The 101,586-nt window shown below is 42.0% G+C and overlaps 2 protein-coding genes and 1 long non-coding RNA gene across 5 annotated transcripts; 1 reads left to right on the top strand and 2 right to left on the bottom strand.

The window, feature by feature from the left end:
• The first annotated feature begins 1,778 nt into the window (after positions 1 to 1,778).
• On the top strand, positions 1,779 to 72,608 carry ITGB4 (integrin subunit beta 4). 2 transcript variants are annotated; one of them, XM_056550096.1, is made up of 41 exons: positions 1,779 to 2,254; positions 15,094 to 15,171; positions 24,316 to 24,398; positions 26,884 to 26,985; positions 27,625 to 27,829; positions 28,144 to 28,240; positions 32,079 to 32,250; positions 32,337 to 32,600; positions 33,300 to 33,389; positions 34,543 to 34,665; positions 34,901 to 35,068; positions 36,067 to 36,143; positions 36,543 to 36,754; positions 38,096 to 38,199; positions 38,358 to 38,456; positions 40,242 to 40,371; positions 40,499 to 40,621; positions 41,999 to 42,105; positions 44,599 to 44,632; positions 45,765 to 45,950; positions 46,368 to 46,471; positions 46,765 to 46,823; positions 47,144 to 47,167; positions 50,138 to 50,286; positions 50,372 to 50,551; positions 55,514 to 55,662; positions 56,085 to 56,292; positions 56,380 to 56,531; positions 56,936 to 57,116; positions 57,826 to 57,963; positions 60,804 to 60,986; positions 61,113 to 61,244; positions 65,651 to 65,821; positions 66,111 to 66,245; positions 67,478 to 67,594; positions 67,679 to 67,828; positions 68,308 to 68,496; positions 69,464 to 69,619; positions 69,716 to 69,880; positions 70,138 to 70,254; positions 71,631 to 72,608. In XM_056550096.1, the coding sequence occupies exons 1-41, from the start codon at positions 2,239 to 2,241 to the stop codon at positions 71,768 to 71,770; spliced, it is 5,469 nt and encodes a 1,822-aa protein (XP_056406071.1). In that variant the 5' UTR covers positions 1,779 to 2,238; the 3' UTR covers positions 71,771 to 72,608. The 2 variants fall into 2 exon arrangements, with proteins under 2 accessions (XP_056406071.1, XP_056406070.1); XM_056550095.1 differs by lacking the exon at positions 66,111 to 66,245 and having other exon boundaries at positions 65,651 to 65,815.
• On the bottom strand, positions 2,300 to 22,704 carry LOC130297541 (uncharacterized). 2 transcript variants are annotated; one of them, XR_008849576.1, is made up of 4 exons: positions 22,400 to 22,704; positions 11,808 to 11,833; positions 8,507 to 8,689; positions 2,300 to 2,817 (listed from the first exon to the last, which is right to left on the bottom strand). It is a non-coding gene; the product is annotated as an uncharacterized LOC130297541 (long non-coding RNA). The 2 variants fall into 2 exon arrangements; XR_008849575.1 differs by lacking the exon at positions 8,507 to 8,689 and adding an exon at positions 7,612 to 7,669.
• A 1,277-nt stretch (positions 72,609 to 73,885) lies between the features above and the next one.
• On the bottom strand, positions 73,886 to 101,270 carry GALK1 (galactokinase 1). The gene is made up of 8 exons (XM_056550094.1): positions 101,073 to 101,270; positions 86,457 to 86,646; positions 85,169 to 85,288; positions 80,955 to 81,090; positions 78,687 to 78,868; positions 78,460 to 78,610; positions 76,197 to 76,359; positions 73,886 to 74,011 (listed from the first exon to the last, which is right to left on the bottom strand). The coding sequence occupies exons 1-8, from the start codon at positions 101,214 to 101,216 to the stop codon at positions 73,940 to 73,942; spliced, it is 1,158 nt and encodes a 385-aa protein (XP_056406069.1). The 5' UTR covers positions 101,217 to 101,270; the 3' UTR covers positions 73,886 to 73,939.
• Between the last annotated feature and the right edge of the window lie 316 nt (positions 101,271 to 101,586).

The raw sequence follows: 101,586 nt of genomic DNA, 5'->3' as shown, positions 1-101,586 counted from the left end.
GCTTCCAGAACCGTTGGAGGTCCTCAGCCTGAGTCCATCTCGACCACCGGGACGGAAGATCGTGACGTGATGACTCCACCCCTGTGTGATGTCACACCCTCCCCCTCAATGCAAGTCTATGGGAGGGGGCGTGACCGCTGTCACGCCCCCTCCCTTAGACTTGCATTGAGGGGCGGATTGTGACGTCACACGGGGGCGGAGTCATGATGTCACGATCTTCCGTCCCAGTGGTCAAAATGGACTCAGCCTGAGGACCTCCAGCTTTTCCGGAAGCCGCTAAAGGTGGGTGCTGCATGGTAGATCCGGGGGGTCCCCAGCAGCAGGACCCCGGCGATCTGACATCTTATCCCCTATCCTTTGGATAGGGGATAAGATGTCTAGGGGCGGAGTACCCCTTTAATGTTGCCTATTTCTTTGTGTCTTTTCAAAAGAGTTTGAACAACACATCTTAAAACCCCAGCCTGCTCTGAAATCTTTGCCTGGGAGAGACCCTGCTGATGCACCATAATTACATTGTGTCTTTTTGCTGTGCTCTGTCTTACCATGGTATATAACCTAGGACAAGACATCACTTCCACAACCTCACCTTTGTCACAGAGTTTGGCTGTTCCTTACCTAGTATTAGGCTTCTTACAGTTGTTTCTGTTTCTGTTAATCACTGTGTTATAACCTACATATGAAAATGATGATAATTATCACTTGGTTAATCATACACCTGAGTATAATCATACACAATCCCAGATTTTGCAAGGGAACCTAGAAAAATTCATGCTATTTTGAAGGCAAAAGATGGTCATACCCAATATTGATTTCATTAGCATACTAAAATTCCAAGTTACAGTCTGCTGTATAGTTCAGAGCTGAATTCATTATTTAGCTGCACAGTTTAGCTGAGCTCCTATTATTCAGGGTAAAGTTATAATTTCCTACATCACTTAAGTTTATAGGTGGAAAAACTACAGAATGCAAATCACTAGAACAAGCCATCGTGGAATCCTGGTAAATTTCTGATTTATTGCCTGAAAAATGGTAAATGCAACTGTAATAAAGGATGTAACAATTAATCGTCAGTACTAGATAGAGATGAGCGAACTTACAGTAAATTCGATTTGTCACGAACTTCTCGGCTCGGCAGTTGATGACTTTTCCTGCGTAAATTAGTTCAGCCTTCAGGTGCTCCGGTGGGCTGGAAAAGGTGGATACAGTTCTAGGAAAGAGTCTCCTAGGACTGTATGCACCTTTTCCAGCCCACGGGAGCACCTGAAAGCTGAACTAATTTATGCAGGAAAAGTCATCAACTGCCGAGCCGAGAAGTTCGTGACGAATCGAATTTACTGTAAGTTCGCTCATCTCTAGTACTAGATAAGTAAAATAATGTTGTACAGTTACCTAACTTTTTATGCAAATACTAGATGTAAATAGTAAATTGTTATACATATGTTTAATGATGTTCAACCACTGGTCAAATCTCAACAAAATTGCACTTCGGAATTGTTGCATGGACCCGACCGCGCAACGGTTACAGGTCTGCAGCAAACGTGTAGCTGAACTTGCATCCAAAGCTATCACACATTGCCCAGCATTCAGTGTCAAGATCAATTCAGCATAGCCATCCTGTTGATCCAAATACTGCATTCTGGGCAGGGGGAGGATGGTTTAATTCACTGTTTTGCCTTTTGTTCTCTCCATGCCCCCCCCCCCCCCCCCCCCCCCCTTCATGCCTCCACCTCCCCACTAACAATCATTTTTTTCAGTAACTGTGAACTGAAAGGCTGAGGACTCGGGGGCTGAAATCTCTCTCACTTCCAGCATTATCTTACACCAGTGTGTAGAGAAAGTGAGAGAGATCAGAAGAGGTGGGGTGGTGGAGGGGGTGCATGGTAAGGGAAGGAAGGGCTGTTCCCGCATTGTACCTGCCCTCCAGGTGTGCTCACAAGTCTATGGAATGTCAGAGACAGGAGAGCAAGGTCTGAGTCACGCACAGGCGTCCATAAAACTCCTTTTTCTCCCTCTCTCTCTCTTGCACTTTTCACAAAAGGGGAGGGAAGGACCTGTCTCTCCTGCAGGAGACAGAACTCCAAACTTTCTCTCTGGATCTTGTTTTGAGTAGGATATCATCAACCGTGAAGGATTACAAAAGGGCAGAGCTGAGAGTTGGCATACCTTTAGTTCTCCTCTGGGCAGGATCACAGTCACGGGCATATCAACTTAACCGCTCGGGATCTAGTTCTCTACTGGATGAGGCTTGTTTCAGGTAAGTCAAATACAATTTTTAATTTTTTTTGCACAGTTGTATGATCATTGTTTTTTTTATTTAAATAAACTACATGTGCCAGGTTAGATACATAAGTGGTTAGCACCGCACATATACAAATCGACTACACATTTCATAGCATTGTACAACGAACAGAGGATATCTAACAAAATAAATGTGTCAAGTTCAAAGAATACTGTCACTACACGGTCCGCCCAGGCTGAATGATCAGGAAAAGACTGTTTTCTCAGGTGTTAGGAAAATCTATTTTGTGCTCCAACTGCTCTTGTGTCTTTTTTTCGTAATTCAGAATCCTTTATCCTCTGTATGATCATACGCTTTTTTTGGACTGTTGTAATTGTATGTTGGTCACTGCTAAGTTTAAGGGAGACTTTCAAGATCTTGAAGGGTTAACTAATAATTTTATTTTGAGTAGGTACACAGTTAGTGATGCAGTCTTACAGTGCGTTAGTTATAAAAGTTTACAGTTAGTTGTTACAACACTGAAGAGAACTCTAGTCGTAAATTTTAATTCTTCCATAGACGTATTACAGTAGAATCTCCTATGGCGAATGGGGAGAGAGAAGTCAATATTTCGATTAAAGAGAAAAGAATTCTTGCACATTTTGCAGGACAGAGCATACCCGAGACAGCAGACTTTTACCTTTCCGCCACAAGCCATATGTTTTCCTGCTAAGTAAGGTTTTCAATAAATAGAATTTGTCAGATATGCCATTTCACCTTTTAGTAGTCGGGTGGTTGTAATGTAAATAGTTGTGGTGATGGCACAAGGATGTCTGTTAGATCTAGTCTTTTTCAGTTGTCACTTGATATCATGAGGGTGTGATCAGGTACATGTCAGCAGAAAACATACCTGGAGGGATTGCCTTTGAAAGGTAAGTCTGTATTGGAGGGTTGGATGTCTACACGCTACAGGATTCTGTACAATGAAGAGCAGGTCCAGGTGTTTGCTTAGATCAAGAGGCACTGATCGCCATTAACATTACTAATGGCTGTGCTAAGTGCTTTCTTACAATATACTCCATTAACTGAAAGCTATGTGTGGCTATAGGGTTAACGAATTGGTGCAAGCAGGATATCCATATCTACATATATTTCTACATATCAAAATCAGTGTCATAGGTTATATACAATAAGTGATTTCATTGTGCTTGGTTATACCCGCAGACTCTCATATGTACATTGCATTCTTGCTAAATTTTAGAATATAATGAAGAATTTTAGAGGGGACAATCCACCAGCATTAAAGACAGTAGGTGTGGTGTGCTGTATGGCGTAGGGTTATGACCTGTTTACAGATATGTCTTGCTCAGTGGTGGGCTTTTGTGTTTAGATACTAAATAACTCTGTTCCATGCCAATAAGGAAATGTCTGACAGGTCAGTCACAACAGTCCTGGTTATAAGCACCATTTACGACTTGCAATATGATCCATTCTATGGGATGCATTGTTCTAGTCCGTGAACAAACAATCCCACCTACAGGTGCCACTATGTGAAATGTGCGCCATGGACGTAGGTGTTTTGCTGCACTATTGACCTGTGCATGCTTACTCCTGTTCTCAAATCCAGGAACATACAGTCACCTGTAAAGAACATAGATTGCGTTCAATTACTAATCCATGGGGTCAAGCAGTCAGATTTAGGAATAAAAGATTGTCATTACTGATCCAAGACCCACACTGCAATCTACTAGATGGGTACCACACATACACCTTGCAGATGCCTAATGTATACATTGGCCCCCATTTACTGAAGTTTAGTTTTCTTTGTATTTTTTTTTTCATGGTATTTCCAAATTTTCCCTAAGTTTTGCACTTTTCCCTACATTTTGCTTTTTTTTTTTTTTTTAACTGCTCTAAGCTGTCAGGTGTTCCAGATGTCAAATCCATCACATTTTAGGTTGGAACATTAATAAATATATTGGGATTTTTAAAAACAGCTGGGAGCACTTCCCCTTTCCCTGATGACCACGCCCCCTTTTGTGGTTTTCTGAGTGAAGTGGAGAGTTAGTAGGGTTTTTTTTTTTTTTTTTGGGGGGGGGGGGGGTATTCTGGCGCACAACACATGCAACACTAAAAACCCTACATAAGTCTTTGTAAATAAGGCCTATTATGTTCGTCCTCCCTTACACCTACAGACACGTAGGAAGGCATAAGTCAGGCCCTGAGCTTGCCCAGACCTCTGTCCCTGCCTTTTGGGGTACCCACCTACTTAATAGGGTGCCCCCAACCACACTGTCGGTCCCTACAATACTAAAGTGCTTGGCATAGCAAAGTCAAAGTAATTAACAACCACAGTGCAGAAGTTAGAAAAAAGTTTAGGGGAACATAAGTGTTACCTAACAACAGCACAGTAAAAAGACAGAAAGGGAATGCACATACAAACATAAAATCTGAGTCAAAACAGGTCAAGTTGGTACTGGTAAGAGCGTCACAGTACACAGACAGTAGGCAGAAAGAGTAGTCACAGAAAAAGCCAAGATCAGAATACACAGGTTTAAAGCAAAGCACAAGTCAGGAGCAAGTGTAGACATTGAACTCTAACACAGGCAAAGAGTAACAGACTTGGTGGGGTAATATAGCCCACCTGAGAAGAGTGAGGATGCCTAAGCCAGATGTATTTGGCTTGTTGTCCAAGCCCCCTGATTGGCCTGGGCCTTGTCACAGCAACAAAGGATGCATCAGCCGAACACAGGTGGAATTAACCCTTCTGCTAGAACTAGATATACCTATTACACCTACCTATACTGCTGTCTTACAATATACGCAAACATACCCACACTATCACCCATAAAAATAATTCTGACTTTTTTTTTTTATATACTGTGCTGTATACTTAATTAATGTTTACCCTTCTATATAACAACTATCCTAAATCTAGCTGACTTTATGTCTCCTTTTACCCTTCCTGTCTCTGCTTTGGGCATTCAGTTATTAGTCTGATACCATCTACTTGTCACAATGCTTTTTTGTGATTTTAATAGTCCTCTCCTTTGGTGAAATATAAGCCTTTTAGCTATTATGCTAATGAGGATTTCATATCCAGCACAGCAAAAGCCCAGGATTAGTACAACCCACGTCCTTTTTATTACTGCTCCATGGCTCACCTGTGTTCATCTACCCTGTTATAGTGACAGCCACTAGAAATAGAAAAGGACATGGGCTGAACTTACCTGGGTTCTTGCTGTGCTGGTGAGTTATATGAACCACTTATCTCTCAGGGCTACACCGTTTGCTCAACTCCTATTAAAGTCAAAGAGAGTTGCGCAAACTGCCTAACTTCCCAGCTTCAGCTTAGCCACTTAGCTACAGTTCCCGGACAGACTTAGGTCCAGTGAACAACAAGTAGTAAGGGTCTCCATAACAGTAGTATGATGTCAATGTACGTCAGGTAGTTTAGTCAAAGCAATCTTATTTGACCACAGATGATAGTTGTACGACCCAAGGTGTTGTCAGTGATAGAGGTCAGTGTTTTATTCAGACAGCAGGCAGACAGGTCATCCAAGGTCAGGCTGGTGGTCAAAGGCAACAAAAAGGCTTAGATTGAAATGCTAGGCAGGTGAAAAGGGAAACTAGGACAAAAGCAGGTCACTCAGGTCAAAAGTCACAAATCCGAGTAGAAGGCTAAAGTAGAAAAATATGGCAGCTAAACATTGATGTAATGGACATAACAATTATCCGTCTTATCTTGTAAAATAGTGCTAATAATGACCATCACATTTCCATTTACTCTATACATAAGGTCTTAATCTACTCTTAATCTAGGGAAAATTTATTAGGATAGATACTTTTTAAGGCTTTCTCAGCACTAATGGTTGCCTTTTAATTGGAAATACCTTTTAACTTATCTGATAACTGTAACAAGCTGTGAACATTTATTTGCTGAAACTGAAATACTCCTTCATCAATACAATCTTTAAAGGAGTACTCTGGGTTAAGGAAATGTATTCTCTATCCTGAGGATAGGGGAAAAGTGTCATATTGTGGGGGGTCCGACCGCTGGGACCTCCCGTGATCTCCTGTACGGGGTCCCATCTCTCTGCATGAAAAAAGCTGTGTCGACCACCACACAAAGTGGTGGCCAACACGCCCCCTCCATGCATCTCTATGGGTGAGCCGGAGTGCTGTAGTCAGGTATCTCTGGCTCTCCCATGCATGGAGGGGGGGTGTCGGCCACAGACTTGTGTGGTGGTATACACACTTCCATTCAGAAAGAGATCCGGGGTGTGCTGGGCAGGAGTTTGCCTGGGGTCTGCCCTCCCCCCTCGTGATCTGACACTTAGGGGATACATTTCCCTAACCCAGAGTACTCCTTTAAAGGTGTTGTATGCTTTGGACAATACTTTTTTTGTGAAAATATTATTGTATTATATGTGGGAAGCCAGCAGCATATGTTCAATTTACCTATCGCTCCTTCACAGGTGAAATTGAGCATGACATGGTTTACATTAAAATTAAAGGGGGCACCTGTGTATTGCACAGACAAGCTCTGTCCTACAAGAGAAATAGATTCTTAGTGTAGCAGATCTCTTCTCAGGTTAATATGTGAATATCCTGAACCAAGGACTCCTCTCCATTTACTCAGAATATCCTACTCCAGTAGAAAATTTTTTTTTTTTAAATCAACTGGTGCGTCCCAAAAAGTTAAACAGATTTTTTAATTACTTCTATTTAAAAAAATCGTAATCCTTCCAGTACTTATCAGCTGCTGTATACTACAGAGGAAGTTGAGTTGACCTCTTCTGTCTGACCACAGTGCTCTCTGGTGACACCTCTGTCCATGTCAGGAACTGCCCAGAGCAGGAACGAATCCCCATAGCAAACCTCGTCCGCTCTGGACAGTTCCTGACATGGACAAAGGTGTCAGCAGAGAGCACTGAGGTTAGACTGGAACTATACAACTTCCTCTAAAGCATACAGCAGCTGGTAAGTACTGGTAGGATTAAGATTTTTAAATAGAAGTAATTTGCAAATCTGTTTAACTTTCTGGCACCGGTTGATAAAAAAAAAAATATAGTTTTCCACCGGAGTTCCCCTTTAAGTGCTTTGACATAGCAGTCCTCCTTATCACCTCTCTTTACTCACCTCTATTATTAGTGCAGGGAAGTAATGGGAAGCTGAACGATCACTGCTCAGCCTCCTGTTAAGGTAGAACAACCCTGGAAAAGTGAGTAACCAGGCATATCAGATGGTTGGACAGTGCACTCGTAATTGGCAGGTTCTACTAACCTATAATCTAATGTGTATGCCCACCAAAAGTTGATGCTTTACCTTAAGACTTGAAAAGAGAGCAGGCGCACTCAAAACGCGTTGTCAATTTTAACAATAAGACTTACCACTTTCTTTATTTTACACGGTGTCTGCGGGGAATCCCATACCATAATGGTGTGCGCCCTAGAATAAACCAGTTTTTTACTTTCCCGTTACGGTCCCTCCAGTGGTTTCTAAAGCATTTTGCGAACCTTCCTCCCATGGTTGGATCCAAGTCTAAGGCAGCCACGCAATTCTACAAATACTCTATGCTGAAAAAGGTGTTGAGATCTTAGCCTAACACCACTAGGCACATGGGCACTTTTCTTGTGTATATGCACCTGTGTTGCCTATGGTAATGGCACAAGGCAGCGCCATGGTTGTCCGTTTTTGTCTCTCTCTCTCTCTCTCTCTCTCTCTCTCTCTCTCTCTCTCTCTCTCTCTCTCTCTCTCTCTCTCTCTCTCTCTCTCTCTCTCTCTCTCTCTCTCTCTCTCTCTCTCTCTCTCTCTCTCTCTCTATATATATATATATATATATATATATATATATATTGCTCCCACTGAAAGTTGATAGCACTATTTAAATTTTATAATCTTAGACTAAATCAGAAGCAAAGCCTAGGCCAAATTACTAGAGATGAGTGAACTTACAGTAAATTCGATTTGTCACGAACTTCTCGGCTCGGCAGTTGATGACTTAGTTCAGCTTTCCAGTGCTCCGGTGGGCTGGAAAAGGTGGATACATTCCTAGGAAAGAGTCTCCTAGGACTGTATCCACCTTTTCCAGCCCACCGGAGCACCGGAAAGCTGAACTCATTTATGCAGGAAAAGTCATCAACTGCCGAGCCGAGAAGTTCGTGACGAATCGAATTTACTGTAAGTTCGCTCATCTCTACAAATTACATGGTGAAAAATATGTTTTCTCAAACTACTCTCACACATACGATATATTGTATTTCTCACTTGTCCAAACATACTTACTTTAATAAATGGTTCCATTGTGCAGTAGTGGTTTTCTGTCTTTACTCCTACACATGTTCATTTTGGGCAAACCAATAACAGAGCATTTATGAAACTCAGTTTGCAGCCAGTTGCGTGATAAGGTTATGAAAGAAGAAGATACTACAAGGTCATTGAAGGAGTACAAGGGCTGGATCTGAAAGTCTTAACATGTACAGGTTTACTTAGGGAGGCAGTATCAGATTACCATACATCTAATATCTCTAATATAAAATCTACAGCTATCAAATCATATGCAATCCTTTACATATGCAGGCGAGACAATGCTTTGCTTTTACTTATCACACTCATCACAAATAAATGTCCCTGATGTATGATGATCTCACTGACTACATAAGCCAGCTAGCTTATTCAAGGCAATTTGTTACATTCAATTATATATATATATATATATATATATATATAGAGAGAGAGAGAGAGAGAGAGAGAGAGAGAGAGAGAGAGAGAGAGAGAGAGAGAGAGAAAGAGAGAGAAATTATATATCAAAGGTCACCTTAAAGAGTACCTGGCATCAATTCTAACATTGCTAATCTAAAGCATACTTGTATATCAGAAGAAATAATACTATAATACTATTAGCAGTATCTGTATAATAACACCATACTGTTACTAAATAAAACTCACTATATAAACATCAATATTACCACATTACTGTGTAAATGAATGCAGTTCAATTAAAGGGGTAGTCCAGTGCTCCCCTATCCGACCGCTGGGGCCCCCCGCGATCTCCTGTATGGTGCCCCAGCTCGCTGGCCAGATAGCGGGTGTCGACCACCGCACGAAGCGGCGGCCGACACGTCCCCTCAATACATCGCTATGGCAGAGCCGGAGATTGCCAAAGGCAAGCGCTCCGGCTTTGCCATAGAGTTGTATTGAGGGGCGTGTAAGCCGCTGCTTCGTGCAGTGGTCAACACGCCCCCTTCTCGCGGGCTGTCGGGGCCCTGTACAGGAGATCGTGGGGGGGCCCCAGCGGTTGGACCCCTGCAATCTGAAACTTAGCCCCTTTCCTTAGCATAGGGGATATGTTTTTCACCACTGGATATCTCCTTTAAAAAGGTTAGCCGGCTAATAAAATGTATCCCCTACCTACAGGATAGAGATAAGTGTTTGATTGTGGTGGGACCCCAAAGATCTCCAGAATGGGGCCTGTCTCTTGCCTCAGAGTGCTCTGGCCCCCACCTTCCCAGACATACTAGTCTAAGCTGTGATGGGCTGCTCAGCCAATCACCATCAGTGTCCTGCCTCAGTTGGTGATTGGCTGGGCGGGCATCATTGCCAAGACTAGTTTGTCTCGGAAGGTGGCGACCTGATCTCTCAGGGTTAAAAGAGGGGCCCCACTCTGGAGATTGCATTGCAGGGGAGTCCCAGTGGTTGGACCTTCCACGGTCAGACACTTATCATCTATCCTGTGTACAGGGCATATATTTTATTAGCTAGATAACCCCTGGTGCAGTATGGCTGCTGGAGTGGCATAGATATGCCAGTTAAATGGAGAAAAGAAGATGTCGGAGTGGTCAGAGCAGCTTCCATTCCTGCTACATTCACTTCTCCTAAGAATTGGTCCGGCTTATTATAAGCCCCTGAGACCTCTGTGAAAAGAAGGCTGGGTCTCTCATGATAGGCCGTGATACCGCAATGCTATAGAGCAACCTGCACCAGGACAATAACATCCTGTGCACCCTTGAATACTACAGCCCTAAGGCTAAGTTTCCACTTTTTTTTTTTTTCTGGCAGTTTTTGGAAAACTGCCACTGCAGTCTTTGAGCCAAAGTCAGAAGTGGATCCATAAGGGAGGAGAAGTATAAGTCTTTCCTTTATATGTCCTATTCCTTTTGAATACACATCTGATTTTGGCTCAAAAACTGCAGTGGCAGTTTTTCAAAAACTGCCAGAAAAAAAAAAGTGGAAACTTAGCCTAAAGTGGCCTATGGTCTAGAAAATTGCTGGGCAGGGAGTCTATAGTTCTCTGTTCTGCTGTAGATTTTAAAGGGGTATTCCGGTTAAAAACATCTTGTCCCCTATCGAAAGGATAGGGGATAAGATGTCTGATCGTGGGGGGCCCGCCACTGGGACCCCCCTGCGATCTCCCTGCAGCAGCCCGCATTCTATGCATAGCTGCGTCTGAAGTTTTGGAAAGCGCCGGGCTTCCGAGACGGGGACGTGACGTCATGCCACGCCCCCTCCATTCATGTCTATGGGAGGGGGCGTTGCGGCCATTATGCCCCCTCCCATAGAAACATCCCAATCTCGGAAGCCCGTGGGTTTCCAAAACTTAAGACGCAGCTATGCATAGGATGCGGGCTGCTGCAGGGAGATTGCGGGGGTCCCAACGGCGGTCCCCCTGCGATCAGACATCTTATCCCCTATCCTTTCGATAGGGGATAAGATGTTTTTGCCGGGAATACCCCTTTAACTGTATCCACTTTCTGAAGATCTAACTACAGTTCAAAGTGGTTCTGCTTTGGTTGCTTTAAGCTCACCAGGCCAAAAGCAAAATACTTCAGTAAAAATATTGGAAATTAAGCAAATGTACAGACAAAACTGATCTAATCCGAGCTATTTCCTTATCTTTGAATACATAAACAATAAGAACAGGTTCACAATATTGCCAAAAATCGCATAGTTGACTGTAGATGAAAATAGAGGGATCATCTCATAGGAAGCCAAGGAATCTTCTGATAAGTTTAAAATCTTATAGAAGATAAAGACAGCGCAGGCACTGCAAACTTCCCATCAAATACAGTCAGTACAAGGTAAGCAGCTGCTAGCGGAGAATAGATCACAGACTCAGCAACTTATAGGTGGTGCTCATTTGTAGAAATAACAGCATGAACGTACAATCCTGTGATAAAAGGAATGACAAAGGCACTCACCATGTGCTGTAAAATATCTTCTTTATTTCAGTTGCACTGAAGTTATGAAATAAAGTAGATATTTTACAGCACATGGTGAGTGCCTTTGTCATTCCTTTTATCACTGGATTGTATCTTCTGATAAGTATTCCTCCACCCATAGTTTACAACTATGTTTCTATGTAATACTATGATTTACAATCGCTACAACCTATTATTTTTAGGTAGACAAACTCTTCTGACTTTCCAGCAGCCAACAATGAAGGGAAAGGGTATCTTGCTGGCATCTGCTTTGCTTATGGTTTGGATTATATTATGATCATTACTGAATATTTACAATTATTCAGTAAAAATCATATTCATTATAATTAATTTATCAATTAATAAGTAGTGAGAAAACAGGATATTACCTGGAGCAACATCCCGGCAAGACCTCCTGGAAAAAAAAAAAGATAGACTGTAGGTATGTGCTTAAAAAAACATCAGAGGGAGACTAGTCTAGACAAGTAACAATTGAGCCAAAAGTGTAAAGTCTTCTATACTAAAGCAGCCTCGGACCTTACTTTAGCTTTTATATTGACACATGGCTTCTCTCAGTCTTATAGCTACTACACCAGCATAGCCCCCAACATTACAGAGAAGATACACTTATGGTTCTTTATTACTAGATAAATATGTTATGTGAATACAAAAACTTATGAAATAACAATGAACCTTAGTATGTTATACAGTGTGGCACTAATATGCAATTTTTTACATTTTGTGTTTTTTTTTATAAACAAAATTGATCAATTCCAGTTTAAGAACAAAAACTTGGTTTGGGTTAAAAAGTGGTGCCTGACCTCCTAAAGCATGGGAAATATGAATACACAACTTAGTATAACTAACAAATGGGAAAAGTCCAAGCATAGTTTACACCCTAGCAGTAAAACAATGGCTTGTTGTTTTCTTTTTTTCCTGAAAAATTTGACACTTTTCCCAACGTTTTGCTTTTTTTTTTACATTTGCTCCGACCTGTCAGGTTTTTCACATCTCAAATCCACCACATTTTATGTGCAAACATTAGTTCATTTGTTATGTATTTTTCAAAACAGTCAGGGCCACACCCCTTTTCTGGGGCCACACCCCTTTTCTGGGGCCACACCCCTTTCCCCGACAGCCGCACCATTTGTTTAAAGGTTTTCTGAGGAAAAAAAGAGTTGGTCAGGTTTTTGGTCGCAAAACCTGGCGCCTGCAACATGTGACACAATTTAGGGTGCAAAACCTGAGAAAAAAAGAGTCAGATTACCTTTAGTAAATGAGGCCCAATGTGCAAAGTGTAAATGGCCAAATCGAATTTTAGAAAGACTTAATATGCAATAGAAGTATTCTTCGAATCTATATTTCTAGGGTATGTTTTGTTTTTTTTAAGCGTTTCTATAAAGAAGGTACAGTAGTATTTATTATATCTTATTTCAATAGACTTCTCTACTTTTCCCCCCACTGCCCGTCAGTAGAATTTCATAACATTTCATTTCCAGTGCAAATTACCTACAATATTGGATTAAACAGATGGGTACATGTGATTCTATTAACAATAGGCACATTCTTCTGTCCTCAAGTCATCATAAACCAGCATCAACTATGCTGAGAGGAAACACATACACCCATGACCATAAAAACAGCAATAAAGCAAGGACACTTGATGGTTATTTCAAGTCAGGTTACTGAAAATTTTTCCTATAGACAAAAGTCCTCCCGGATATTGGTGTCATACATAGATGTAAGGGACAGTATAGCAGAGATTATACTGGGCTCCCATTATGATGCCAGGCTGTGCCACCAAGGATAGAAGGAACAGCCCAGTGTTTGTTAGCCTTCTCTGTTCTTTTTATGGACCCTTGGGACAATTTCCCACCCTGTTTGTTATCAATAATCAATATATAATCAATACCTCTAGAGCAATATTTCCCAACCAGGGTACCTGGAGGCACTCTGGTATGGAGACCTGGCTATAAAGAAAAGAGCCCTGCACATATACTTAGCATTCAGTAATAAAAGTGATGAGTTCTGCCATGGTTGGCCTCCTTTCTCTATTGTATGTACTGTCAGGATCCAGACTGGTATGCAGAGAGGACATTGGAGGTGGATCCTCTGTGTCAGTGGGGTGATGGCGTGGGCCGTACCAGGGTAACGGAATCTAAGGGGGTTACTGGTTTTCACCAGAGCCCGCCGCAAAGCGGGATGGACTTGCAGCGGCAGGTAACCCCCAGGTCGTTCCACCCGATAGCGACTCAACCCCAACTGACAGCTGAGACAGGCGCGGTAGACAGGGACAAGGCAAGAGCAAGGTCGGACGTAGCAGAAGGTCAGGGCAGGCAGCAATGGATCGTAGTCAGGGGCAATGACAAGGGTCTGAATACACAGGCTTGGGATACACAAAACGCTTTCTCAGGGCACTAGGGCAACAAGATCCGGCAAGGACAGGAAGGGGAAGTGGGTTTTTATATGTTTTGCAGGTGTAGGTACTGATTGGGCCAGGCACCAATTAGTGGTGCACTGGCCCTTCAAATTTCAGATAGCCGGCGCGCGCGCGCCATAGAGAGCGGGGCCGCACGCGCCGGGACAGAACAGCAGGAGGACGGGGCAGGTGAGATGATTGGGATGCGACCCGCGGGCGGGCGCGTCCCGCTACGTGGATCGCATCCCCGCCGGTGATAACAGTGCAGCGCTCCCGGTCAGCGGGTCTGACCGGGGCACTGCACACGGAAGAACGTTGCGAGCGCTCCGGGGAGGAGCAGGGAGTGCTCGGCGTAAAATGTAAACTCTTGCCTGATGTTATGATTAGAAACAATCTGTGAAATATCATAGGCTTTTGAGCTTATGATATCAAATGAAATACAAATGGCATTTTTACCGCAATTTTTAGCAACCATGTACAAAAGTGTGCAGTTCCAATCTATTTTATATGTAGACCAACTTTATACCTGCTTTCCTTTACATGGTATTCGATACTGTTCTTACGTCTAATATTTTATTCTGTTGGACTGCTCAGGTAGGAGTAATACAGTAAATCTGCCTATAACTATAAATAAGATCATGATCACGTAAAAATCTAATGTATATGAGATCAGTTTGACTGATCCCTGAAGGCAGATGTTGGGAATCACAAGAAATGGTAATGATATTTGTTCTGGCAGCAGCTTATACCCACCCCCATGCTCCTCAGCTATATATTTGGCAATGGAGCAAAGTTACGCCATTGTATGTATCCAAAGGACGACCATTCAAAGTTTATAAATGGAGACTAAAGTAAAATATTCACAAAGTTACGTACATCACTTCTAATAGAGAAGAGCAGTTCACAAGTTTTAATATACTCATTTAGGATTATGTGGTGTCACCACAGCTGGTTTGTTGTTTACGGTCAAATGTAGTTATGTGACAGCCGCTTATTCATAAGGGAAGCGTATTGTACAATTTTATCCCATTTACGAAGACACCAATTGACAAGTTTAGCATATTCCTATTTTATCATTAGCACGGGATGAAATTGGACTTGACATATTTGAACTTGAACAAGACATTCCAGACATTTATTTTTGGTTTCATAAGATTATTATTTCTTATTCTACTTCTGCCGCTGTATGTATTATAGGCTTGAGTTTATTAGTTATAGTGTGGATATATAACCTAATCATTCTGTGTCTCCGGCAGGTGGGGACATGTTCTTCCCTCACATCCTGGGGGCTCTGCTGTTGCTTCTGAGTGTCTCCAGTGTTCACTGCGATAAGGGTAAGTACATGCTCCATGATATATACAGGAGTAAAGGTTTCCTATATGATCTATCTGTTTTTAGCTGGAATGTGTCCCTACATAATTCATACATTTCCATGAGGTATAATGGAGGAACAGCACAATGCAGAGTTCCACAAAATTGTCTCTTTAAAGGGTAGCTCCCACCATCCTATTTTTTTTCTGTCCCTGCCTATTGCCAATCTATCCCTAACACCCTCCCTGCTTTTAATTTTTATTTTTTACTATATTAAAAATGCCTTTTGTCTGCCTGGCAATGTGCTCACTACCAGGCAGACATCCCCAGCAGGCACCACGTCACTGATGCCTGCTGGGGACAACACTTCCGCCCTTAGTTCATCTACACAGGGTGCCTCCAGCTGTTTCACCACTACAACTCCCTGTCAGGGCATGTCAGGGCATGCTGGGAGTTGTAGTATTGAAACAGCTGGAGGCACCCTGTGTAGATAAACTATTAGATAGTTACATGCGGCGCTAGCCAGTCCCCTCCGTGCCATACCCCGATCCCTCCATCACAACCCCCCCCCCCCCCGCATACCCCGTTCCCTCCATCACAAACCCCTCCCGCATACCCCGTTCCCTCATTACACTTACTGCAGAGTCTGGCAGCGGGCGTGCAAGGACAGCGGCAGCGACAAGGCGGCGATGTGCGGGAGGAGTGGCCTCCCAGCCAGTGGCCGCAATTTTGGCTAAAATCCTGTTGTTTTTTTTTGTGCAAATCCCCGCCAAGAAATTTTGCACATGGAAAACACACTTAGCAATGTCAGAAAATGTAAAGGCGTCAAAATACATTAAAAAAAAATTTTTGTGAAAGCAGCGACGCCTCCAGGGCTGCTCAATACTATCCTGCGACATAGTTGTCTCTGAGGAACCTTCACCCTCCGTTGAGCCAGAATTGGACATGGCCACACAGGTTCAGGAAAGGTAAGCACTAAATCAGTGGTCTCCAACCTGCAGACCTCCAGATGTTGCAAAACTACAACTCCCAGCATGCCCGGACAGCCAACGGCTGTCCGGGCATGCTGGGAATTGTAGTTTTGGAATATCTGGACGTCCGCAGGTTGAAGACCACTGCACTAAAGTAACAAAAAAAAAGTTTTTTGTTCATCCCATCTTCTAAAAGAAACAGAAGGCACTCCGTAGTGTGGTAACAAATGATAAGGTAAAGGCCCAGTGATTGTGTCTACCTCGAAATGTCTTCCTCAGGCAATGATTGTGTCTACCACGAAATGCATTGTGGGTAATAAACATTTGGGTAATAAACCTGTTTTACGGAATATTGAGTCTGAAGTTAGAGATGAGCGAACTTACAGTAAATTCGATTCGTCACGACCTTCTCGGCTCGGCAGTTGATGACTTTTCCTGCATAAATTAGTTCAGCTTTCCGGTGCTCCGGTGGGCTGGAAAAGGTGGATACAGTCCTAGGAGACTCTTTCCTAGAACTATATCCACCTTTTCCAGCCCACCGGAGCACCTGAAAGCTGAACTAATTTATGCAGGAAAAGTCATCAACTGCCGAGCCGAGAAGGTCGTGACTAATCGAATTTACTGTAAGTTCGCTCATCTCTATCTGAAGTCTCTCCAGCGCCCCATGGAGATCCAGGGATTTATTCTGATGCCATATTGGGGTCTGGAGGAAGGAATTTTTCCTCTGTCATGGGGCAATCGGCATCAGCCTTATGAAGGTTTTTGCCTTCCTCTGGATCAACAGAGTAGGGTTACAGTTTCGATTTCCTAAACAGCTGTTGGCCCTTGCAACATAAAACAATTATACGATTGCTTTGTAATCACTCTTCATGCCCCCAGATTCATTATGTACAGTATATATTGCAAAATGAATCCCCTCTTCTCTAAAAAAAAAACAGTCCTTCTAAGCCTACATTAATTAAAGCTTTAAAAAGTTATGGTTCTCAGAGCCCGTTGATAAATAAATAAAAATCGCTGTGTCCATAATGGGGTTAAGAGCTATGTATAAGATATACCATAAATGGGAATCCATTATGGGAATACACAGTTAAAGGGGTACTCCGGTGAAAATCTTTTTTCTTTTAAATCAACTGGTGGCAGAAAGTTAAACATATTTGTAAATTACTTCTATTAAAAAATCTTAATCCTTCCTGTACTTACATAGTTTCATAGTATGGTTGAAAAAAGACATACGTCCATCAAGTCCAACCAGGGAACTTATTAGCTGCTGAATACTACAGGAGGAAATTATGTTCTTTTTGGAATGCTCTCTGATGACATCACTAGCACAGTTCTCTCTGCTGACGTTATTATAATAATAATAACACTTTATTTATTGTTATCCTTAGTGGGATTTGAACCCAAGTCCCCAGCACTGCAAGGCAGCAGTTCTAACCACTGAGCCACCATGCTGCCCTTAGCATACATCTGCTATGTATGGTTGCTAAAATGGACAAAGATGTCAGCAGAGAGCCCTGTGCTCGTGATGTCATCAGTGTTCCAAAAAGAAAGGAATTTCCTCTGTAGCATTCAGCAGCTAATAAGTACTGGAAGGATTAAGATTTTTTTAATAGAAGTAATTTACAAATATGTTTAACTTTCTGCCACCAGTTGATTTAAAAGAAAAAAGGTTTTCACCGGAGTACCGCTTTAAAGGGCTTCATAGAAATAAGATTACTAGTTACCTTTCTAAGAATCACTTCATGGGAAAACATGTTGTGTCATTGTAGCTCTTGGTATACATGTAGCTCATATGAGAGGCACGCAGCAACTCGATACCAGTTTTGTATCTCTGCATAAATTTTAGTATGTAGTCTTCTACTTGATTGAAATGTTTTAGTACAACAGAGCCATTAAATAGTGGATGGGGACGGCTGAGAGACTGGCCAAGTCCAGCTGCATTTAGCTCTTTTGTTGGTTGCCCCAGGAGACTGTCACACTCGGTAGAACTATGTGCATTACTCTATTGCAAAAGGGTTCTCAGTGAAGGCAAGATTTTTAAACAATCCATTTTAACCTAAGATTGTGAATCCTCCATTGCCTGGAAGCCCCCTGAGGCATTAGTTGTAGTTCTGTGTGTATATAAACTAAACACATAGCAGCCAATTGTGGTACAATATTAAAAGTGGTGAGGACTCCTGATAATTTTCTTTAAGGTATAATTCAGACAAGCGTTTCACATGTAAGTGGATTAAACTCACAGTTGGGCGTATTCTTGTTGGAAATTCTTCTTTTTATTTTTCATTAATAAAATTTTTTAGAATATCACTTTCAAACAGCATTGTTCTGCTTAAAGGAGAACTCCGGAATATAAAAATTGTCCCCCATACTGCTGGCAGTAAAAAAAAATAAAGATTTACATACCTTCCTCCGCTCCCCCTGGGGCCTCCGGTAACCGATTCAGGTCTCCGCCGTGATCCTCTTCCCGGTTGCCGGTGGTCGGAGAATCATACTGCGCTCAGCCAATCACCGGCCGCAGTGAAGTCCTGACTCGGCCGGCGATAGGCTGAGCGGCAGTGTGAGAACGCTTCAGGACACAAAAATCTTCACTACACCGGCACCTGCTGCCGGAGCCGAAAACGTCACACTGCCGCTCAGCCTATCGCCGGCCAAGTCGGGACTTCACTGCGGCTGGTGATTGGCTGAGCGCAGTAAGACTCTCCGACCACCGGCAACCAGGAAGAGGATCGCGGCGAAGACCGGAGACGGTTAGCGGAGGCCCCGGGGGAGCGGAGGAAGGTATGTACATCTTTATTTTTTTACTGCCGGCAGTATGGGGGACAATTTTTATATTTCAGAGTTCTCCTTTAAGCTAGAGGTGTTGCAAACACTGCTACTCCAGTCTCGGCGCGACTTTTCGGGAGTCCGCCCCCTTACTCTAGCTTAAAGGGGTACTCCAGTGGGAAAACTATTTTTATTTTTTATCAAGTAGTGCCAAAAGTTAAACAGATTTGTAAATTACAGGGGTACTCTACTGGAAAAAAATTTTTTTAAATCAACTGGTGCCAGAAAGTTAAACAGATTTGTAAGTTACTTCTATTTAAAAAAATCTTAATCCTTCCAGTCATTATCAGCTGCTGTATACTACAGAGGAAGTTCTTTTCGAATTTCTTTTCTGTCTGACCACAGTGCTCTCTGCTGACCCCTCTGTCCATGTCAGGAACTGTCCAGAGCAGGATAGGTTTGCTATGGGTATTTGCTCCTAGTCTGGACAGTTCCTGACATGGACAGAGGTTGTAAGCAGAGAGCACTGTGGTCAGACAGAAAATAAATTCAAAAAGAAATGAACTTCCTCTGGAGTATACAACAGCTGAGAAGTACTGGAAGGATTAAGAATTTTTTATTGAAGTCATTTACAAATCTGACTTGTAGAAGAATGTGAAATGAGCGGCACTCACCACGTCCAGGTAGCAACAAACTTCTTTATTTCTTAAAGGGCAGTTAGGACATACAGGTGCAGGGAGACAGGAACGCCAGATAATCCGGTAGACTGGTCACAGCCGTATCGTGCTTCCGCACTTCGTCAGACCATGGTCCGACGAACTGCGGAAGCACGATATGGCTGTGACCAGTCTACCGGATTATCTGGAGTTCCTGTCTCCCTGCACCTGTATGGCCTAACTGCACTTTAAGAAATGAAGAAGTTTGTTGCTACCTGGACGTGGTGAGTGCCGCTCATTTCACATTCTTCTACACGTCTGATCTATGACTCTGTCCAGGCTGAGCACCCCACCGGAGGTGGCGCTTGTACACACCTGTTTCTGCTAAGGAGCGGTTTTTGGCTGTATGGCTGGCTGTGCCGAACGCTGTTTCTTGCTGCAAATAATTTACAAATCTGTTTAACTTTCTGGCACCAATTGATTTTAAAAAAAAAATGTTTGCCACCCGTGTACCCCTTTAAGCAGAACAATGCTGTTTGAAAGTGATATTCTGAAAATGCTATGAATGAAAAAGAAGAATACACCTAACTGTGAGTTTAATCCACTTACATGTGAAACACTTGTCTGAATTATGCCTTAAAGAAAACAGTGTATATTTTCACCACTTGGTTGAAATAAGATGTTATTATACAGAGGCCTCTGTCCAAGAGGATATAAATTCTTCCTAAAAGCAGGAAATAGTTGTCATCACACATTATTTGAATATAAGGACTACTGATAAAACATAAGCAGCTTATAACAGACTCATATTCTGGGCCTGATGAGGATCCAGCTACAGAGTTTGTGCATAAATCCTCATCAAACACTAACACAATTTGCAGATTTTTGTCCGCCATCCACAAGAACAATGATCATGTCTATTCCTGCGAATTCTAGAGAGTAACCGTGAAAGACAATAGGGTTAATCCTCATGGGTACATGTGCTGCAGGAGTTTGAGTGCCAGTCTCAGATTTCTGCAGTGGTTTTTCTTGTAAATACATGTCAGATTTGCCCTAGGCAAGGTGCGAACATACTCTAAACATGATTGATATTATGCAAAATGTAAGAATCCAGATGGACCTCACAACTACATTGGCCCTCATTTACTTAGAAAATCGGCTTGTAAGTCTATCTTGCTTTCTTACCCGACTGCTTTTTCCCCTGGTATTTATTATTATGTCGCATCCTGCTTGTCGCACGTGGGTTTTGTTGGTTTTGGTTTCCAACTCCTCTGAGTTGTCGGGAAAAAATCCACAACAATTCAACATATTCGGGTTGGAAACCTTTATAAATAAGTGGGAAAGCTCAGAAATGTCGGGTTACGCCCCTTTTTCGGGTTTGGGAGAATCCACATCGGGTCCGTCGGGAAAAAATGTTGCATCGTGTTGCAGATGGGCGTACGATGTCTGTGACATCTCGCAGACAAAGATGCGCCAAAAAAACCTGACAAAACAAGTCGGGTTTAGAATAGTAAATGAGGGCCATTGACTGTTGTCTTTTACATGCATGTAGGCCTGTAATGCTCAACCGGCAGCCCGGGGTACCATAAAGCCATGTGAAAGGGGAAGCAACTTCATATGCCACAGCTGCCAATGCCAAGACTATGATCATCTGTATGCTGAGTGCTGTTAGGGAAGAACAGACGACCTCCTCTGTTTTAGAGACATAGTGCAATTTTGTTGTCTCGATTTTTTCTGGGTGTACGTTTACATATATGTGTCTAACTATGGGCTTTACATATGCCTGCAGTCAGTGTTCCCACCATAGATTCTTGCCAAAAACAAAGCATGAATGTCACGCAGCGTTGAGTTGAGTTAGAGTTGAGTGCCACATTTAAAGCTTCACAATGTATTGTAATGGCCACTACTAGTAATAACAGATACCAAGCATTGGCCTAGATTTATCAGCTTAAGACAACATCGAGCGACAGTGCTAGCAGTGCAAATCCTTGCAATTTTTTATCCAGAAATAAAAAAGAAATTTGCTCAAAAATCATAACTTCTGCATAACAACGTGTGACTTTAGAGGATTTTCGCTTCTTCCCCCAAGCAGAAGGGAACAAGGCTGTTAGGTCTCGGTTTTGATGAAGGGGCGTGCAGGGGGCATGCTCTCCTCACATGCGACATTAGGACTGACTTAGCAGGTGGATATTTTTGCGCCATGGATGCCAATGGATTTACTAAAAAAATGGGCGAAGCTTTACATACGCATATGCATACGTACCAAAATGCTGCAAATAGTAAATCTCTTCCAATGTGTCTAATGTGCCCATAGAAACCATAGCTAAGCTTTCATTTTACCAAAACAAGTTGAGGAATGAAAGCTGAGCTATAATTGGCTGCTTTGGCCAAAACCAAACACATTTTGTCTCAGACAGATTGATAAATCTGGGCCAATTGAATTTATACATTTCACAAGTGTGATCACAATGTTATTTGCCCAAATTCCTCTAAAGAATTTTTGTCTACTATTCAATGTGGCAAAAAGACACATTGGGGGAGATTTATCAAAACCTGTCTAGAAAAAAAAGGTGCTGAGTTGCCCGTAGCAACCAATCAGATTGTGTTTTCATTTTTCAGAGGCCTTTTGAGAAATGAAAGAAGCGATCTGATTGGTTGCTATAGGCAACCAAGCAACTTTTCCTTAGACAGGTTTTGTTAAATCTCTCCTATTGTTTCTGTCCCAATCGTAATTACATGATATATGCTCCTCTACATCAGTGGCTCCACTTGTTTAAAGGAAAACTGTCACATATTTTCTCCCGCACTATCCACAGGTATTGGTGCATAGTGTGGGAGACGCTGATTAAAAAGAGCCCTACCTTGGTCTGATCCGCGCCGCCGTTCACCCGTAATTGTAGTTTTAATCTCTGTATATATCCTGCTGTAACTGGCAAAGGCGGGGCTTCTGCGGGCTAACTGACACTGAAGTCAGCGCCGCTCATGAATATTCATCCCTCCTGTTCTCCCTCTCTTCGCCGCTCCTAACCAGAGGGAGGGATGAATATTCATGAGCGGCGCTGACGTCAGTGTCAGTTAGCCCGCAGAAGCCCCGCCTTTGCCAGTTACAGCAGGATATACACAGAGATTAAAACTACAATTGCGGGCGAACGGCGGCGCGGATCAGACCAAGGTAGGGCTCATTTTAATCAGTGTCTCCCGCACTATCCACCAATACCTGTGGATAGTGCGGGAGAAAATATGTGACAGTTTTCCTTTAAATACAGTGATCCCTCAACTTACAATGGCCTCAACATACAATAGTTTCAACATACAATGGTCTTTTCTGAACCATTGTAAGTTGAAACCAGACTCAACATACAATGCTACAGACAGTCCAGATCTGTGAAACGTGTCAATGGCTGGAAGAACTGACCAATCAGAATAGGCATTCACTGGTTAAACCCCTGTATTACTGAAGCGTATGCACTGACTGATGTCTAGTCGCGCCCCCCTACAGTACAGGAAGGTTTTACATGTTCTGTACACTTTACCTGTACCAGGGTTACCTGCTCCTCTGGACACCAGGTAAGAGCGACTCCATGTTACTTTTTTAGGACACTGCGTGTACTGTACAGGACCCTGAAGAAGCTCCTGTCCTCTACATAGACCAGCGTTTCCCAAGCAGGGTGCCGACAGCTGTCCGGGCATGCTGGGAGTTGTAGTTTTGCAACAGCTGAGGGCTCCATGCTTGGAAAACACTGACACAGACAGTGATTTACAGCCTCCAGCAGATCTTTCTTATTTATATGTAAGGATTTTCTTTATTTATATTAGTTATCTACTAATTTTTCTTTAATTCTCACTTTTTCCTATCTTTTTGGATGACATTTTGGTGCCTTTCTTCACCATTCAGACGCCCTGCTATTGATAGTCACCGCTAACTTTTTTTGCAGTGTGTTGTGACCGAGAAACCTGGACTGGTACAGACTGGAACTGTATCATCTTTAGTGGTTCTGTCAGATTAAAGTATGAAGGCCTTGTGGTGTGCGCTTCAATCCGGCCTCTGCTGTGAAGCAACATGCTGCCCCAAATTCTAGTGTGATGATCTGGGGAGTCATTGGATACAACAGTCAGTCAACCCTAGTAGTGATAGGATGCCATATGGAACCTGCATGCCTTTGTCAACCTGTATCTCATACTAAATTCAGGCTAGGGGCAGCCTAACACGTTACTAAAAATATACAAAGAAGGCCCAGCACTCACCAAGGTAGATGCAAGAAGTTTATTTACATAAGTGGACAGAACGCGTTTTGGCGGGATAACCTTCCTCTGCTGTCTAGACAGCAGAGGAAGGGCTATCCCGCCGAAACGCGGTCTGTCCACTTATGTGAATAAACTTCACATTCTTGCATCTACCTTGGTGAGTGCTGGGCCTTCTTTGTATATTTACAGTATCTTTGCCTCGCGCACCACCACCATTGTGGAAGTGCCGACCACCTACATCTATATTAACACGGTACTAGAGCCTTCTGTCAGTGGCACAGTTTTCCCCAGTAAACCTATCCTTTTGCTCTGATATTGTGATCCATTACTTTACATATATCATCATTACATTCACACATAGAACGTTTATGTGATTCCAAATACTCCTTCTTGATGCTTTATTATGTTACACGTAACAAGTGCACCCAATATTCTGCCACACATAGGTTGGCACCCAGCTTTTCTGCTTTGTTATATGTCATGCATGCAGGTGGGGCAGACATATCTCTAATCTCTCTCCTTGTATTTACAGTCAATGCGTGTGTGGCCTCCAGAGCCAAAACGTGCACAGAATGTGTACGTGTGAACAAGGACTGCTCATATTGCACAGATGAGGTAAAACTGAAAATTATTTCTAAACACTTACAGTTAGATACTATATTTGCTCACCTAGTAAATATTCTTTTTGCTTTATTGGTATACAAGTACTTATGTACTTTTACTATTACAGTATATTGGTAAAGTTCTGCAAATATTGAAGCTCCACTTTGGGTTAGAATTTTTTTTTTTTGGGGGGGGGGGGGGGGGTTTGGCGGTTAGCTTGTCATCACAGGCAGCTATAGCAGACACTGAACTCCATATAGGAGATACAGCAGCCGTCCGGACTGCCATGTTCGCTCCTGCCTGTCTGATTGACAGGCGGGAAGCTGTGCTGTGCTTTTCAGTGTCCCGGCTGCACTGGCAGTTTGGACTTATGCTACCAGGTCGACATGAGTCCTAACTCTATAAGCCAGGACATGAAGGGAGACCCCTAGTGGTAAGTTTTTAAAAGTAAAAAAAACCTTATAAAGATAAAATTTTATTAATCACATGTAATTAGAAAGTTGTTTCTAATACATTGATTAACAAAATATAAAACATTTTTTTGGGTGATAGGTACCCTTTAATGGACATTTGTCTTTCTATATATATATATATATATATATATATATATATATATATATATATTTATATTTATTTTTGTGGATTTTTTTTCGGTATATGAACATGTCCTAAGGGTGTTATCTGGTCATATAATATGTCTTAGGCTGGGTTCACACATAGTATTTTGGTCAGTATTTTAGCCCAAACCAGGAGTGGCTCTAAAACACAGAAAATTGTGCAAATCTTTCTATTATTTATTTTTTTATTTTTTTCTGTGCGGTTTAACTCCTGGGTTTGGCTAAAAAATACTGACCCAAATAGTATGTGTGAATTCAGTCTCAATGCTGTTTTCAACAATCTATTTCTGAAATGATAAAGTTAATTTCAGTGTGAAGAGACGTTCAGCGTTCACACCCTTCCCGTCATGATTCACTATAGCAATGTTTGGTAGACAGCCAAGATGATAGTGAGGATAGTGTTCCTCTGCTACTCTCTGTGCTATTCTAGTGGGAATCCACTCACTGTATGTTAAACAAATTTTGCACCTAAAACCTCTCCTATACATAGGCCCTTGGTTCATCTTTCCTTCGTCATGAACTCTTTACACAAGCGAGGTCTATCACTCTCCCCCAGGGTTGATATTGTTTTACATAAATGTTGTACTACCTCTTCATATCCACAATCCATGACTAATGACTATAATGTCACAGAATACTGTCTGCAGATTGCATAGTTCAATAAATCTCATTTTACACTGTAGCAATACAATCCAGTGCTGAGTTTATGTTTGTGCTATTATAATAATAATAATCCTTTATTTATATAGCGCACACAGATTCCACAGCGCTGTTCATTCAGATTGTAAGGAATGGCTCCCTTTTTGTGCACCACAACCGGTAGTGCCATACTACCTTTACATTGTTAAACATGCAGCTGTTACTAATGTTCTGGTTGGAAACTAATATGTTGAATATAACATTTCCCATGGGGGTTGCCCTTAAAGGGGTATTCCAGGCCAAAACTTTTTTTTATATATCAACTGGCTCCGGAAAGTTAAACAGATTTGTAAATTACTTTGATTAAAAAATCTTAATCCTTGCAATAGTTATTAGCTTCTGAAGTTGAGTTGTTTTTTTCTGTCTAACTGCTCTCTGATGACTCACGTCCCGGGAGCTGTGCAGTTCCTATGGGGATATTCTCCCATCATGCACAGCTCCCGGGACGTGACATCATCATTGAGCAGTTAGACAGAAAACTTCAGAAGCTAATAACTATTGAAAGGATTAAGATTTTTTAATAGAAGTAATTTACAAATCTGTTTAACTTTCCGGAGCCAGTTGATATATAAAAAAAAGTTTTGGCCTGGAATACCCCTTTAAGGTTTTTAAAATGTCTAAATAGTAAACACATAGTAATTGAATTAAACTGAATATGGATTTAAATGGATCACTATGATTTATTTTGTTTCTTAAAGAGAATTTGACAGCTAGTTCACCAGAACTAAACCCAGTTTACTGTGTTATAGTGCAGGTAAAGAGCTGTAAAATGAGGGGTTACTCACTGAAATACATTCGCAGAAGACAGAGCGCTCACCCGTGACCTTCATTAGCATAATTATGAAGGGGACAGGGCCGACAGGGAATTATGTAGGAGACAGGGGAACTCGGCCATCCGGCTCCCCACCTCCAATGTGCACTGGGGCGCATTAGGAATTAAACTATTTACAAGCAACAACTAGTGAATGTCTTTCAGTGAGTAACCCCTCGTTTTACAGCTGTTCCCCTGCACTATAACCCAGTATACTGGGTTTAGTGCAGATGAACTAGCTGCCAGATTCTCTTTAAAAGCTATTGAGGACAAGCAATATAGTTTTGGGACAGTGAAAATAAGTTGTAAACTGCATTAGAAAATATGATAATCCTTGACATGTTACTCTTTTCTTTTTTACTTTGCTTAGCATTTTCATAATATTCGCTGTGACCTGAGAGAAAATCTCATGAGCTATGGATGCAGTGCTGCCGGGATCATTTCCATGAGAAGCGAGGTTAAAACACTTATGGTAAGCCATCCCTCCTAATAATGTCTTCTTAGGATATGTTCACACTGGTGGACACTGTTCACACTACTAACAAAAACCTAGATATGCGCAGCACTCCCTGATTAAAACCCATCTAAATGCAAATTTACCAGTTCTTATTTCCACACAGAACTCCAGCATCCAAAAAGTCTGTAACAGAATCCAAGAGGCAGGTGGGTTAGGCCAAGTGAAAAATGTTTCTATTATTCGTTATAATTAGTTATTATTAGTTTTTCACATGATCTAAACCACCCAACTCTTGGATTCTGTTACAATGGACTTTTGTGACTCTTCTCTACTGTCATGGCTTTTGTTCTATACATGACAGATATATTTTCGAACTGACTTTTATAAATTCTGACAGATTCCATTGACCTATAATTATGCCTATCAAAGTGCAGTGTTAATGGTGGAGTCTCGCTATTCTTGGCATCAAAGAAACCAGAACTCTGATGGAAAACGGTGAATGAATGTGTCAATGGGCCTTTGACTCAAGAACCTATTGCAACTACAATTTCTTGCATGACCAAACACCATATGATGGTTCTAATGTTCAAATACAGCTATAGACTTACGTATTCAGTTACAACACTACTCCTAAATATTTGTTTGCATTTACAGAAAGAAGAAATCGACACAACGATAAGCAGGACACAAGTCTATCCTCAACAGATGTCCATGCGCCTACGTGCCGGCGAGGAGCATACCTTTGAATACCGCGTGTTTGAGCCCCTGGATACACCTGTAGATCTATATATCTTAATGGACTTCTCCTACTCAATGTCTGATGATTTGGAAAATCTTAAAAATATGGGGGATAATTTGGGTAAGGAATGGACTATAAAATGTCATTGTGGTACATCATTAACAGATAGTAGTCATCTGAATGTGACAAGGACAACAGACTGACTTGACTGTGTTAGGTCCCAGTACCTGTACCTGGCACCAAACTTTGCAAGTGACTAAATAACTTGAAATCCAAAGACAGTTCCTAAGCTCATGAATAATACTGTGGTAGACAGAGAAAATTCTTATGGTAAGTGCAGCAGTAGATATGATGACTAATGTAGACCTGGTGACTAATTATATTGTTTATTACATTGCCTCTCATGCATTCCTTCCTGTCTGCTTGTATTACAGCCGATGTGGTCCGCACTCTCTCCACTGACTACACTATTGGCTTTGGGAAGTTTGTGGACAAAGTATCTGTTCCTCAGACAGACATGAGACCAGAGAAGTGAGTAATGAGCTCCATAATATAATGCCCAAAAATATCCAATTATATATATATATATATATATATATACATACAGTATCTCAGATAAGTGAGTCCACCTCTCACATTTTCTTCTATCTTTTCATGTGACAATAATGAAGAAATTACACTCTGCTACAATGTAAAGTAGTGCACAGCCTGTATAGGAGTATTTAATGTTTCTGTCCCCTTAAAAAAAAACTCAACACACATCCATTAATATCTAAACCTTGGCAAAAAAAAGTCAGTACATCCCTAAGGAGAAATATCCAAATTGGGCCCAAAGTGTCAATATTTTGTATTTTCCAGCACTGCATGGAGTTTACCAGAAATTCACAGTATGCCCTCTTTCACCCCTCCATAATTACATTTGACCATTACATTACATTACAATGTCCAAGAGATGCTCAGTAGGGTTTAGGTCTGGAGACATGCTTAGCCAGTATATCACCTTTACCCTCAGCTTCTTTAGCAAGGCAGTTGTGGTCTTAGAGGTGGGTTTAGGGTCATTATTATATTGAAATACTGCCCTGTGGCCCAGTCTCCGAAGGGAGGGGATTATGCTCGGCTTTAGCATGTCAGAGTACATGTTGGCATTTATGGTTCTCTCAATGAACTGAAGCTCCCCAGTGCCAGCAGTACTGATACCCAGGTCTGGCGCATGGCAAATGGGGTGCCAATATTTAAAAAGGGGTCAAAAGATGACCCCGAGAATTATAGGCCTGTTAGTTTAACCTCTGTTGTATGTAAATTGTTTGAGGGTTTTCTAAGAGATGCTATTTTGGAGTATCTTGATACTTGATATGAAAAAAATGTATGACCCCATATCAGCATGGCTTTATGAGGGATCGGTCTTGTCAAACTAACCTGATCAGCTTTTATGAGGAGGTGAGCTCCAAACTGGACCAGGGGCAATCGCTGGATGTTGTATATCTGGATTTTTCCAAAGCATTTGATACAGTGCCACATAAAAGGTTGGTGTATAAAATGAGAAGGATGGGGCTGGGGGAGAATGTGTGTAAGTGGGTAAGTAACTGGCTCAGTGATAGGAAGCAGAGGGTGGTTATTAATAGTACTTATTCTGATTGGGTGACTGTTACTAGTGGGGTACCACAGGTGTCCATCTTGGGTCCTGTCCTATTTAATATATTCATTAATGACCTTGTAGAGGGGTTGAATAGTAAAGTAGCAGTCTTTGCAGATGATATTAAACTCTGTAAAGCAGTAAACACTATAGAGGACAGTGAACTGTTATAAATGGATCTGGATAGGTTGGAAGTTTGGGCTGGGAAGTGGCAGATGAGGCTCAACACTGATAAATGTAAGATTATGCATATGGGGAAGAAAAATCCGGGCTGGGATTATGTATAACATGGGAGCACACTTGGAACGACTAACTTGGAAAAGGACTTGGGAGTCTTAGTTAACAGTAAATTTAGCTGTAGTGACCAGTGTTGGGCAGCTGCTGCCAAGGCAAATAAAATCTTGGGGTGCATCAATAGGGGCATAGATGCCCACGACAAGGAAATAATTCTACCACTGTACAAATCACTAGTCAGACCACACATAGAATACTGTGTACAGTACTGAGCACCAGTGTACAAGAAAGATATAGTGGAGCTGGAGAAGGTTCAAAGACGGGCAATTGGAGGACTACAGTTTGTCAGAATTAGGGTTATTTAGTTTAGAAAAAAGAAGGCTTAGGGGCGACCTAATAACTATGTATAAATATATCAGGGGGCAGTACAGAGATCTCTCCCATGATATATTTGTACCCAGGACTGTATCTATAACAAGGGGGCATCCTCTACAAGGAAAGAAGGTTTCTACACCAGATCAGACAGGGATTCTTTACTGTAAGAGCAGTGGGACTGTGGAATTCATGTGAGGTCATGGTTAACTCTGTAAAAGAATTTAAAAGGGGTCTGGATGCATTTTTGGAGAATAATAACAATACAGGTTATGGATTCTAGATCTATAGTGACAAAAGGTTGATCCTGGGATCTATTCTGACTGCCATATTTGGAGTTGGGAAGGAATTTTTACCTTATGAGTTTTTTGTTTTTTTTCTTCCTCTGGATCAACTCAGTAGGGACTCATTAGGGTTATAGGTTGAACTTGATGGTCTCTGGTCTTTTTTCAACCTTATGAACTATGTTACTATGATACTGCCCCAGACCATGACACTCCCACTACCATGCTTGACTGTAGCAAGACACACTTGTCTTCATACTCCTCATTTGGTTTCCGCCACACACGCTTAACACCATCTGGACCAAATAAGTCATCGGACCACTGGACATGTTTCCAGCAACCCATGTCCTTAGTCTGCTTGTTTTCAGCAAACTGATTGCAGGCTTTCTTGTGCCTTGAACAACAGCCATGGAAACCAATGCTGGAAGCAGTCATACATCTAATTCTCAAGGACAATCTCTGTAAAAGACGCTGAGCATGTGCACTCACTCCTTTGCTTAACGACGGTGAGGCCTGTTCTGAGTGGAACCTGTCCTGTAAACTGCTGTATGGTCTTGCCAACTGTGCTGCAGCTCAGTTTCAGGGTCTTCACAATCTATAGCCCGGACCATCTTTATGTAGATCAACAATTTTTTTTAGATCCTCAGAGAGTTTTTATGCCATAAGGATCCATGTTGAACTACAACCCCCCCCCCCCCCCCCCCCCCGACCCCCGCGATCTTCTGCCCTGGCTCTCTCTGTGCATGGAGCAAAGGTTTTTGCTGTCAACTACTGCACAAAGCGGTGACCAACACACCCCTTGATGTATCTCTGTGTGAGAGCCAGAGATGCAGCGTTCGTGGATAGGAAATAAGATTTTCTGTACTGGAGTACCCCTTAAATACACCAACTCCTCATCCACATCTGACACCTTGTATCACTAACTTATTACACGACACTGGGGAGAAATGGCTAATTGGGCTCAATTTGGATACTTAGGGGTGTACTCACTTTTGTTGCCTAGGTTTAGACATTAATATCTGCAAGTTGAGTTTTTTTTAAGGGGACAACAAAATTAAACACGGTTGTACACTCACTACTTTGCATTGAAAATGTTGTGTTCTAGCACAGAGAGTGCCATTTAAGGGTTTTTCACTGTTCATTCACTGCCTTAGTGACTAAAGGTATTGCAATATCAACGTGAAGATAACTAGGAAGGCTTGTCAAGAATTGCCAGAAGCAAGGTCTCCCAGAAGTACCATGCCGTCTTGGAAGGCCTATCAAGCATTGCCAGTAGTAGGGTCTCCCATACACAACGTGCCAACTTAAGAGAAGACAAATATGTCCATGACACTGCATCCCACACACCAACATTATTCTGGACCTATGCATACCAGTTCTTAAATTCTATCTCTGTTATAACTAGGAGGTTGCATACCTCTGATGTCCCCCTACTACAGAACCCAACTTAAAAATGTTCCTTTCAAGACCTCCCTGTTGCAAAGCTATTATGACTATCGGCCTATTTACAGTATTCACCAATTGCCAATGTGGGTAAGTGGGCAGGCTGCTTCTGGTCAGACAAGGAAGTACTGTAACGCCTCTTTCCTGCTCCTCTGGTGGGTAGTCAAGCCACATTCCTTACACATTCCTCACTCCATCCCTCCCCTTGGGCCATCCTACTTTTCTTCATCGTACCCACCCCCTATTCTAGCCTCCTTTCCCGAACACACCCAGTCATGCCATGCCTTGACCACCGTCCGTTACACTATGGGCTCTTGTGAAACATCAGTAGTCTAAGAGCAGATACCACTAAGCTTTCTACATGAATATCAATGACATTTATTCGTTGTGCCCTTACTTTCAGACTGAAGCAGCCATGGCCAGATAGTACACCCCCTTTCTCTTTTAAGAACGTTATCCGTCTCACAAATAACATTGATCAATTCCGTGAGGAGCTCAAGAAAGAGAGAATCTCTGGAAATCTAGATGCTCCTGAGGGTGGGTTTGATGCAATTCTCCAGACAGCTGTATGCACGGTAAGGTAGTTTTTTTTTACATTTAATATGGTCACTAATATATAAACTTTTTCAAAAGAGGTAATCTATCCTTTGGTTTTATACAGAACCAAATTGGGTGGAGACAAGGAAGCACTCACATTCTGGTGTTCTCCACGGAATCAGCATTCCACTATGAGGCTGATGGAATGAATGTACTAGATGGAATCCTGGCCAGAAATGATGAGCGTTGCCACTTGGATTCATCTGGACTTTACACATATGACACTCTTCAGGATTACCCATCTGTTCCCACTCTTGTGCGACTTCTTGCTAAGAATAACATCATTCCAATCTTTGCTGTCACCAACCATTCCTACAGCTACTATGATGTAAGTGATAAATATAAAATGGTGGAGGCCCTTGTTTTTATGATAAGTGATGGCAGTGATGGCAAACTTTCTATAGTTCAGTTAAATGGCATACTTTACAAGCTCTCACTGGACCACTTTTTGGTTCCTTTGATCCCACTTCACTATTTAGTTTCATGGTTTCCCCCAAAAAATGGTCTGTTGTGTCGTTTAGAAGGTGCCCTAGGCAATAACATTCCTACAGATTTTTTATACTTTATGAAGCATATTAAATACTGTCCATCTTAAAGCCAGTGAAACAATTTTTGAGCTGAATAGTCCCTTCTGTATATTTAGTTTATACTTAATTGCTATCATTATAATTCATTCCTATGAGATGCTTATTGTCAGTCCTGTAGGAATCCTGCAGTGGGATTTGCCAAACCCCATCTAAATGGGGTTGTTTTGGTGGCAAGCACATGGATTTCTGTCATAAGATGAATAAAACACAGAAATACATAAATTTCTGCAACAAATCAGCTATATGTGAATATACTAATACAATTATATTGACTTGTAATGTACTATATACTGTACATATTAGAACAAAATGCTTGCAAAGCTTATGTCAAAGGATAAGTAGATTGGCCATGTCTATGCTTTATTCCATATACTAGTACAATATATGCCAAGTGTCTTGTTGTATACTATGCTCCAGGCTGACTAAGTTTTACTTTACAGAAATTAAGCAAGTACTTTAAGGTGTCTGAAATTGGAGAACTACAGGAGGACTCGTCTAACATTGTGCAGCTCCTGGCAGAGGCTTTTAAGGTACAATCATTTTTTATTGTCATTTAAAGTAGACTAATTATGTAATGGAGAACACCCTACATCTTTATGGCAATAAAGCCAAATAATATGATGTCAGTGAGAGGTTTCTCCAGTAGGAAGGGAGACCACCATCTTAAAAGACCTTTCCAGTCTGTTTATTTTGCTACTTTTCTCCCCTTCACTGTATTAAAATAATATGTTGAAGGGATTGATGAGATTAGGAAAAGTTTTTTTTTCCCCGAAAAAGCACCATGGTTGTCCATGTGCCTTTCAGACTAAACTTTTAACTTTATTTCATCACTTATGAAAGACTACTAAATTTTACCTGGTCATTTAAAGCGGTACTCCGCCCCTGGCATCTTATCCCCTATCCAAAGGACGGGCGATACATGGGCCGGAGCAGCGTGACGTCATGGCTCCGCCCCTCATGACATCACGGCCCGTCTCCTTAATGCAAGTCTATGGCAGGGGGCGTGACGTCCGCCACGCCCCCTCCCATAGACTTGTATTGATGGGGCGGGCCGTGACATCATGAGGGGCGGAGCCGTGACGTAGCGATGCTCCGGCCCATGTATCGCCCGTCATTACGCACAGAGCGAACTCGCTCTGCGCAGTAATGATAGCGGGGTGCCGCAGCGGCGATCCCCGGGGTCCCCAGCAGCGGGACCGCGGCGATCTGACATCATATCCCCTATCCTTTGGATAGGGGATAAGATGTCTAGGGGCGGAGCACCCCTTTAAGGGGTTAGGTACTTTTTAGCATAAAATATTCTAAACAAATTTTCTCCATGTGTAAATGGTGGGGTTCTAGCCTAATGAACACACCCCAATTAGTGGAAAGGGGAGAAGGTACTTTAGAGCTAAAATGGGCTGGGCTGCACTTATAAGTAGATAAACATTGAAAGGGGTGTGGTACCTTCTGCAATATTGTGGCGCTTTCAAGTAGTTCCCCTGGATTAACTTTTTTTTAACCTGATTTAATAATTAACTCTTGGCTAGATGTGTTCTATTATAATATGTCGCAATGAATTGTTTCTGATCATTAGCAAAATATAATACTGTGTTAGGCAAAGGAAGCCTGTTCATACTTATAATACAGTGTTATATGTACAACTTAAAATAACTCTGCTAATTCAGTATACTTTATTTGTAGCAAATTCGCTCAAGGATGGATATCAGAGATGATAACACCCCTCGTTCCATGAATATTTCAGTCTCATCAGAGTCGGCTAAATTGACAGAAGCTGGATCATTCCAGGTGACCCGTGGAGAAGTGGTAGGTGTTAGAAGTTCCATATATTCTGATATACAGTGAAACCTCTCCAAAAGACCATCTCCTCTTTGAGAAGACTACCCCCTTATCCAGATTTCTCGTGATAGATCTTCAAAAAGATCCAAATTAAAATTTTGGATGGCTGCTTCCAAAGAGTTTCACTGTATTTATGACTACTATACTAAAGGAAAAGGGTAATGGCAAAAAAAGGTTCACTACAGTTTACATGTTTTTTTAGGGGACATTTAAGGTTTCCGTAAAGGCTTTAGAGAAAGTTGGCAATCAAAAAGTTTGTGATCTTCCCCCTCAAGACCAATCCGGTAATGTCATCCTTAAACCATCTACCTTCAGCAATGGACTGCAAATTGAAGCCTCGGTCATGTGTGATGTGTGCCCTTGTGAGCTGGTAAGTGTGAAAAACTGAAAAGGTTAAAGGGATTTTCCAGGCAAAACTGATTGACGGCCTATCCTCAGTATAGGCCATCAGTATCTTATTGGTGGTGTGCCATCACTTGCAACCCCTGCCGATCAGCTATTTGTTAGAGCCACATCGGGATTTTCTGCCTTGGTTCCACTTATAGTGTAGTGGCTGTTAGAGATGAGCGAACTTACAGTGATTCGATTTGTCACAAACTTCGCGGCTCGGTGGTTGCTTACTTTAGTGTGCATAAATTAGTTCAGCTTTCAGGTGCTCCGGTGGTCTGGAAAAAGTGGATACAGTCCTAAGAGACTCTCTCGTAGGACTGTATTCACCTTTTCCAGCCCACCGGAGCACCTGAAAGCTGAACTAATTTATGTAGGTAAAAGTAAGCAACCGCCGAGTCGCGAAGTTCATGACGAATCGAATTACTGTAAGTTCGCTCATCTCTAGTGGCTGTGTTGGGATACTGCAGCTGAGCTTCCTTTGACGTGCACCAATAGTGCTACTTATTCTTATGTCATCATAATATATAATAGATTTGCCATTTTCAGACACATCGGGCCTCATTTACTAAGAGTTTCGGGTTTTAACTAGTGGGAAAAGTTGTTTCAGACTTGCAGGATTCTTCTCTATTTACTATTGGGAAAAGTCAGGAACATTTTCTGACCAGCTTTTTCTAGGTCGATATCTCCAGCCATTTACTCACAGGATTTTCTGTGAATTCAATAGTAAATCAGTCGGGTTGTGAAACCACGCCCCTTTTCGACAGGCCACGCCCCCATTTCGGCTTTTCACAGTGCAATATCGGGTTTGTTGGATTTTTCAGGTGCACACTGTTGCAAACTGGCGCAGGCATGTCTCAGTCACTCTGTGCCAAAATAACCAGACAAAAAACGGTCGGTTTCAGCTTAGTAAATGAGGCCCATCATGTTGATTTATCATATATTCCTAAATAATTTACCTTTACGTTCATTCTTCTATAGCAAAAAGAAATGAATTCCCCAAAGTGCAGCAGAAATGGACACTTCTCCTGTGGACGTTGTGAATGCAATGAACCTTGGTAAGCCTCAGGGCCCTATTACGTTGTGCCGATGCACAATGTAAACAAGCGCTGATCTTGTATATATATAAAAACTATTGAGTATTGATTGCATGGCCCTCTTCTCCGTCATTCTTCGGCCTCACATACCCTATTAAACAGGTTGATGTGCAGTTGATGTGCAGATGTAGTAGGTCTGAAGGAAATGATCAGCCGACTAAGGAGCGCCTGCATCGAATGAATGGAAAGATGGGAGTTTAGCTGAGAAAAAATAGTGCATCTTCTCTGGTAAACTCCAGTAAAACACCAGATTATTTTTCGGGGAATTGCTAGGGGATGTCTTATTTTGGATAAGGTTTTGTAGGGTTCCTTAAATGCCATGATTTATTTGCTATGTCTTTGTCCATTTTTTTTCTACAGGCGAGGTGAATTCTGTAACTGTTCCTCTTTACAAGCCATAGACAGCCAGTCATGCATTGCTCCTAATAGCACAGAAATTTGCTCAGGAAGAGGAGAGTGTCTTTGTGGCGTTTGCCAGTGTTACGGCGAGTCTCCAGACCATCAATACCAAGGAGAATTCTGCCAGTTCAACAATTTCCAGTGCACACGCACAGGTGGCTTCATGTGCAACGGTAAGAGGAATGTGTGGCTATAGCTGGTCATACTTTATATGTATGCTACAAGATTACTTTATTTCTTTTACAGATGTGGCTGAATACTAGATCTACTTTAAAGCGGTACTCCGGTGAAAACCATTTTTTTTTTAAATCAACTGGTGGCAGAAAGTTAAACATATTTGTGAATTACTTCTATTAAAAAATCTTAATCCTTCCAGTACTTATTAGCTGCTGAATGCTACAGAGGAAATTCCTTTCTTTTTGGAACACTGATGACATCACGAGCACAGTGCTCTCTGCTGACATCTCTGTCCATTTTAGCAACCGTACATAGCAGATGTATACTAAGGGCAGCATGGTGGCTCAGTGGTTAGCACTTGGGTCTTGGGTTCAAATCCAACAACAATAAATAAAGTGTTATTATTATTATAATAACGTCAGCAGAGAGAACTGTGCTCGTGATGTCATCAGAGAGCATTCCAAAAAGAAAATAATTTCCTCCTGTAGTATTTAGCAGCTAATAAGTACAGGAAGGATTAAGATTTTTTAATAGAAGTCATTTACAAATATGTTTAACTTTCTGCCACCAGTTGATTTAAAAGAAAAAAGGTTTTCACCGGAGTACCCCTTTAAGCTTTATGTCATAGGTTATTGTTATGTAACTTAATTTCTCATGTAGATAGTGTCCTAGAAAACCTGATAATAGAAATATTCTAACAGAAATATTGTAAAAATCTTTCATCATTGATCATGTGTTATATAGTTATTACGTGTTCTATCTTATAAACAAAAAAAGAATCTTATTACACTATAACATCATATTATTTAGATAAGGTTTTTTTTTTATTTTGGTGTTGCAGCCTATTTTATATTTCATTTTTCACACTGGCCACTGGACCCTAAACTGTATGACATTTGCTGTTCTCTGCAGCACAATTTTCAGCTTTGCTGTGTAGATAAGAGCAGGGGCAGCAGAGTCATCTCATTACATTTTAAAGCGTAGATAATTTAATAACAGATGACAGCTCTGTTGTACCACCGGAGGCCTAGCTAAATCAGGATAAAAACATTATTCAGTATATACACTAATAGGGGTCTGTATGCTCATCCCCTTCCTCATCTCTAGAGAAGGGGGCTTTACTCCTTCTGAAGTCTACAGACAGTTACTTCTACTTATTCCAGCTGCTGTAAAGCACACTCAACCTGGTGCAGACAGTAGAGGAAGGAAGTGTGTCAGATATGGCTGCCTCCAGACAAAGTTTTTACAGATCCGCATGTTATAAATTCCATTAAAAAAAAAAATGTTGCTTTACCAGATGGTCTCATGTCCACCTATGTCTTCTTTTACGTTTGTAGATAGAGGTCATTGTTACATGGGAGGCTGTGTATGTCTACCTGGATGGGAAGGGGATGGATGTGAGTGTCCGACCAGCAATCAAACCTGCCTGGATAGAAACGGGGTGAGTTTGACCCACACAGTCCTATGCTTAGGTTTAGTAGGACCTATTTACAATGCTAGATCGCAGAACATTTACACGCTTTTATTACATGGGGCTGTAATTATTGAATATGTCTTAATGATAACTGCATATGAAGCTGACGCAGTTTTTTGTTACAGGGCTTGTGCAATAACCGAGGAAAATGTGTTTGTGGACGTTGCCAGTGTGACTCTGAGTTCCAGTTTACAGATGGCATCTGTGAATTTAGCAGTTCCCTGGTATGTATGCTGTCAATATAAACATTTTGCTTATGACAAGAATATACTATAGTCATCTAAAATGTGGCACAAGAATGAATACATTTGCCACCACTCATTAGGCATTTTAATTATATTATTTTTCCTCATGTGATGTTGTGGTAGCCCAGTATGGGAGGTGTTACCCCGTGCTCCTGCTGTCCTGTCAGGCAGCCTCCGTCAGTGTCCCCAAGACCCCCTGCACTGGTTTCCCCATTGTAAATATGTTTTGACATGTAAAGTGTTATAAAATGTAATGTTACTTTAAAGGGATTATTCACCATAAGGTGATTTTAGTACGTACCTTGCAGACAGTAATGGACATGCTTAGGAAGGATCTGCGCTTGTCTTGGGGCTAAATGGCTATGTTCTGAGTCCACCATAACACTGTGGCTAGCTTTTTGTGAACTGGTATTTCTTGTTTGATTTTTGTTTTTTTGACTAAAAATCCCATAATTCCATTTCCTCCCTCCAACACATCAGCCACCCCACCCATTGAAACATAAATGAGCTGCATCCATTCAAAAGACCTGTGGTTTTCAATCAGGGTGCCTACAGCTGTTGCATTAGTTGCAGATTGATCTCTCTCCCACCAAGTGATCGCTCCACCCATTGAAGCAGATAGACTCCCTGTCATCAGCTGACTAATGAGTCAGGTCTCGGCCGCATTGCAACCTGGGAAAAATCCGAGACAACAGTAATTTTGTATGCTGTCAAAAATAAATATTGGGGTGAAAATCACAGAAGAATTGTGAGAAAACCGTAACAGGTACAGACACTATATTATGAACTACACTAACTTTACAGCCCCTGTAGCATAGTCAAATAAAAAAAAAATCCTGGAATACCCCTTTAAGAGTTATACCATGTGATATGTCATGAGATTGTTACCCAGGAGGTACCAGTGACCAGGTGATCCCAAGAGTGACCTATGAGCTCCCTGCTAGTCTCCCCCATATAAGCCCTGGGTGGAGCTTCTTTCTCTTTGAGCTCTGCTCTTCTGCTAAGCTGAGGTCCAGTGCAGTCGTCTAGTGTCTGTGTCCAGTGTGTTGGAGGCCTCAAAGTCAAGTCCTGCAGCCACCATCAAGTCAAGTAAGCTAAAGTCACAGCTTTGTGAGTCAAGTCAGTGCCTGTCATCTGTCAAGTCAGCGTGGTCTGCATTCAATTGTCCAGTCCTACTACAATGCCCAGCAAGCCCTTAAGGTCTCTGCATCACTGGTCACCTCTTTGGGCCCTGGCTGAACTGTAGAGACTTTACCAACTGTCTACTCTCAGTAAATCTACCGTTGTCCGTAACTTGGCGTCGGAGTCTTTATTGCCCCCGTGCCCAGCCCAGGATCCAGTGGGATACCTTCGGGTGGTTATAGGCTAAACCACGGCCTGGCGTCACGAATACAAGGAGTTAATACCATCTGCCCCTAGGGTAACAACATCTGCCCTGCACCACACACCCTGCCACCATAATGTCATCTCGTAGCTGCTATATATATACATAAAAATTTTATGGCAAAAAATGTTTAAATGAGTTTCCGCATTTTACATGCCCCCTTTTCCAGGAACCCTTTTAAAACTCTTGAGATAATCTAAAATACATAATAAATTTTGCACAGCTCATGTTTTCAGGGTTGCATTTACCTATTGGTGAGGGAACCTGTGAAAAAATAAGGCATAAGTCTAAAAACTATATAAAGAACTTATCATTGTATTATGGCTATTTGATAAATATCTTCTTTTGTCTTTTTTGTCTTTTTTGTTTTGTTTCTGTAGCGCCTGTTGGGGGCCTGTGAGGATGTAAGAACTTGTGTACAATGTCAGGCATGGGGCACTGGAGAGAAGAAGGGAAAAACATGTGAAAACTGTGAATTTAAGATAAGAATGGTGGAGGAACTCACAAAAGGTAGGCTACTAAAGTAACACATTTCATCAGATCAACCATCTGCAAATTTCAGCTTGTATTAGATTTTTTATTAGATTTTATTAGATTTTACTATGATGACGTCTACTGACTGACGTGTTTGTGTTAGCTGATGAGAGAACAGAAAAATGCTCCTTCCGAGATGAGGAGGATGACTGCACCTATCATTATACTGTGGAAGGATTGAGCTCCGTTGCAGCCAACTACACTGTGCTGGTGCAAAAGAAAAAGGGTAAGATGCCCCTTATTCATTTTACTTCACTCGGTCTTACTTTCTGCTGTCATACTGAGGCTATCTGCCTTCACCCTACAATGTTTGCAATTCTACTAAGCACTGGGAAAAGTGTTGAATTAGCTGCCAACAAACATATCTCACATATATATACATATATCACACCAGCTATTCTGGCTTCATCAGAGCTGCATCAGACTACCATAATATAAACTATGATATGTATGATAAAAACCATAACAACAACCTAAATTCTGGGTGATAATCACCAGTAAGTGGCGGTCCTGCCTATTCTTCCATGCACGCAGGTTTTAACTTCAGTAAATACTCAGTAGCTTGAAGGCACATTCATTAAATATCTGAGTGCCAACTCCGAAGACCCCCATCACCAAACCCCTTGCTGCGGTCACAAAAGAAAAACAGCTGCGCTGTGTCCAGTCCACCACTCCAGAGCTAAGTACCCAACTGCTCCAAACCCTCTGCCCTTTTATATCACAAGGGTAGATGGGCAGGCGATGATTCTATTAAAGTCTGTGGTCCAAAATGACTGCAGGTCATCCATGACTATACCCCCCCCCCCACCCTTATAACCTCACCCACTTTCCTATCCTGTGGCCTGTGGATCCAGATCCCTCTCACCCTTTAGGCTGTACCCTTGTCTGGCTGAACTATACTGATATTTATCATAATTGGGCAATTACATATAACAAATGAGAATAGCTTGAAAGGGCTCAAAATGCAAAGTCTGTCTATGGATTTAGTGGCCCTTTATAACCAATCCCTAGTCTGGGTCCTCGAGATGTAATGGCTGTAGTGTGATCCTCACTAATCACCAGAACGAGTTCCAGTTCTGCCTGCTAGCAGCTCGCTTATTCTATCAATTATTGTGATATCACTTAGCATATTGGGAATCCCTCTTTGCATTCCTACAGCAGACCATACATTAGACAACCGTATTCTAAAAAATGTGTCATTCATGGTTGATGGGAGAAGGTTGTGGATGACAGTGGCATAAGTTGAAAGGACAATATTTGCGTGATCTGCTGCCTAGTCTAGACTTCTATTGAATGGATTTAGATCCATTGTTCAGTATGTATAACCTGTCAACCATGACACTCAACAATGACCAAGAAATTAAACACAACAGATCAACCTTTTGACATATATCTGCCATCAGTCTGTCATGCTCATTCATATTATAAAAATCAACAATGGTTGGCAGAAAACGATATTTTCTTCTCTACCCACACTTCTCATTTATTATTCCTAAGGAAGTTTATTATGACTCTATATAAAACTGAAGAATAATTACCCATGACCTTGGCTTTACCATAGTTATTTTATGTTCACAGCAGCAATTCATTTCTTTATTTTTAGAGTGCCCTCCAGGTGCCTTTTTATGGCTCATACCTGTACTGATCTTCCTGATGCTGCTCCTTGGCCTCTTACTGCTACTCTGCTGGAAATACTGTGGCTGCTGCAAGGTAAGAAGAGAAGCATGCTGGATCCTTAAAGGTTACCTGTCATTAAAAAAAACAGCATCAGCCAGTATGAAGAGAGCTCAGAAACTGAGCTCTCTTCATACACCGGCAACACGGTTGTTCCTTTTATTAACTGTGTCCAGCCATAAGTGGGGTTAAGTCACCCCCTCCTCCAAGCGCTGAGCACTGCCGGTAGGAGGAATACTGAGAATCATGCAGAAGGGGCTGGGCCGTGGTGAGGGAAGCGGTGCAGAGGAAGCTAAGCCTTTAGCAGCCACCGGGACCAGAGTCAGGGTTGGCGGCTCCTGTGCTGCGCAGCCCGGCCTCTCCTGCATGAGTCTGGAAGCTGGAAATGCTTAAAAGGGGTATTCCAGGCCAAAACTTTTTTTTATATATATAAACTGGCTCCAGAAAGTTAAACAGATTTGTAAATTACTTCTATTAAAAAATCTTAATCCTTCCAATAGTTATTAGCTTCTGAAGTTGAGTTGTTGTTTCCTGTCTAACTGCTCAATGATGATGTCACGTCCCGGGAGCTGTGCATGATGGGAGAATATCCCCATAGGAACTGCACAGCTCCTGGGACGTGACATCATCATTGAGCAGTTAGACAGAAAACTTCAGAAGCTAATAACTATTGGAAGGATTACGATTTTTTAATAGAAGTAATTTACAAATCTGTTTAACTTTCCGGAGCCAGTTGATATATAAAAAAAAAGTTTTTGCCTGGAATACCCCTTTAAGTAAGAGCCATCAGAAAGCAAGGAAAAAGTTTGCTTTTGTGTGCAATATTTTTATGGAGGATGCGACTTTTTAGGCGACAGTCGCTATGATAAATTCAATACCACTGCAAAGTGACATCGGGCAAACTTCACTACGTAGTGGTCAAAAGATTTTTGCTTTTGCTCAGGTTCTGTCAAAAAGTCGCAGGATAATTAGCTTTGGCGCATTTGTGACAATTTATGCAGCAGAGATAAGCAAAAAAAACAGACAATGCCATATGGAGGCAGACATGGTTGTTCTTTGCTCTTATGAAACTAAGGTTATTTCCTCTAGATATCAATCTTGAGGAAAATAAAAATTTAAATGGAAAAATATAGCTATGGGTAGAATCATTTTTACTTATTTTTTTATTTAGCACTCAAATATATACAATGCTTTTAGAAAGTTGTCTGACCCTTTCACTTTATTCACATTTTGCTATGTGGCGTCCCTGTGCTAAAAATAATAAAAGTCTTTCCCCATCATTCTGCACTTAAAGGGATTCTCCACCATAAGGGGATTTTAGTGCGTACCTGGCAGGCAGTAATGGACATGCTTAGGAAGGATCTGCGCTTGTCTTGGGGATAAATGTCTATGTTGTGAGATTACCATAACACTGTGGCTAGCTTTTTGTGAACTGGTATTTCCTGTTTGAATTTTCTTTTTTTGACTACAAATCCCACACTTCCATTGTCCTCCCTCCCACACATCAGCCACCCCACCCATTGAAACATAAATGAGCTGCATCCATTCAAAAGACCTGTGGTTTTCAATCAGGGTGCCTACAGCTGTTGCATTAGTTGCAGATTGATCTCTCTCCCACCAAGCGATCGCTCCACCCATTGAAGCAGACAGGCTCCCTGTCATCAGCTGACTAGTGAGTCAGGTCTTAGCCGCATTGCAACCTGGGAAACATCTGAGACAACAGTAATTTTGTATGTTGTTAAAAATAAATATTGGCGTGAAAATCACAGAAGAATTGTGAGAAAACACACAGGTACAGACACTATATTATGAACTACACTAACTTTACAGTCCCTGTAGCATAGTCAAATAAAAAAAATTCCTGGAATACCCCTTTAATACCACATAATGTGAAAAAACACTGTTAGAAATCTTTGCCAATTTATTGCATTGACATAAGTATTTGGACCCTTTACTCAGTACTTAGTTATAGCCCCTATGACAGCCTCCACTCTTCCTGGATAAGATGCCACATGGTTTACACTCATGGATTTGGATATTTTCTGTAAGGTGGTTGGGGGTGGTTGGTGGAAGCCATTTTCAGATCTCTGCAGAGATGTTTAATTGGGTTCAAGTCAGGACTCTGGCTGGGCCACTCAAGGACATTCACAGAGTTGTATCTAAGCCACTCCTGTGTTGTCTTCGCTGTGTACTTAGGGACATTGTCACGTTGGATGTTCAACCTTTCGCCCAGTCTGAGGTCCAGAACATTCTGGATCAAGTTTCTTTGCCCAATTTTACACAGTCTGAGTAAGTCCTTTAGGTGCTTTGATGGTGATTGAGACACTAGTTTGGTTGCCACCCCTAGCAGATAGGTTAGTAAAACCAACGTAATAGTTATTGCAAAGTAAACTTAGGTGTGAACCTAGTCTTAGAGGATTAGAGTAATATATATATGGAATATGTAGACATCTCAGACATATACCCTGGTCGATTTATTGTCTAATTGACTGTATTTGGAATATGAACTATAACGTCTGTTTTTTACAGGCCTGTCTGGCTCTGCTGCCCTGCTGTGGACGAGGTAATAAACGAAACCTATAGCAACTGAACTTGTGGCTTACTGTCTGTATAAGCATATATAATGTACAGGATTTTTTTTACTGTACAAAAATATTTTAGCTTTATTGCTGTGTTCGTAAGTGTAGGCTCATCTATATGTTTTAATTTTTAATTCATATTAATTATAAATGGTGTAACTCTGCTAAAAGACATATTCTAGGAAATGCAGTATATGCAGCATAGGTATAGGTGTACTATATGCAGCATAATTATAGGTGCAGTACATGCAGCATAGATATAGGTGCAGTATATGCAGCATAAATATAAATGCAATATATGAGCATACGTGTAGGCGCATTGTATGCAGCCTAGGTATAACTGCAGTATATATAGCATCAGTTTAGGTGCAGTATATGCAGCATGGGTATAAGTGTAGTATATAACATATAGGTATAGGTGCAGTATATAACATATAGGTATAGGTACAGTATATAACATATAGGTGTAGGTGCAGTATCTGATGTATAGGTGCAGTATATGCAAAATACATTTGAAGGGATATTCCGGAGAAACAAAATTTTAATGATGGTAATGTTACAAGTTATACAGATATACAAATTACTTCTACTTAACAATCTCAAATTCCACTACTTATCTATATAGTACTTTATACTCTTGAGGAAGTTGTGTAGTCTTTCAAATAAAACTGTCCAGAGCAGGAGCAAGTCACCATAGCAAACCTCTTCTGTTCTGGACAGTTCCTGACACAGACAGAGGTGGTAGCAGGGAGCACCCTGTTTGTCTGTGAAGACTACACAACTTCCTCTGGAGTATACAGCAACTGATAAGTACTGGAAGTCTTGACATTTTTTTTATAAGATGTAATTTTAAAATCTGTATAACTTTCTGGCGTCAGTTAATTTAAAAAAATGTACCCCTATAAATGAAATGTGTAAACGTTGAGGTGCATAGGTGTAAGTTCAGTACAAGTGGCATAGGTTTAGCAACAGGGAATGTAGCACACAGTAGGTGCAGATTAACTTTTTTTTTTTAACAAAAGAGAAAACAACCTACACCAATTCCAGCTATGACTTTAGTGCTTTATAATTTCTGTTACATTACAGCAAAGCAAACTGGTTTTATGTTTTTCACAGGTCGCGCTGTAGGATTTAAGGAAGACCACTACATGTTGCGGCAAAGCCTGATGTCCTCTGACTACTTGAACACTCCTCTAGTACGAACCGGTAACCTCAAAGGTGGAGACACTGTAAGATGGAAGATTACAAACAACGTCCACCGTCCAGCTCCTGCACCAGGGGATTTAAATCCTAAAGAGTTAGGTAGGAACAATAAACAAAATGATGTGTAGAGAGATAAATATTAGACATGATAGATTAGATAGATATGAGATAGATAAAGAGAGGTAGAGAGAGAGATAGATATGAGATAGATAGAGAGAGATAGATAGATATGAGATAGATAGAGAGAGAGATAGATAGATAGATAGATAGATAGATATGAGATAGATAAAGAGAGATAGATGGATATGAGATAGAGAGATAGATATGAGATAGAGAGAGATAGATAGATATGAGATAGATAGAGAGGGAGAGATAGATATGAGATAGAGAGAGATAGATATGAGATAGATGGATAGATAGATAGATAGAGAGGGAGAGATAGATAGATAGATATGAGATAGATTAATAGATAGTATCCAGTAATTATCTAAACAATTACCTCATCTCATTTTGTAGTCCCATATGGTGTCTCACTACGGTTGGCACGACTCTTCACTGAAAACCTGTCCAAACCTCAGACACGAGAATGTGACCAGCTACGCAGAGAAGTAGAAGATACGGTGAGTTTAGAATTTAGAGTACATGCTGAAGAGATCATTCCTGACTCTCTAAGGACAGTATAATAAGTACCTAATGACAAGGCTGCTTTGACGGGTTGCTCCATCCCTGCCATTTCTTGTATAATGGATGGGAACTGATTACATATTCTCAGCATCTTCATACTTGACTCTGAGAACATCTTATATTAAATGTACTTGTCAGTCTAAGACCATTAGACACCGTGGATGACCACTTTTCACGTTTTAAGGGGTCGAGGAATCAGGATAACTCATTCTCATTTTTCCCCCCACAGCTGAACGAGGTTTATAAGGTCATCCCAGGCACTCACAAAGTGAAACAGACAGCTTTCCGGTAAGACTATGTTTAACTTTTATACAGAATTGTCACCTTCCACAATATATCATAACATATATAAAATATACATTAAAAACTATCTACTATCACCTTATTGAGAAGACCAATCCTGATGTAGATCAGAGCTTGTTATGATGTTTTTTTTTTTTTTTTTTATAATTTTTTAAATAATTATTCTAAGTATATTTGCCTTCTGTCTAATAAGGCTACCCCTTTAAATGAATGTTGCAAGACTGTATGTATTTTTTAAAGAAGCTTAACTAGGTAATAATCTATTACAAATACACAATATTAATGTCTTCTGTTTCTGCCCCCAGGCTGCAGTCAAATGCTGGCAAAAGGTAGGAAACCAAAACTTTCCTTTTACTATGTTTTTACTGTTGTACCAACCATTCACTAGCAGTGTCAGTCATGAACCAACACAGCTGTGGTGGTAATTCTATTACTGGCAGCCATCTTATCCAGCTACGAGCCCCACCAATCCAGCTGTCACTTATCAAATGCCATATTGTCTGCTGTGAGGACCAAAAGTCACTTTTGCTATTTATTTCTATGGGTCTGACATCAAGCATTCCATAGAAATGAACAGGGAAAGTGACTTCTGGTCCACACAGCAGACACTGTAGGATTTGACAAGTCCAGTGTAGTCACGTGATGTTACAGGTAAGTAGTCCCTGGGCCCCTAGCTTTAAAAGAATGCCCTGGGTTGCATGGGAAAGTGAATTAATGGCCTGTTCAATATATGATCCGACTGCTCTACAATCAGTACAACTAAAGTCCAGCCACTAAAACTCATATATAAATAAAACAGCTCACCTCCCTTTCGGTAGCCAAGTGCCTGGGCCTCAAGGCCATCCCAATATAATAATAACAAAATGGAAAGATAACACCAGCGCTGAATAGGTCCGGTATAAGCTGCCTAGATACAACAGTTGGATCTCAGCTAAGACCACCAAAAATGGAGCTGTACACAATATATATAAATGTGTATTGGCGCTCTAATAATAAAAACTATAAATAGTAATAGAGGCTCACTTACTAAAATCCTGATGGGGAGTGTACTCAGAATCTCTGCCCAGAGGGAAGTTCTTGTCTCCACTTAAAAATCCTGCAAAGCTGGAAGTCCGCGTCCTTGATAGTATGGAGCTTGTCCCGTTGTACTTGCTTTTTCTGCTTGGAGTAGTTTACAGAAGTCTGTGGTTCCAGTCAACCTATTAGCCGGGAGATCTGCCCCGGCCGGTGGCGTCTCACCGGCTTGCTGTACTGTTAGTGGATTACGGAGGGCTGTGACCTAGTGCTGCGAGTGACGTCACTAGTACAGGGAGAGCGCAAAGCCAAAAAGCATCTAACCCGTTTCGGAAAGTAACGCTTTCCTTCATCAGAGATGGATTATCCTCCATGAGCCTCTATTACTATTTATAGTTTTTATTAGTAGAGCGCCGATACACATTTATATATATTGTGTACAGCTCCAATATAATAATAATATAGTGACCAATAACCTGCATATAATGTAAGGATACACTTTATTTTATAGGCCAATATATCATATAGATTAGAAGTTTATGCTCATACCATGGATTGCAACTTCTTAAAGAGAAACTGACAGCTGGTTCACCCGCACTAAACCCATTACAAAGGGTTATAGAGCTAGAGATCCAGATTAAAATCATGTAGTACTCACCTGGACCCTTCGCTCCAATATGCCAGTCCACCTCATGCTCACAAGGGGGTCTCATTCATATATTTATGAGGTGAGCGAACATATAGGAGCAGAGGGGAAGGAGGCAGGGTTAATGGGTATGTTGGGTCCGGCCTCCATTGCACTAAGCCGGCAATTAACATATTAGCAATGGAAGCTATTATATTGTATATCTTTAGAAAGGTGGTACTGATCCGGGTGAGTAATGCATGATTTTAATAAGGTTCACCCGCACTATAACCCTGGGTAATGGGTTTTTCGCTAATGTCTCTGTCCTGTATCGTAACAGAAATTAATGCGTTCATTCCTTGGATTGCTCAAATAAAGTTCATTCCAGGAACAGTAAATAGGTTTCTTTATGCAGAATAGCAAATGAACTATTCCTTCTGTTATGTACTATAACTATTCCTTTAGTTGTGTGCCACATAAATCCTTTTATGAGTTGTGTTTTGTGTAATAACTAAAACAACTGAAAACATGTTCAATATTCTACTCATCATCTTCCTCAGCAGTAATAAATACATATGTACAAATGGTCTTTTTATGTCCACAATAGGATTCGAATCCTGTAGTTGTGAAGGGCAAATAAAACTCCTGTCCAGACTTCAATTGAATCATATGGATTAATACATTCTAGCCTAACTATTGTTTGGTCATCTGTCTACTCCAGTGTTTCCCAACCAGGATGACACCAACTGTTGCAAAACTACAACTCCCAGCATTCTGGGAGTTGTAGTTTTGCAACAGCTGGAGGCACCTTGGTTGGGAAACTCTGGTCTACTCATATACAGCAGATAAATGTCTATAGGGGTTGTGACCCATAGGATGTGCACAAACTGCTAATCTATTTTATATATTGGCTTATGAAATAACGTTTATCCTTGCATTATATATAGTTTATTGGTCACTATATTATTATTACATTGGGATAGCCTTAAGGAGCCTGCCTCTTTCTGTTAAATACAAACAAGGAGAGCGCTCCTGGTGTGATAACGTAATGTAAAAAGAAGATGAACAAACAAGTGGAATTGCTCACCAAGTGTAGTTGTACTGCAACCAAGTACAACTATGGTAAAAGCGTGAAATAACACTGCAACGGGCGAAGAACGGCAGCCGCTCCTGGAAACACAGGCAAAGCACTGGATCCCTCCAAGGAACAGCCCAGGATAAAGGCAGCGCACAAGACTTCAAAGGTAAAATGGTTTATTTACCCAGCATGCAACGTGTTTCGCTGGATAACCAGCTTCATCAGGCCTGATGAAGCTGGTTATCCAGCGAAACGCGTTGCATGCCGGGTAAATAAACCATTTTACCTTTGAAGTCTTGTGCGCTGCCTTTATCCTGGGCTGTTCCTTGGAGGGATCCGTCTGAGTCTTTCTGTTAAAGTCCCTTCATTGTTTATCCAGACATAGTGGCATCTTATGCACTGATGTGGCTGTGCCTGGTACTGACAGAGCTAATGATTGGTGATAGATCCAAAGTGTTGGTCCCTAATGATCCATCCAAAGGATAGGTCATCTATGGAAAGTCCTGGAGATCCCTTTTAACATTGATGACATTCAATTATTTTGCCAACAAATGGAAATCATCTTTATATTACTTCTTTTAGACAGGACCATACAATTGCAGACACTGTATTAATGGCTCCAAGAGAAGCTGAACCTGAAATTGTAAAAGTCACGGAGAAACATGTCTCACATGAGGCATTCCAGGACTTGAAGGTCACCCCAGGATATTACACAGTCATATCTGATAGAGGTGAGAAATAAGGTCCTCTAGATAATGTTTTAGCTTTATGCCTTCACATTTTCTGATCTTTTGGTGCCCTCTGTGCCTGTCACAGATGCCCATGGTCTAGTGGAATTTCAGGAGGGGGTGGAAATGGTGGATGTGCGAGTTCCTCTTTTCATCCGACCAGAAGATGATGATGAGAAGCAGCTGCTCGTGGAAGCTCTAGAAGTTCCTGCAGGAACTGCCCGCTTGGGACGCAAAAACGTCAACATTACTATCATCAAAGAACAAGGTGGGTAAGAGACAAGAGGTTGGTAAGGTTTTAACTTTGCATCCTGCTAGATTTATTATCAGTTTGATAGCTGCCGAGGATATTTGGCTTGATTTTTGCCTGTAACTCTTTGCACCTACTTGCGCTAATGTGCACCAAACTGCTCCGTTCACCTCAGTAATGTGAAAGCGGACCTATTTAAAATTGGTCAGAAAAGTGCAGACACCATGTGCCAAAATCTGTTGGGATATATGTATCAGGAACACAGAAAATACAGAGGACATACTGTCCTTTTGGGTTTCTAAGCAGAATTGTCTAGGTAGGGGCAAAATCAAGCACAAACCGATAGAAAGTCATGGTAAATATATTGGGAAATGTGTGAACTTGCTAGAAATGCTATAGGCACAGCAAGAAACTGTTGTTTTTAATAATAGTAAATGTGCAAACTACCTGCACAATACTGTCCACCCCTAGACATCTTATCCCCTATCCAAAGGATAGAGGATAAGATGTCTGATCGCATCGGGTCCAGCTGCTGTGACGCCCCACCCATGATCTCTGGCCCAGCACCCCGGTGTTCAGAATACCAGCTGTGCTAGGCTTTGGGCAGCCGTGGTTGTCACGCCCCCCTCCATTAATGTCTACGGGAGGGGGCGTGACAACTGTAGTCACTCGAAATCCAGCACAGAGAAGAGTTCCCTCTTTGCAGCAAATTACTGGAGTGTGGGGCCAGAGGTCGCAGGGGGTCCGGCCGCTGGGACCTTTGGATAGAGGATAAGATTTCTAGGGGTGGAGTACCCCTTTAATAGGTAGTGCCACAAAAATAACATAACTTGCAGACTCACCTGTTTGCTTAATTTCACCAACCTCTTTCTCCCATTTCTCCTTGACTTGAAATTTCGTAGGAGTCTCTTGGGATAGAAGTTTATAAATTGCAAACAAAGATTTTTTTTCCTTCTAGACCATTTTCCTTTCCATAAATAATCTATTAGTATATGTGCTTCGACCACAAATTCATTTTATTCTTTCAATGCATTATGTATTTGAATAAACCAAAATGTTTGTTGTCTAACACTCCCTATAGCCTTTTAACCTTTTCAAAACCCTAGAGATGCCATTTTTCAAACATGTGCCCCACACGTAAAACACTTTTATCTTACCAATGCTTTTGACATATTTCATCTCAAAATCCTCTAAAGATTCATGGCCAAAAAATACAGACGAAAGTTAGGTAAAACTAAGCCACCTTTCCCTTCTGGTAAGTTCAAATTTGTTATTTTATTCTAGCTCTCTTGCTCCCCGTATTACCTTGTTCATTAATACTTTAAAAGATCTGAACCATTTATCATAAATCCATATAGGAGAAGCATACAGACAATATAAAACCTTATGGAGAGTATTCCATTTTTATTATAGCTGCTCTATCAGCCATTGGCAATTGGAGATTGGCCATTTGATCCATACCGCCACTTTCTTTCTAATTTTCTTAAACACTGTTTTGATATTTAATTTTAAATATTGTCAAGGGGCCGAGCTTACAAATACACCTATATACTCCAGTGTATCCAAACTCAATATTAACCCCAGCACTCGAAAGGTACAAATCCTTACCAAGAGGCAGAAGAGACAATTTTCCACAGTTGATTTTGATTTGGACTCTTCCAAAATACCCAACTACCTCTTTCATCCTAGGAACAGTGTACTCAGGGTTCTTAAAAAACAACAGGATGTTGTTTGTATTAAGTAAAATCGTGTCCCTTACTTTCCTAGGTTTCTTGTGATCTGCAAATAACTGATGCCAGTGGTTTTATATATATATATATATATATATATATATATATATTAAAATGTAGTGGGGAGAGGGGTCATCTCTGTCGGGTACCTCTCACTACCGGTAAATCCTCAGATGATCAGCTATTAATAATTATGCTAGCTATAGGGTTACAATAAAGCCACTTAATCCAATTGATGAGTCCTTCACTCCACACTGTTGAAAGCCCTCATGGCATCAAGAGACAGGATGGAGTGGGGGTCCCCCTTCCTCAACCAGCTTATATGCAAAAATCCTTATCTAGTTATCATACATAGATCTCCGGGGACAAAACTGTTTTTTTTTTTTCAAACTTTGTTTATTGAAAGGATTTTCAAAATTTTACAATTAAGGTAAACAACAATCAGGATTATAAGACAGGTATGCAATCAAAGAGAGGGTCACTCCGGACCCAACAGTCATAAAAGCAAATATGATATATAAGTCCTCGTTCGAGGGCAAACAGATCGCCGGACAACAGGCAATCACAATCCAAATTACAGTGAAACAAATCAGTACGATTGTCAGCATGGTGCAAAACACTCACTCCCACACACAGGGGCCTCCTCCACTTACCACACCTGACATCCTTCCAACTTCCAAGCACACATACCCACACACACAAAAAATAAAAAAAATAAAAAGGGGATGAAGATGACATGGAGAAGCGTGGAAGAGGTAATTGTGGAAGAAGAATATAGAAGCACGAGAGAATCAACCCCTGTCATCAGAAAGGCAGAGTGGGCCCAAAGTGTTACTGAGAGAAGCCAAAGAGTACCATTCCGTATGACGGAACGGCAGTACAATTTAGTCTATTTGTGGTTTAGTGAAGTGGGCAGCCAAGAAGGTGCGCCATTTAGCAAAGAATTTCCTAGCATCCCTCTCACGATGCCTCTCCGTGTCCAGTCTATCGACCTCCAAAAAGTCCTTAAGATCTTCCACCACTGCCGCTAAAGACGGCATCGCGGGTTTGATCCATTCACGTAAAATTATACGTTTAGCCACAGGGAGTATGACATGAATGAACCTGGGTAGTGACCGTAGGCCTGTCTCTTTCATAATGGATGCATCAACAGACTGGAACAGGAGAGCACGCTGTGTCAATGGTAAGCTAACCTTCCAAAACTTGGATATGTATTCCACCACCTCCCTCCAGAATAGCTGAATTTTCTCACAGGACCAGATACCATGCAGAAAGTCAGTAGCAGGTGCGTTACATTTCGGGCATGACGTGATCCTGTCAGGAAATGCTGCCGAGGCCGGGATGTTAAAGCCCAGATAACCAAAGTGCATCATTTTAAAGTAAGATTCCCACCACCTTTCATTTATGACATTCTGCCTAACCTTTGTCCATCCTTCCAGTATGTGTTCTCTAGTCTCGGGGTCCTGCAAGATAGCTTCCCACTTGTCAAAAAGAGTGTGTTTAGAGACTCTCAAAAAGCGTTCATTGAAACATCTATATAAGGTAGAGATGGACAACTTTTTGGGCTGCGTCCCTATCAAATCCTTCAGGGGTGAGGGCTGTAATTCCGAACTCGGATCCCGGAGCCTAGAGGTACAGAAGGACATCATTTGTGACACTTGGAGAAAGTGAGAGGGAGGCATGTCAAATTGCTGTAAGAGCTTGTTTGGGGTAAACCAGCGACCTGCCTCAGGATGCATTAGTTGCCTAGCGGTGCTCAACCCTTTGCGCTTCCACTGAGTAAACAGTGCATTCTCCCTACCCTGGGGAAATTCCGGATGACCCCACAGATGTAGCCTCCCAGACAATAGAAAGGATAGATTGTAGGCATTGCGTACTGTCCGCCATGTCACTACTGTGTCCCTAATCAAGACAGACCGTTTTATATGTGCAGGCAGGCATGATAATTTAGAATGTAAGCAGGACACCAAATTCCAGGGGGATGCGTAATCCGCCTACACCTCAAAATTGGAGTGAAAGCTGGATGTATAAATCCAGTCCAGAACATGTCTAAAGAGGCACGATAAATTGTAGCCTCGGAGATTGGGGAAACCCACTCCCCCATCCACTCGGTGAAGCATCAATTTTTGGAGGGAAATGCGAGGACGCCTGCCCGACCAGATAAAACGAGTAAAGGCTGAATTAAGAGTGTTGATGTCCTTGTGCTTCAGGAGAATAGGTAAAGTTTGCAGATGATATAGGAGTCTAGGAAAACTAATCATCTTTACCAGGTGACATTTGCCCAGGAAAGAGATTGGCAGGTGACTCCATTTTTGTAGTTCGTTGCAGACCTGTTGGAAAAGTGGGGGGTAATTCAAGGTATACATGGAGGACGGGGACTTCCCTATTTTGATCCCTAGATATGTGATGGAAGATTTAAGGAGCCCCTCGGGGATATTGAGTGCAGCCCAGTAGGAGGAGGATCCCGGGGTTCCCAACGACAAAAGTTCACTTTTAGATTGGTTAATTTTATATCCCGAGAAAGTCTCAAAGTGAGTCAACGTTGACATCAGGTTAGAGTAATGAGCCTTGGGATCTGCCATAAAGATAAGTATGTCATCTGCAAAGAGAGTCAATTTGACCTCCGTGTGTTGAATAGGGATACCACGATAAATCGAGGAATCCTCGAGATATCTGGCCAGAGGTTCAAGTGCTACATTAAATAATAGCGGAGAGAGTGGACATCCCTGTCTCGTCCCCTTAAAAAGGGGGAAGGAGGGGGAGAGGACACCGGACGTGAACACCCTAGCTTGTGGCAAGGAATACATACTGGTCAGAAAGGTCCGGAAGCTCCCGGTGATGTCCATCTTGTCCAGCACCATCCCAAGCCAGTCCCATTTGACGTTATCAAACGCCTTTTCAGCGTCCAGTGCCAAAAGCACTGGATGTTCATCTGGTCTGGGGCGGACAAAACTGGTTTGATCCAGATCAATTATCTCCGGGAAGACCTTTGCCAGTCTTCTCGCAAGGCCCTTAGATATGATTTTAATATGACTGTTTTAAGAGATTTTTTCAGTAAAAATGCTATATTTGCCTCGCCTGTGGAACTGGAATCCTCACATCTGCAAATGTATTACTATTTAATTAGTTCTTTTGGTTTATTGTTTTTCAATTGCTGTGTTACTTCCTCTGTAATCAGGGGCTAGGGGCTATTTGTAGTAATAAAATAGCAAATGGTTATGGAATGAAATCATATCTCCATTTTCTCTAGCAAAGAGTGTTGTGACCTTTGTGAAACCAGCATTCACCTACAGCCGTCAGGACCAATATGCTCGTGTTCCGCTTTCACGTGAAATTCTACAGAATGGCAAGACACAGGTGACCTATCGCACCCAAGACCTGACAGCTCGTGACGGCAAGGTAGGCACAGATCTGTTGGAGTTCTGCATGACTAGCCTAAATATAAGGATGTAAATACAATGAGATATGCAGGGAATGTCACATAATTCATCAGCGATAAGGATTAAGTCAGAGTAAATGGAAGCAGGTTCATTCCACTGGTCGAAAATATAGTAGAAAGATCTAAGGCCGGGCCAAGCAGTGGGCAAAAAAAATGTGGCCTTGAACTTAAACCTATTTACTGCATATATATATATATATATATATTTTTTTTTTCCAGGGGAGACACAGGATATATATGTAATGTACATTTGGCTGATATAGTAATATGTATTATACTGTATAGATATAGATTGTCATAAGTCAATGACTTGGTGGACATGCTACAAAAGGATTAAGTAAATGTTGGTTGTGATCCCGCTTTTTTTATATTATTATTTTAGGATTATACTTTTTCAGAAGGTGAAGTCACATTCCAAGGAGATGAAACGCAGTCACATATTTTGGTTCCTCTACTTGACCGGTCAGAGGTGGACACTTTGCTGGGAAACAGACAGGTTAAACAATTTCTGATAGAACTGAGCAATCCAAAGTATGGTGCCAAAATTGGCAAGTACCCACAATGCACCATCACCATTGATGACACTGCAAGTGAGTTACTGGCTACACCATCTAGACACTGGTAAAGTTGGTAGGATGAACTTTGGTATTGACCTGCTTGCCCAATTTATTTGTCAGATGTTGTACCACAAATAATGACACAACAGGCTCTGGGGTCTCCTCGTGGAAAGATTGGAGCTCCGGTTAATCTGAATGCTCATGCTATTAGTGCTCGAAAAATCCGGCTCAACTGGGTTCCACCGCCTGGAGGAAAAGCTTCTGGATATAAAGTAAGTGTGTTTTGTTCATCCTTTTTGAAACATTTCTCCAAAATGTTGGTGATATGATTACTAAACATAGTTATGCACCAGTTAGGCATCTGCACTTAGGGCAGGTCTAGCTTGGCATATGCTTATCGGAAATAATAGCCATACTGTGGGGTTGATTTGTCATATTGCGAAGGATTATACTCTTATAACCAGATACTGTATGCTTACAAATGGTTCTAGTTACCTTTGTTTAGAACTATCCTTAGGGTTTTTGTTGTGTCTCTCCCCTCTGGCTGTGGATCCATAGAGATATTTCCATTACCGTACAGGCAACATTAAAATGTACTGACTATATGCTGCCTCTATATGGCTTCCTTTTAAGCCATATAAAATGACCTTGCCTGACATTTAAATATTCCATTTAGATTCGATACTGGATTCAAGGAGACTCAGAGTCTGATGCCACTGTGATAGACACCAAGGGGACTTCTGCAGAGTTAGTCAACCTATATCCATACTGTGACTATGAAATGAGAGTGTGTGCCTATGACATGCAGGACGAGGGCCCATATACAGATATTGTGACATGCCAGACGCTAGAGGATGGTGAGTATGTCTAGCATGATGAAACTGCATGATGTGATCAGTGATCTACCATACAGGGATTCTCTAATTTCACTGCATTACTCTGTATGCAGTTCTAGCCTAGCCACAGTTCTAGATTTTATGAAACTGGGCCTAACGATGTACATACAAAGGTAGTGTTTGTCATTTTGCAATTAAACTCATTAGATTTTGCCATTTTTTTTTTTTACTATGGCTTAGTGGTTGGCACTGTTGCCTTGCAGCGCTGGGGTCCTGGGATCAAAACCCGCAAATGGCAATATATGCAAAGAGTTTGTATGTTTTTCTTTTGTGCATAATCTTTCCGGTACATTGGTTTCCTCCCACACTCCAAGATGAACTGGTATGTCAATTTGGAGTTTATATTGTGAGCCTTATTTGGGACAGGGACCAGTATAAGTGATGACAAGTTCTGTACGGCATTGTGGAATATGTTGCTGATATATAAATGAAGGAATTATTAGTATTAATAATGTGACCATGAGTTCCTGTGGCTTAGTGGTCGGTGTTGCCCCTTTTTACCCATGCCTATGGGCTCACAGATACCCCTGGAATGACGCAGAGCCTTAATTAAACAATACAGTGTGTGCCTTACACCCAGGACTCAAAACGTGTCAAAGAATGACAACCAAGCAGTATTTATTCCCATCTAGACGTTATATGATTCCTTGTCCTTTCTCTTTTTCCACAGTTCCAAGTGAGCCAGGCCGTCTGGCATTTAATGTTATTTCCAGCACGGTAACACAACTGAGCTGGGCAGAGCCCGCCGAGACTAATGGCAATATCACCGCTTACGAAGTTAACTACGGCATGGTGAACGAGGACAACCGTAAGTAGAATACTATCACTTCACCTCATTCTCCTCTTTTAATGTAACTTTTTAGGATTTGTGCACTGAATTGTAAATGGATTGTAAAAAAAAACATTCCAAACTGACAGATGCTTCACCGAAACTTAACCCAATATACAGGGTGATATAAGGTGAACCTGAGTAAAATTATGTATTATTCACTTCGATCCATGGTCCTATTGTAGATATAGAGCCCCTGCTGCTAATATGCAAATATGCTCTTTTGCGCAATGGAGGTATTAGCCAGCTCGCTGAGCTTCCCTGCCTCTGTCCCTCTGCTGCCATATGCCCACCCATTTCTAAATATGTCTTTCCTCTTCAGAGCAGTCATGTCCAATGCCCACATGACCTCTGACCAGGATGTGCATATTCAGAGGTGGGTGGACATATGGCAGCAGAGTTTGGAGAGTCGGCTACTGCCTCCATTGTGCAAAGGAGCAAATTTGCATATTAGCAATAGAGCCTCTAAGACTATAATGGGACCATGGATTGGAGTAAGTAATACATCATTTTACTCAAGATCAACCCACCATAACCCTGTTTATTGGGTTTAGTGCGGGTGTACAGCCTGTCAATTTCCTTTTAAAATGAGCCACTACAGGGAACTAAAGTTGGGGGGAGCTTACTATAAAAATACTACTCACTATTACTCACCAGCTATTGCTACTTTCCAAGTATTCTGATCAAAGTCTTGCCATGGTGAATTAAAGTTATAGGAGTAGTATACAGTAGTATAGCAGTAAAGGAGAACAATTCTTACTGTTGGATTAATACATTTAAAGGAGTACTCCAGCTCAACATAACTTATCCCTAATCCAAAGGATAGGGGATAAGTTATAGATTTTGGGGGATCCGAGCGCTGGGGCCCCCGGGATCTCCTGGACGGGGCCGCGGCAGTCTGCAGGAAGTGCAGTTTCGTCCCCAGCAGAAAGCCACGGCAGACACGCCCCTCCATGTATCTCTGTGGGGTACATGGAGGGGGCGTGTCGGCCACCACGTCATTTGGGGACGGAACGCACCCTTTCCAGCATACTGCCGCGGCCCCGTCCAGGAGATCCCGGGGGCCCCAGCGCTCGGACCCCCCGGGATCTATAACTTATCCCCTAGGTTAAGTTAATTGCACTACAGATGTCCTTTAATGTAAGAGGGGGGGGTAGCAGTGGTTGGACCCCCAGAGATCAGCTACTTATACTCTAGCCTGTGGTACTGTGTAGTAACCCTTTAATATGCCCGACAGCCCCTTGACGCCTATCAGCTTCTTGCAATTTGGAGTGACGAGACCAAAATAGAGCTTTATAGTCACAACCGTAAGCACTATCTTTGGAGATGGGAGGCCTATAGTGAAAAGAATAGTCACTGATGTTCTGGGGTTATGTGAGCTCTAATAGCACAGAAATCTTATAAATATTGGTGGCAAGATGAATGCAGCATGTTATCAGAAAATACAGGATAACAATTTGCATTATTCTGCACGAAACACTCTTGGACTTTCCAGCTAGACAATAACCCTAAGCACAAGGCCATGTTGACCCTCCGGTACTTAAAGCAGAAAGAGGTTCTGAAGAGTCCATCACTGCCTCCCTAATATCATAGAGCTACTCTGAGGAGATCACAAATTTACTGTTAGTGCAGGATGACCAGAGAGTATACATGACTTGTAGGCAGTCTGATAAGACAAATAGGCAGCTATACCACCTGCCTGAATTTGGGGACTCGAAGACAACTATTACAAAAGACTGCACGCTTCAGTTGATATTAAAGCAGACACTGCTCAGTATTAAAGGAAATATGTGGCAAAAACATCCCCTATCCCCAGAATATGGGATGTGTCTGATCGCGGGGGGGTCTGAACGCTGGGACCCCTGCATGTTGCGGTCGACACACCCCCTCCATGTATCTGTATGGGAGAGGCGGGGAAGCAGCGTTTGTGCCTCCCCGCTTCTTCCATAGAGCTGTATGGGGAGGGGGCGTACCGTCGACCTCAGAGAGGTCGATGCTACGCGCATTAGCCTGCGCACAACGCGGCAATGTGGGGGCCCCATTTGGGAGATCACGGGGAAGCCCTAGCGGTCGGACCCCCCGCGATCAGACACTTATCCCCTATTCTGTGGATAGGGGATAAGTTGTTTTTGCTGCAGATGTCCTTTAAGAACTATGGGTATGCAGACTTTTGAAGAGGGATAATTATTTTTTTTTATTTGTTGCCATGTTTTGGTTTATGATTGTGTCATGTTTTGCCTGCTCACACACGTTTTCTTTAAAAAAAAAAAAATGTACGTACAGTATATTACCAATTCTTCAAAGGTTTGCAAACTTTTGAGCATAATATTTGATATTAAAGGGGTATTCCAGGAAAAAAAACTTTTTTTTTTATATCAACTGGCTCCAGAAAGTTAAAACGATTTAGGAACTGTCCAAAGCATTAGAGGTTTTCTATGAGCATTTGCTCCTACTCTGGACAGTTCCTGAGACAGACAGAGGTGTCAGCAGAGAGCACTGTTGTCAGTCAGAAAAGAACAACTCAACTGAGCTGATAACTACTAGAAGGATTAAGCTTTTTCAATAGAAGTAATTTACAAATCTGTTTAACTTTCCAGAGCCAGTTGATATATAAAAAAAAAAAAAGGGGGTTTCCTGGAATACCCCTTTTAAAGGATAAAATGAATTTCAAGGGAGATATTCACTTTAAGGGGTCAAAATAGTGTAATATTGCAAATGATGTATCTTTATAGTTACCTTTGCTTACATAGGTTGTTTGATGCAGGCCTAGGTTGTAACATGTCAGTTTTATGTGTGTATTCATTTTGTCTCTCTGGTAGAACCCATTGGACCCATGAAGAAGGTTCTCATCAATGATCCAAAGAAACGAATGGTTCTCATTGAGAACCTGAGGGAATCTCAGCCATACCGATATACTGTTAAAGCTTGTAACGCAGCAGGCTGGGGTCCAGAGAGAGAGGCCACTATGAACTTGGCCACTCAGCCTACTCGCCCAATGTCCAGTAAGTGATCCCCTAGGCTGGTGTTATGTAAATGGATCAATACCACGCATGTATTCTGTTCCTTATATGTTACTTATTGTTTTTAAAAGTCATCTCTCATTTGGCTTTGAAATTTGTTATTTGCAGTTCCATTTATCCCGGATGTCCCCATTATTGATGCAGAAGGTGGAGAAGAATACGACAGCTATCTGATGTACAGTGCAGATGTCCTTCGATCTCCAGTGGGAAGCAAAAGGCCAAGTGTGTCTGATGAATCAGGTAAGCAATAAGATGTTCAGAGCTTCCTTCATGACACCTATCATAGTGGGAAGGGTGGATTCTTAAAAGAACATCTGATGATGTCTCAGCCCATCTCCAGGTCAGATAATGTGTACAGACCCATTGTTATATTCCACAAGCTCAGTCTGTTGGCTGTTAGCACCAACCACACTGACCCGTAAACTGAAAACCCCATCCCCCCTCACCCTTCTTCCTTAGTATGTACCCCCCCCATTTAAGTCACCCCTGTCCCTTGAAGGCAAGAACTGGAAATACATCCCACTTCTGGGGTCGGAAATGGATCTGCGCCATGTCACATGGAAAATGTCTGCAGAAGTTATTCCACGTCTTTCAGTCAGCAGTGCAATGTCCACAGACACTGAGAGTCTTCAGGATCAGATGGATCATTCCAGTTCTTTGAAGAGGAAAGGGACCATGCGGGCAACTGCAGAAGGTGACAAGATGGTGGGGGGGTCTACTACTGTATGTTTTCCTCCCTTCATACACCCCCATCAGTGTAACGTGCTAACAGCCTTCAGCTGCATGACTGTCTTGTCTTTTCTTATTTAATCGGTGTGGTGGAGCAGTTGATGGATAGAGGGGCTTATCATTACTCTCTTTCCTGGTCATGGTCTTACATCTACACATACAGTTAAAGTCATAAGTTTCCATTTACAAAAGCTTAAATCATTAAAACTCAGTGGATTGTGCCTTTGCATAGCTTGAAAAATTCCAGAAAATGATGTCATGGCTTTAAAATCTTTTGATACACTTAATGGCATTGTGTGAGGTGGTTGGGGGTGACCTGTGGTAGGATTTTAATGCCTACTATCAAGGGCTATATGCCTCTTTGCTTGACATCATGGGAAAATTAAAAGAAATTAGCCAATACATCAGAAAATGAATTGTTGACCTGCACAAGTCTGGTTCATCCTTGGGAGCAAATTCCAAATGCCTGAAGGTCCTACGTTCATTTGTTTATAGGATAATGTGCAAGTGTACATACCATATGGCCATCATACTGTTCAGGAAGGAGATTTGTTCTGTGTCCCTTAGAGATGAATAACCTTGTAAAGATGCAGAAGGAAACCATTAGGAAAGTATCTATATCAATAGTAAAATGTATTCTGTATGTCAACATGGCCTAAAAGATTGCTCAGCAAGAAATAAGCCATTGCTCCCAAGCCAGGTTATAGTTTACAACTGCACATAGGGATAAAGGGGGTCACATGATCATGTCAGGAATTGTAAAAAAAAAACAAAACTGAGCTCTAATGAATCAGGTGGCTCAGGTGGTGGAAACATATGACTTTAACTATTTACCTGTGTTTTGGTCTGGATTGTATTAAATTTGAGAAAAAAAGGAACTAAAATGTAAAAAAAAAAAATTAACTACCGAAAACATTTAGCATTTAGGCGAAATTGGTCATTGGCCACAAAAGCTACAAATGGAAAACAAAATGCAATGGGATTAATAAGAAGCAATATGATCATAAGCCACATAAAGCATAAAGCATTGGTACGGCCTCACCTGGAATATGCTGTTCAGTTTTGGTCACCTGTCCATAAAAGGGACACTGCGGAGTTGGAAAGGGTGCAGAGACGCGCGACTAAACTAATATGGGGCATGGAACATCTTAGCTATGAGGAGCGATTAAAGGAGTTACAATTGTTTAGTCTTGAGAAGAGACGTTTAAGGGGGGATATGATAAACGTATATAAGTATATTAATGGCCCATACAAAAAATATGGAGAAAAACTGTTCCAGGTTAAACCCCCCCAAAGGACGAGGGGGCACTCCCTCCGTCTGGAGAAGAAAAAGTTTAGTCTCAAGGGGCGACACGCCTTCTTTACCGTGAGGACTGTGAATTTATGGAACGGTCTACCTCAGGAACTGGTCACAGCAGGAACAATTAACAGCTTTAAAACAGGATTAGATACATTCCTGGAACAAAATAAGATTAATGCTTATGAAGAAATATAAAATCTCATCCCTTCCCCAATATCGCGCCACACCCCTACCCCTTAATTCCCTGGTTGAACTTGATGGACATATGTCTTTTTTCGACCGTACTAACTATGTAACTATGTAACTATGTAAGAAGGCAGTGTACAATGTAATATCCACAACAAGGAAGATGAATGGCATGAGCTATCATTTATGCCTAGGGAGGTGTATTTGTTGTAGCTGTCGGACTGGCTTAGAATGATGGTGAAAACTATTCCAAGAGGCAGGTTTTTTTGTTTTTTTACATCAAAATACTTTACAATTTAGGGGATGTGTGAGTCTAAAAACTATAGTCAGCAACTCTCAGAATTACCTTTAAAGAGGCTTAGATGTGGTGTTTAACCCCTTAAGGACCAGGGGTTTTTCAGTTTTTGCACTTTTATAGAACGGGAGCGGACTCAGGACATACCAGTACATCCTTGGTGCAACAAGGAAATGTTTCTAAATATATGCATGTCCTCAAATACTCACCATGCCTCAGAAACATATATCAGAAACTGCCTATGGACAAGTGCGCTGCCATTTTACAAGGAAAAAAATACATATTTTTTCTAATTTCATAGTAACAGTGCACTACAGAATTCACCCTTAAAGAGTGTCTAAGTACCTCAGTAACAGTTGCATCCACTACAGTGGTGGTCTCCAAATAACAGTCCCAACATGCTCTTTTGACCATTGCCAACCAGGTTGTCACAAAAAGACAGTATTAGCTAAAGTATTCACATGAAATCTGACAGAAAAACCTACAGTCATGGCCGTAAATGTTGGCACCCCTAAAATTTTTCTAGAAAATTAAGTATTTCTCACAGAAAAGGATTGCAGTAACACGTATTTTGCAATACACATGTTTGTTCCCTTTGTGTGTATTGGAACTAAACTAAAAAAGGGAGGAAAAAAAGCTAATTGGACATAATGTCACCAAACTCCAAAAATGGTCTGGACAAAATTATTGGCACCCTTTCAAAATTGTGGAAAAATAAGATTGTTTCAAGCATGTGATGCTCCTTTAAACTCACCTGGGGCAAGTAACAGGTGTGGGCAATATAAAAATCACACCTGAAAACAGATAAAAAGGAGAGAAGTTCACTTAGTCTTTGCATTGTGTGTCTGTGTGTGCCACAATAAGCATGAACAACAGAAAGAGGAGAAAAGAACTGTCTGAGGACTTGAGAACCAACATTGTGGAAAAATATCAACAATTGCAAGGTTACAAGTCCATCTCCAAAGATCTAGATTTGCCTTGGTCCACAGTGCGCAACATTATCAAGAGGTTTGCAACCCATGGCACTGTAGCTACTCTCCCTGGGTGTGGATGGAATGAGAAAAACTGATGAAAGGTGTCAACGCAGGATAGTCCGGATGGTAGATAAGCAGCGCCAAACAAGTTCCTAAGATATTCAAACTGTCCTGCAGGCTCAGAGAGCATCAGTGTCAGCGCAAACTATCTATCGACATTTAAATGAAATGAAACGCTATGGCAGAAGACCCAGGAGGACCCCACTTCTGACACAGATAAATAAAAAATCAAGACTACATTTTGCCAAAATGAACTTGAGTAAGCCAAAATCCTTCTGGGGAAATGTCTTGTGGATAGATGAAACCGAGATAGAGCTTTTTGTACAGCCCAGTGTCAGAAAGCTGGGTTTGCGTCCGAGATCTTGGGTCTTTCAGCAGGACAATGCGACCCAGAAATGGATGGCAACAAAGCACTGGAGAGTTCTGAAGTGGCAGCAATGAATCCAGATCTAAATCCCATTGAACACCTGTGGAGAGATCTTAAAATTGCTGTTGGGAAAAGGCGCCTTCCAATAAGAGAGGCCTGGAGCAGTTTGCAAAGGAAGAGTGGTCCAACATTCCGGCTGAGAGATGATGGTTGCATTGATGGTTATAGGAAGCGACTGATTTCAGTTATTTTTTCCAAAAGGGGGTGCAACCAAATATTAAGTTAAGGGTGCCAATAATTTTGTCCAGCCCATTTTTGGAGTTTGGTGTGACATTATGTCCAATTTGCTTTTTTCCTTCCTTTTTTGGTTTACTTCCAATACACACAAATGGAATAAACATGTGTATAGCAAAACATGTGTTACTGCAATCCTTTTCTTTAAGAAATACTTCATTTTCTTGTAAAACTTTCAGGGGTGCCAACATTTACGGCCCTGACTGTATGTATGCATATGGAGGTGCATTACAGCTCCATAGACTTCTATGAGCTATTGCCAACCAGATATATGGTGCCAGACAGATTCCCTTCTAAAGATTACCAGGCAGAGGTCTCTCTTATTTCGGGACAGTAGGCAAGTATTGTTTTAGGGTATGTTCACACGCATGTGCATGTACTCTTACAATAAACATGAATCGGGAATAGATAGGTCCAATAACGTATTAATTTTGTTTTTAGAACAACTACTCAATGGACGTATGGACTTTTCATTCCCCGGATCAGGGAACAGTCTGACTCGGACAGTAACCGGTTACCAGCAGCTCAGCCCCAGTGTTCAGCAGCAGGAATCCTACAGATTTGGCAGCACCAGTTCTCATCATACAACCAGTATTTCTGGACATAGTAAGTGTTGGCTTCTAAATTGTCACCAACAAATGGGCCTTAGCAAATTCTTATCCCTATATGTGGTCAATGGGTATATCACTGTTCATTAAAAGCAATGAATGCCAATTGCAATCTTATGTTATACTTTCTAAAACTTTTACTACAAATGCCACACACACACTTCCCTCCTGTCCTTATCTCTCTTATCAGTCTGCATTTTTATGATTTCTGTGATTCTCTTACTGAACAATTTTTGGGACCTCCATTTCTTTCTCACAATCTCCTGCTGTCTCTTTTCCCTGTCCTATTGGAGGGTTCCTGCATCCCGTGCAGGAGTACCCCAAGAGACGACTTGCTGGGGCAAAAGTGAAGGGTTACCATGGCAACTGCGCCAGCCGGGACACAATAATTATGGCTGACAGTCCTAGAAGGATGCACGCGGTGATAGGTACCATGGAAACATGTCACGCTCATGCTATTTGATCATTGCTTTCCATGGATGCTTCATCCCATACTCCGTTTCAGATTCCAGACCAATGAAATGTAAATGAGTGAAAATGATTGTGCTGCATTATAAAGTAATCTGAAGTATCAAGATTCAGTGCTACAGCAGAAATAATGGTTTACAGGACTGGTTTATGGCAGGTTATGGGAATATTCAGTAAAGCATATACTGAGGATTACTAAATGCCACACAATCTATTTCAGCCTATAATGATTGCAATGCATGGATTGCTTCCCCGCATCCCATATCAGACTGGTGGTCTCATATATATGAAGAGCTTTTGCCCCCAAATAAAAAAAAACTTTGTCTCAGAGTTCTCCTCTCCTATTAAGTTTTAGAAAGGCTAAGTGAGAACTGATGTTACCTGGTTAGCTGAATCAATGACTTACGGGAACCCTATGCAAACATATTCTACATCAAACTGAGGATGGGAGAGATGGGGCATCACTTATCCAACTTTCCTAGATTCTTAAATGCCACTCCATAACTCTATAACTAGATCAGACTGCTGGATAACATGCAGGACATGCCATGCAGGACTTTTGGAAAGCTCTACTAACTGACGCACAGCTTGCCTAGAATCAGATATACTAAGAAATGGTTGGGTACAGTTGTTAACAGTCGGATAGAAGAGGATAGCTCGTGGACTTCTATATCCTGATTATATCTATTATAGGGGGGAAATTGTAATTGTGTCCAACATACCAGTCTGATCATGAATGGGTTAACCTGCCTGCTGGCCCATAATCTTCCAAACATGCACGGCTGATGCCCCTTACTTCATATCCAGAGATCCAGTTTATTGTTGATGTCTCTGGGCTTTTAAGGGGTTAACTTCACATCGCTGTAACCATCCATCATTACAGCTGGATCCTGCCATGCATGAGGATCTAGTGTATGCTCTGCTCTGCATAAGATGTATGTGTTCACAATTTAGTGACAAATGGGCTCAGATAAGCAACATGGAGGACGTACCGTAAGATAAGTAACCAGGTTTTGGATGGTGTGGAAATAATCTCTAAGCAAGTGTGCGATGCTGTGCTAATGCATTACACTTGTCATCAGCATGTGGACAAGTGGGCATCAAGCTATGTGTTTATCTAGCTTGGTATACCAATATTTGCTATTGAAATTACTAGTTATCCACAATAACATTCTGACTGATATCTGTATAGCTACATCAGGACAAAGCAGACTGGGATTGCCCCCACTTATGATGGGCACTGGCAGAGGAAGAACTCACTCAGAAGATGTTCGTGATGCCCTCACCAGCTTAGATGTGGCCATACAAGGTGAAAGCAGTGTGTTTTGTAGACAATTTTGTCACATTGGCTTTTGTATCTCCATACTAACAGATGTGCCTATTATTCATGTAGAGTCGCGTCTCTCACCTGGAATCCCTGACACCCCCACCCGCTTAGTATTCTCAGCATTGGGGCCTACATCCTTGAAGGTCAGCTGGCAGGAGCCACAATGTGAACGACAGGTCCTGGGATACAGGGTGCATTATCAGCTGCTCAATGGAGGTACCATATACTCACTATGATGTCAAGTTTTTAAAATGTTGTTGGATGTGACATATCATTATGAGGCAGGCTTGTGCGACTCTTGGCTCGGGGGGGTACTGGTGGAGGGAAAGTACCTGACATCTCGGGGACAGAGAAACTCTGATGTTCTTGTCTCATGTTTCTTCTATGAGCCGGGATCTCAGACTGTGAGTCTGCACTGTCCATAGTAACATAGTACAGTTAACATAAGAGTTAAATTATTTTGTTCTAAGAAAGCAGGAGTGCCTGCCTTCTAAGGACATTAAGATAAAAATCATTTAGCTTACTGCCTGCAGGGGTTGTATAGCCTGGAAGAAGATCTAGAACTCTTTTGTGTTTTTTTTGGCAGCAACCTATATCTAAGATGTCTGTGTCCTACCGATGACATCAGTGAGAAATACTAAAAACGGATTACTGTATAGATTGTGGAAGATATATGACAATGACCTTTCTTCCAGGTGACTCAAGAACAATCGACATCCCAAATCCCCGGGAGAACTCTGTGGTTGTGGAAGATTTACTTCCTAATCATTCATATATGTTCCGGGTTAAAGCACAGAGCGAAGAGGGATGGGGGCCGGAACGGGAAGGTGTTATCACTATTGAGTCACAAGTGGACCCACAGAGTCCTCTCAGCCCTGTACCAGGTAAACCCCATCAAGCATCTTGTCTTCGATTCCAGATGACCCAGTCTGGCATTGTCCGGTCAGTGGTGACAAATATCAGATGTGCCTCATTGACAGGGGTAAGGGCTGGTTCACATCACCATCTTACCATCCGATTAACAGACAGTACAATTGGACAAAATCGGATTACCTGAAATCGTATACAATCGTACTTAAAAAATTGTTTGGTATCCGGTTTAAAATCCTATTAAAAAATCGTACAGCTGAAAAATATTAATCTGTTTTCACAAAAAATCTGATCATGTTTGGAAAATGATATGTATGTCAAGGGCAAAAAAGTTTAAAGACGCTACTGCGCATGTGTAAAAAGAAATTATGTGCGATAAATCTAATAAAATCGCACAGTCACACGATTCGATACAATTTACATAGACCATAATAATAATAAAAAAATCGGACACGATCAGATTTTGAATCTGGGCGAAAAATCTTGGTCAACCACAATTTTACCCCCGATCTTAAATCGTACAAATTTGGATGTGGATCAAAACTGATGCATTTGTTGGCTACGAGTACTAAATGGAAGTCAATGGATATGACTTTGCATATATTTGTATGATTTAAAGATAAATAATCGTGAGAAAATGTAGGATGGTAAAATCGTGATGTGAATGCACCTTAATAGTTACACCCAATTATGAACTTATCCAAGAGAGATTTATTAATTTCCAGGAGGAATAAAAGAGGAACAGCTCAGAAAATCTGTCATTTTTATGTGAAATACAAGGATTTACTAAAACAGACATATCAGGAATGTTATTAAGTCTTCTTTATAGGAAATATTAAAATAAGGGCCACTTGAGGTGCAAAAAAATAAATAAAACAACAACCTAGCTTCATAGTAAGTTAAGCTAAACATTTGGTCCCTCCTTCCACAAGATGTGTTGTACTGTATATACAGTCTGAATTCTTTCTGTATTCTCTGCAGGTTCTCCTTTTACTCTGAGCACCCCAAGTGCTCCTGGACCCCTTGTTTTCACTGCTCTAACACCAGACTCTCTCCAACTCAGCTGGGTAAGACCAAGAAAACCCAATGGGACTATTCTGGGTTACATGGTCACCTGTGAAATGCTGCACGGTGGAGGTAATTCTAGATCATATTAGGCTGCTGATGGGTTAGTAGCACGTACATGGGTAGATTTAGAATGATATTTATACGTGCGTTATGTATTAATCTCAGGAGAGCCAAGGAATATATACGTGGAAGGTGATATGCCTGAGACAACGCTAACAGTTCCCTTCCTGAATGAGAACCTTCCCTACAAGTTCAAGGTGCAGGCCAAAACCACACAAGGATTTGGGCCAGAGAGAGAAGGAATTATTACCATTGAATCACAGGATGGAGGTAAGTGGTAGGGATTGTGGTATTTGGGCTAAATAGGGAGCGGACATAACCTTATAATATGCTTTCCCAGCGACACATTGATGGGTAATAAGACACAGGCAATAGCATCAATGTGTCATTCTTACACTTAGCCTTTCCCTAGCTACAACGCGATCAGATGCTGCAACGCTGAGGCATCAGCCATACACCCAAACATTTTGGAAGGTTCTTCCCAGCACTGTTCCATGTTTGATTCATACATGATCTGTTACTTGTAGGAAACTTCTCTCAGTTCGGGACTCAGCAGATGACACGTCGTGAAGTCTTTAATTTGCCAACAGAATACAGTCAAACAAACATCACTCACTCTACGATGTCCGAACCTTTCTTCACAGGTAATAACTGTTGTGTATCGACCTGTAACCTGTACAATCTCATGCATCATTAAAGCAAGTACACTGAGCCTGTATGGGGAATACCCATGCTTCCTTAAAGGGGTTCTCAACCATAAGGTGATTTTAGTACGTACCTGCCAGACAGTAATGGACATGCTTAGGAAGGATCTGCACTTGTCTTGGGGCCGCTAAATGGCTATGTTGTGAGATTACCATAACACTGTGGCTAGCTTTTGGTGAACTGGTATTTCCTGTTTGAGTTTTCTTCTTTTGCCTACAAATCCCATAATTCCATTTTCCTCCACCTCACACATCAGTCACCCCACCCATTGAAACATAAATGAGCTGCATCCATTCAAAAGACCTGTGGTTTTCAATCAGGGTGCCTACAGCTGTTGCATTAGTTGCAGATTGCTCTCTCTCCCACCAAGCGATCCCTCCACCCATTGAAGCAGACAGGCTCCCTGTCCTCAGCTGACTAGTGAGTCAGGTCTCGGCCGCATTGCAACCTGGAAAAAATCTGTGACAACAGTCATTTTGCATGTTGTTAAAAATAAATATTGGGGTGAAAATCACAGAAGAATTGTGAGAAAACCGTCACACACAGGTACAGACACTATATTATGAACTACACTAACTTTACAGCCGCTGTAGCATAGTCAAATAAAAAACATTCCTGTTATACCCCTTTTAATATGCAGCTGTGGTGCACCTATAAAGTAAAAGATTGCTCTATAGGGTCCTGAGTTGTGTGCACAAAACCAAAAGTTTTCTGGGCATAAAATAAAAACAAAATTCCAGCTGCATATGCATTTTTTTAGGAATTTTTTTTTTTTTTTTTAAAGAGATGCCTCTTAAGTAACATAATACAAGCCCAAACTCACCTTTTAAATCCCCTCTCCAACTTGGTCAGTTCCTATTCTTTCATTTTAAATATATATATATTTATAAACAGAAAACCCCTTTACAGTCTATTCACATGCAGCATATTTCTGCAACTGAAAGTCATGTTTTAGATCAGTGTTTCCTAACCAGGGTGCCTCCAGCTGTTGAAAAACTACCACTCCCAGCATGCCTGTCTACAACGGCATTAACCAACCAGGGTGCCTCCAGCTGTTGAAAAACTACCACTCCCAGCATGCCTGTCTACAACGGCGTTAACCAACCAGGGTGCCTCCAGCTGTTGCAAAACTACAACTCCCAGCATGCCTGGACAGCCGTTGGCTGTCCAGGCATGCTGGTAGTTGTAGTTTTGCACCAGCTAGAGGCACCCTAGTTGGGAAACACTGTTTTAGATGAATGGGATCCACTTTTTCCCCAAGTTTTTATAAATAGTCATATGACTCTTCCTGACATTTTATTTTTTTTATTAACAGATGGCATGTCTTTGACTTCTCACCGGATGGAAAGCTCTGGCACAGTTACTCAACAAATCACCAAAGAGTACGTAACACGAACAATGGCATCAGGAGGTTCCCTTAGCCGGCAGGTGGAGCGTCAGTTCTACGAGGCCTAAGAATTGTGTTTACCCCACTGGACTATGTAACTGCCTAGGTGCCACTTGGGCGACACATACCTGTCCCTGGCACTTTATTACTTCGTGCAGCAGGAGTCATACCCGTGCTTTTCATCGAATCCTTAAAACTGTGACTGTGCATCATAAGGAAGGGGATATGGCAGCCATATTGACGTAGGTGCTATGCAAGGAACCAAATGGGATAACATTTCTACACTGTCCGCATCAGGCTTTTCAATGTAATGCTCAATAATTGCAATGCTTTGAGGGAAGAAAGCGCCGACAGCCCTATCCCAGCATCCTCTATTCCGCTGCATGCTTTACACCAAATTTTATTTAAACTTTTTATGCTTTGTAAATAATTCTTTAAAAGTATGACAGAAAGGGAGAATTTATATACATTTAAAGGGAGTCTATCAGTGGACTTATACTGCTCGGAATACAGAATCGAAACTCAACATGCCCCACACCACAAACAACTAAGGTTTACTCTAAAATGCTGCAGCGTTTCAAAGACTGTGGCTTCAGGGAAGTGTCTGGGAGATGGGTGCCACTGCTTCCCTATGGCTCAGCTTGAATGATATCTTTCCCTTTATGCAGAATTGAGAGAGACCTGTCAATGAAGCTGAGCGGGTGGGATAGGAGCAGGGGAGACCACCTCCCAGACACTTACTCAGTGCTACAGCTCAGTTTTGAGTTGAGTGCAACAGAGTAAAGCTTAGTTGTTCATGATGAGGGAGTTTGTCAGGAATTGACGTTGCCTGTGGTTCGGGCAGCATAAATCTATTGACAGATGTCTTTTAAAGGGGTATTCCAGGAAAAAAACTTTTTTTTCTTATATCAACTGGCTCCAGAAAGTTAAGCAGATTTGTAAATTACTACTATTAAAAAATCTCAATCCTTTCAATAATTATCAGCTGCTGAAGTTGAGTTGTTCTTTTCTGTCTGGCAACAGTGCTCTCTGCTGACATCTCTGCTTGTCTCGGGAACTGCACAGAGTAGAAGAGGTTTACTATGGGAATTTGCTTCTATACTGGGCGGTTCCCGAGACAGGTGTCATCAGAGAGCACTTAGACAGAAAAGAACAACTCAACTTCAGCAGCTCATAAGTACTGAAAGGATTAAGATTTTTTTTATAGAAGTAATTTACAGATCTATAACTTTCTGGAGCCAGTTGATATATAAATAAAAGTTTTTTTCCTGGATAACCCCTTTAAAGTCTAAGGCCCCTTTCAAACTACAAAATTCTCCGTTTTTAAACATCCGTATGAAGTTCCATCTGAAAACCCGCTGAAAACGGCAGTAACAAAATCCTATACGTCCGTTAGAAAATCCCATAGACTATAATGGGATTTTCTAATAGCCGTTTGAATCCGTTATAGTCAGTTATTGATAACGGACGTTATTTTGTGACGGAAGATAGTACGGAAGTAAATAGTTCATGAACTATTTCTTCCGTTACTATCTTCCGTCACAAAATAACGTCCGTTATCAATAACAGACTATAACTGATTAAAACGGCTATTAGAAAATCCCATTATAGACTATGGGATTTTTCTAACGGACGTATAGGATTTTGTTACTGCCGTTTTCAGCTGGTTTTCAGACGGAACTTCATACGGATGTTTAAAAACGGAGAATTTTGTAGTGTGAAAGGGGCCTAAATTGAGGAGAGATCTTGCTGAAGTTATTGCTATTGGTGAACTGTATTAGTATTGTATTGGTGTCTGGTACTTGGTGTTGATATAGGAAATTAAGAGAAACCATGGAAATGTAACAGAACATATCATGTTCCATAAATCCAGGTCCTGTTCTGTATCTATAGCTATCAGTCCAGACATTTCTGGTGACCCCCATGAGAAGTATGGCCGGGGCAGTGACACCAAAGTGTTAAAAAGATTGTAGGATAGGTGTCGAAACTAGTGCAATGGAACAGTGGAGAAAGTGTTCATGGCAACCAATCAGGTTACAGATTTCATTTCATACTGACAACGACTCCACTTTTTTCTACCACCAGTTGTAACAAATCCCGTCTCCCTCCCCCCTTCCCCATTGTAGTTCTACATTTTGTGACTTCATTTCATTAGGCGACAAATAGACACTGTAAATCCAAGCTACGAGCTATAAAACTTTACTTCCCAAATGGCAAGACATGTTTACAATGAAAGGTTATGGTGGCAAGACTCCAGATCCAGCTGATGGCTTGGTAATGTAGAATGATGGTGATCCTTGGAATTTCTCCTGCAGGAAGAAAAAGGAAATGGATGATAAACCGTGTGCGTATTCTATGTTTCTATACTTAAAAGGATCTGCTGCGGATCCACAACTGTGGATTTTATAAGGCATTTCTTATTTGACTGCCTTGTAAAATCTGCATTTGTGGATTTAATAACTGTAGATCCATATGTGCGGATCTGCAATGGATCGGTGTGTGGGAATACACCTAAAGGGGTTATACAGGATTAGAAAAAATACATACCATAAGCAAAAACAGTGCTACAACTGTCCTCAGCTTGTGTGTGGTATTGCAGTTCAGTTCCATTGAAGTGAATGGAGCTGTGTAATACCACACAGCCTAAGAATAGGTGTGGTTTTCTAATACAGTGACCTCCTGACCTACGATGGCCCCGACATACGATCATTTCAGCATACGATGGCCTCTCAGTGGCCATCGCATGTTGAAGGCAGCATCAACATACGATGCTTTTGTATGTCGGGGCCATCGCATAAACGGCTATCCGGCAGCGCAGACTGCTTCAGCTGCCACCGGGTAGCTGTTTACGGTGCCCCATGTGGTCCGCTGACGATCACTTACCTGTCCTTGGGCTCCGGCGTGTCCTCTTTGGGATCCCCTGCATAGTCGGCGCTCTCCATCGTCGTCATCACGTCGCTGCGCACGCAGTCCCGTCATCCAATAGGAGCGGCGTGCGTAGCGACGTGATGGTGGAGACGGAGAGCGAGGATGCCGGGGAAGCAGAGGCCTTGCTGGAGCATCGGGGACACCCCGGGGACGAGGCGACAGTGATGGACGTCGACATCCAGGGCAGCGGTGACGAGCGGTGATGGTCTGGAGTGGCGGGGACACGTGAGTATAACCTCCAATACCAGTGGTCTACAACCTGCGGACCTCCAGATGTTGCAAAACTACAACTCCCAGCATGCCCGGACAGCCGTTGGCTGTCCGGGCATACTGGGTGTTGTAGTTTTGCAACATCTGGAGGTCCGCAGGTTGTAGACCACTGTCCTATACTTTACATTGCACGGATCCCTCAACATACGATGGTTTCAACAAACGATGGTCCATTTGGAACGGATTACCATCGTATGTTGAGGGACCACTGTATTACATAAAAGGTATCAGCTCCCATTGGTCAAAGGCACACTTGTATACTATAAGGACCCAAAAAAACTAATCACTACTATATCATCATACTATTTCACTACAGGTATGGCTGTAGGATACAGGTCACTGTTATAAAAGCAGGCAGTATGTCAATAGCCTAAACAACTAATATCTGCAATTATACAAGAGAATATGAGCAATGCAGGTGACACAGGAAAGTCTATGAGACTAGTGAGATGCTATGGTGGGTGCTACGGAAAGTCTGGGTGATTTTTTACACCATTATGGAAAACAAACGTCACTTAATAAAAAGAATAATTTTTACAATTGGACTAAGCACTTTTCTTTTGACCGCAGCATACTATCTGTGAGAAGGTGTTTGTGTAGTGTTTCTCTGTTCTGCCTAATACAAGGGGCATGGAGAAATGCTGCTGCACGCCAGACAGGACAGGTATAATGTAAGTTACCAAATACACATGCACAATACCTGCCTGGTGTCGGGCGTTTGTTTCAGCATAGCCGGCTGCATGCAGCACCATCTATGTCCACAAGAGGCACTGCACAACCTATTCACTGCAACTCTCCAGGTTTAGGGCCACTTGTGTATATATTATAAATATGTTAAAACGGTTGTCCAATGTTAGAGCGCTCTGCTTTGTTTACAGATTGTTGCCATTAGAGATGAGCAAACTTACAGTAAATTCGATTCGTCGCGAACTTCTCGGCTCGGCAGTTGATGACTTTTCCTGCGTAAATTAGTTCAGCCTTCAGGTGCTCCGGTGGGCTGGAAAAGGTGGATACAGTCCTAGGAAAGAGTCTCCTAGGACTGTATTCACCTTTTCCAGCCCACGGGAGCACCTGAAAGCTGAACTAATTTATGCAGTAAAAGTCATCAACTGCCGAGCCGAGAAGTTCGTGACGAATCGAATTTACTGTAAGTTCGCTCATCTCTAGTTGCCATCTATAAAGCTGGTTTAACTTTTGTATTAATAAAAGCATTTTCATACAACTTATCGATTCCTGTATTATTTAATGCTTGGAGTTCTAGGCCTATATAATCTTACTGTCCCATGGGGCAATCACCTTAATCTGTTGTTTGGTTCTCTCAGCGACTGAAGTCTCCAGTAAAGTTACGGTACAACCTCCAAATCCTCCTCCTGTCATCCGGCTGCCATAAACACCTGGAATTTCCACCGCTATTGAAACCAACTCATCCAGCTCAGGACAGCTGACTTCATAATCGTCCCTGTAATGGAAAAACTCCATAGTCACCGCCATGACTGGTAGACAGCAACAACACAGAGAAGAACACCTTTAATAAGAAAAGAGGTGATTTTAAAGCACATTAAAAAGGTGTTGCAGGAGATAAAAAGCCACTCATCTGAGACTCATTGCATTTCCAGCACATTCCGCAGAAGCTTGTTTGGTTGGAGATGTTGGAATATGGAGGTCAAATCAACACCTTGAACTCCTGAACATTTTTTGCAGCGTGGCTGGAGATTTATCCTGCTATAAAAGGCCTTTTCCATTAGAAAATACTATTGTCCAAAGTTAAGGCGGGACCCTAGGTAAACCAGCAGAAACCAGCCAAATATCACCTGACATCAGACCAGGCCACCTTCGTCATTGCTTCATGGTCCAGGTCTGGTACTCATATGATCATTCTAGAGGCTTTCAGTGGAAAAAAAAAATTTCAAATCAGCACAGAGCACTGTGGTCAGACTGCAAAGAACTACTCTGTAGTATACAGCAGCTGATAAGTACTAAAAGGATTAAAATTTTAGATAGAAGTAATTTACAAATCTATGTGATGAGATATAGACCGGCACTGCTGATAGTCCGGAAGAGTGCAAGAGCAGGTGAATAACTTCGACTGTAGGTGGTGCTCAATCGGCAGAGCAAAAGTAAAACTTCAATAGTGCAATAAAGAAATAATTGGATGGCACTCCCCAAAGTCGTGATTTCTTATCCTTTATTCATGAGGCATAAAAGGCAGAGGTACAGTGTCAGACAGGTGAGCTGGCGAGGACGCCGGGAGCCTCCGCGTGGAGGTAACAGCTGTATCGCACTTCCGCGGATGCTCTCGGCGTCCTCACCAGCTCACCTGTCTGACACCGTACCTCTGCCTTTTATGCCTCATGAATAAAGGATAAGAAATCACGACTTTGGGGAGTGCCATCCAATTATTTCTTTATTGCACTAATTTACAAATCTGTTTAACTTTCTAGAATCAGTTGATTTGTTTTCTACCTTAACTCTTTAAGGACGCAGGGCGTACGGGTACGCCCCCATTCCCGAGTCCTTAAGGACTCGTATCTGTAGATCCTGTGTCCCTCTAACGGGGTTTAAACCGTTCTCACGGGTCTTCATGCTCACTGAACACTATGGGATGCTGATGGGATCAGCATACTACTCTCCAATGCCCCAAGGATTGTACTTTTACAATATTAGGGTATGTTCACACATAGGCAGATTTGATGCACAGGATTTTCTGATGCAGATTTCAATGTAGACTAAATGACTGGGCACAGCTTCTAATCGCCAGTTACAAATCCTCCGCATCAAATCTGCACAGGAACCTGTACGTGTGAACGTACCCTTAAAAAGGGTTTTTCCAGCATTTATTACTCATCCTTCAGCTCGTCACTGCTCTAGCACCGCAACCACTCTGGGCTTTCCTTCCAGAAATGCCATGACCACAAAGGCCAGGCTGCAGCATCACATGCTCATTGTATGGAGACATCATTGCAGCACCTCTGGCTGGGAAAATTGGGAGAAGAGGTGACACACTGAGGGGTAAGTATAGTTTTTTTTGCCCCATTACCTTCCCACATAGTCTGGTAAACACTTCTAAGGGTGCATTCACACCGAGAAATTCAAGAGGAATTTGCTCAAAGAATTCCTCTTGAATTCTCCGTTTAGAAACAATTAACATATATTATTTTTCCCATTGACTTCAATGTATTTTACTCTGCACTGTTCACACTGCTTAAATTCTGCTCATGGAATTCCGTTCCACTAGAAGAAAGAACATGTTAATTCTTCTTGCGGAATACGTGAGCAGAAGTCCATTGAAGTCAATGGTAAAAAATGTTCCGCTCTAAATCGTTTTCGCGCTGAATTTGCGCAGAAAAAAAAAATCTAATTGGTGGTTGTAGTTCAGCAAAAAAAAAAAAAAAGTTTCCTCCTATATTCCGCATGGAATTCTGTGCAAAAAAAAAAAAAGTAAATTCCACGGCGGAATCTTTACGCAAGGACTCCTCTCCAATTCCTCAGTGTGAACGCACCCTTAAGTGTACGGAATTGCTATAATGAATCTAATGTGAATGATCCCTATGTGTCCTACCTCAATGAGTTGTGGCTCTCCACCATTAATTTACCAAACAATCGGTAATCGCCTTTCTCTAAAGCTTCAGCCGCCTTCTCTGTGCGCTGTATCTCTGTGATGACATGGTGGGCTCGCCTATAGCACACCTCACTCAGACTGTCCTTTTTGGCTGCAATAGTAAGTAACAGGTTATAATCATCATTAGGGGAAGTTTTGTTTCCTAGCTTTTATGTGAAACCACTTACCCTCCAGATCTTCCATACTGGCGTCCCTCAAGCTTTCTTTACCAAGGGCCTTTGCTGTGTCCTCGCACTGCCTCCTGCGTGTGGGGTACTCGCTGCCTGTTAGTTCATGGCGTACATTAGAATTTGTGATGAGGACCGACAACTTGGGATCTGTCAGAGGAAGCGGTTTTACTTCAAGAGACCTGGAACAAGACAAGGACAGCAGACGTGATTGTTATTTATGCTACATAATTATTCCCTGCAGCGCCATCACTGGGGAAATTGAGTATTACAGAGTGTCCATTTATATCAATGGGTTGTCTGTGTAATGCAGGACAGGACAGTAGAGAAAGAGATAAGCTCTTTGTAACCGCTCTTACACTGTGGCCAAAAGAGGGCAATACTGAACAGGGGTTGACTAAGAATACCACAAACTGGTCAATCCCTCAGGGTAGGAAGGATCTGGAAACCGCAAAGAAAGAATGATTTATGCAAGATGTGGATGAGTTTAGGTGTTCGCCACAGCTGATCTGACATAAGAGTAGACAAACTTTCTATCTAGGGTGCTCTAGGGGCCACACCTACCACTTCGCACACAATGGCCATGTAGTGTAGTGTAGTTTTCTTTGTGTCCCCCCCCCCCGCCAACAGATATTTTTCCACAGTATTTACTAATGTTTCCCTATATTTTGCACTTTTCCCTACATTTTCCTTTTTTTTTTATTTTTTTTTTTTTAAACACATGCTCTGATCTGTGGGGTTTTCATCAGATCAAATCCATCACATTTTCTGTGGAAACCTTAGTAAATATTTTTTTGAAAATTTCGCAACCACGCCCCTTTCCCCAATGACAACGCCCCTTAAGGAGAGTTGGTCAGGTTTATTTCAGTTCTGGTGCAGACAGAATTTCTGGCGCAATGAGCTAGAATCTGGCGCACAACCCGACAAAACATGTCAGGTTTACAAAAGTATATTAGGGCTAATGAGTTAAAAGCACAATTTTCCTGTTGCAGTCACTGAGTGATGTTATATTCGTGCTAGGCTATCTCGCCAATAGACAATGAATGAAGCATCAGTGCGCATGTGTGACCGACACTCCTGTCTGACGGGAGACTTAAAGGAGTAGTCCAGTGGTGAACAACTTATCCCCTATCCTAAGGATAGGGGATAAGTTTGAGATCGCAGGGCGTCCGACCGCTGGGGCCCCCTGCGATCTCCTGTACGGAGCCCCGACAGCCCGCGGAAAGGGGGCGTGTCGACCTCCGCACGAAGCGGCGGCCGACACGCCCCCTCAATACAACTCTATGGCAAAGCCAAAGCGCTGCCTTCGGCAATCTCCGGCTCTGCCATAGAGATGTATTGAGGGGGCGTGTCGGCCGCCACTTCGTGGTCGTGCGGAGGTCGACAGCCGCTATCTGGCCGGAGAGCCTGGCCCCCGTACAGAGAGATCGCAGGGGGCCCCAGCGGTCGGACCCCCCGCGATCTCAAACTTATCCCCTATCCTTAGGATAGGGGATACGTTTTTCACCACTGGACTACCCCTTTAAGACCCCATTCTTCAGATCCAATGGATAGGAAATAAGTATTAAAGAGTACCTGTCATCAAACCATATTTTCTAAACTAACTAGATTTTATTCCCTAACTACTCCTAACACCCCTCCTACCCTTAAAAAAAATAAAATAAAAAAAAATCCAAACTTTAAAAAGCTCTGTATTATACCTTTCCCCTTGCTCATATTGTGTGAGCTCCCGGCAGGAGTAAGTGGGCGTTCCCCAGCAGGCAGGACGTCACTGAAGCCTGTGAGAGCTGTGCCTCACCTTGCCCTGCATGCACTTCCTGAGTTTGGTCTCCTGCCAGGCCGGGAGAAGACCAAACTCACTGTTTAACTTGTGCAGAGAACAGAACAGAGCCACCTAATGGCCGTTTTTTTCTATCACATTAAAAACATAAAAGGTTGAGAATTTTAACAGCAAGTAAATAGCAAAGTGTCTGATAATTACATAAGGAACAATATATTAAAAGTTTAGTTCGGCAACAGGTACTCTTTAATGTTTTAAAAACATTTGAAGTTGTGTTGGGAATTTTTTTTTTTAGGATTACTGAGAGGACAGCTTAGAATTAAACATGGTAATAAAGGAACTTTGGGGTCGTTTTTGCATATTTTTACTCTACACCTTTCCCCCTTTATGATTCACTTCTGTTTTTTCCATGAAAATGACCAAATATAAAAATAATTCACTGCGTGAACAAGGTCTAAGAGAGATTATGGCTAAAGCATCACACTGACCTGCAGTCAATGAGCAGAGCAGAGCCTTCTTTTCCCATCACTGATATAAACTGGTCCATGATCCCACAGGGCACGCCAGCAAATGTATGTTCAGCTTTTTGACAGGTCAGTGCCTTCTGAACAAGATTGCCATCATCTGGTACAGAACACACATGACACATATGAGATGGAAATTGTGAAGCATTGAGGTATAAAGTAAAAAAAAAAAAGACACACATCATTAACAAAAGGACTCATAAGTGTAAAAATATAAAGCCCACCCTGTTCATTGAACAGTGAAACAACAGACCGTCTAAGGGTGAAATGTTCGTTTATCAAGATGTAATTTTTAGGTCCTAATCTTGGCTGATTAAACTTCTGAAAGATGTAATGAAATCAATGTTACACTACAGAGCTCCAAATGCCCTGAACAGATAAACGCTATGTGGTCAAAAGTACATGGCCAACTATGGCCAACAACTCGCCTGCCCTGATCCCCTACCACTGCTGTTCCAGCAGCTCGTCTCGCTGCTTGTCAATGCGTGTCTCGGCTGCTTCCTGCGATGCATTGTCCCCACACTGACCCACCTTAGCCAGAGAATGACTGAGCAGCCAATTATTGTGAAAACATCACAGGAACGAGATGAGGGTAACGGGAACAGCAGTGGCAGGGGATCGAGTCAGGGGAGTAAGCTTTCTTTTTTATTTTTACACCCCACAAATTGTGTTTGTCTCCACATTAATGTTAGGCCTCATAATCCTGACACCTCGATTATCTTTGGACCAGGCTCCTTACATGTTGTGGTGTGATCTAAATCCATAGGGCAGATTCAGTCCCGTGTTTAGCGTGTCAAAGATTATCATAAACTTGATACTGCCTCTTAGTTTTTATATGATACACATATACAACATTGTACAAGGGGCAAGTGAATATCCCAGGAATCTTATAGTCTTGTGTGTGGATCCAAATCCTGTCTGTGTTATTTTAGGGGAGCAGCTTTTGCAGCTCCTTACATTTCAGGGATAGCTTCTTTTTTGGAGCAAAGTGCTCATTATCATAATAGTCATAAGATTTGGGGGTTTTCAGTAACACAGCAGATGTTCATCCTTGTGTAGTATATTATGTTGTTTTCCTTAGTACCTCTCTCTGCAGTCTATAAGTCCGTAAAAAACTGCCCTGTCATTTTGCACTCTCAAAATAGTGATTCTTTAGTCATGTGACTCAAGGATTTCTATAGAAGAGATGAGGGGAAAAAAGCAAATGCAAAACCCACAGTGTTTTTTTTATGGCATTTACTTGCTCCCATAGAATTATATGGAAAAAAAAAAGATCTGATCAATAAAAAGGCCATTGTCTCATCAAGCTGTGATATTGGAAAACTGCTAAGTGTAAATGTAGCCTTATAGGGTCTATTTACAAGCCAGAATTTCAGGTTGCGGGATTCTGCCTCAAATTAAAGCCCATAGACTTTTATGGGATTCCGCGCTCCCATTCACACTTCTGAATTTTCGCTTGCGGAATTCACTCTTCTGAATTTCCACTTGCAGAATTCGGGAAGCGGAAAGTGTGAATAGGAGTGCAGAATCCCATAAAAGTCTATGGGCTTTAATTTGAGGCAGAAGCGGAAATTCCGCCGTGTGAATAGACCATTAGAGATGTAAATGTTTATTTGTTGGGCTGGAGCAGATATGGTTATATCTGGTGGATGGATGTAGACATTGGACTTTTTAGGGTAGGGTCACACACAGCATATCCACTGAGTATTCTCCAGACACACAGCGCTACTAGGCAGCAGCCCCGTGTGTGCAGTAAGGTTAGGAGGTGGGCTCACGTGTCACGTCTGTCCCAGCATCAAAACCTCACTTCACACACAGGGCTGCTGTGGGAGAATACGCAGCGCTTTTCCTGCTGTGCAGCATATTTTGCACGCAGGTAATACACTGCGTAGACACTACATGTGACCATAATCTTAATGTGTTGCCATTTTGCTGCCCGCCATGTTTATTTTTGTTAGCCATAAAATGATTTTTCATACCTGAAAAAATGCTATTTAGTCTCTTAGTAAGAGCAATAAAAACCTTTTTCAGCTGGCAAATACAGTGCAAAACTTTTTTTTTTATTCCACAATTGTGAATGCTAGTTTATAGTGCTCACAATTGTTTTCTGGGATATACAGTGGGGATCAAAAGTTTGGGCATCCCAGGTAAAAATTTGTATTAATGTGCATAAAGAAGCCAAGGAAATATGGAAAAATCTCCAAAAGGCATCAAATTACAGATTCTTATAATTACACATTCTTATAATATCAACAAAAGTTAGATTTTATTTCCATCATTTACACTTTCAAAATAACAGAAAACCAAAAAATGGTGTCTGCAAAAGTTTGGGCACCCTGCAGAATTTATAGCATGCTCTGCCCCCTTTGCAAAGCTGAGACCTGCCAGTGTCATGGATTGTTCTCAATCATCATCTGGGAAGACCAGGTGATGTCAATCTCAAAGGTTTTAAATGCCCAGACTCATCTGACCTTGCCCCAACAATCAGCACCATGGGTTCTTCTAAGCAGTTGTCTAGAAATCTGAAACTGAAAATAGTTGACGCTCACAAAGCTGGAGAAGGCTATAAGAACATAGCAAAACGTTTTCAGATGTCAATAGCCTCTGTTCGGAATGTAATTAAGAAATGGCAGTCTTCAGGAACAGTGGAAGTTAAAGCAAGATCTGGAAGACCAAGAAAAATTTCAGACAGAACAGCTCGCAGGATTGTGAGAAAAACAATTCAAAACCCACGTTTGACTGCACAATCCCTCCAGAAAGATCTGGCAGACACTGGAGTTGTGGTACACTATTCCACTATAAATAGATACTTGTACAAATATGGTCTTCATGGAAGAGTCATCAGAAGAAAACCTCTTCTACATTTGGAGAAGAAGGGGAACAGAATTTAATGAATAGAACCTCTGTCCAACTGTTAAGCATGGGGGTGGATCAATCATGCTTTGGGGTTGTATTGCAGCCAGTGGCACAGGGAACATCTCACGAGTAGAAGGAAAAATTGATTCAATAAAATTTCAGCAAATTTTGGATGCTAACTTGATGCCATCTGTGAAAAAGCTGAAGTTAAAGAGAGGATGGCTTCTACAAATGGATAATGATCCTAAACACACCTCGAAATTCACGGGGGATTACATCAAGAGACGTAAACTGAAGGTTTTGCCATGGCCTTCACAATCTCCTGACCTCAACATTTGATGCCTTTTGGAATTTGATGCCTTTTGGAGATTTTTCCATCTTTCCTTGGCTTCTTTATGCACATTAATACAAATTTTTACCTGGGGTGCCCAAACATTTGATCCCCACTGTAGTGTACAAGATTCTGCAGTGTTTGTATGGTCATTTTTTGAGCCCCTTCGCATAATTTTCATCAAACTGTGATCTTATAATCTTTGCTTTGTGCACTGGAGCACAGTCATGCAGAAATAGAAAAGGCCTTCCTCAAACTTTTACCACAGGTAGAAGTGACAATTGTGTAAAATGTCTTGGTATGCTGTAGGTTAGCCACCTAAAGCTGGACAACACAACATGCACCATTTTCTCTCTTCCATCATATTTTACATTGGACATTTAGTATTTATAGAGCTGATCCTACACCCAAAAAGAATTTTTAGTAAAACACAATTCATCACTCCAGAAAATGCCTTTCCTCTTCTCCGGAGTCCAGTGGGTTTACAGCACTCCAGATGATGCTTGGCATTGCACATGGTGATCTTAGGTTTGTATGTAGTTGCAGGGCTATAGAATCCCATGATGCTCCTGGCGCACAGTTTTTCTGCTGATGTCATTCCAAGGAGTTGCGAACTTTGCAATAGCGATGAAACAAAGGACAGGCAGTCTTTACCTGCAACACGCTTCAGCACTTTTCTTGAATTTCCATGGTCAACCACATTGTGATGGCTTTAGTACTCCTATTACACCTCCACTTCCCAATAAGTGCACTTAGAGTTGATTGAGTCAGATCACACACTTATTTGCAGCATAAGATAATGCCATGGAGCTCTTTAGGATGACCCATACTACTACCAATGTTTCTCTATAGATATTGCATGGGTGTGGATAAAAAAAATACCCTACTGCAATAGGAAAGAGAGAAAATCTTATACTTTTAGCTATAAAGAGTAATGGAAATGTCATGCATCCAAGTTTCTCACACGATCTTTGAATATAAACAGGCTTACCTTGGCAAAGCTGCTGCAAGAAGGTATAGGTAGCAACTTCTAAAGATGCAGAACTGGACAGACCTCCACCCAATGGCACACTGGTGGCAATGACGGCATTGAATCCAGGAATGGGACCAGCTGAGAAAACACTTAGGTTATTCAATACAGAAGTAAGATATACAGTCTCCAATCACATGTCTCCAATCACAAAAGCGCCGTCACCACAGAGAACCACTTCAATATAGTACCCAGCAAACTGTCTGACTTTACCATGCAGCAACAGCTAAGGGGAAATGTAGTAATACATGGCAGCCATTCAAATGGATGACCTTACACATGATATATCGACAGTCAGACTGCTCTGACTCACAGGGGATAGAGTCATGAGTGAAGGACCCCCCCCCCCTCCTTTAAAATATCTATTTGCCCTAACATTGGTTGTTTTAATAGGACAATCCCTTTAAGCCACAGCTTCTTTATGCGCTTTATGCGCCACAGTAATCACCTTCCCAAACTCCTCTTTGACATAAGAGGAATGTATTATTATTATTATTTAATGTGGACAATTTTCAGCTGTGAAAGTGCTGATGTGCCTCAAATTTATGAAATGGCGTAGAGCATATGATAAATTTGTCTGTGCAATACCTAGAGGAAGTTACCTCAGCACAGCCAATTTCAAACTGAAAGGAAAAGTGTCTGTGTTAAAGGGGTACTCCACCCCTAGACATCTTATCCCCTATAAGATGTCTGATTGCAGGGGTCCCGCCATCGGGAACCCCCATGATCTCTCCTGCAGCACCCCCTGTCATCTGGACAAGGAGCAAGCTTCGCTTCATGCCTGATGACTGGCGATACAGGGACCAGAGGATCGTCATGGCCCGCCCCCTTGTGACGTCACGCCCTGTCCCCTCAATGCAAAACTATGGGAGGGTTGCATTGAGGGGGCGGGTGTGACATCACAATACTCCGGCATCTGTATCGTGAGACAAATGGGTGCTGCAGGAGAGATTGCGGGGGTCCCCAGCAGCGGGACCCCCGTGATTAGACATCTTATCCCCTATCCTTTGGATAGGGGATAAGATGTCTAGGGGTGGAGTACCCCTCTAAAGGGAACTTGACACTGGTTTCATGTTGCCCTATTTACATATAGGGAGAGATCTACCAACCACGGGCCACTCCAATGACTCAGAGCCCTGATCCTGACCAAAGTTACAATTATGATTACTCTCAAACGTCATGGCGATTCACAGTAATTCAGTAAATCCATAGGTATTTTTATCTAGTGTGGCCTTTCTCTCTTGCTTACCTTTGTAATGCTGAATAACTCCTTTGACATAGTTAGCCCATTTCGGCACTCCTGGAGTAAGAGGTGTGTTCATACTTGGGGTCTCAAATTCCACTGTACGTGGCTCATCGGCCCCCTCAGCTGTAGTAACCAGGCAAATCTTTTTATCCTCCCGGGGGCTCCCGACAATAACCGTAATGAGAGGTAGGGCCTGCATAGAAACACAGTAAGACAAGCCAAATTCAAATGCTAAGTCAGTGTTTCACAACCAGGGTGCTGCCAGCTGTTGCAAAACTACAACTCCCATGCCTGAGAGTTGTAGTTTTGCAATAAGGGCATGAGGGAAACATAAAAAGCCTGATGCTCACTTAGCCCCGGTCCCTGTAGGCCTGCCGCAGATCCCATTCTCCTCTGTGCAGTCCCAGGGGATGTGAAATGAAGGAGTGGACATGAAATGAGGGAGATTGGATATAAAATTGGAGGATTTCATCATTCATTAATTACATCGAAATCGCAAAACAGCAAAATTTTTGCAAGTGTTCTGAGACATATTTTATGTCACAACTGAAAACAGCCATTTTTTTGGGCTCTGACTTTTGCTAGAGCAAAACAGCTGAAAAAAAAAGCTTCAAATTCTGTATTTTTGTAGCTGAAAAAATGCAAAAAAAGAAAAAAAAAACGGCATTAACATTTTTAAAGGCCAGACAAAAAACAAAAAAACTTTCCCACATGTCTGTGAATGCGTGAGACTGAAACCATGGACCAATGCATACACCTGTGGCCGAGTGACATAACTCCCAACCGTCCCGGATCCGGCAGGACATTCCCGCTTTTCCATCCCAGAATGGCCCCCACATGTCCCGCATTTAACTGTAGCTGCCTCTTATGAAACATCTACAGTTAAATGTGGAGCTCTGTGGGAAGTTTCACCGGGTGAAAAGCCATTGGCACCTCATCCTGTCAATCGCTCTTGTGCCCGCTGGCTACATTTAGCCAGCAAACACAAGATGTGGGGCCGAGCTCTTCCTATGAGCTCTGGCCCACAAGTGAAAGAAGAGGATGTGCAGAGGGAAGAGGACAGAAGAGAAGAGGAGGGGGGGGGGGGTTGGTGCACTGCTGCTGCCTACTATGGGGGACTCTGCTAGCCTAATATAGGGGTACTGCTGCCTACGGTTGGGGACACTGCCACCTATGCTGGGGGGGGGGGGGGGATCTACCGCTTACTATAGGGAGGAGGGGGGGGGGGAATCTGATGCCTACCCAATGTGGGGGGGACATCTGCTGCCTACCTAATGTGGGGGGACATCTGCTGCCTACCTAATGTGGGGGGACATCTGCTGCTAAGGGGGACATCTGCTGCTAAGGGAGACATTATTACAGTTTGGAGCATTATAGTTATTGTAAAAGTGCGTAGCCTAAAATGGTTTTTTCCCCACCATGTTCTACAGAGATGAATCGTAGCCAAGCCAGAAGAACTCATCATGGCGGTCTGAGCTAGAGGAAAAAAAAGGAAAGTGAAGGATGCCGATCAGAGAAGACGTCACCTGATATAATATAACTGTATGTAATCACTTATATGGTCTGTAGTGGTAATGATGGGGGTTGTTGTCAGTCACCTGATATAACTGTATGTAATCACTTATATGGTCTGTAGTGGTAATGATGGGGGTTGTTGTCAGTCATCTTATATAACTGTGTGTAATCACTTATATGGTCTGTAGTAGAAATGATGTGAGTTTTCAGTCACTTGCTATAACTGTATGTAATCACTTATATGGTCTGTAGTGGTAATGATGGGGGTTGTTGTCAGTCACCTGCTATAACTGTATGTAATCACTTATATGGTCTGTAGTGGTAATGATGGGGGTTGTTGTCAGTCATCTGATATAACTGTATGTAATCACTTATATGGTCTGTAGTGGTAATGATGGGGGTTGTTGTCAGTATGTCAGTATAAGAGGTCCTCCTAAACTTAGGTGACAGACTGACAACATTATTCCTATTAAAGGGGTACTCTGGTGGAAAACTTATTTTTTTTAAATCATCAACTGATGCCAGAAAGTTAAAATAGATTTGTAAATTATTTTTATAAAAAATTCTTAATCCTTCCAGTACCTATTAGCGGCTGTATACTACAAATTCTTTTGGGATTTCTTTTCTTTCACAACCACAGTGCTCTCTGCTGACACCTCTGTCCAGAGCAGCATATGTTTGCTATGAGGATTTTCTCCTGCTCTGGACAGTTTCTATTTATTTCCAATACCCTTTGGCAGCATGAGCCCCGCTCGGGGGAAAAAAAAAAAACCTTCACTAGGGCACCACTAAAAACAATTTTTATTGGTATATGTTAAAAATGAGGTAACTATGCACACACATAACAAATAGTGATATTTTAAAATTATCAGGGACTCTATTTATATCTTTAATTTTCTTTTTGTACTATTTATGGGATTGGTCCCATGCTGGCGGTGAGATAGTAGCGGCCTCTGTCACCAGTTTATGAGAGGAGGCTGATTAGTGCCTTCCTTATAGTTATTGGTGAGATCAGCGGAGGTTAGCCATAACAGCAGCCCTTTGAGAGGTCTCTCACACCTTCTCATTAATATGTAGGAGGAGAAAATGTACCCTACTATGGGTTGTTTCACTGTTAATAATATGGAAGATGCTTCTGTCTTTTCATAGGGGGTGTCTCACACCCTCCTATGTTATGCTTGTACTGCTAGTGCTTTAGATTGGAACTGAAGCCAGCATTCAGGAGGAGCTCACTGCCTCCTGCTATCGTTATTGCTGTATCTAGAGCAAGTATATTTGGCACATCCACTTATAGCCGCTATATCACCACTTGATGTCTGCTTTTTTATTTTTTATGTGATCATATAGAGTCCCTGTCTAAAACCTAATCGCCAGCCCACCCGTGAACTGGCGTTGTCAAGGGCAATGTGGCTAGTGGCGGTGTTTTCTTGCGCACTACTATTTATAATATTAGTGCGTGGTGTCATTTCCGTCAGCCAGCGTGTGTCAGTGATCACGTGACAATTCCCATGTGATCTTCGGAGTCCGTCACTAGTCGGAGCTACTTGCGCGTGCACACATGAAACCAGTCTTTGCGCGCATGCACTCTGGCGGTTATTCACGGGGTTGCGCTTCCTTATTCGGATATGCATATACCCACTACTGTTGATTCCTGCTGGGCGGTCCCATATTCGGGATTCTATGTTCTCTTCTTTATATCTCGCCAGCAGTGTAGGTACTGTCGCTTCTGCGCATGAGTGTTGATCAGAGAGGGGATTAGTGTTCTTTATATTACTTTCACATCTTTAAAAGTTGTGGATATTTATAGCGTGATAGTTGGGGAGAGAAGGGTCTGTAAAATACTAGTAGCGGGTATGCGCATATCCGAATAAGGAAGCCCAACCCCGCGAATAACCGCCAGAGTGCATGCGCACAATTAGGTTTTAGACAGGGACTCTATATGATCATATAAAAAATAAAAAAAAGCAGACATCAAGTGGTGATATAGCGGCTATAAGTGGATGTGCCAAATATACTTGCTCTAGATACAGCAATAACGATAGCAGGAGGCAGTGAGCTCCTCCTGAATGCTGGCTTCAGTTCCAATCTAAAGCACTAGCAGTACAAGCATAACATAGGAGGGTGTGAGACACCCCCTATGAAAAGACAGAAGCATCTTCCATATTATTAACAGTGAAACAACCCATAGTAGGGTACATTTTCTCCTCCTACATATTAATGAGAAGGTGTGAGAGACCTCTCAAAGGGCTGCTGTTATGGCTAACCTCCGCTGATCTCACCAATAACTATAAAGGAAGGCACTAATCAGCCTCCTCTCATAAACTGGTGACAGAGGCCGCTACTATCTCACCGCCAGCATGGGACCAATCCCATAAATAGTCCAAAAAGAAAATTAAAGACATAAATAGAGTCCCTGATAATTTTAAAATAACACTATTTGTCATATGTGTGCATAGTTACCTCATTTTTACGTATACCAATAAAAAGTGTTTTTAGTGGTGCCCTAGTGAAGGGTTTTTTTCCCCCGAGGGGGGCTCATCCTCCCAAAGGGTATTGGAAATAATAATTGATGCCCTGGGATCCACACAGGATATATGATTCTGGACAGTTCCTGACATGGACAGAGGTGTCAGCAGAAAGCACTGTGATCATGACAGAAAATAAATCCAAAACGAAAATAATTTTCTTTGTAGTATACAGCAGATAATAAGTACTGGAAGGATTATGATTTTTTTTAATAGAAGTAATTTACAAATCTGTTTTAACTTTCTGGCATCAGTTGATTAAAAAAAATAAAAAATAAAAAAAAAGTTTTCCACCGGAGTACCCCTTTAATGGTGTCTTCACACATACAGTATTCTGCGCAGATTTGATGCCCAGGATTTTCTGCTACAGATTTCAATGTAAATTAAATGACTGAATACTGTATGTGTGAATAGACCCTAAAAGGGTATTCCTATTCTGCAGCTGCAGGCATGGTTAGGGCATCGCTGAGGGTGTGGTTAGGGGCGTGGCTGTGAATGTGGTTAGGGGCGTGGCTTGTCCCTCTTTGCACTTAGCAAAAGTGGAGAGATACAACCTAGAAAAACACTCCAGTGCACATATAAAACCATCCAGAATGAGGTGAAAACACTAAAGGGTGTTTTTTTTTTTTTTTTTTTTTAAGTAGAATTTTTATTTGCTTTTATAACTCATCAACCAGAGAAGTTATGGGGATGTCTGACAAGGTTAGGTCTGCAATGATTAATCAATATTATCGATATAAATCGATCATGGAAATTGTTGCTGACTATTTCCATTATTTATTAATTGAGTGTTAGGGGGCTTGGTCTGTCATTAGGGACGTAGCCTAGTACAATAGTATTCATACTATGATTACTACTTTCCCTGCCTTTTAGCCCCTCAGTCTGCCTTTAAATTCCCCTCTCTGTCTCCCCTCACCCTCCGGTGCCTTTTTAAAGGGGTACTCTGCCCCTAGACATCTTATCCCCTATCCCCAAAGGATAGGGGATAAGATGTCAGATCGCCGGGGTCCCACAGCACCCACCTGTAACTGCTTCTGGCTGTCACGCCCCCTCCCATAGACTTGCATTGAGGGGGCGGGGCGCTTCCGGAAGCAGTTACAGGTGTGTGCTGCTTGCTATATTGAAGGGGTCCCCAGCAGCGGGACCCCGGCGATCTGACATCTTAAGGGATAAGATGTCTAGGGGCGGAGTACCCCTTTAAAGACGCTGCTGTCGTGCACTATCTGCGGCCTACCTGTAGCACTGAGACTGCGGCCTGGAGTGCAGTCCGGAAACTAGCGCCACCTCCTTGTCCTCGGCGCATCTGGTAACAAGAAGCCTACGCTCCTGACATCGCCCCCCTGTCCGGCCAGAAGCTCCGTTCTCCATCCTTCGTGTAGTGACAGATCGTCATGGTGCAGGGAGGACTGTCATCACTAAGGTTTGTGAACTGCTCCTTCTCCCTACAGTGAGGCTCATAGGTTAACCCCTTAGGTCCTTTCCCCATAATTTCCCCCTGTTAACGCTTCATGTGTTGTCCCCTTTCTTTTCTCTCCTGTTAAAGGGGTTATCCACCATAAGGTGATTTTAGTACGTACCTGGCAGGCAGTAATGGACATGCTTAGGAAGGGTCTGCGCTTGTCTTGGGGCTAAATGGCTATGTTGTGAGATTACCATAATACTGTGGCTAGCTTTTTGTGAACTGGTATTTCCTTTTTGAGTTTTCTTCTTTGCCTACAAATCCCATAATTCCATTTCCTGCCACCCACACATCAGCCACGCCACCCATTGAAACATAAATGAGCTGCATCCATTCAAAAGACCTGTGGTTTTCAATCAGGGTGCCTACGGCTGTTGCCTTAGTTACAGATTGATCCCTCCACCCATTGAAGCAGACAGGCTCCCTGTCATCAGCTGACTAGTGAGTCAGGTCTCGGCCACATTGCAACCTGGGAAAAATCTGAGATAACAGTCATTTTGTATTCTGTTAAAAATAAATATTGGGTGAAAATCACAGAAGAATTGTGAGAAAACACAGGTACAGACACTATATTATGAACTACACTAACTTTACAGACCCTGTAGCACAGTCAAATAAAAAAAAATCCTGGAATACCCCTTTAAGCCTTCAGTTGCTGTCCCTTTGCACTTACCCTCTGTTAACCCTTCAGGTGCTGTCCACTCTCATTTCCCCCCTGTTAACTCTTCACAATGCGGTCCTCACTTCCTCCCATTAACCCTTCCGTAGTCCCCTAATCCCGTTTTATTTTTTTTAACTGGATTTAAACGAATAATCGTATAATTGATTTTACAAATAATCGGGAGTTTAAGCCCTAGACAAGATGGACACCCAAAAAAGCTGAGATTGCGGGGGCCTTAGGCGAGGTTTTGATCCAGACAAGGTATCTGGATAGTTTCGACATTGGAACTTTGGACCCCCCATTTTGTGTTACCAAAAGTGAGCGAGTGATATTTATTGTACCATGTTAAGCGCTGCGCCATAACATACCATATATTTGACAACTGATTATTAATAAAGCTACTTTTGGTCAAAAATATGGGGTCCCCAGTTATCAAAGTGTACCTGTCGTCAAGAAAAACTTTTGATATAATGTAGATAAAACCACTATATGTATATTTGTAATAGCCATTGGTTAAAAAATGTGTATATTTTGGGTGAATAAGTGCTGTCCCTGCAGCTATTGCCTGTGTGTCTCTGTGAGGAGTCCAAATACAGGAAGTGAGGGCAGGACAAGACGGGCTCTGTGCAGGCTCCTGGCTTGTCAATCATCCTAACGTGTGAGCCCGTAGCAAGTCACAGAGCCTCAGTGCACAGAGCCCTGCTTGTCCGCCCTCAGTGCACAGAGCCCTGCTTGTCCGTCCTCAGTGCAGAGCGCCCTGCTTGTCCGTCCTCAGTGCAGAGCGCCCTGTTTGTCCGTCCTCAGTGCAGAGCGCCCTGCTTGTCCGTCCTCACTCTCTGTATTTGGACTCCTCAAAGAGACACACATGCAATAGCTGCAGGGACAAAAATGTGCAGGGACAAAAATATACATATTTAACCAATGTATATTACAAATATACATTTAATGGTATTATCTACATTATATTATAAGTTGTTGTTGATGACAGGTACACTTTAACAGTGTGTGTGTGTGTGTGTGTGTGTGTGTGTGTGTGTGTGTGAGTGAGTGAGTGTGAGAGAGAGAGGGTTAGTCAAAGGTTGGAGCCACAGCGGACATATCTGATACAGTGTTTCGCCATCTGTTGATAAAACTACAAATCCCATCATGCCATGACTGCCTGTCGATCCCACGCTGGTTATGACTGAATGACCAGTGAACGCCACGTATGCGTGCCACAGATTAGAGATACAGTCATGAACGTAAATGCTGGAACCCCTGAAATTTTTCAAGAAAATGAAGTATTTCTCACAGAAAAGGATTGCAGTAACACATGTTTTGCTATACACATGTTTATTCCCTTTGTGTGTATTGGAACTAATCCAATGAGCTTTTTTTTTTTTTTTTTTTTTTTTTTTTCTTCTTATTCAAATTTTTTATTAATTTTCAGTAATTTTCTATAAACAAAAAAAAACAATAACAAGGCACGACAGTGGCAGAGGCACAAGGTGTTAAGCATGGTCTCAATGCTAGATAAAAAAACAGGATAAGTCATAAAGACCGTGCATGGCAGAAAGTGCGGTCAGCACTAGGGAGTCCGTTACTCGCGCGACAGGAAGGACATCATGTCAAAGCAATCAATATACTCAACAAGGAACACCAACATAGAATATGTAATAACCACATCAATGTTAAAGCGGCAAGGTTCAGAAGGTGAAGAATATAGGGATATAGTTTAAAAAGTGAAGAACGGAAAAATAAGAGGGTATGTAAAACACAGAAACAGGCAGACATGACGACATACAGAGACAAGGGTCTTACAGACAGACAGACAAGAAACAACAAGGGAAGTAGGGCGGGAAGGTTACCAAGACAGACGAGAGAAAGCGTAGCCAAAAAATAAAAAAGGGTCAAGGCGTCACAGAGGATCTCAAGGCCAATAGGTCACGGTACTCGGAGGTAGATTGGAAGGATGACCAATCATACCAAGTTTTGGTATATCTTTCATTTTCTGCAGGGGTCAAGGCAATTAACTCCTCCATGTGCTGAAAATAATTCACCTCTGCAAGCCATTCCCCAACAGTCGGGGGCGTGGAAGACCTCCATTTACGGGGAATAACTGACTTAGCAGCCTGCAGAAAATAGCGTAAGAGAGATTTCCGGAAGGAAGTAGCAGAAATGTCAAACATGAAGAGCAGGACAGCCTCAGGGGAATCCGGAACAGTCACACCGGTGATACTGTGAGTGATAGAGCGTACTGAAGTCCAGAATGGACGCAGTGAGGGACAACCCCACCAGATATGCAACATCGTACCAGTCGCTTGTCCACAACGCCAACAAAGGTCAGAGACTGACGGGTACCACCGATGCAACTGCTCCGGAGTCCTATACCAGCGGGAGAGTATTTTGTAGTTAGTCTCTTGTGATCTGTTAGGTATGATTGACTTATGTGAAAGGTGAAAGCATTTCTCCCATTGCTCCGGGGAGAACTGAGAGCCGAGGTCCACCTCCCAAGCGCTACAGAAGGAGGGCAAAGAAGAGGTGTGTTGAGAAAGCAAAAATCTGTACAGAAACCCTATGGTGTGGGAGGGCAAGGGGGGGGCCATGCAAAGTCCCTCAAAGGGAGTTAACTCCCGATGCAGGTGGGCCGAGCGTGACACGGAAGAATAGAAATGCTTCAGTTGTATGTATTCAAAAGGCCTATGGGGATGGGGAGGTTCAACTGGACATATGTCAGCAAGGGGCAATAAGCCCTCAGAAGACAACACGTGAAAAAAAAACGGAGTGGGTCAGATTTAACCCCTCCCAGGAATCCACTGGAAGCAACTCCCGGGGGAAAGTTCGGGTGATCAGTGATTGGCTGTAAGGGACCAGAGGGGTCCACCAAAGACCCTCTAGCTGTAGAACAATAGGGGGCAGAGAAGGTTTGCCTGGAGGTGAACGACAGGAGAGACAAGGAGGATGGAGGTGGTGGCCAAGACCAAGGAAGCCCCGCTAAAGAGAGGGGGGTAACATCATGTGCACCCAGAGTTTAGAGGCCAATGAGCTTTTTACACCTCTCAGCTGGAATGTTGGACCACTCTTCCTTTGCAAACTGCTCCAGGTCTCTTATTGGAAGGGCGCCTTTTCCCAACAGCAATTTTAAGATCTCTCCACAGGTGTTCAATAGGATTTAGATCTGGACTCATTGCTGGCCACTTCGGAACTCTCCAGCACTTTGTTGCCATTCATTTCTGGGGGCTTTTTGATGTATGTTTGGGGTCATTGTCCTGCTGGAAGACCCAAGATCTCGGATGCAAACCCAGCTTTCTGACACTGGGCTGTACTGTGCGACCCAAAATCCATTGGTAATCCTCAGATTTCATGATTCCTTGCACACATTCAAGGCACCCAGTGCCAGAGGCAGCAAAGCAACCCCAAAACATCATTGAACCTCCACCATATTTCACTGTAGGTACTGTGTTTTTTTCTTTGTAGGCCTCATTCCATTTTCGTAAACAGTAGAATGATGTGCTTTACCAAAAAGCTCTATATTGGTCTCATCTGTCCACAAGACATTTTCCCAGAAGGATTTTGGCTTACTCAAGTTCATTTTGGCAAAATGTAGTCTTGCTTTTTTATGTCTCTATGTCAGCAGTGGGGTCCTCCTGGGCCTCCTGCCATAGCGTTCAATTTCATTTAAATGTCGATGGATAGTTTGCGCTGACACTGATGCTCCCTGAGCCTGCAGGGCAGCTTGAATATCTTTGGAACTTGTTTGGGGCTGCTTATCCACCATCCGGACTATCCTGTGTTGACACCTTTCATCAATTTTTCGCTTCCGTCCATGCCCAGGGAGATTATCTACAGTGCCATGGGTTGCAAACTTCTTAATAATGTTGCGCACTGTGGGCAAAGGCAAATCTAGATCTCGGTAGATGGACTTGTAACCTTGAGATTGTTAATATTTTTTGTTTTCAAGTCCTCAGACAGTTCTCTTCTCCTCTTTATGTTGCCCATGCTTAGTGTGGCACACAGACACACAATGCAAAGACTAAGTGAACTTCTCTCCTTTTTATCTGCCTTCAGGTGTGATTTTTATATTGCCCACACCTGTTACTTGCCCCAGGTGAGTTTAAAGGAGCATCACATGCTTGAAACAATCTTATTTTTCCACAATTTTGAAAGGGTGCCAAAAATTTTGTCCAGACCATTTTTGGAGTTTGGTGTGATATTATGTCCAATTTGCTTTTTTTTCCCTCCCTTTTTTGGTTTAGTTTCAATACACACAAAGGGAATAAACATGTGTATAGCTAAACATGTGTTACTGCAATCCTTTTCTGTGAGAAATACTTCATTTTCTAGAAAAATTTCAGGGGTGCCAACATTTACGGCCATGACTGTAGCTAGATTAATGGATTATAAAAGCAATAAAAAGGGAGATGCATATTAAAAGGTCTAATCCCAGGGTGCCCCCAGCTGTGGCATAACTACAACTCCCAGCATGCCCAGACAGCCAGTTTTGCCACAGCTGGAGGCACCCTTATTGGGAAACACTGACATAGGCTAATAGTGGTCCAGATTTATATAAGGTGACAATAGCGCTAGAAAATGGATGTAGTACTGTCTGAATAGGCCCAGCTAAGCTGCTATACTGAATGTATGAATTCCCGTATCTCATACAATATTGTAGAATATACTTGAAAGGTATTCACAGGAACAGTATATGAACTTTAGATAGGGACTGTAAGAGAAAAAATATAAAAAATGCGTGCCTAATAATTAAATATATATCTAAATATATCTATATGTATATGAAAAAACTGTATGCGGTAAAAAAGATGCACAATATACCTGTCCTATATCTCGGTTATAGCGCCCTAGATTGATTAAAATACAGGTCCCAAATGATTCCCAGGCAGGAAGATGAGCTAAGAAAAGCAAAAATCCTATACAGTATGTTATATATATGCCGCTGTAGTCAATACCTATTTTGCCGATTTTTCATGCAATAGTTTTTTTTAAATGCTGCTGGAGACAAACAGAAGTCTGTGTCCGATGTCCTGATAGGTGACAGGAGAACGCCCCGGCCGGCGGCGTCTCAACTGTGACTTCCTCAATTCGCGGTTAGTGAGATGATGTTTGACTCAGAGTATTGACATCACTACGCTGGTTGTAGAGGTCCACAAGCCTTTACAACGCATTTTGGAAACGCCGGGGATAGTATGTCTATGACCTCTTATCTTTTATAACCGCGAATGATGAAGCCTCTCATTATGTAACATATTGATGTTTTATTTGTAGATGTTTGCATGAAAGGTCCCAGAGTGGTTCCATGTGTTATGTATTTTAATATATATTTATAAAAATCCCAAAATTTCAAATTCGGAGTTCAAGCCATGTGGTATTAAAGTTTTCATATTGAAAATCCACCTTTATTCGGCTCTGGCCAGGGGTCCGAGGAAGTGCAACAGCGCGATACGGACCGTCGCCCCCGTGTGATCACCTGAAACCCCCTGCACAAGACCTGGTCCACCTTCCCCATTCCTATAGCTCTGTCTATGTGTACTGAAAGAAATTAAAGAAGTATCTGTCTACAGTATTCCAAGTGGTGAGTGCTCCGTCATTTTCTTCTTTGCTGGATTTACATTTGCGTTCTTTTTTAATACCTTGTACGATCGTGTATCATTTAGCAATCTAAGGCATTCTTCATGATACATTTTGTAATCTAAAATAACTATGCTGCCGCCCTTATCCGCTGGGCGGATTACGATGTTGTTATTTGTTTGTAAAGTTTTTTATGGCTGCTTGTTCCTGTTTAGTTATGTTATGATTTTGATACTTAGTATTGATTTTCAATTTCCGTAGGTCCCTAGTGACCATGCTCTTGAAGGTGTACATTGCTTCTGAATATTCCTGGTAGGGAAAGAAGGAAGATTTCTTTTTTAGATTGGTATGTTTAAATACAGTCGGAGTAGAGTCTTTTTTATGTATGTTTTTTGTTAATGAAGTATTTTTTTAAAAGTTAAATTGTGCATACATTTTTTTTAGACCAATGTAGGTTTTAAATGTATTTAATGTGCATCAGGGGGCAATTTTAATCCTTTTTGTATAAGTTTGGTTTTGCTTTCGGATAGTTTATATTCAATAAAGTTGTAAATTTTTGGTATCTGGTCAGTATTGTGTGCTACTGATTCTGAGATCTCTGTGTAAACATTGCAAACCCACTAAAAACAATAGCCCGACTTTCCAAATACAAAACCTTAAAGGAGAAAATTAAATATAAAATAAAAGGACATTTGCATAGCAAAACATCTGGAATTATAAATGGAATTCAATGTCCTTGCGATAAAAAAAATAAATATATATATACACCGCACAGAAATGCATCTACGGACCAGACTAGGAGAATATATATATAATATCCAAAGAGGATATGAGGCACATCCCCTATCCGCACATTACAAAGAAAAACACCATTAACTACTTTTATGGGATAGAAAAAATCATCCCAAAATGGAGAGGAGGAAATTTCATAATGCAACTATTCAGAGCCGAATCAAGATGGATTATTAATATGAATACTTTAATACCAAATGGCTTGAACTCCAAATTCGAAATTATAGGCTTTTTATAAATATATATTACAATACATAACCAGGGATGTGGAATTCCTATTGCCCGGCACATGCAGTTCCGGGCGCCGGGCAGGTGAATTTTTCAGGCCCTTAGCCCTGCTTTGGGCAAGCAAGGCTGGACCTGAAAGCCCCCGACAAGCACGGCGGCACTCAGAGGGGTGTAAGGAGCGGGCTAGCGACCTGAGCCAGCTCCATATTCTGCAGCCCCCAGCTGATTCCTGTAGCTGGGGGACACCGCTAATAGCCAGCATGCAGCGATCGCCACGACTGGCTATTAACCCTTTTTTGATCAAGGCTGACAGCAGCGTCTAAAGGGACATGTGAATGCTCCCTGATGGGCTAGTGGGGTGGATCGCCCCCCGCAGCATGATCGTGGGGGGGGGGGGGTAATCCACTGTAGGGGTAGACAGAGGACTTACCTCTGCTTCCCTGGTGTCCATGGCTCTGTCATTGATTTTGCTCCGTTTAAAGGAAAACTGTCAGCTTGCTCCCCCCGCACTAACCAGTGATACTGGCTGAAGCGGCTTCCGGGTGTAGACAGGAAGCCGGCACATGTGCAGTTGAGTCCTGAAATCAGCGGGGAGGAGATGATGAGGGAGAACATGAATATTCATAAGCCGGATGGTGCTGCGGGCCGGGCAGCGGTTACGTCACAGTGCCAGATGAAGGCAGTAACCCCGCCCGTGCCAGTTAGAAGCTAATTTGCATATCAAGAGGAAAGAAGATAACGGACGAACGGCGCGGCGGATCTGGGCATGGTATGCATCAAACTGATATGCGTCCCCCGCACAGCCAGTATCACTGGTTAGTGCGGGGGTGCAAGTGGACAGTTTTCCTTTAAGTCCCGTGGACAAGTAGTTTTTGTATTAAATTTCCACACCCCTGCATAACACATCGGAACCACTCTGGGACCTTGAAAATTATCTGGAACTTCAACATTCATGCAAACATCTACAAATAAAACATCAATATGTTACATGAGAGGCTTCATCATTCGCAGGTTATAAAAGATAATAGAGGTCATAGGCATACATCCCCGACGAAGGAAAACGCTTTTGTTTCCGAAATGCGTTGGTAAGGCTTATGGACCTCTACAACCACCGTAGTGACGTCAATACTCGGAGTCAAACCTCACCTGACTAACCGCGAATTGAGGAAGTCACAGTTGAGAGGCCGCCGGCCGGGGCGTTCTCCTGTCACCTATCAGGACATCGGACATAGACTTCTGTTTGGATCCAACAGCGTTAGAAAGACTATCGCATGAAAAATCACTGCACGCATAACGCACGGAAACCGCAGGTACAATTACACCTAGAAAGGAACGGCAATATAGGGATTGACTACAGCGGCATATATAGAACATATAGGATTTTTGCTTCTCCCGCCTGGGTATCATTTGGGACCTGTATTTTAATCAATCAAGGGCGCTAGAACCGATATATAGGACAGGTATATTGTGCATCTTTTTTTTACCGCATACAGTTTTTTAATCATATATATTTAATATTTATAATGCATGCATCTTTTATATTTTTCATCTCTTACAATCCCTATCCAAAGTTCATATACTGTTCCTGTGAATACCATCATTTTTTACATCAGGTACTTTCCTGTACAGTTACACAGGTATGTATCTATGATAAATCACGTCACATATTATATAAATCCCACATAGCGCTTACATATATATATATATATATATATATATACACACACACACATTTACATTATATATATATATATATATACACACACATAAAGGGGTCCAGATTTGTCAGGCACACAATCTCAGTACTGCAGAGCTCAGCAGGCTGTCACGTGACCCGATTCAGATCACATGACGATCGCCCCTGGATCCCTCACCATAGGCAACACGAAGCCTCCGTTATAGTCCGTGTGCTCCCCGATCAGATTCACCCTGCCGGGGGCGAACACTGCGACTTGTGGCTCTTTCCCCCCGAAGGTTTCCGCGAACGCCCGCCGGGCATCATCTTCAGGAGCAGGCATTGCCGTACAAGACTAAGGGCACTTCCGGGTGTCAGCTGACTCCGCCCATATGCAACACGTGACCTACTAGGACGCTGCATGGCCGCTAGTGGGCACAAGAGGGGTGTGTCACCCCCAGTAGTATGGTGATCACATGAGCAGAGGGTTTGTTATAGTGTGTCACCCCCAGTAGTATGGTGATCACATGAGCAGAGGGTTTGTTATAGTGTGTCACCCCCAGTAGTATGGTGATCACATGAGCAGAGGGTTTGTTATAGTGTGTCACCCCCAGTAGTATGGTGATCACATGAGCAGAGGGTTTGTTATAGTGTGTCACCCCCAGTAGTATGGTGATCACACGAGCAGAGGGTTTGTTATAGTGTGTCACCCC

Source organism: Hyla sarda, chromosome 13, assembly GCF_029499605.1.
Source record: "Hyla sarda isolate aHylSar1 chromosome 13, aHylSar1.hap1, whole genome shotgun sequence".
Taxonomy (NCBI): domain Eukaryota; kingdom Metazoa; phylum Chordata; class Amphibia; order Anura; family Hylidae; genus Hyla; species Hyla sarda.
This window is presented reverse-complemented; position numbering and strand designations above follow the sequence as displayed.

What these genes read in the sequence shown, in the direction of transcription:
- ITGB4 (XM_056550096.1), top strand. An exon ending in TTTAAATCCTAAAGAGTTAG is followed by an intron (nt 45,951 to 46,367) that starts GTAGGAACAATA and finishes CTCATTTTGTAG; the next exon opens with TCCCATATGGTGTCTCACTA. An exon ending in TGACAGCTCGTGACGGCAAG is followed by an intron (nt 55,663 to 56,084) that starts GTAGGCACAGAT and finishes TTATTATTTTAG; the next exon opens with GATTATACTTTTTCAGAAGG.
- GALK1 (XM_056550094.1), bottom strand. Translation starts at nt 101,216, where the DNA reads ATGCCTGCTCCTGAAGATGATGCCCGGCGGGCGTTCGCGGAAACCTTC. An exon ending in AGTTATTCAGCATTACAAAG is followed by an intron (nt 85,289 to 86,456) that starts GTAAGCAAGAGA and finishes GTGTTTTCTCAG; the next exon opens with CTGGTCCCATTCCTGGATTC. An exon ending in CAGTATGGAAGATCTGGAGG is followed by an intron (nt 78,611 to 78,686) that starts GTAAGTGGTTTC and finishes TTACTATTGCAG; the next exon opens with CCAAAAAGGACAGTCTGAGT.